At 44.6% G+C, this 144,179-nt stretch overlaps 2 protein-coding genes and 1 long non-coding RNA gene across 9 annotated transcripts in view; 1 reads left to right on the top strand and 2 right to left on the bottom strand.

Moving 5' to 3' along the window:
- Positions 1 to 34,951: 34,951 nt before the first annotated feature.
- On the bottom strand, positions 34,952 to 46,052 carry LOC143781757 (uncharacterized). Of its 2 annotated transcripts, XR_013216803.1 has the most exons (3): positions 45,913 to 46,052; positions 45,647 to 45,764; positions 34,952 to 36,265 (listed from the first exon to the last, which is right to left on the bottom strand). It is a non-coding gene; the product is annotated as an uncharacterized LOC143781757 (long non-coding RNA). The 2 variants fall into 2 exon arrangements; XR_013216804.1 differs by lacking the exon at positions 45,647 to 45,764.
- ZMYND11 (zinc finger MYND-type containing 11) lies at positions 46,010 to 118,043 on the top strand. The gene is made up of 16 exons (XM_077268552.1): positions 46,010 to 46,222; positions 70,522 to 70,662; positions 73,406 to 73,565; positions 86,423 to 86,476; positions 88,835 to 88,996; positions 91,181 to 91,258; positions 94,341 to 94,433; positions 96,131 to 96,218; positions 96,729 to 96,784; positions 97,795 to 97,872; positions 99,942 to 100,060; positions 107,569 to 107,776; positions 110,010 to 110,075; positions 111,859 to 112,137; positions 112,710 to 112,895; positions 114,431 to 118,043. Exons 2-16 carry the CDS (start codon positions 70,529 to 70,531, stop codon positions 114,551 to 114,553), a joined length of 1,884 nt encoding a protein of 627 aa, XP_077124667.1. The 5' UTR covers positions 46,010 to 46,222; positions 70,522 to 70,528; the 3' UTR covers positions 114,554 to 118,043.
- A 16,188-nt stretch (positions 118,044 to 134,231) lies between these two features.
- DIP2C (disco interacting protein 2 homolog C) overlaps positions 134,232 to 144,179 on the bottom strand; it is a 467,742-nt gene continuing 457,794 nt past the window's right edge. For all 6 annotated transcript variants that reach the window (XM_077268558.1, XM_077268561.1, XM_077268555.1 and 3 more), the window contains 3 exons: positions 138,453 to 138,627; positions 137,927 to 138,050; positions 134,232 to 136,459 (listed from right to left, as the gene is read on the bottom strand). In XM_077268558.1, the coding sequence (XP_077124673.1) occupies positions 136,207 to 136,459; positions 137,927 to 138,050; positions 138,453 to 138,627 (552 nt within the window). In that variant the 3' untranslated portion in view covers positions 134,232 to 136,206. The remainder of the gene's footprint in view (positions 136,460 to 137,926; positions 138,051 to 138,452; positions 138,628 to 144,179) is intronic.

The raw sequence follows: 144,179 nt of genomic DNA, 5'->3' as shown, positions 1-144,179 counted from the left end.
TGATCCTATCCGCAAACAACTATAGGCAGCCGTGGAACTTTACCTAAAAATCCTAGACGTCTCGTCACGGCCTGAGAAACTGACTATTCCTGGAGGGAAAGTAAGTTCTCACTTGCCTCAGTGGAATGACTCCAAAGATATAGAATAGCCCCCCACAAATATTAACGGTGAGTTAAGGGGAAAGCACAAACGCAGAGATGAAATCAGATTTAGCAAATGAGGCCCGCTAATACTAGATAGCAGAAAATAGGAAGGAAACTGTGCGGTCAATAAAAAACCCTATTCAAAATATCCACGCAGAGATTGCTCGAGCCCCCGCACCAACTAACGGTGCGGGGAAAGCAACTCCGTACCCCAGAGCTTACCAGCAAAAAGAAATCACATGTTAGCAAGCTGGACTAGACTCATCATACACAGAAATCATATTGCAGGCAGATGAGCAAAAAATATTCAAACAGAACTTAGCTTATCCTGAAGAGGCAGAAAACGAGATAATCAGGAGTAATCAGAATAGCACTGAATACATTGACAGCCGGCAACAAGTGGAAGTGAAGCAGAGCTAAATATGAGCCTCCCTGGTGAATAACGAGGCAGCTGATCCAGCAGACCCGCAGGATAATAAACCAAACCACCAGGGGGAGCCAAAAAACCAAAGTCACACAATACCATCTGTGACCACAAGAGGGAGCCTGAAAACGGAGTTCACAACACCGTCACACCCCGTCACACTGTGTTTACAGCGGACGTCACGGACACATAGTTGGAGTTGCTAGGGACGCCCGCTTTTTGATTGGTTCAGGGGCATTTATAAGGTCCACTCACCTCCTTAATGGCACACGCCCCCGGATGAAGAACTGTCGAAACGCGCGTCGGGGTGGGTCGTACACTAGGACGTGGGCACATTACAGGTAATATACCTTTTATGCATATTTCACGGATACCATGGCACTATTGAGACAGTGATTTAAACCTAAAGCAGTATTCCTTTAGTTTTTCAGCCAGTTAGGCTTGCACCAGTGGCTTAAATTCAGATGTGGTATTAGGAGGAGTATGGGTACGAGGTGTTACACTGTGTATTCTTGCCTGGTGGGTACAGCTTAATATTTGATGTTTATTGTGTCCTACTCCTAGTGGCCTCTAGTTTGTTTGAGGTACCTAGGCATTAACAATATATGAATTTTGTTTATTAATAAAAAATTTTTGGATTTTAACATTCCTTGTGCCATTGTTCTTTATGGTTTTGAGTTGTCACTGATAACAGTGATAGCAGGAGCCACTGATGGGAGTAGTCTCTCATCAGCCGGAGCCTGTGCTCAAATTTAAAGAAAAAAACATGTACAATAATGACATACATATTGAAATAAAAATAAAAAAAACATTATACTCACCTCACCTCACCCCAAATCCCCAATGCCCTCATCTCCTAGAAATTCTGCAAAATAAAAAAACAACATATACTCACCTTAACACCCAATCCCCGATGCCCATATCTCCTAGGAAAAATTAATAAACCACCATAAACTCACCTGTCCACTGTAGTTCATGTAATCCTGAGTGTCCCATGTTGATCTCAAGTGTAAAACAGTCACGTTGGGAGGTATGACTGCTCTACCCGGCCACCGGAAATACACTGACAGGAGGTAATCGCTCACGCAGTGTATCACTGAACTGCCATGAGAGAAGTCACTGGATTTGATCAGCTGATCAGCTCTGGTGTTCTCCCTTTTGGCACCACTGCTGCATGAGAAAGTTCTCACGTAACGGTGACGTGAGAGCACTGGAGCTGATCAGCTGATGAACTCCCGTGACCTCTCTCGAGGCAGCTCAGTGATACACTGCGGGAACGATTACCTCCTGTTAGTGTATCTCCGGCTGTCTCAAAGTCATCAGGATCATCGTGGACCATTATGGATTATCTTCTCTGAGGACTATTGTGGTTTATTATTTTATATTTGTTGCAGGAGACGTTGGCGTCAGTGGATTAGGCATTCAGTGAGAATGTTTAATTTAGATTCAGTAAAGGAGTTTGTGTCATTATTTCAAATAAAGGACTTTCTTCTGGTTGCGTTTTTTAATAATATCACTATGGGGTTAGTAATGGGGGCGTCTTATAGACGCCTCTCCATTCCTAGCCTGTGGGCTTTAAGTCAATTAAGAATACAAATGTAACATCAACCCCCCAACTATCACCCCACTTGCCACCGCTATAGGGCAATTGGAAAGAGCGAGGCTAAGCGCCAGATTTGGCGCATCTTATAGATGTGCCTTTTCTGGGGCAGCTGAGAGCTGGGAGAGAGGCAATATCCATGGCTCCTTCCTAGGCTATCAATATCAGCCCGCAACTGTCTGCCTAGCCTTTGCCGGTTAGATTTTTTTGGTGGGACCCTATGTCAATTGTTTTCTGTGGTACCCCTGTAAACTAGCCAGTAAAGGCTATGCCCACAGCTGAGAGCTGATATTAGTAGCCTGGGAACCTTTATGGCTATTGGCTCCTTCCCACAATATTAACATCAGCCCTTTCCCTCTGCTGGTTATGAAAATTTCACGGGACTCCAATTTATTTTATTTTTTAAATTAAGAGTTGCTGTTTGGTTACAGCCTATGAAGGTTCATTCTGTTAACGCTCCTACATAAGCTGGTGACAATGTGTGTTTGTATTTACTTACTGACTTAGTAATGAGGGTATCTGGGTGACACCTTTTCATTACTAAGCTTAGGGCTTGGTGTCAATGACAGCTGCTGACACCAAGCCCTAATCCCCTTACTCTGATGCTACTGCATCAGAATGAAAAAAGTGGTGTTGAACCAAGATATTACATCACAAAACTTTTTTATAAATATCTTTAGTTAGCTCAAAAAGCCTTCATTGTTGTACAAAAACATATGCACAAAACGCATACAAAACTACAGCAAAAGCACACAAAAAATTGTGGCAAAATGCGTGTTTTTGCTGTAGTATTTTTGCAGCCAAGAAATGCAGAAACCTTGCAGAAATTTCTGCAAGCAAATACTCAACATGCACAAATAGCCTTATCCCTGTAAGTCAATTACTCTGCTACATGTACCTTTTTAAACTAATATCCCCAAATTTTCATGCACTTTGTAAAATTTTGTGCTCTGGTGCCTCATCTGTAAATGAACTTCACTCGTCCACGAGGTGTGCACTCATCACTCCTAGGTCTTGTACATTTATCAAGTTCACATCCGCAGAATCAAGACGGATGTCTTCAGTAGTGGACACATGCTGAAGATGGCCCCTGTGTAAGTGCAGTACATGGGACCCTTTATGTATCTGTGTCAAGAGATGCCTGATGCTTTGGAGGTGGAAGAGTGCCCCTTTATCTCTTTGGCCCTTGCTCAGCTTCTCCGGTTGCACCAATGAGTTTCACATCTGCCCCGGTCCGTTGAACTTTCTGGTGCCTCAAATCAGGCTTTGCACGTGGCATGGCAATTTTCCATGTGATGAATTGCCTGGGCTTATTTAAGTGCTTTTAAGACAAACATCTGGGTCTTGTTATTGAATCTGAGCCTGGATTTGCAGTTTGTGTGTGTACAGCAACCTGGCTGCAGGACGTCACCTGTAGACCAGCAGCTTCTAGGGCCTCTACCTAGTCGTCTACAGCTTCTTGTGTCTCTGGAACTCTTCCTGTCCCCGGGTTTTCTGGACCTCTTCTTCATGTTCACCTGCACTATTCAGGATGTTTTCCTGGATGTGTGTGGCTTCCTTGGTTGCTGACTTTCCTGTTACTCCAGAGTGTTGTCTGCTACTTGCCTGTCATTTCCAGCATTGCACTCCACCTGCTTGCTTGCGGTTTCTTGACATCCTCCACCTCTCTTCAGTTTCTTGCACTCCAACTACTTTCCAGCAGGTTTTTTTTACATCTTCTGTCTGCTTGCAATTTCCTGTATTCCACCTGCTTGCCTGTGGTTTCCTGATGTCCTACGCCTGTCTGTGGTTTCCTACACTCTGCCTTGCTGCCTGTGGTTTTCTGACATCCCCCAACTGCCTGCAGTTTCCTGTACTTCACCTGCTTGCCCGCGGTGTCCTGACATCCTACGCCCACCTATGGTTTCCTGCACTCCATCTGCTTACCTCCAGGTCCTGATGTCCTCCACCTGCCTATGGCTTCCTGCACTCCATCTGCTTGTCTGCAGGTCCTGATGTCCTCGACCTGCCTGTGGCTTTCTGCACTCCATCTGCTTGCCTGTTATTTCTTGCACTCCACCAGTCTACCTACGGCTTTTCAGTCCCTCTACTTCGTCATCTGCTGCACCGACACCCGTGGCTCATGTGCCCTCCTGGACCTTGGGTTTGGTTGATCCACCTCACACAGTGAGCCCCTTGAACTTCTCTGTGCTACATCTCTCATACGCGATATGAACTGTGACTCTGACTTTGGCCATAAGCAGTGATCTCCTATCTACATGCCAATGTCCTTAGCTTCTCATTGCATATGCACCCGAACTCTCACAACTCTTCCCAGCATGCGTGATAAAGACTGGTATTGTTGAAAAGTTGCACTGTAGTTAGCAAAATAAAAAGAACATTTTTTACTGCACCCAAAGTTTGGAACCTGTCCTTCTATTCTACTGATGAATAATTTATTCAAGTGAGCTCCTTGATATTGGCAAGCTGTATCTGTGTGGGCATGATGACCTGGTCCCCGGACATTCTTATAGTGTGCTGCGGTTAACTTTCTACTTTCAACTCTTCCCGTCATGTCTGGAGTGCTGACAGCTGGAAAGGTATCTTTGCTTGCTCAGGGCCTGCACTATCTGTAGTGATCATTGCACTGATAAGCTGACACTGCAGCCTGCTGCTCTCCATGGGTTTTCAAGCAACCATGTATATGCAGCAGTCTTGATCTCAGTGATATTGTACAGCTGTTTAACCCATGTTGAGTGGTATATTTGAAAAATAGAGATAAAATATGAACTTCTTTGGAAATGTCTATGAGGTGTGAAGTGTATAATGCCATCTGTGTACTTCTAGCTGATACTTTTTAAGATGAGCTCAAGTCCATCTGGAAAAACAGTGGAACAATTCAGGGGTTTTTTTACCCCATAAAAACAGGCTATACTATTACCACATCACCATGAAAAAATCCACAAAATTTGGGACAAATGATTGAAGGCTCTCCATTTTGCCATAGGGTCTGGTTTATGATATACTGATTTCTGATTTTAAATGAGAGGTAACGCTTGTTCCCGGGGTCCTTTACTGTAATATACAGTTTAGGACCAAATTTCCTGGATGGAACTTTAAGACAAAGATTTTTTGAGGATAGCCAAACAAAATCTCCCACCTGAAAGACTATAGTAAAATGGGACCGCAGACCAGAAAAGTTCCCAAAAACTGGATGAAAATCCCCCACATCAAAAAAAAGACAAGGTACTGGTAGCAGTAGAGGTGCGGTTATTAAGAGCGAACACAGCCAGAGTTGCAGTGCCATGTAAATATCTAAGTAATGGCGTGTTCTACTTTTCAGGGCTTTATCTGCACATAACATGAAGCCATTCCTTCAGATAGGACTCAGCTGAGACCTCCCGCTGAGGGATCTTCATAGAGCTGAACTCCTGATTTGTTTATGGGCAGTGGTGAGCCGTCTCCTTAGAGGAATATTTAGATATAGAAGGCGCAGACACGTGTGGGAACCCGTGCGAGATGATCAAAGTTTATTATGCATAAACAGATGTAATCTACTGAGCTAAGACTGAATGCATATGGTATGGCAGGCTTGTAAATATTGCCTGGATGAGTTTATTCTGATGTAGGAAACAGCAAACAGAATTGCCTTTTCTAATGTATGTTATAGTAATTATAACATTGAAGTGAATCTGTCGGTAAGATCAACCCTCCTAAGCCGTCTATATGGGCATGTAGGTCACAGGAAGCGGAATAAAATGATACTTTGATATCTGCGATCTGATGTCCTATTTCAGAGATATCCACTTTTTTCTTAATATGTAAATGTGCTGTTAAGATCTATGGGCCGGACATAGATCTCCCTGAGAATCTGCCTCCAGAGCTTATTATAAATGAAAGTAGATGCTACCAGTGTGGATATGTAATGACTGACAGCTTGCTTTCCTGATCTACATGTCTCACACTGGTCACTCCACCTTTATTTTAAAATTATCAGGGAGATCTATGACCGGCCCATAGATCTTAACAGCTTATTTACATATTTGGAAAAACGTAGATTCCTCTGGAATAAGACATCACATCGCAGATAATCAGGTATCATTTCTTTCAGCTTCCTGTGACCTACATGCCCATATGGCTTTGAAGGGTGGATCCTGCCAACAGATTCTCTTTAATAGTAGATGCACACAATACAGATAGATTTTACTGCAAATCTAACATGATTTTGCTGCAGTTTTCACCCTTATCTAAAATCTGCAGGTGAAAGTCATTGTAGTTAGTAAAAGTAGCATTTTGTGCAGAATTTATATAAACCACGTTATATTAGTTGTGTTGAGTTATTTAAATTGTTCTTACTTCATTAGATTACTGTAAAATGCAGAAAGTTTTGCTAATAAATGTAATTTGCAATGTGGGTTGAAGAATTCTGATTGCAACTGTGTATTACTTATATTTCTTATTATGATGAAGTTCGAACATGCCAAAAAAAGTTGTCTGTCCATGATTTTTGCTTACTAAAAATTCATGTGGACTACTCAGAATGGGTCCCAACACACACTGAGGATACTGTCAAAGAAAAGAGCACCTATAGCTCAATGCTTAGAGGGCTGGTCTATCCTAATCAGTTTTGGAATCAGCCTTATTATACAAGACTCTACACTTTTCCCTATACTGCTAATCCCTAAATGTGTTTGTTTTTTTACTTCATTTCCTGTGACATTTCGTTTAGAGAAGTCTGCACTCAATCCCCCCGCAGCGTCTATTGCGCCTCCTGGAACAGGATGTCATCAGCAGGCATCGCTGCAGTTACTTACTACAGTTTCTTGCATCATCACCCTCTGAAGATGTCCTGAATCCACGGTGACAGGAGCTGTGGAAGAGGTGAGCGCAGCACTGGCCACTGCTCATGGAGCGCCCACCAGGACCTAGGGGTACTCGGTACCGGGTCCGGTGGTCATTAAAGGGGAAGTCATGGTGGCAGCAACCCGGTCTGTGGCCCTGGGCGTCCAAGTAAAAGGGACAGTCTTTAAAGGGGTTTGTAAAATAATAAATGTTCGTGACGCCACCTGTGGTTTTCGGTCAGAGGTGACCGACGCTGCTAAAACGGGTCCTCTGGGGAGTGATGGCACTGCAGCAAAGATGGTATGGCTTCCCACAGGTGAAGCTGGGGTCCCCAGGGCTCCCGGTGTGTTTGGCAACGATGGTGTGCTGCCAGAAATAAATAGAGGACTCAAGGTTGCAGTCTCTTTACCTGGTTTACTGATGGTAGACAGCCACAGTCCAGGGTACCAGCAACAGGTATTGGTGAGGTCCGGTCGGCCTGGAGGCAATGATGGATCCCTCTATCAGGTGAGGTTCGTAAGCCTTCCTTCTCGCGCTTTGAGGCGAGTCCCTTGCTGCCTGTGGCTTCTGTCAAGGTCCTCTCTCTGTCCCTGTCCTAAGACAGTACCCATATGGTAGGCAATGTGAGCCTTTTTACAGGGTCTCTATCACAACCCGGGCTCTATGTGTTGCTGTACCTTCAGGTGTAGATGTGGGCAGACAACCTGCAGTCTTCTGCCCTCCGATTCTGCTGTGGGACATAAAGTACTACACAGCCTCTGGCTCCCAGTGCCTGGTTCCTGCGTTTCAGCTTGGAGGGATCCCAGTCACAGCTCTCCTCAGCTCCTTTGTTCTCCTGTGCTTCTCCCCTCTGGCACTTGCTATCAATGCAACCAGTCTGCTTCTCTTCTCTCTCCTGGAGCTGCAGCACCACACGTGGCTGCACGGCCCCAGCTCAGCTCTCACTCTTCTCTCCTCCACTGTCTGTTACCAACTCCCTCCTAAGACTGACTAACTCCTCCTCCAAGCCAGAATACGTGTCAGTGAGCTGAGTGCAGCGAGAACCAGTATCGCTGATGAGAGTTGTCGTCAGTGCCCGGCGACCATGAGTAGCAGTAACTTTACTGCAATTCACAGTCGCCAGGGCTGAATTCGAGAAACACTGGACAACGTTGGAGCAGTGTTGGAACATTTTTTTTTTTCAAATAAATTGATGAATGATGGTGAGACAGTGTCTTGTTTTCATTTCTCTCTTCTGTTTTTCTGGTTTCCAATTCTGGACTACATTGGATTCAGTGGACCTCGTCGGACCTGCATAGAATTTTTGTTTTTCAATAAATTGTTGAACCAGGGAAAGTGTCGGGGAGTCTTTATTCGAATAAAGTATTTTTTTGTGTATGTGTGTGATTTATTATTACTGGATTAGTAATGGAAGTCTGATAGATACCTCTCTACTACTAACCCCAGGGTTTGATGCCAGCTGTGATTTTTGACAAATCACAGCTCACATGAACCCCAACTACAATTACCCTGATTGCCACACACCAGGGCAATCTGGAAAAGTGAGGAAAAATGCCAGAATTCTAGGATCTAATATGATGCACCACTTCTGGGGCAGTTGCAGGCTGGTATTTTCAGGCTGGGAAGGACCCAATACCCAGGGACCTTCCCAGCCTAATAATATCAGCCCGCTGCTGTCTGCTTTACCTTTGCTGGTTATCAAATATAGGGGTTATCCTATATCATTTTTTTCATGTATTCATTTAATTGCTTAATACAAGTACAGTACAATAAACACCAGCAATATATTCTCATGAATTAAAAATACATGGACTTGGGAGATGGCAAAGTAATAAAACCACTTCATTAGTGCAACCTCATCTGGAATATAGACAGAGGGGGAGAATGTGGGAACCAAAATCAAAAATGCGACCCAATAAGTCCATGGTAAAAGGTAGTACTTTATTAGAATCTCAAATAACCTACAAGTTAATGACAGGGACAGAAAACATGAAATGCAGCCATTAAAACACATGCAGCTGTTGGAATGGAGGGGGGTGACGCACCAGCCCTGCAAGCACATTTGTGCCACTCACTTGAGGTAACTATCTACATCTTGGCACTTACCGTTTGGTATTCATAATAAGGCAGCGTCTTCGCTTTACCCCACATAAGTGATCCTATTAGTTGCTGCATAGCGCAACTTTGCGCCTTTATATTGTTATTTGTATTTTGGATAAATAAGATAGGTGCACAATATGGGGTGGGTGATTCTAATGAATTAAATCTATGTTTGATTGACTATTTTGTTAATCTGCCTGTTTGCTTTTTGGGCTGGTCTATTCCAACAGCTGCATGTGTTTTAATGGCTGCATTTCACGTTTTCTGTCCCTGTCATTAACTTGTGGATTATTTGAGATTCTAATAAAGTACTACCTTTTACCATGGACTTATTGGGTCGCATTTTTGTTTGCGGTTCCCACATTCTCCCCCTCTATGTTTAGGAGCGATGAGTCCATCATTGTGGTCCAGTTATTGTTATAGCAGCAAGAGACTATTGGGAAATAAGATAGAATTTGTATATAGATTTTTGACATGTTGTTGCTGCTATCTTTCCTGAGTATTTGTTATTTACTCATCTGGAATATGCAGTTTAGTTCTGGGCACAAGTTCATAGAAATGATGCACTGGAACATTGATAAGGGGCATAGAGAATCTTAAGGTACCTTCACACGAAACGACTTTGTAACGATATCGCTAGCGATCCGTGACGTTGCAGCGTCCTGGCTAGCGATATCGTTTCGTTTGACACGCAGCAGCGATCAAAAGCTTTTTCATTTAAAAATCTTTCAAAAGACAAGAGGACAAGTCAAAAGAAAGTTCAATCTCCAGAGAATGCACAACTTTTTTACTATGAGAACTATTCATCTGTGAAACAAACGTCCTTACAAGCTGATCCGAATGGGAACCATACATGGTTTCAAAAAGCCAAATTTTTTTAGAATAAAATATAATATTTATTTATGTACTGGTAAAAAAAAAATTGTGTTCTCAAACTTGATCCAGTGGATCGGCATTCAGGATCAGGATGGAATGCATGATTGATGTGGCTCAGGGCCGGCACCAGCACACGGCAAATCTGGGCAAGTGCCAGAGCCCTTAACAAATGGGGGTCCCACTCGTTGTCGGGGACACTGTGTCGGCATACATTTTCCGGTGGTCATGGGGTGGGCTGGGGAGGGGCAGATGTGCAGTGCCGCCTGTTTCTTCTTAAACAGATATGGCGGTGCGCAGTGCACTGTGCGTCTGTGTCTGCTAGTAGTGACGCAACCGGGCCGACACACAAAAAAAATTAAAGAAGATTCACACCCACATGGTTTTTGCTGAAGTTTGTACCCTCTATATTACAAGTTTGTGAATAAAGAAATTTTATCTTCACGGATTCGGTGGAGCTGGACATTTTTCATCTTTTAAAAATTAAAGGAGCATTGCCGTCCCAGCCGCGTCATTACTAGCAGACACAGCAGTGCAGTGTGCGTGGCCATGTCTGTTAAAGTGACGGCCATCAAGCAGCATGCCATCCACAGACATGCCAGAGGAGCTGGACGGGAAACAAGCCGGGGGCAGGTGAGCGAGACTTGTTACAGCCCTCCCCATATCAAAGGGGTTGTCCAGTCAAAACCGATACGTTTGCAGTCACACTGAATCCCCTCAGTAAATGCACTGTGTGCTTTTGGGAATTTGCAGGTTTCAGATCGAGCAACGGAGGGTATGAAGGAATTAATCATACTCCTGGGCAGTGGGCACGCCCTGGGTCTCAGTACACTGATATGGAGCAAGACCACAACCTCTAGTCGGACATGCCCACTGGCCGTCACTGATCGGGGCGCACAATATAAGTGTATGGAGTGAGGCTGCAACCACTGCCCGGGGGTATGTATAACTCATGCATACCCTCCTGTCCCGGGTCTGAAACCGGCAAATCCCTGCAGCACACAATGCTGGGGGATTCATAAGTCTGCAGTCACACTGAGTGACTGCAAACTTATCGGTTTTGACTGGACAATCCCTTTAAAAATACTTCTGTGTTTGTGTGTGTGCGCATGTCTGATGTGTACATCGATGTATGTCAGGGTGCAGGGCTGCCACTAGAAATTTCGGGGCCCCATACTGGCAAAATTTTCGGGGCCCCCTTGAGATTCCGCCCAGGCTCCACCCCAGCCCCGCCTCCACGCTCCACCCCTCAAACTGTCCACAGTCCCACTGCTCTCTCTTGGAAAATCTCCACTTCTCACCTATCACACATTGACAGTTCCCATCACCAGATCACACATATAGCTGGCAGCTTTTGTTTTGGCCAAAAGATTTTTTAAGCCACCAAAATGACAAGGTAGACACTTTTAGCCAGGCCCTACTCTACTGTAACCCTTTAAATATTTGTTAAAATATGCAATACAATTTAGGTATATTTTTATTTATTTTTCAATTTTTAAAATGACCTATAATACCACATACAAGGAACAAATACAACAGCACCATGACCAGATGACATATTACCACCACAGTGATCGAATAATATCAAATACAAGGAACAAATACCACAACATCATGACCAGACCACATATTACCACCACATAGTGACTGAATACTACAATACTGATCAATAATAAAAAAAAGCCGGATTACTTACCGATAATGCTCTTTTAATGAGTCCACGACAGCACCCCACATGAGAGAGAGGGATCCGCCCATAGGAACAGGAAACCTACAGAATAAAAGGAGGCGGTCCCCTCTCCTCCTCAGTTTAGTTTACAGAGTATAAAAAGGGAACCGCAAAAGCTTTGGTATTAATTCTTATTCAGCAACATAAATGTCTTAAACTCTATACAACCATTATTCGTGAGCTTAAAAGAAAGAAACTGTGCATAATTAGGGAGGGTAGTAAATGGGTGCTGTCGTGGACTCATTAAAAGAGCATTACCGGTAAGTAATCCGGCTTTTTACCCTTCGCCACGACAGCACCCCACATGAGAGATTTTCAGAGAGTCATTATCTGGGTGGGATTACTGTACTAAGAACAGCTCTACCAAAGGTCAGGTCAGAAGATGTAGATAGATCAAGTCTATAATGGTTGTAAAAGGTAGAAGGTGTAGACCAGGTTGCGGCCTTACATATTACATGGATTGGTACATCTGCTTGTTCCGCCCAGGAGGAAGCCATGGCTCGTGTTGAATGTGCTTTTACACCCACTGGAGGAATTTCACCCTTTGATGTATAGGCCAAGCAGATAGCTTCTCTGATCCACTGAGATATGGTAGCTCTTGTGACCCCATGTCCTTTCTTGTGGCCCTGGAAGGAGACAAACAGAGCCCTACTCTGCCTCCATGTCTGAGACCTTTCTATATAGGTCAGGATGGCTCTTCTGACATCTAAGGTGTGGAACTTATGTTGTTCTGGAGTTATAGGGGAATCAAAAAAGGAAGGGAGAAAAATTTCCTGTGAACTGTGGTAGGTGGATGCCACCTTAGGGAGGTATGAGGGGTCTGGTTTTAGGACTATTCAGTCTTGAAATACTAGTAAGAAAGGTGGGTCTACTGATAGGGCCTGGATGTAGCTAACCCTTCTAGCTGAGGTTAGGGCTACCAATAGGGCTACTTTATATGTTAGGACATTTAGAGGTATGGAATCTAGTGGCTCAAATGGGGAGCCGGACAAGGCCTCAAGTACTAGATTTAAATCCCACGGAGGTAGACGGGGAATATGGACCGAGTTACTACAAGATTTTATAAATCTGGAGATCCACCTATTAGCTGCTATATTGCATCCATATAGGGCTCCTAATGCCGAGACCTGAACTCTTAAGGTATTTACCGATAACTAACTAATTCTCGGCCTTTTTGTAAGAACTCTAGAATAGGTGTCACCGGAACTTTCTTAGTGAACGGTACTGTATAAAAATGTAAGAATTTATTCCATACCCTACTATATATTAGGGTGGTAGATCTTTTTCTACTCAGTAAAAGGGTGTTTACTAGTTCCACTGAAAATCCCCTTGAACTTAATAGTTGCCTCTCAAATTCCACGCCGCCAAGTGAAGACCTTTCACTTGCGGGTGGAAAAAGGGGCCTTGGAACAGCAGCTCCTTGTCTGATGGAAGAATCCATGGGTCGCATAGACACATGGTCTGGAGACAAGAGAACCATGGACTTCTTGGCCAAAAAGGTGCAATGAGGATTACTCTTGCTCGATCCCTCCTGATTTTTCTGATCACTAGTGGAATCAGAGACATCGGAGGAAAGGCGTATGCCAGTTTGAACTTCCAAGGATGGTGGAGAGAGTCCAACATGTCTGGGTGATCCATGAAGTTCAGGGAAGCGAACCTTTTTACTTGTCTGTTGTTTCTCGTGGCGATCTATCAGTGGTATACCCCATGTTTTTGTTATCATTTTGAATATGGTTTTGTTTAAGGTCCATTCCCCTTGGCGTAACATGTTTCGACTGAGGTAGTCTGCTTTGATGTTCTCTACACCTCTGATGTGTAGGGCTGTTAGGGATGCGAGATGAGTCTCTGCTAGAAAGAAAATGACTGCTGCTATGGTCATCAGACTCCCCGACCGTGTACCACCTTGACGGTTCACATATGTGTTGTGAATTAGACTTTTTTGGCTCCCTCTTGTGGTTACTAGTGATATGACTCTGGGATTTCCTTCCCTCAGTTTGCACCCAGCTGGGTCGTTACTTCAGGGGTGTTGCTATATAAACCCCCTGGAACCTTAGTCCAGTGCCTGGCATCGGTGTTATCAGACACATTCTGTTTGCTCCTGTTTGCTGGTCCTGGTTCGTGCTAAATTAAGCTAAGTCTTGCTTCTTTGTTTTTTGGGTTATTTGTTTGCTATCATTTTTGTCCAGCTTGTACTAAATGTGATTCCTGACCTTGCTGGAAGCTCTAGGGGGCTGGTGTTCTCCCCCCGGGCCGTTAGACGGTTCGGGGGTTCTTGAATTTCCAGTGTGGATATTTTTGATAGGATTTTTTGCTGACCATATAAGTTATCTTTCTATATTCTGCTATTAGTTAGTGGGCCTCTCTTTGCTAAATACCTAGCTCATTCTTGTGTTTGTCTTTTCCTCTTACCTCACCGTTATTATTTGTGGGGGGCTTCTATCCAACTTTTTGGGGTATTTCCTCTGGAGGCTAGAAAGGTCTTTCTTTTCCCTTCTAGGGGTAGTTAGCTCTCCGGCTGGCGCGAGACGTCTAGGATCAACGTAGGAACGTTCCCCGGCTGCTGGTAGTTGTGGTGCTAGGATTAGTTATATGGTCAGCCCAGTTACCACTGCCCTATGAGCTGGTTTTCTGTATTTACAGACTTAGCATTATTCCTGAGACCCTCTGCCATTGGGGTCATAATAGTATGCCAGGCCAACATTGAATGTTTAAAGCATTGCAGAAGTGGGATAATAAGAAAGGAAATTCTGAGTTTTTGTTTTTGTTCTTTTTTTCCTTCTCTTCCTCCCCTTTACCTTTGAGTGGCTTGTGCTTGCTGCAGACATGAATGTCCAGACCTTGATTACAAGTGTTGACCAGCTGGCAGCTCGTGTGCAGGGTATACAAGATTTTGTTACCAGTAGTCCTATGTCTGAACCTAAAATACCTATTCCGGAATTGTTTTCTGGAGATCGATTTAGGTTTAGGAATTTCAAGAATAATTGTAAATTGTTTCTTTCTCTGAGACCCCGTTCATCTGGAGATTCAGCTCAGCAAGTTAAAATTGTTATTTCTTTTTTGCGGGGCGACCCTCAGGATTGGGCTTTCTCGCTAGCGCCAGGAGATCCGGCATTGGCAAATATTGATGCGTTTTTTCTGGCGCTCGGATTGCTTTACGAGGAACCCAATCTTGAAATTCAGGCAGAAAAAGCCTTGCTGGCTATTTCTCAGGGTCAGGATGAAGCTGAAGTGTATTGCCAAAAATTTCGGAAATGGTCCGTGCTTACTCAGTGGAATGAGTGTGCTCTGGCCGTAAATTTCAGAAATGGCCTTTCTGAAGCCATTAAGAATGTGATGGTGGGTTTCCCCATTCCTACAAGTCTGAATGATTCTATGGCGCTTGCTATTCAAATTGACCGGCGTTTGCGGGAGCGCAAAACCGCTAATCCTCTGGTGGTGTTGTCTGAACAAACACCTGATTTAATGCAATGTGATAGAATTCAGACTAGAAATGAACGGAAAAATCATAGACGTCAGAATGGGTTGTGTTTTTACTGTGGTGATTCTACACATGTTATATCAGCATGCTCTAAACGCCTAACAAGGGTTGTTAGTCCTGTCGCCATTGGTAATTTGCAACCTAAATTTATTTTGTCTGTGACTTTAATTTGCTCTTTGTCTTCTTACCCTGTTATGGCGTTTGTGGATTCAGGTGCTGCCCTGAGTCTTATGGATCTGTCGTTTGCCAAGCGCTGTGGTTTTGTTCTTGAACCGTTAGTAAATCCTATTCCTCTTAGAGGTATTGATGCTATGCCATTGGCGGAAAATAAACCGCAGTTTTGGACGCAGGTGACCATGTGCATGACTCCTGAACATCGGGAGGTGATTCGTTTTCTTGTTCTGCATAAAATGCATGATTTGGTCGTTTTGGGTCTGCCATGGTTACAGACCCACAATCCAGTCCTGGATTGGAAGGCTATGTCTGTGTCAAGTTGGGGCTGTCAGGGAATTCATGCTGATTCCCCGCCGGTGTCTATTGCTTCCTCTACTCCTTCGGAAGTTCCTCAGTATTTGTCTGATTATCAGGATGTATTCAGTGAGTCCAGATCCAATGCTCTGCCTCCTCATAGGGACTGTGACTGCGCCATAGATTTGATTCCAGGTAGTAAATTTCCTAAGGGAAGATTATTTAATCTGTCAGTACCTGAGCATGCCGCAATGCGTTCATATATCAAGGAGTCTCTGGAGAAGGGGCATATCCGTCCATCCTCTTCCCCTCTTGGTGCGGGATTCTTTTTTGTGGCCAAGAAGGACGGATCTTTGAGACCTTGTATTGACTATCGGCTACTGAATAAAATCACTGTAAAATTTCAGTATCCTTTGCCTCTCTTGTCGGACTTGTTTGCCTGGATTAAGGGTGCCAAGTGGTTCACCAAGATAGATCTTCGTGGTGCATACAACCTTGTGCGCATTAAGCAAGGAGATGAATGGAAGACTGCATTTAATACGCCCGAAGGTCATTTTGAGTACTTGGTGATGCCTTTTGGGCTTTCTAATGCTCCCTCAGTATTTCAGTCCTTTATGCATGATATTTTCCGGAAGTATCTGGATAAATTTATGATTGTTTATCTGGACGATATTCTGGTTTTCTCTGAAGATTGGGACTCACATGTGGAGCAGGTCAGGATGGTGTTTCAGGTTTTGCGTGAGAATGCCTTGTTTGTTAAAGGCTCAAAGTGTCTCTTTGGAGTACAGAAAGTTCCCTTTTTGGGGTTTATTTTTTCCCCTTCTGCTGTGGAGATGGACCCAGTCAAGGTCCGAGCTATTCATGAGTGGACTCAACCCACGTCAGTTAAGAGTCTTCAGAAGTTCTTGGGTTTTGCTAACTTCTACCGTCGTTTTATTGCTAATTTTTCTAGCGTTGTTAAACCTTTGACGGATATGACCAAGAAAGGTTCTGATGTTGCTAACTGGGCTCCTGCAGCCGTGGAGGCGTTCCAGGAGTTGAAGCGCCGGTTTACTTCAGCGCCTGTTTTGTGCCAGCCTGATGTCTCACTTCCCTTTCAGGTCGAGGTGGATGCTTCTGAGATTGGGGCAGGGGCCGTTTTGTCACAGAGAGGCCCTGGTTGCTCGGTAATGAGACCTTGTGCTTTCTTCTCTAGGAAGTTTTCGCCTGCTGAGCGGAATTATGATGTTGGCAATCGGGAATTACTGGCCATGAAGTGGGCATTTGAGGAGTGGCGTCATTGGCTCGAGGGTGCTAAGCATCGTGTGGTGGTCTTGACTGATCACAAAAAGTTGATGTATCTCGAGTCTGCTAAACGCTTGAATCCTAGACAGGCCCGCTGGTCATTGTTTTTCTCCCGTTTTGACTTTGTGGTCTCGTATTTACCAGGTTCAAAGAATGTGAAAGCTGATGCTCTTTCAAGGAGCTTTGTGCCTGACTCTCCTGGAGTCACAGAACCTGTTGGTATTCTTAAAGAAGGAGTTATTTTGTCAGCCATTTCTCCTGATTTGCGACGTGTGTTGCAGAGATTTCAAGCTGGTAGACCTGACTCTTGTCCACCTGACAGACTGTTTGTTCCTGATAAGTGGACCAGCAGAGTCATTTCCGAGGTTCATTCCTCGGTGTTGGCAGGTCATCCGGGAATTTTTGGCACCAGAGATCTAGTGGCTAGGTCATTTTGGTGGCCTTCCTTGTCACGGGATGTACGGTCATTTGTGCAGTCCTGTGGGACTTGTGCTCGAGCTAAGCCTTGCTGTTCCCGTGCCAGCGGGTTGCTCTTGCCCTTGCCTGTCCCGAAGAGGCCTTGGACACATATTTCCATGGATTTCATTTCTGATCTCCCGGTGTCTCGGGGTATGTCTGTCATCTGGGTGGTATGTGATCGCTTTTCAAAAATGGTCCATTTGGTGCCTTTGCCTAAGCTGCCTTCCTCTTCCGATCTGGTTCCTGTGTTCCTTCAGAATGTGGTTCGTTTACACGGCATTCCTGAGAATATTGTGTCTGACAGAGGATCCCAGTTTGTTTCCAGGTTCTGGCGATCCTTTTGTGCTAGGATGGGCATTGATTTGTCGTTCTCGTCTGCCTTTCATCCTCAGACTAATGGACAAACTGAGCGAACTAATCAGACTCTGGAGGCTTACTTGAGGTGTTTTGTTTTGGCAGATCAGGATGATTGGGTGACCTTCTTGCCGTTGGCTGAGTTTGCCCTAAATAATCGGGCTAGTTCCGCTACTTTGGTTTCGCCATTTTTCTGCAACTCTGGTTTCCATCCTCGTTTTTCCTCGGGACATGTGGAGCCTTCTGACTCTCCTGGAGTAGATTCTGTGGTGGATAGGTTGCAGCAGATCTGGAATCATGTGGTGGACAACTTAAAATTGTCACAGGAGAAGGCTCAGCGTTTTGCCAACCGCCGCCGCGGTGTGGGTCCCCGACTTCGTGTTGGGGATCTGGTGTGGCTGTCTTCTCGATTTGTTCCTATGAAGGTCTCCTCTCCTAAATTTAAGCCTCGCTTCATCGGTCCTTACAAGATATTGGAAATCCTTAATCCAGTGTCCTTTCGCTTGGATCTTCCGGTTTCGTTTGCCATTCACAACGTGTTCCATAGGTCTTTGTTACGACGCTACGTTGTGCCTGTGGTTCCTTCTGCTGAGCCTCCTGCTCCGGTGTTGGTTGAGGGCGAGTTGGAGTACGTGGTGGAGAAGATCTTGGATTCTCTTCTCTCCAGGCGGAGGCTTCAGTATTTGGTCAAGTGGAAGGGTTATGGTCAGGAGGATAATTCCTGGGTGGTTGCCTCTGATGTGCATGCGGCCGATTTGGTTCGTGCCTTTCACGCTGCTCATCCTTATCGCCCTGGTGGTCTTGGTGAGGGTTCGGTGACCCCTCCTTAAGGGGGGGTACTGTTGTGAATTAGACTTTTTTGGCTCCCTCTTGTGGTTACTAGTGATATGACTCTGGGATTTCCTTCCCTCAGTTTGCACCCAGCTGGGTCGTTACTTCAGGGGTGTTGCTATATAAACCCCCTGGAACCTTAGTCCAGTGCCTGGCATCGGTGTTATCAGACACATTCTGTTTGCTCCTGTTTGCTGGTCCTGGTTCGTGCTAAATTAAGCTAAGTCTTGCTTCTTTGTTTTTTGGGTTATTTGTTTGCTATCATTTTTGTCCAGCTTGTACTAAATGTGATTCCTGACCTTGCTGGAAGCTCTAGGGGGCTGGTGTTCTCCCCCCGGGCCGTTAGACGGTTCGGGGGTTCTTGAATTTCCAGTGTGGATATTTTTGATAGGATTTTTTGCTGACCATATAAGTTATCTTTCTATATTCTGCTATTAGTTAGTGGGCCTCTCTTTGCTAAATACCTAGCTCATTCTTGTGTTTGTCTTTTCCTCTTACCTCACCGTTATTATTTGTGGGGGGCTTCTATCCAACTTTTTGGGGTATTTCCTCTGGAGGCTAGAAAGGTCTTTCTTTTCCCTTCTAGGGGTAGTTAGCTCTCCGGCTGGCACGAGACGTCTAGGATCAACGTAGGAACGTTCCCCGGCTGCTGGTAGTTGTGGTGCTAGGATTAGTTATATGGTCAGCCCAGTTACCACTGCCCTATGAGCTGGTTTTCTGTATTTACAGACTTAGCATTATTCCTGAGACCCTCTGCCATTGGGGTCATAACACATATGCCACTGTGGTGGAATTGTCCGAGAAAACCCTTACATGTGCTCCTTGAATCTGTGGAAGAAAATGATTTAAGGCATATTCTACCGCTCTTAACTCTTTCCAATTGGAAGAACATGTTTTCTGCCTGATTCCAGGTGTCTTGGACCAGATTATCCTCCACATGTGCACCCCACCCCATAGGGCTGGCGTCGGTAGTAATTATCTTAGAAGAGTCTATTATCCATGGCACACCCCTTGAAAGGTGGTCCATATCTAGCCACCAGGATAGGGATTCTATGACATCTTTGGAAAGAGTTTACTTTCCAGATGTCCTTCTTTTCCCTGAGCCGACAATACTTCATACTGTAATTGACGGGTATGAAATTGTGCCCACGGCACAGCTGGGATACACGAGGATAATGATCCCAGTAAGGACATAGCTTTCCTTAGTGTCATGTGTGGGTTGTACATTGCCTCTGACACTTTTGATTGTATAGTCACTCTTTTTGACTGTGGGAGGAAGCATTTCTGACTTACGGAGTCTAGCTGGATTCCTAGAAATGTTTGAACGGTTTCTGGATTCAGCCTGGACTTTTCGAAGTTGACGATCCAACCTAACTCCTGTAGGGACGAGATCGTATTAGATAATCAAATTTTACATTGAAGTATAGAGTTTCCTACTACTAGAAAATCATCTAGGTAGGGTATTATCAAAGTGTCCCGTTGGCGTAGATGAGCCATCACTTCTAAAATCACTTTTATGAAGATGCGGGGAGCCATAGAAAGCCCAAATGGCATTGCTACGTATTGAAAGTGACGAACCTGTCCCGCCAGGATGACTGCTACCCTTAGGTACTGCTGATGTTCAGCATGTATGGGAAGATGATAGTAGGCAGCAGCGCCGCTAAGGGCCCGATTTAGCCTGCGGCTGCCGGTAGGGGCCCGGTGAGCAGATGAGACGGGGCCCGATGCGGGCCCCCTCTGCCCGCCGGGCCCCATACGCCAGTCACGGCTGTAATGCCCTCATGGCGGCCCTGTCAGGGTGTATGACTGTGTATATATTTATCTGCTTACATGTATTTTTGTGAATTTGTCTCAAATATGTTTATGTACATATGCCTGTATGTGTACATATCTGTGTATGTTTGTTTACCAGCATGTTTGCGTATTGTATATGTACATATCTGTGTATGTGTGCATGTCTGTGTACTGTATGTGTGTGCATGTCTGTGTACAGTTGTGGCCAAAAGTATTGACACCCCTGCAATTCTGTCAGATAATACTCAGTTTCTTCCTGAAAATGATTGCAAACACAAATTCTTTGTTATTATTATCTTCATTTAATTTGTCTTAAATGAAAAAACACACAAAGAATTGCCCTAAAGCCAAATTGGATATAATTCCACACCAAACATAAAAAAGGGGGTGGACAAAAGTATTGGCACTGTTCAAAAAATCATGTGATGCTTCTCTAATTTGTGTAATTAACAGCACCTGTAACTTACCTGTGGCACCTAACAGGTGTTGGCAATAACTAAATCACACTTGCAGCCAGTTGACATGGATTAAAGTTGACTCAACCTCTGTCCTGTGTCCTTGTGTGTACCACATTGAGCATGGAGAAAAGAAAGAAGACCAAAGAACTGTTTGAGGACTTGAGAAACCAAATTGTGAGGAAGCATGAGCAATCTCAAGGCTACAAGTCTATCTCCAAAGACCTGAATGTTCCTGTGTCTACCGTGCGCAGTGCCAACAAGAAGTTTAAAGCCCATGGCACTGTGGCTAACCTCCCTAGATGTGGACGGAAAAGAAAAATTGACAAGAGATTTCAACGCAAGATTGTGCGGATGTTGGATAAAGAACCTCGACTAACATCCAAACAAGTTCAAGCTGCCCTGCAGTCCGAGGGTACAACAGTGTCAACCCGTACTATCCGTCGGCGTCTGAATGAAAAGGGACTGTATGGTAGAAGACCCAGGAAGACCCCACTTCTTACCCCGAGACATAAAAAAGCCAGGCTGGAGTTTGCCAAAACTTACCTGAAAAAGCCTAAAACCTTTTGGAAGAATGTTCTCTGGTCAGATGAGACAATAGTAGAGCTTTTTGGGCAAAGGCATCAACATAGAGTTTACAGTAGAAAAAAAGAGGCAAAGAAAAGAACACTGTCCCTACAGTCAAACATGGCAGAGGTTCCCTGATGTTTTGAGGTTGCTTTGCTGCCTCTGGCACTGGACTGCTTGACCGTGTGCATGACATTATGAAGTCTGAAGACTACCAACAAATTTTGCAGCATAATGTAGGGCCCAATGTGAGAAAGCTGGGTCTCCCTCAGAGGTCATGGGTCTTCCAGCAGGACAATGACCCAAAACACACTTCAAAAAGCACTAGAAAATGGTTTGAGAGAAAGCACTGGAGATTTCTAAGGTGGTCAGCAATGAGTCCAGACCTGAATCCCATAGAACACCTGTGGAGAGATCTAAAAATGGCAGTTTGGAGAAGGCACCCTTCAAATATCAGGGACCTGGAGCAGTTTGCCAAAGAAAAATGGTCTAAAATTCCAGCAGAGCATTGTAAGAAACTCATTGATGGTTAGCGGAAGCGGTTGGTTGCAGTTATTTTGGCTAATGGTTGTGCAACCAAGTATTAGGCTGAGGGTGCCAATACATTTGTCTGGCCCATTTTTGGAGTTTTGTGTGAAATGATCAACGTTTTGCTTTTTGCTTCATTCTCTTTTGTGTTTTTTCATTTAAGACAAATTAAATGAAGATAATAATAACAAAGAATTTGTGTTTGCAATCATTTTCAGGAAGAAACTGAGTATTATCTGACAGAATTGCAGGGGTGTCAATACTTTTGGCCACAACTGTATGTGTGCATGTCTGTGTACTGTGTGTATGTGTGCATGCATGAAGGGTGAGGGGTCAGGCTGGGCCCTGTGTTGTATACCTATATTTCTCTGCTGTACCTGTATGTGTTACAGGGGCCCACTGAGACTCTTTAATCTGGGGCCCACGAAAACCTGGAGCCGGCCCTGATGTAGATATACCCCATTCCATTTATCAACTCCCATATTGTGGTTGAACTTGATGGACGTGTGCCTTTTTTTAACCACTCCTTCTATTTACAAATATATATATATTTTTTTTAATAAAAGAAATCTTTTGATTCACATCTAGCTTCTGATCATTTCAGGCCTGAAGCACAAGTGATTAGAAGATCACAGCTTCAAGTCTCCTAATCAAGTAAGAAGAAAAAAAAATGTTTTTAAAAATATACAAAAAAAGTAAAAAATATAAAAGTTCAAAATAACACAAAACAAAACAAAAAATACACATATTTGGTATTGCTGCATTCATAAACGCCCGATCTATCAATATATAAAAAGAATAAATCCATATTATGTAAAGGACATAATAAGAATAAACAAATCAAAGCTCATATCTATGCCAATCAATAAAAACATCAGCTCGGCACTCAAAAAATAAGACTCTCACTCAGCCCCAGATCCCAAAAAATGGAGACGCTACAAGTCATGGAAAATTGCGCCATTTGAAAAAAAAAAAGAAAAACTTTGGATTTTACCAGTTACCAGTACACTATATGGTGAAAACAAATGGTGTCATTCAAAAGTACAACTCGTCCCACAAAAAACAAGCCCTCACACAGTCATATTGCCAGAAAAATTAAAAAAATTAAAAGAAAAGTTATGGCTCTGAGAGGAAGGGCAGCAAAAAACGAAAACGTAAAAGTAGAAAATCCCAAGGTGGTGAAGGGGTTAAATCATTTCAAATGATAAGTAGCTGTTAGTGTGCTGCCTATATAGATTGCAGGCTTCTTGACTTTTTATCATGTAGGTCCAGCCCAGTAGCACTGAATCAATGGAGTTATAGCACCATCTAGTGGAACATCAATGGAAAGCTAAGCACATGTTTGTGTACAAATACACTGATAAATACTTGTATCATGTAGTTAGCCAATATCATGAAACTTCTTAACTAATAATTAGTGATGAGCGAATATACTCATTACTCCAGATTTCCCGAGCACGCTCGGGGGTCCTCCGAGCATTTTTTTAGTGTTCGGAGATTTAGTTTTCTTCACCGCAGCTGAATGATTTACATCTGTTAGCCAGCATAAGTACATGTGGGGGTTGCCTGGCTGCTAGGGAATCCCCACATGTAATCAAGCTGGCTAATAGCTGTAAATCATTCAGCTGCGGTGAAAAAAACGACATCTCCGAGCACTAAAAAAATACTCGGAGGTCACCCGAGCATGCTCGAGAAATCTCGAGTAACGAGTATACTCGCTCATCACTAAATCACTAATAAACTCAAAATGTTGAGATCTTACCTTGTCCACCTGAAACACTGCTTGTATTTAGACACTTCTCCAATAATAATTATAGAAAAAATCTCCATTTTTTATTTATTGCAATTTTTAGACAATTTTCAAATTACTCCTAAAAGAAAATCATCAAAATTATAAAGTGTAAAAATGAAGAAACAAAATGCTTTACTCCTGTGCGTCTAAAGCAACTTTCACAGTATGTACGGCAATAAAAAAAAAAAAAAAGTAGATCAACGGTGTTCTTTTCTATGCTGACAAAAAGTGGTCTTCATATCAGAATTGTAACCAAAAAACATACATACTTTCAACACAGATATCAGGTCTCTTTCACACTTCCATTTTTTGCCATCCGTCGCAATCCGTCGTTTTGGTAAAAAAATGGATCCTGCAAATGTGCCCGCAGGATGCGTTTTTTGCCATAGACTTTTATTGACGACGGATTGCGACGGATGGCCACATGTCGCATCCATCGTGCAACAGATGCGTCGTGTTTTGGCAGACCGTCAAGGGAATGTTTTTTCGTCCGTCGGATCCGCCATTTCCGACTGCGCATGCGTGGCCAGAACCCCGCCCCCTCCTCCCCGGACTTCAGAATGGGCAGCGGATGCATCGGAAAACTGCATCCGCTGCCCACGTTGTGCACAATTTTGCACAACGTCCGTTGGGACGACGGTTTGCGACGGCCCCGTACGGACGGAAATGTGAAAAAGGCCTAAGTGACTCAACTACGCACAAAAACATAGAAGGTGAGGTTCAGAAAAAGAGCAGCAGGTGCTCTGGACGGATGAGTGAAACTGTGAAATATCTGGCTGTAAGGGTATGTTTCCACAGGTAGAAACGGGCAGCACTTTGGAAGCAGCACATGTCCGCTCCGTCCAAAGCGCTGCCGGCTTTTGAACGCCGGTGATTCCGCATGTGTTCATTAAACCATGCGGAATCACCGCGTCCTATACATTGTATGGGTGATATTTATCTTGCAGAGACTGAGAGTCTCCACGTCGTAAATAGACATGCTGCGGTCTGGAAAGATGCGCCGCATGTCTATCTCCACAGGAAGGCGTCTGTTCACTCATAGTGGAGATGGGATTTCATGAAATCCCCCCCACTATGCTGTAACATCTGGCCACTGTGGGTTGGACGCTGTGGCTGTATGCAGCATCCAACCCGCAGCGTTTACTGAATGTGGAAACATACCCTGACAGGCTGTTTGATCGCTGAAGGGCTGGAGAGCGGTACCATAATGGGGGTCTGCAGACAACAGTAAAGCACAGTGGAGGGTCCTTGCAAGTGTGAAGCTTCATTTCAGTAAATGGAGTAGGGAATTTGGTCAGGATTAAGGGGGTCCTCAATGCTGAGACATAAAGGCAGAGCCTTATCCATCTTGTAATACCATCAGGGAGGCGTCTGATTGGCTCTAAACTTATTCTGCAACGATCCTAATCATGTAGATAGAGCGCCCCCATGGGTCCGTGGGTACTCGGTACCGGGTCCTTCGGTTCACAGGGGGAATGTCACGGTGGCTGAGCCGGTCTGTGGTCCTGGGACACCCGTGTAAAGGGAAAGGTCTTTAAGGGGAATATTCATGACGCCACCTGTGGTATTCGATCAGGGTGACCGACACTGCTTTAAGGGGTCCACTGGGGTGATGTTATGGCAGCTAGATGGCATACCTTCCCATGGGTGAAGTGTATCCCCAGGGCTTCCCGGTATGTAGATGGTGAGAGGCGCAGAGAAGAACGAGGACAGAAGGTTGCAGTCTCTTTACCTTTACTGAAGACTTCAGCATCCACAGTCCAGGGCACCAGATCACAGGGCAGGCAGAGTCCGGCCGGTTTGGAGGCAAGTCCAGAGTCCCCTTGTCCAGGTGGAAATCAGTAGCCTTCCTCTAGCACTGCAATGTTGTAGTCCTTTACTGCTAAGCTTCTCATAAGGTCCTCACAACTGTTGTAGATGTTATGTCTCTCTCTGTCCCCCGGTTAGGATAGGACAAACCCGTATGTCTGGTGGCTTGAGGCGGTTTATAGGGACTCTATCATGCCCCAGCCTCTAATGGGTGCCACCGTGCCTCCTGGGTGTAGGGCGGACAGGTAACGTGAAATTAGCTGTCCTGCCAGTCTCTGGAGCAAGGCATAAAGAACATTACTCCCTCGGTGTTCCCGGCTACCGGGATTCTGCGCCTCGGAAGGAGGCAGCCTGTGTAGGGCTGGTCCCCTTCTGATATCCACTCCTTTGCTACGACTTCTTTTGCACACTCGCTGCAATACAATTCGGCCTTCAATGTCTCTTTCTAGGAACTGCAGCTCTGAGGGCATGCACAGCTCCGTGTCCTTCTCTCTCGATCTCTGACAGGATCCCACCTGTCAGGGACCAACTACCTGAGCTGAGCTCAGCCAGCAACTCACTAACTTTCCCTACAGGTCACCAGTTTTACCAATGTGGGGAATGACCTAATAAATAGGAGCAAGAGCTCCCCCTGGTGGCCTGGAATGTGAAATGTGTTGAATGTTTGTGATACCTTGATGCAGTTAGCCTTCTTTGCCTCCAAACGTAACACCACTCTCCCCTAGAGGAAAATGACATTACTGTAACGACCAGGACCCTGGGGCGCTGCATAGACAATGCCATTAAGAACTATCCGCAGTGGACTTTTCTACATGTGCACATACCCTAAAGCAGAGCAAGGAGTCCTGGAAGTGATGATATGGTCCCTACAGAACCCTGATCTCAACATCATCGAGTCTGTCCATAATTACATAAAAAATAAGGATTTGAGAAAACGTACCTACATAGAAGATCTGTGGTTAGATCTCCAAGATGTTTGGATCAACTTCTCTGTTGTGTGAATGTGTACCTAGAATAACCAATACTGTTTTGAAGGGAAGACATTTGGTATTGCAGTATAAAGTGCAAGTGATCAAAAGATTGTAGACCTCCCAGGGGACTAAAACATTATGTAAAAAAAAAAAGAAAAAGTTTTAAAAATATACATAAAAAAAATACAAAAGTTCAAATCACACCACTTTTTCTTCTTAAAAATAAAGGTAAAAATAAAAATAAATAAACATTCAATATTGCATTGAGCGTAAAAGTCAAAAATATGAAATAAAAAAAAAAAAAAAATCAGCACCAGCTCACTCACAAAAAAAAGTCCTCACTCAATCCCACTAACAGAAAACTAAAAATGTTACAGATCTTCGAAAATGGGGACACAAAGCAAAACTATTTTTACTTTTTTTAACATTCAGAATTTTTTCTCATCTCTTAATTTAAAAAAAACAATGCATGTTTGGTATCACCATAATGGGACGGACATCGACATTTTCATATTTACTGCACAATGAACACCATAGCAGCAAAACCCTCCCAAAAATGGCAGAATTGCATTTTTTTCACCATTTTATCACACTTGAAATTTGTTGTTTTTCAGTACAGCGCATGGTAAACAGAATGGCGCCATCCAAAACTACAATTTGTCTCATACAAAAAACAAGCCCTGATACAGCTCTGACAACGGAGAAAAAAAAAAGTTATGGGTCTTGAAATAAGTCAAAGAAAATAGTAAAGCACCAAAAGCAAAAATGTCCTAGTCCTTAAAGTGTTAAACTCTCCAATCTATGCTGAATGCAGTTTTTTCTTGCCGCCTAAACTTATGTGGGAGCAGGTTAAATACTGCATTTTTTTAAATTATCAAAATACATTTTGTATAAAAATGACTTTTTACTAGTGTTGAGCGATACCGTCCGATACTTGAAAGTATCGGTATCGGAAAGTATCGGCCGATACCGGCAAAGTATTGGATCCAATCCGATACCGATACCCGATACCAATACAAGTCAATGGGACTCAAGTATCGGACGGTATTCCTGATGGTTCCCAGGGTCTGAAGGAGAGGAAACTCTCCTTCAGGCCCTGGGAACCATATTAATGTGTAAAAGAAAGAATTAAAATAAAAAATATTGCTATACTCACCTCTCCGAGGTATTTTAAAATGCGCGCGTGTCCAGCCTCCCGGCTTGTGATTGGTTGACCGCGACGCAACCAATCACAAGCCGGGACGTCACGGGAGGCTGGACAAGCGCGCATTTTAAAATGCGCGCGTGTCCAGCCTCCCGGCTTGTGATTGGTTGACCGCGATGCAACCAATCACAAGCCGGGACGTCACGGGAGGCTGGACAAGCGCGCATTTTAAAATGCGCGCGTGTTTAGCCTCCCGTGACGTCACGGCTTGTGATTGGTTGCGTCGCCCATGTGACTGCGACGCAACCAATCACAAGCCGGGACTTCACGTAAAGGAAAGAAAAGCGCGAATTTTAAACAAAGAACGCTGCCGCTTCCCTCGGTAAGGTGCAGGCTGCGTCGGAGAGGTGAGTTATAGCAATATTTTTTATTTTAATTCTCTCTTTTACACATTTTTACATTAATGTTGTTTCGATACCGATACCCGATACCACAAAAGTATCGGATCTCGGTATCGGAATTCCGATACCCGCAAGTATCGGCCGATACCCGATACTTGCGGTATCGGAATGCTCAACACTACTTTTTACTAATACAATGATTAACAGAGAAAAAATGTATTTTATTTCTGTTCCCGGTTCCCTACAACCCTTCCCATGTTTTTATCCGTCCTCCTCTCCGCGTCTTCCTTCCATTGATCTTAAAATCTTTCCTGATTTTCCTCCAATCAGTTCTTACAGTTTTGCTCCTCACCCAATTCAGTGTTGATCTTCACATAACCCATTTTCATTATCTTCTGTACCTTTTAAAATTGAGTTGGATATTAGTTAAAACTAATAGATATTACGACAGGATAGCCTTTATTGATCCCAAGGGAAATTATAGTACAAAGAGTAATATGTTAAGGAGTGTATATTGGGCGCAGTGGCGTAGAGTCCGATGGGCCACGGTGCAAAACTTGTCTTAACCCCTCTGCATGATGGCCAGATGTATGGACCCTTGTAGCGTTTTAGATCCTATAAGGACATATGTGTTTGCCTCCTCCTTCATTATGTAGTAATGTCCCCTGTCTTGAGCCCTTTCCTGGAATATATGTCCCTGATCCTGGCATACAAGTTCCCCTTCCTGGTATATGTATTAGCCATCCTGGACCCCTTACTGGTATAAAAAAAAAGAGGGTGAATTATGTATTAAACATGTCATCAATTTCCTAAGTAAATATATTTTCGAAAGGTGCTATTGACATGAAATGCTCACCAGATCTCAGTAACTACCCATCCAATCCACACAGGCAAAGAAATCAAACCATAGATGTCCATAAATTATGTGTAATAATGAGAAAAGACACAGGGAAAAAGTATTGACCACATGACAAGAGTTGCAAAAAGCCATGGAAAGTTATGACACCAACTGAAATCTATCAGCAATTAAATCGCAATCCGGCCACTTAGTGAAAAATATCAGCTGGTTCAACTGATGGCCTATAAAAAGGTGTCTCATTGCCAAGATGCCACACAAGAAACACCTCATGGGGGGTAAATAGATTGTAGATCTATTTTAGACTGTAGATTGTAAGCTTTCATCATTATCTTTGCTTTAATTATTTTATCTTTAACGTCGTTACGTATGACTTGTATATGAACTGTTGAATTGTAAAGCGCTGCGGAATATGTTGGAGCTATAAAAATAAAGATTATTATTATTATTGAACTGTCTCAAGACCTTTGCAACCTTATTTTTGCAAAACATACTGATGGCATTGGTTACAGAAGAATTTCTAAACTACTGAAGGTTCCAGTAAGCACTGTTGGGGCCATAATCCTGAAGTGGAAAGAATATAATTTGACCATAAACCAGCCACAACCAGGTGCTCCTAACAAAATGTCTGACAGAGGAATGAAAAGAATATCAGAAAAGTTGTCCAATAGCCAAGGACGACCTGTGGAGAGCTACAGAAAGACCTGGAATCAGCAAGTACCGGTAATTATTTCAAGGTAAACAATAAGTAACGCACTCAACCTCAATGGCCTGTATGCATGCTCACCACGCTGAAGAAAAAGCATGTTCAGGAGAGTTTAAAGTTTGCGCAACCACATTTACACAAGCCTGTAAAATACTGGGAGAATATAGTCTGGTCAGATGAGACCAAAATGGAACGCTTTGAATGCCATGATACACACCATGTTTGGAGGTCAAAAAGCACTGCATATCACTGCAAAGACAGCATACTAACAGTGAAGTTTAGAGGTGGGAACATCATGGTGTGGGGCTGTTTTTCAGCATACAGCACTGGAAAATTTCATGATTGAAGGAAGGATGAATAGACAAACGTACCGGGACATTCTTGATAAATATCTGCTGCCATCTACCAGGATGATGATGAAATGAGGGAGACAATGATCCTAAAAACACAGGCAAGAAAACTTCGAATTGATTTCAGAGAAAGAAAATAAAGCTGCTAGAATGGCCCTGACCTGAATTCAATAGAAAATTTATGGAAGCAACTAAAGTTCAGAGATCATAGAAGGAGCCCACAGAACCTTCAGGATGTGAAGAGTGTTTATGTGAAATGGGCCAAATCACACCTGAGCAATGCCTGCGACTAGTTTCTCCATACAGGAAGCATCTTGAAGCTGTCATCACCAACAAAGGCTTTTATACAAAGTGTTAAATTTCAGTACGTGTGTTCAATACTTTTTCTCCATGTCATTTCTCATTATTACACGTAAGTTATTATAGCACCATTTATTCCATGGAGCTTTACATGTAAGATATGGACATGAACAGCAATATCTTGGTATATGTGACGCACCTTCGGCCCCTTTGTGGTACATATGTCCCCCATCCTAGGCCCCCTTTCGGCATATATGACCCACAACCTGGTTGACATGTTCTCCCATCCTGGCCTCCTTCCTGGTATACATGTTTGCATTCTGACTTCGCATAAAAATAAAAAAAATTCACACCTTACTCCGATCACAAGATGTACGGTGTCCTCTTCTGTAGCCAGCGGAGAGGCCAGTAGCAAACAGCGGCATGCCTTCTATGGCATTGCATCACATCAGTGCTATGTGATGCCAATGCCTGGCACGCCATCTGCCTCCGATTGGCTTGCAGTGAGTATTGCAGAGCAGTGAATCGCAAGGTCTCTGCACTACAATACACTTCATCTGGATGTGCATGTTCAAACACACATCCAGCTGAAATATGCAGGGTCGGCTCCTTCCTTCAGCATGGGCCCGGTCACACCCTCTGCAACCGCGATGCCCCTGATCGGGGAGGTAGGCGGTGCATTTTCCCCAGGTGTATCCAGTAAGGGGGTGCAGTTGGGCCACTTGACGTGGCAGTCCAGAGTCTCTCTGGCGGCTGCATTTTGCTGCCCCACGAAGTAGGATTCGGTTGTGCTCTGAGCTGGCTGACATGCCAGCTTCCACCATTCAATTGTTCTTGGGTCTTTCAGATGCGTGAAAACATCCAACTACACTCTGATGACATCTGAGTGCAGTCCAATTTCCATGGACTCGCAATGCAGAAATTTTCTTCTCCGTCTTCTTCTCAGAGTGTGCTCCGATGCGTTCATCATAGAGAATCAGATCTCACTATGTTGACACTCTGATCAAACTCAGAGTAAAGTTTTATTGGAGTGTCAATAATCATAATCGTCCCGATTCTTCCAGATACGACAATCTACAGTCATGTGACCCTGCCCATATGATGTAAACTCAAAACAAAACCCTGTAGCCTAAAAATCCTAACATGCTTCTGATGCTGAGGTGTCAATAAAGGCAGTCCACTAGTTGCATCAATCCGCTCTAGACGAGTTGATTTTAGTAGAAATACAAATGAACACACAGAATTGCAGTTTTCTCAAAATGACCCAGAACTATCATCGAATCACTCTTTATTCAACGTCAATGGTCAACTTTGTATATTTACAACATAAACCTTAACTTTATTTTTTCTTTTGTTTGCTAAAGGATACATTTTTCCCCAAATCAATTTTGAAAAAAAATTATGTATATCCAACATCATAATGATTGCATGAAAAAAAATATACCGTATATTATGCAATACATGTATTTTCCAGTTCTCTTATGAAATTTTCGCGTAAACAATATTTTTTTCTCCTTGCATTCTTGTTAGAGGTTGCATATAAAAAAAAAAAACCAAAAACTTACCATTCCTGTATTTCCTTGTATACATTGTTGCAACAGCACTCGAACCAAAACAGAAATGATGCCATCAATTTTCATCATTTTGCAGTCAAGGTACCAGGACCCTGCCTTAGGCCAAGTTCACACGCTCAGTATTTGGTCTTAATTTTACATCAGTATTTGAAAGACAATATCATGAGTGGAGCAATCAGAGGAAAAGTATAATAACAACACGTCACCACCTCTGCATTTATCACCCACTCCTGATTTTGTCATCCAAATACTGATGTAAAATATTGAACTTGTCATTAGTCTGCTACTTTACTTCCTATCACTGTGTAAATTAGGTATTTCCCCAGAAAATTTTTACAATTACGCATGTTTTCTTATAGACTGTTATTTCCTGTGCGTGTATTGGTACACACACAAAAAAACTGAAAAAAAGGCCACCTGGAAATAATTTTCCCCAAAATGGGACAAAACGTTTGCCACCTTTCCAAAATTGTGGGCATACAACTTTGTTTCAAGCATATGATGCTGGTTCATACTCACCTATGGCCAGTAACAGGTGTATGAAAATCACACCTGAAACAAGATAAAAAGGGGAGACTGACTCAATCTTCGCATTGTGTGCGCTACACTAAGCCTGGAGAACACAAAGAGTCTGAGGACTTCAGAACCAAAATTGTTGAAAAATCTAAACATTCTCAAGGTTACAAGTCCATCTCCAGAGATCTTGATGTCTCTCTGTCCACAGTACGCAACATAATCAGGACGTTTACAACCCATGGCACTATAGCGGATCTCCCTGGACGTGAACAGCAGAGAAAAATTGATGAAAATTATCCAGATGGTGGATAATCAGCCCCAATCAATTTCCAAAGAAATTAAAGCTGTCCTGCAGGCTCAGGGTACAGTGTCAGTGCAAACTGTCGACATTTGAATGAAATGCTATGGCAGGAGACCCAGGAAGACCCCACTGCTGACAAAGACATAAAAAAACTAGACGGCAGTTTGTCAAAACATACGAGTGTAAGCCAAAATCCTTTAAGAAAAGGATATTGTGGACTGACGAGACCAAGAGGGCTATATGGTAAAGCACATCATGCTACTGTTTACCGTAAATGGAATGATGCCAAAAAATAAATTAACAGTACCTACAGTCAAACATGGTGGAGGTTCAAAGATGTGTTGGGATTGTTTTGCTGTCTTCGGCACTGGGTGCCTTGAATGTAGTACCCAGTGTCAAAGAGCTGGGTTTGTGTCCTAAGCCATGGGTCTTCCAGCAGGACAATGACCCCAAACATGCATCAATAAGCACAAAAAAATGTAAGGAAACAAAAGTACTGGACAGTTCAGAAATGGCCAGCAATGAGTACGGATCTAAATCTCACATACCTGTGGAAATATCTTAAAATTATTATTGGGAGAAGGTGCCTTCAAATATGAGAGACCTGGAGCAATTTACAAAAGAAGAGAGCGGTTCAAAATTCCAGCTGAGAAGTGCATGAAGCTTTTTGTTTGCTATAGGAAGCTATTGATTAGAATAAGTAACTTCAAAGGGCGTGCAATTCAATATTAAGTTGAAGGTGCCAACAATTTTGTCGAGCCCATTTTTGGGGTGGTGTGTGAAATTATGTCCAATGATCCTTCAACATCATTTGTCGGGGCAAAGACGTGAGGCGCCCATATATATATATTAGACAGGCTGCAGGTTTCGCTGAATCTTCACAAATAATAAAGGACTACAACATCCATGTGCACAAGTCATAATGGCATTCTGGAAATAAACAATACCAGTTTCAAAATCTTGTTCATAAACTAAATGAAGCATTTCATCACTAATGTCTATTACAAATTAAATATTTTTAATCGGCTGTTAGCCAAAATACTTAGACCCATCAATTTTCAATTCCCTCTCCCATGATGAAGCAAGGAGCTGAGGTGAAACGTGGCCAGGGCTCAAAGGCTGTGATTTACCATTTTAATTACACTTTGTCATCCAAAGTAATAAAAAAGTGAACCATTAAGAATCTCCCATATTTCTGCATTGATTACTATTAAATTATCTGATTATTTCACAAACAAAAAGTAATAACACAAAAATATACTGATAATCTGTTTTATGAGCCCAAAGTACAGAGAAAAAAAAAAAGCAAACCTATGCATGAATGACTTCTCTAACAGCAAATTGGCAGAAGTTCCTTCAATTAGAAGAGGAGAATGGAAATGTTAGTGTCCCACGTCAGTTCTTAGACCATTTTATATATGCACACAAAGCTTGGATACTGAAATAGTTTTTGCAAGAAAGGTGTATGGGTGCGTGCACTCCTGCCAATCATCTGTGTTTATGTCGGCCAGATGTGCTCACTTGCAGAGCGAAACTACACAGGTCCGTTAATGGTATAGGTGTTGATCTGCAGTGCTTGTCTGTAGTCACTACATAGTCGATTGAGCTGTGCCAAGTGTCGCCCCAGAAATCTGATATTAATGACATATCCCATATAGGCCATCAATATGAAGTATTGAAAAAACCCTTTAATCTTAAGCCAGGCAAACACATTGTACCCTGTCTAAAGTTTGGCAGAAATAACTTGATGTTCCACAATGTTTTATAGACAGAGGACACAAAGGAAAACCAAACTATGCTGAAACAGAACACTACATACTAAAACCACACCCCAGCTATGCTATGAAGCACGGTGAAGGGAGCAAATTGGTTTTGCAAACTCAAAACCTGGATGTATTACGATAATTGAGGGAACAACAAATTCAAAAGGTATCAAAAAAATTTTACAGGAGTATATAAAGGAGTATATAAAGGTCAGGAGCCCCTGATGAAGCCTGGTGAGGCAACAATGTACTGATGCAAAGTAAACTAACTAAACTACAGTTGTGGGGGGAAAAAAAATAATTGTCTTTTGGAAACACCAAGGCAGAGTCATGTCTGTACCCCTATGGAGAAGCGTGGCATGATCTGTAAAAGGGTTGTGAACACAAGGCATCGATTAAATATTGACGGCCTGAAACACAATTTTAGGGAGGACTGGTTCACAAACTTTTCGCTGTGGTGTGGATGTTTACCAAATGTGCTCAACTAAAAGTTAATAAATCTTGTTACTTATCAAAACACTCCGATCACATTTTATTAGCAATCAACACAGAAATTCAGGTAATTCCAAAGAGTTCATTTAATCTTGCAGATGTAGAAGGTAATGAGCAAACTACTAGTCTCCGATGGTCATAGAAGCACCATGTACAAACCGCAAATACATAAATAAAACACCAAAAGTGACATTTTTAATGTCTATTAAAATACTTTGCCTTTTTGAATCATTTCCTTTTTAAGGCAGCAGCTTTTCTCCATTACATTTGTGTATCACAAGATGCTCCAACTAACAAAGCTTTGTCACATCCGATGGATTAGAACTATTAGAATGATTGCAATGCAATATTTCTGACAACTGTCCCTGCAAATGAAGTGGTGAGAATTGTGCTAGGTAGCTACAATGCAAGTAAAACAGGAAGGGTCGACCATTATATGCTCGTTACGTGTACCACACAGGGGATGGAATGGTTCAGAAATTTCTTTTGTAAATTTTTAGGATCTTTTTGAGTTTGGCGAAGTCTGAGTAAGGCTACGTTCACATTTGCGTTGTGCGCCGCAGCGTCGGCACCGCAACGCACAACGCAAACAAAAATGCAGCAAAACGCATGCACAACGCTGCATTTTGCGCTGCATGCGTCCTTTTTTTGATTGATTTTGGACGCAGCAAAAATGCAACTTGCTGCGTCCTCTGCGCCCGGACGCGGGCGCCGCAGGGACGCATGTGGCGCAAAACGCAAGTGCGACGCGTGTCCATGCGCCCCCATGTTAAATATAGGGGCGCATGACGCATGCGGCGCCCGACGCTGCGGCGCAGACCGCAAATGTGAACGTAGACTAAATTACAATGTAATTTCATCAGATTATTCTATTGTCACTGTAAAGTATTCTTCCACTACTGTCTGCATGTGTCCTTCAGAAGCGTCATCCGGTTCTATATTTATAGTAATAGGCTCTGACGTTACCGCGTAGCTGTGTTCGATGAAAGATGATGGTTTCCGTTTTTTAAGTCCATTACTTTGGTCGGAATCATCTAATTCAGGTTGATCTTCACGGTCCTTACATGGCGGCAAAGGAAAAATTGTGGGAAGGGCTCCTTTTTTTAATCTACGAGAGCTATTTGTAGCGTAATAGCAGTCCACGGTAAAATGTTTGGTACATATCCGATACACCCCCTGCTTACTGGACAGTATGCGCTCCAGAGTCTGGTCAATATTCAGGTTTTTGTTTGGAAGGCGACTAAGCCATTCCCTTAGTAAACGTCTGTTCCGTGGAAAGGAATGCATCATGCTGTATGGATCGTTAGGTTTCCAACAAGTTTTACAATGTTCAACGTAACAGACTGGCATTTTTAATTTGAAAACGAAAAAGCTCAAAGCATCTGTAAAAAAATAAATAAATATTATTTAATCTACCCAGTAACTTTTTAATATACATAAATAGATAAAAATGCTCATACTTTTCCAGACATAGAAATATTATATAAGACACATTTGTATATAACATTTTAAAATATGCACAACATGAAACCGATACCATAACCCAGGGGTGGGGAACCTCAGGCCGCAGGGCCATTTAGGGCCCTCGATGACCTTTTATCAGCCCCCCACCCCAGCAGATTCTCAGGGACCGCATTCTTGGGAAGGGGGGTGTACTTTGATTACAACCAGCTCATTAATTTCTTCTTGCGCTGTTAGCACACACATGCAGTGATATATATATCACACTAGATGGTAGCCCGATTCTAACGCATCGGGTATTCTAGAATATGTATGTAGCTTATTTATGAAGATTTTAGAATAATACATTGAATACACAGGATTCGGCCGGCCGCGACAAATTAGTGAAATGTGGTTTAAATCCTGCGCCAATTCGCGTCCGGACTGCGCCTGTCGCTGATTGTTCGTGGCCGGCCACGTAGTATATAGCACAGCCCACGGAGTATATATATAACACAGCCCACGGAGTACATATAGCACAGCCCACGGAGTACATATAGCACAGCCCACGGAGTACATATAGCACAGCCCACGGAGTACATATAGCACAGCCCACGGAGTACATATAGCACAGCCCACGGAGTACATATAGCACAGCCCACGGAGTACATATAGCACAGCCCACGGAGTACATATAGCACAGCCCACGGAGTACATATAGCACAGCCCACGGAGTACATATAGCACAGCCCACGGAGTATATTGCAATGTGGGCATCATATCCCTGTTAAAAAAAATAAAATTAAAATAAAAAATAAGTGATATACTCGCCTTCCGTTGGCCCCCGGATCCAGGCGAAGCGGTTACCAACGCTCCGGTGACCGCTCCATGCATTGCGGTCTCGCGAGATGACGTAGCGGTCTCGCGAGACCGCTACGTCATCATCTTGCGAGATCGCAATGCATGGAGCGGTCACCGGAGCGTCGCGAGGAGCGGGAAAGGCCTGTTCCGTATCAGAGGGGCCGATGGATGGTGAGTATATAACGATTTTTTTTTTTTTACCATTAGATCTTTTTACTATTGATGCTGCATAGGCAGCATCAATAGTAAAAAGTTGGTCACACAGTGTTCATAGCAGCGTTAACGGAGTGCGTTACACCGCGGCATAACGCGGTCCGTTCGCGCTGCCATTAACCCTGTGTGAGCGCTGACTGGAGGGGAGTATTGAGTGGGCGCCGACTGCGGGGAGTAAGGAGAGCGCGCGTAGTATATTGCACAGCGACGTAGTATACAGCACAGAGCCACGTAGTATATTGCCCAGCCACGTATGTCACAGGATAAAAAAAAACACAACAAAAAAAAAAAAACATATACTCACCTTCCGAGGGGCCCCTTGTAGTTCTGTCGCCTGTGTTCGGTTCAGGCGGCAGCTTCCGGTCCGAGGGTGTGATGACGTCGCGGTCACATGACCGTGACGTCACGGCAGGTCCTTCTTGCGCAGGGCCTGCGATGACGTTGCGGTCACATGACTGACGTCATGGCAGGTCCTTCTCGCGCAGGACCTGTGATGACGTCGGGGTCACATGACCGTGACGTCATGACAGGTCCTTGTCGCACACCAACCTTAGCACCGGAATCTGCCGCTTGCATGGACCGGTCACCGGAGCGTCGGAAAGGCGGCGGAAGGTGAGTATATAATGATTTTTTTTTTTATTATTATTTTTAACATTAGACATTTTTAACATTAGATGTTTTTACTATTGAGGCTGCATAGGCAGCCTCAATAGTAAAAACTTGGTCACACAGGGTTAATAGCGGCGGTAACGGAGTGAGTTACCCGCGGCATAACGCGGTCCGTTACCGCTGGCATTAACCCTGTGTGAGCCGTGACTGCGGGGAGTATGGACTGCAGGGGAGTAGGGAGGGACTAATCGGACTGTGCCCGTTGCTGATTGGTCACGGAAGCCATGACAGGCGAAAGAAAGAAAGAAAGAAAGAAAGAAAGAAAGAAAGAAAGAAAGAGATTACATACACACATAGATACATATATACACACACACACATACAGCTGTGGCAAAAATTAAGTGATCGCTGCAAAATTTTCAGATTGTCTGATTTTTCTCTTTATAGGTATATTCTTTCAAAGCACTAAATTTTGTATTTATTTTCAGAAAATGAGAAATGATCAAAATAACAAAAAAATGCATTGCTTGCAGACCTCAAATAATGCAAAAAAACAAATTCAAAATCATTTAGAAACACCAATACTAATGTTTTAACTCAGGAAGAGTTCAGAAATCAATATTTTGTGGAATAACCATGATTTTTAATCACAGCTTTCATGCGTCTTGGCATGCTTTCCACCAGTCTCACACTGCTTTTGGGTGACCTTATGCCAGTCCTGGTACAAAAACTTAAGCAGTTCTTCTTTGTTTGATAGCTTGTGACTATCCATTTTCCTCTTGATTACATTCCAGAGGTTTTCAATGGGGCTTAGATCTGGAGATTAGGCTGCCCATGACCGAGATTTGATGTGGTGGTCCTTCATCCACACCTTGATTTACCTAGCTCTGTGGCATGGTGCATTGTCCTGCTGGAAAAACCAATCCGCAGAGTTGGGGAACATTGCCTGAGCAGAAGGAATCAACAGTTTTTCCAGGATAACCTTGTATGCGGCTTGATTCATACGTCCTTTGCAAAGATTAACCTGCCCAATTCCAGCCTTGCTGAAGCATCCCCAGATCATCATCGATCCTCCACCAAATTTCACAGTGGGTGCAAGACACTATGGCTTGAACGCCTCTCCAGGTCTTGATGTAACCATTAGATGACCAGGTGTTGGGCAAAGCTGAAAATTAGACTCATCAGAGAAGATTACCTTACTCCAGCCCTCTATGGTCCAATCTGTATGGTTTTGGCAAACTTCAGCCTGGCTCTCCTTTACTTCTCATTGATGAAACGCTTTTTTCTAGCTTTACATGACTTGTGCCCTGCCTCTAGGAGCCTGTTACGAACTGTTCTTGCCATGCACTTCACCCCAGCTGCCATTTGCCATTCCTTTTGTAGGTCACTTGATTCGTTTTCACCCTTTGCCGGTCTGTAGCTTTGTTGTCCCCAATGTATGCTGCTTGACCTGTATGTAATGGACTGCAGTCTTAGAAATTTTAAGGATGTAGGCAACCTGACACTCACTGTATCCCTCTGCTAGTAAAATCAGAAATGAGCCCTTCTTTTTCTCACTCAAGACTTTTCAACTCTTTGGCTATGTGCACACGTTGCGGATTAGCCTTAGGAATTTCTGGTTTGGATTCTGCCTCTCCTGGCAGAAAACGCAGCTGCGGATTTGTCGCGTTTTTTGTGCGGATCCGCAATGTTTTTTGTGCATTTTTTTTGCGGATTTGCTGCGTTTTTTTAACCCTGCGGATTTCTATAATGGAATTGGTACAAAAACGCTGCAGATCCACAAAAAAGTAGTGACATGCTACTTCTTTTAAACCGCAGCGTTTCCGCACCGGATTTTCCGCAACGTGTGCACAGCTTTTTTTTTTCTCATTGATTTACATTGTACTGTAAATCAATTGCGGATCTGCAGCGTTTCTGCACCACAAAAAACGCTGCGGATCCGCAATGTGTGCACATAGCCTCAGCATGGTTAAAAGTTTTTTTTTTTTCATTACTTTTGGGATATTACTAGCACTTGTTTTGCCATCCAGCTTGTCCTATTGCAAAAGGATTGTGAACACCACAGCAGGTTTTTTTTTTTAATACTTTCCTTTGTTAAATAAGATTTAGTTCAGGTGATCACCTAATCAGAAGCACATTAAGTACAATGAGGTGTATTCTGGTTGGAATTCAACTGACACTGGAATGGAATGGCTGACAGACATGTAGAGAAGCTGATTTTTATAAAACTGTGCAGTGGTATCTTAATTTTTGCCAGAGCTGTACACACACACGCAGTACATTGCCCAGCCACATCATAGTACATTGCCCAGCCACATCATAGTACATTGCCCAGCCACATCATAGTACATTGCCCAGCCACATCATAGTACATTGCCCAGCCACATCATAGTACATTGCCCAGCCACATCATAGTACATTGCCCAGCCACATCATAGTACATTGCCCAGCCACATCATAGTACATTGCCCAGCCACATAGTACATAGCCCAGCCACATAGTACATAGCCCAGCCACATAGTACATAGCCCAGCCACATAGTACATAGCCCAGCCACATAGTACATAGCCCAGCCACATAGTACATAGCCCAGCCACATAGTACATAGCCCAGCCACATAGTACATAGCCCAGCCACATAGTACATAGCCCAGCCACATAGTACATAGCCCAGCCACATAGTACATAGCCCAGCCACATAGTACATAGCCCAGCCACATAGTACATAGCACAGCCACATAGTACATAGCACAGCCACGTAGTATATAGCACAGCCCTTGTAGTATATTGCACAGCCCATGTAGTATATAGCAATGCGGGCATCATATCCCTGTTAAAAAAAAGAAATAAAATAAAAAATAGTTATATACTCACCTTCCGGAGCCCCTGGATCCAAGCGAAGCGGTTACCGACGCTGCTCGTGCGCTCCGGTCTGAAGAGTGCATTGCGGTGTCGCGAGATGATGACGTAGCGGTCTCGCGAGACCGCTACGTCATCATCTCGCGAGATAGCAGCGTGGACCGGTTACCGGAGCGTCCCGAGCAGGAAAGGCCTGTTGTCGATCCGGGGGCCGACGGACGGGGAGTATATAACGATTTTTTTTTTAACATTAGATCATTTTACTATTCATGCTGCATAGGTAGCATGAATAGTAAAAAGTAGGTCACACAGGGTTAATAGCTGCGGTAACGGAGTGCATTACACCGCGGCCCGTTACCACTGCCATTAGCCCTGTGTGAGGGCAGACTGGAGGGGAGTACGGAGCGGGCACTGACTGCGGGGAGGAAGGAGCGGCCATTTTTCCGCCAGACTGTGCCCGTCGCTGATCGGTCGTGGCAAAACGGCCACGACCAATCAGCGACTTGGATTCCATGACCAATGAATATCCGTGACAGAAAGAAAGAGAGAAAGAAGGACAGACAGACGGAAGTGACCCTTAGACAATTATATAGTAGATCACTAGAACTCCAATGTCCCTGTGAACTCCCATTAAAGCTATCATCTTAATATATTGCAATCATCTTATCATATAGCACTGTGTACTTACAATTGCTCATTTTTCCCTTCCACACAGCTAAAGAGAACCTGTCATTAAGGTTACCCACAACTAAAAAATGTGCATAATGGCGCTGTCATACAGGTTTAATAGATACCTTCAGTGAAGAAATCAGCGCTAGTGCAAAATTTAATTGACAAGATACAGACAGCTGAGGCTGCGGAGGGGCTGTGGCAGAGGCGAAGACCCTACCCACAGTCCTGCCCCGATGCACGTAGAGATTAGGAAACCGAAATGTATAATGATGATTTAACAAGAACTAGGCTGCAGATTTCGTAATTGAAGGTAACTATTAAATCTGTATGACAGCAACATCATGCACATATCTTTATTTTAACATGGATGATCCTGATGACAGAATTTCTTTACATCTCCTCTTTTCTCTGTTCTATGTAGAAACAGGAAGTCTCTTGTCCTTGCATGAATCATCCCCATCTTAAACTCTTGAGCCAGCTGCTCCCATGCAGGGAAAATTGACCTCCTGTTTCTACATCGAGCTTAGAAGGATTCAGCTATTAATCATGTGATCTCATAGACCTAATGGAAAAGAAAAGAATTAGCAGGTTAGTAAGGCAAAATGAGCAACTGTAAGTACACAGTCAGGGTCGGAACGGCCCACCGGGAAATCGGAGAATCCTCCGGTGGGCCCACCCCCTGACCAGCACTACAAATCCTGCCTCCTTCGCATTAGTGCCTGCTCAGCCCTGTATTCTGATCACGTGCACCGAGCGGTAAGTGCGCTATTCCATACCCGATGCCGGCAGGCCGTCTGCACTACTCAGCAACAAGTGATGTGAAGAGAGTGCTTTCTCATCACCTGCTGCTGCCGGCTTCTATTGATCTCATTGTACTCCCCTCACTCAGCTGCGGAGAGCTCCATGAGATTAATAGGCTGGTTGTCAAAAATGACGGGGGATCCCACTTCATTTTTTAAACTTATTTATTTAAATAAAAAATAAATAAATAAAATAAAAACCGTGTGGGGACCCCTCTATTCTTGATAATCAGCCTTGCTAACACTGACAGCTGAGGGCTGCAGCCAGTAAGTGTCAGTTAAATACAAGGGAACCCATGTAGTTTTTTTTTTTTTCTAATTATTTATTTTAAGCACAGGCTGCTGAATACTCCCATCAGCCGCTCCTGCTGTTGCTGTTATTAGCAGCAGCAGGCGTAGGCTGATGGGAGCAGCAGTCCCATTAGCCAACGCCAGTGACCGCAGCTAAACTTTATACCTCCGATCACAGTTGCGGGCTCACGCTGTCATTTGACAGCATGGGAACCACGGCTGTCTAACCGGTGGTAATGTTTTTACCACTGATCAGAAGCAGTGTTTGCCACGCAGTCATGCACATGACAAAGTGGCAAAAACTTGATGTTTGGGCTCCCATTCAAGTGAATTGGGCCTGGGGTACTGTTCTGGTACCCGAACCCAAATTTATTTATTTTTTTCAAACTGTTCAGCCGAAACCGCCGGACCTGAATATCCAGGGGTCGACTCATCTCTAATCCAGCATGTGTATGTGTCCCGTGTCTAGCGTGTGAGTGGTGTGTATGTGCCCCGTGTCTAGCGTGTGAGTGGTGTGTATGTGCCCCGTGTCTAGCGTGTGAGTGGTGTGTATGTGCCCCGTGTCTAGCGTGTGAGTGGTGTGTATGTGCCCCGTGTCTAGCGTGTGAGTGGTGTGTATGTGCCCCGTGTCTAGCGTGTGAGTGGTGTGTTTGTGCCCCGTGTCTAGCGTGTGAGTGGTGTGTTTGTGCCCCGTGTCTAGCGTGTGAGTGGTGTGTTTGTGCCCCGTGTCTAGCGTGTGAGTGGTGTGTATGTGCCCCGTGTCTAGCGTGTGAGTGGTGTGTATGTGCCCCGTGTCTAGCGTGTGAGTGGTGTGTATGTGCCCCGTGTCTAGCGTGTGAGTGGTGTGTATGTGCCCCGTGTCTAGCGTGTGAGTGGTGTGTATGTGCCCCGTGTCTAGCGTGTGAGTGGTGTGTATGTGCCCCGTGTCTAGCGTGTGAGTGGTGTGTATGTGCCCCGTGTCTAGCGTGTGAGTGGTGTGTTTGTGCCCCGTGTCTAGCGTGTGAGTGGTGTGTTTGTGCCCCGTGTCTAGCGTGTGAGTGGTGTGTTTGTGCCCCGTGTCTAGCGTGTGAGTGGTGTGTTTGTGCCCCGTGTCTAGCGTGTGAGTGGTGTGTATGTGCCCCGTGTCTAGCGTGTGAGTGGTGTGTATGTGCCCCGTGTCTAGCGTGTGAGTGGTGTGTATGTGCCCCGTGTCTAGCGTGTGAGTGGTGTGTATGTGCCCCGTGTCTAGCGTGTGAGTGGTGTGTCTGTGTCCCGTGTCTAGCGTGTGAGTGGTGTGTATGTGCCCCGTGTCTAGCGTGTGAGTGGTGTGTATGTGCCCCGTGTCTAGCGTGTGAGTGGTGTGTATGTGCCCCGTGTCTAGCGTGTGAGTGGTGTGTATGTGCCCCGTGTCTAGCGTGTGAGTGGTGTGTATGTGCCCCGTGTCTAGCGTGTGAGTGGTGTGTATGTGCCCCGTGTCTAGCGTGTGAGTGGTGTGTATGTGGCACATGTCTAATTAATACAATCTTTCTGTTCTTACAGAATAGAATTGTTCTCGGCAGCACTTGACTTGTTTACACAAAATTATCTGCTGCCGATAAGGATGTTTTTAAATCAAGCATATAAATCATTGCACCCAACAAATGAGCATTTTGCTGGTTTGTTAGGTGATTGTTTGGACATGTATATAGTTGTAAAAATTCCGATTTTCAGCTTGACTAGATGATGGAAGCTAAGGGAAGACTCTGCAGCTAGGACCCCTTAAGTATGGTGGGCCCCAAGAATGATTTTCTCTGGTGGGCCCAAACTACCCCAGTCTGACGCTGTACACAGTGCTATATAATATGATTGGCATATATTAAGAGGATAAAAACTTTGATGGGAGGAGGAGGGCTTCTTTCAGTCTGTGTCCAAGTAAAAACACTTTCATCCCTGTGACTTTCTTGTGGCTGCTCATCAGGAATATTCACTTTAGTAGTGTGTCAGCCCCTTCCTCTTCCTATATATCAGCTGTCACAGAGAAGGGGGCTGGTATGGACATGGCCAAGCACCGGACCCCAACCGCTGCCCCATCTCTCGGGGACAATAGTGATTATGTTTTCTGCCACTCTAAGTGGGAATTAGAGATGAGCGAATGTTCGTCTCCCTCCTTATTCGGCAAGCTATAGCGCTTACCGAAGAAGCTGCAGCGGGAACCCGGATGCCTGGAGCGCTCAGATTATCAGGTTTCAGGGTTGCAGCGGTGTGACATTCACAACACATGGAGAACTTGGGTGTTGTGACTGTCACACAGCTGCAACACATGCCGCTGCGACCCCGAAACCTGATTATCGGCACGCTCCAGGCATCCGGGTTCCCGCTGCAGCTTTGTCGGTAAGCGCTATAGCTTGCAGAATAAGAAGGGAGACGAACATATTAGGTCATCTCTAGTGGTAAGCAACTGACTACAGCCCATACCGCACAAGAACAAGTCCTGAGGGCGGGAGGACGCCGACCCCGAGAGAGAGGGCGGGAGGACGCCGACCCCGAGAGAGGGAGGGCGGGAGGACGCCGACCCCGAGAGAGAGGGCGGGTGGGAGGACGCCGACCCCGAGAGAGAGGGCGGGTGGGAGGACGCCGACCCCGAGAGAGAGGGCGGGTGGGAGGACGCCGACCCCACGACCCCGAGAGAGAGGGTGGGAGGACGCCAACCCTGAGAGAGGGGGCAGGAGGACGCCAACCCCACGACCCCGAGAGAGAGAGGGCGGGAGGACGCCAACCCCGAGAGAGGGTGGGAGGGCCCCGATCCCGAGAAAGGGGGCGGGAGGACGCCGACCCCGAGAGAGAGGGTGGGAGGACGCCGACCCCACGGCCCTGTGAGAGGGGGCGGGAGGACCCCGATCCTGAGAGACAGGAAAGGAGGACCCGATCCCGAGAGAGAGGGCGGGAAGATGCTGAAACCACGGCCCCATGAGAGGACGACGGCCCCCCGCGAGAGAGGGCGGCGGGACGACGGCCCCACAAGAGGGGGAAGACACCGTCCCTATAAGACTCCAGCACTTACAGAAAAGTTGCAGTCTTGGAGAACGTGTCCTGCAGGCGGAATAACGCAGCTCTAGACCGTTCCTATCCGCACAGCCCACACAATTCGCCCCTTGTACATGAGAAGAAGGTGCGACATTCTGGGGAAGAGAAAAAGAAGGAACAAGCACAGAGCCGAGCTGCGTGTAGCATCTGCGACAGCAAAGAGAAAACTACAAATCCCACAATCCCTCCTGGCAAGGCATGCTGGGATAATTAGTCCTACAACCTCCGAAGAGCCACAGTTACCTCTCCGCTACGTCTCGTCGTCACTCAGGTGTTTCTCCACAACCGTCACTGCTCAGAAGAATTCAGGTAATGGGCGTCACCCCTCTGACAACACGCCAACCGAACTCTCCGCCCCTCGCCGTAATGGCGACCGGCTGGAGGACGGCGCAGATTTTGTGGCCTGGTGCTGTACTGCGCAGGCGCAACACGTCACTCCAGACGTCTGCGATCCACCAACCAGTGATCGGCCAATCAGTGGGCGCCTGTGGAGCAGGATTGGGCGCTCCCATTGGTGGGAGACGAGGGCCAGTCATCATCCGATCCAGCCCAGGTAAGAGAGCGGACCGGCGCTGCGTCGTTTCGGCCCCGTTTCCCTCCTTCCTCCCCCCCACCGGTGGCTCCAACCCCCCATTATGGTTGGGTGGGCCCCTATGGGACCCACCCGTGACTACGCCCCAGACAGTGCTGTCCGTGTGTGTGACCTGGTTATGCGAGGCTGGTTCCTGGACTGCTGTATTGTTGTGGACACTTGTGCTGCAGGAGTATGTGCTGTATGTATAGGAGTATGTGCTGTATATGTGTGTCTGTGCTGCAGGCTGTGTGTGCTGTATGTATAGGTGTATGTGCTGTATGTATAGGAGTATGTGCTGTATATGTGTGTCTGTGCTGCAGGCTGTGTGTGCTGTATGTATAGGTGTATGTGCTGTATATGTGTGTCTGTGCTGCAGGAGAATGTGCTGTGTATGTGTGTACAGGAGAATGTGCTGTATATGTGTGTGCAGGAGAATGTGCTGTATATGTGTGTACAGGAGAATGTGCTGTATATGTGTGTACAGGAGAATGTGCTGTATATGTGTGTACAGGAGAATGTGCTGTATATGTGTGTACAGGAGAATGTGCTGTATATGTGTACAGGAGAATGTGCTGTATGTGTGTACAGGAGAATGTGCTGTGTGTGTGTGTACAGGAGAATGTGTTGTGTATGTGTGTACAGGAGTATGTGCTGTATGTATGTGTCTGTGCTGCAGGCTGTGTGTGCTGTATGTATAGGTGTATGTGCTGTATATAGGGCTATGTGTGCAGGAGAATGTGCTGTGTGTGTACAGGAGAATGTGCTGTATATGTGTGTACAGGAGAATGTGCTGTGTGTGTGTGTACAGGAGAATGTGCTGTATATGTGTGTACAGGAGAATGTGCTGTATATGTGTGTACAGGAGAATGTGCTGGCTGTGTGTACAGGAGAATGTGCTGTATATGTGTGTACAGGAGAATGTGCTGTATGTGTGTGTACAGGAGAATGTGCTGTATGTGTGCAGGAGAATGTGCTGTGTGTGTGTACAGGAGAATGTTCTGTATATGTGTGTACAGGAGAATGTGCTATATATGTGTGTACAGGAGAATGTGCTGTATATGTGTGTACAGGAGAATGTGCTGTATGTGTGTGTACAGGAGAATGTGCTGTATGTGTGTGTACAGGAGAATGTGCTGTATATGTGTGTACAGGAGAATGTGCTGTATATGTGTGTACAGGAGAATGTGCTGTATGTGTGTGTACAGGAGAATGTGCTGTATGTGTGCAGGAGAATGTGCTGTGTGTGTGTACAGGAGAATGTGCTGTGTGTGTGTACAGGAGAATGTTCTGTATATGTGTGTACAGGAGAATGTGCTATATATGTGTGTACAGGAGAATGTGCTGTATATGTGTGTACAGGAGAATGTGCTGTATATGTGTGTACAGAAGAATGTGCTGTATATGTGTGTACAGGAGAATGTGCTGTATATGTGTGTGCAGGAGAATGTGCTGTGTGTGTGTACAGGAGAATGTGCTGTATATGTGTGTACAGAAGAATGTGCTGTATATGTGTGTACAGGAGAATGTGCTGTATATGTGTGTGCAGGAGAATGTGCTGTATATGTGTGTACAGGAGAATGTGCTGTATATGTGTGTACAGGAGAATGTGCTGTATATGTGTGTACAGGAGAATGTGCTGTATATGTGTGTACAGGAGAATGTGCTGTATATGTGTGTACAGGAGAATGTGCTGTATATGTGTGTACAGGAGAATGTGCTGTATATGTGTGTACAGGAGAATGTGCTGTATATGTGTGTGTACAGGAGAATGTGCTGTATATGTGTGTACAGGAGAATGTGCTGTGTGTGTGTACAGGAGAATGTGCTGGCTGTGTGTACAGGAGAATGTGCTGTATATGTGTGTACAGGAGAATGCTGTATGTGTGTGTACAGGAGAATGTGCTGTATGTGTGCAGGAGAATGTGCTGTGTGTGTGTACAGGAGAATGTTCTGTATATGTGTGTACAGGAGAATGTGCTGTATATGTGTGTACAGGAGAATGTGCTGTATATGTGTGTGCAGGAGAATGTGCTGTATATGTGTGTACAGAAGAATGTGCTGTATATGTGTGTACAGGAGAATGTGCTGTATATGTGTGTACAGGAGAATGTGCTGTATATGTGTGTACAGGAGAATGTGCTGTATATGTGTGTACAGGAGAATGTGCTGTATATGTGTGTACAGGAGAATGTGCTGTATATGTGTGCAGGAGAATGTGCTGTATGTGTGCAGGAGAATGTGCTGTATATGTGTGTACAGGAGAATGTGCTGTGTGTGTGTACAGGAGAATGTGCTGTATATGTGTGTACAGGAGAATGTGCTGTATATGTGTGTACAGGAGAATGTGCTGTATATGTGTGTACAGGAGAATGTGCTGTATATGTGTGTACAGGAGAATGTGCTATATATGTGTGTACAGGAGAATGTGCTGTATATGTGTGTGCAGGAGAATGTGCTGTATATGTGTGTACAGGAGAATGTGCTGTATATGTGTGTACAGGAGAATGTGCTGTATATGTGTGTACAGGAGAATGTGCTGTATATGTGTGTACAGGAGAATGTGCTGTATATGTGTACAGGAGAATGTGCTGTATGTGTGCAGGAGAATGTGCTGTATATGTGTGTACAGGAGAATGTGCTGTGTGTGTGTACAGGAGAATGTGCTGTATATGTGTGTACAGGAGAATGTGCTGTATATGTGTGTACAGGAGAATGTGCTGTATATGTGTGTACAGGAGAATGTGCTGTATATGTGTGTACAGGAGAATGTGCTATATATGTGTGTACAGGAGAATGTGCTGTATATGTGTGTGCAGGAGAATGTGCTGTATATGTGTGTGCAGGAGAATGTGCTGTATATGTGTGTACAGGAGAATGTGCTGTATATGTGTGTACAGGAGAATGTGCTGTATATGTGTGTACAGGAGAATGTGCTGTATATGTGTACAGGAGAATGTGCTGTATGTGTGCAGGAGAATGTGCTGTATGTGTGTACAGGAGAATGTGCTGTATGTGTGTGTACAGGAGAATGTGCTGTATATGTGTGTACAGGAGAATGTGCTGTGTGTGTGTACAGGAGAATGTGCTGTATATGTGTGTACAGGAGAATGTGCTGTGTGTGTGTACAGGAGAATGTGCTGTGTGTGTGTACAGGAGAATGTGCTGTGTGTGTGTACAGGAGAATGTGCTGTGTGTGTGTACAGGAGAATGTGCTGTGTGTACAGGAGAATGTGCTGTGTGTACAGGATAATGTGCTGTGTGTACAGGAGAATGTGCTGTGTATGTAGGAGAATGTGCTGTGTGTGTGTGTGCGCAGGAGAATGTGCTGTGTGTGTGTGTGCAGGAGAATGTGCTGTGTGTGTGTGCAGGAGAATGTGCTGTGTATGTGTGTGCAGGAGAATGTGCTGTGTTTGTGCGTGCAGGAGAATGTGCTGTGTGCGTGCAGGAGAATGTGCTGTGTGCGTGCAGGAGAATGTGCTGTGTGTGTGTGTACAGGAGAATGTGCTGTGTGTGTGTGTACAGGAGAATGTGCTGTATGTGTGTACAGGAGAATGTGCTGTGTGTGTGTGTACAGGAGAATGTGCTGTGTGTGTGTGTACAGGAGAATGTGCTGTGTGTGTACAGGAGGATGTGCTGTGTGTACAGGAGAATGTGCTGTGTGTACAGGAGAATGTGCTGTGTGTGTACAGGAGAATGTGCTGTGTGTGTGTACAGGAGAATGTGCTGTGTGTGTGTACAGGAGAATGTGCTGTGTGTGTGTGTACAGGAGAATGTGCTGTGTGTGTGTACAGGAGAATGTGCTGTGTGTGTGTACAGGAGGATGTGCTGTATATGTGCGTACAGGAGAATGTGCTGTGTGTGTGTGTACAGGAGAATGTGCTGTGTGTGTGTACAGGAGAATGTGCTGTGTGTGTGTGTACAGGAGAATGTGCTGTGTGTGTGTACAGGAGAATGTGCTGTGTGTGTGTACAGGAGAATGTGCTGTGTGTGTGTACAGGAGAATGTGCTGTGTGTGTGTACAGGAGAATGTGCTGTGTGTGTGTACAGGAGAATGTGCTGTGTGTGTGTACAGGAGAATGTGCTGTATTGGGTACTGCATCCCAGCTCCTATTGAAGTGAATGGAAGCTCAGCTGAAGAGCTGCCACTAATCAGTGTACAAAGCTGTCAGGTTCCTCCAGTCTGTGCACTTTACATCCGGCCATCGCAGGACCTCTAAGCGTTGGAGGGGCCACTACCCACCATCCGGATACTGATGACATCGATATCGCAGCTCTGGACAACTCATTTCATTTTGACAGACTCCTGCTGAGCATCTCTGAACCATATTATTAGAGTTGGGGGAAATGGATTTGCAGGGGCCCGGTCAGTATTCTGTGGCCCTCAAAAAGGAGCCCGCCACCCACCTGATGGCATCCCCCGCTGTTCTTATGAGTAGCCGGCCTGGTACGATGTCGCTCACATGACGTTGCCCAAGGCCGGAAGATGAGAAGAGCCGCATCTCTTTGCGCTCTCATCCAATGGCCACGTGTTACTGACTCGGCCGCGTTCTGTAGATCGATTCACATTTTGTAGTCCATAGGAGATCAGATTTACTATTGGTTTGACTCCGAAATGTTGGTTCATATGATGGTAGAAAAATTAGTAATGATTTGTCAGAAATAACAGATGTTTGCAGAAAGTTGGACAGTTTTGAAATGTATCAAAGAGGGAACAGCATTGGGGATCCGTGAACTGCACCATGTTTGTGACTGGCATGCACGTGTTTAGGTGCAAGATACTGGCAAAATTGTAGAAGGAAATAGTCTAATGTGTACAAAGGAGGTGCCATTCTGTATCCAACAGCTCGCCACCGTGACCGCTCTGCTGCACTTACTGCCTCCACTCTGTTCATCACAACTGTAATAAATTGGCCCCATTGTGTATGACTACAACAGAAGGTTGTGTCAAGATTTCGGTTAAAGGGAACCTGTCACCCCCAAAATCGAAGATGAGCTAAGCCCACCAGCATCAGGGGCTTATCTACAGCATTCTGTAATTCTGTAGATAAGCCCCCAATGTATCCTGAAAGATGAGAAAAAGAGGTTAGGTTATACTCACCCAGGGGCGGTCTCACTGCAGTCCAGTCCGATGGGCGTCGCGGTCCGGTCCGGGGCCTCCCATCTTCATAGGATGACGTCCACTTCTTGTATTCAGGCTGCGGCTCCGGTGCAGGCGTACTCTGTCTGCCCTGTTGAGGGCAGAGCAAAGTACTGCAGTGCGCAGGCGCCAGGCCTCAGATTGCTGTAGATAAGCCCCTGATGCCGGTGGGCTTAGCTCATCTTCGATTTTGGGGGTGACAGGTTCCCTTTAATTGGATGTTGCAATTTTGGCAATTTTTTTGTTATCCTGAGCGGTGCACTCCTGTGTCCCCTGAGCGGTGCGCTCCTGTGTCCCCTGAGCTGCAGACATCTTAGTACGTTTTTTTTTTTTTTGATTGATCAGTCAAGGTCTTGGAACCCAGACACCCAACAATATATATTATAATATACACCGCTCAAAAAAATAAAGGGATCACTTAAACAACAGAATATAACTCCAAGTAAATCAAACTTCTGTGAAATCAAACTGTCCACTTAGGAAGCAGATGGAAATTATTAGCAATTATCAAGACACACTCAATAAAGGAGTGGTTCTGCAGGTTGGGACCACAGACCACATCTCAGTACCAATGCTTTCTGGCTGATGTTTGGGTCACTTTTGAATGTTGGTTGTGCTTTCACACTCGTGGTAGCATGAGACGGACTCTACAACCCACACAAGTGGCTCAGGTAGTGCAGCTCATCCAGGAGCGAGCTGTGGCAAGAAGGTTTGCTGTTTCTGTCAGCGAAGTGTCCAGAGGCTGGAGGCGCTACCAGGAGACAGGCCAGTACACCAGGAGACGTGGAGGGGGCCATAGGAGGGCAACAACCCAGCAGCAGGACCGCTACCTCAGCCTTTGTGAAAGGAGGAACAGGAGGAGCACTGCCATAGCCCTGCAAAATGATCTCCAGCAGGCCACAAATGTGCATGTGTCTGCACAAACGGTTAGAAACCAACTCCATGAGGAGGGTCTGAGTGCCCAACGTCCACAGTTGGGGATTGTGCTCACAGCCCAACACCATGCAGGACGCTTGGTATTTGCCACAGAAGACCAGGATTGGCAAATTCGCCACTGGCACCCTGTGCTCTTCGCAGATGAAAGCAGGTTCACACTGAGCACATGTGACAGACGTGACAGAGTCTGGAGACGCCATGGAGACCGATGTATCTGCAACATCCTTTAGCATGATCGGTTTGGCAGTGGGTCAGTAATGGTGTGGGGTGGCATTTCTTTGGAGGGCCGCACAGCCCTCCATGTGCTCGCCAGAGGTAGCCGCAGCTCATTAGTTACCGAGATGAGATCCTCAGACCCCTTGTGAGACCATATGCTGGTGCGGTTGGCCCTGGGTTCCTCCTAATGCAGGACAATGCCAGACCTCATGTGGCTGTGTCAGCAGTTCCTGCAAGATGAAGGCATTGAAGGCCCGTTCCCAGACCTGAATCCAATTGAACACATCTGGGACATCATGTCTCACACCATCCACCAACGTCATGTTTCACCACAGACTGTGCAGGAGTTGGCGGATGCTTTAGTCCAGGTCTGGGAGGAGATCCCTCAGGAGACCATCCGCCGCCTCATCAGTAGCATGCCCAGGCATTGTAGGAAGGTCATACAGGCACGTGGAGGCCACACACACTACTGAGCATCATTTCCTTGTCTTGAGGCATTTCCACTGAAGTTGGATCAGCCTGTAATTTAATTTTCCACTTTGATTTTGAGTATCATTTGAAATCCTGCCCTCCATGGGTTATTCATTTTGATTTACATTGATCATTTCTATGTTTTATTGTTCTCAACACATTCCACTATGTAATGAATAAAGATTTGCAACTGAAATATTTCATTCAGTGATATCTAGGATGTGGGATTTTAGTGTTCCCTTTATTTTTTTGAGCAGTGTATATACATGAACAGTAAATCTATTTATATTTGGGGTTATCAAAAGCTTCCTTACTCTTTAAGGGTAAAGGTGATCCTGGCCATGTGATGATCACACAGGTGCACAGATGGTTACGCTGTGCTAGCGAGCCGTGCATCACACGGCCAGGACAGATTTCCAGTGTTTGGAAGCAAATAATGAAGGTTACCATTCTACAAGTAAAAATTTAAGTTGTGTTTCTTAAAGTGACCCTGCGCACTCTCCCCAAAAAGTCACAATACATTTTACATGAATAGCCACTTTCCCCGTTCTTCGCTCACTGCCTCCTCTGCTCCCGGCGTTCCGATCCCTTCCATTTCAGCAAGGCTGATACAATGACCTGGGAGTACAGTGTATAAACCTTTTTCTGGGCTGTAAGACACCCTGAAAAAAGAAACAGAGCCGTATGTATTCAACTATAATATATTATCTTTATTCAAAATTTATTAAAAACAAAACATATGATCACTGGTGTGATCTGTAAGAACACAGAAATGCATCTAGAGGGCACTGAGACTGACAAGCGAATCCTCCGTCTTTCCTTTCTTCACATTTTAATATATAAAGGGAGAAACCACTAATAATGCCCAGAGGCAAAAATTAGTTTTGTGGTATAACAACACTTATTATATCTTATAAAAATGTGATTATTATTTTTATCAAAAGTGTAAAGGAGAATCTCAACTAACATTTGTACCTCTAATGTACCAGACCAAAGGGAGACGGGTTATGCTGCCAATATGGTGGCTGCCAATACTTGGGTATGCATTTGATAGCTGCTTCTTGTATTGGATCATACTCCATATATATATAGCAGGTATTTTCACTCGGGTACAGTATATAATAGATAAATACCTGATTTTAAAATTAGCATGTTGCACATAGCCCTAAAGATAGAAGTATCCAGTTTATAGGTATCTGATTGCACATTGCCCTTTCAAAACATATGCGTTTAGTAGATCACATTAGCTACTGACACTCTGTTTCAGGGTACTATCTCTCTATAAACAAACTATGGCCTTAAGGTGCTGAATGGCTACTTTCACACTAGCGTCGTGCACTGCACGTCGCTATGCGTCGTTTTGTAGAAAAACGCATCCTGCAAAAGTGCTTGCAGGATGCCTTTTTTCTCCATAGACTTGCATTAGCGACGCAGTGCCACACGTCGCAATCGTCGTGCGACTGTTGCGTCAGTCCGTCGCCACCAAAAAATGTTGCATGTAACGTTTTTTGGTGCGTCGAGACCGTCTTTTCCGACCGCGCATGCACGGCCGGAACTCCGCCCCCGCCTCCCCGCACATCGCAATGGGGCAGCGGATGCGTTGAAAAACAGCATCCGCTGCCCCCGTTGTGCGGCGCTTTCACTGCTTGCGTCGGTACGTCGCAACGACGCAATTCGTCGTGCGTCGTACGACGCTAGTGTGAAAGTAGCCTTAGGCAATACAATGCACTGTTTACTTTCACACTTCGGTCAGGTATTGTTCAGTTTCACACCTTGGTCGGCCAACTTTACACATATCACTAATTTAATTAGACTGTACTAGTCTTAACAGCCATTCTCAGGTGAGGAGACAAAGACATTATGGTTCAAACTTGGGAAAATCACAAAAATAAATTGGTTTCATATTCTGTTTTACCTTCTTTTTTTCGCTAAAAACGCAGCAAATCCTGATACCTGCGTGTTTTGCTGTGTTGTTCATTGCTTTCTATGGATGAAAAAACACCGAAAGAAGTGACATGCATCAATTATCCAACTCCGTCAGGGAAAAAGAAATCAATGTCCGTGCATGAGATTTCTGAAATTTCATAGCTTTTGCTGGTACTGTAAAACGCAGCTTTTAATTTGCATAAAGAAAACAGCAGAAACGCAACGTGTGAACATAGCCTAATGTCTAAGCTGGTTTTTTTGCAGTGTTTTTGGTGAATAAAATTAACTTGGAATAACGTGTAACTGTAGATAAAGCACCAAAAGAAACGCTGCAAAAACACCACGATTTGAGTGTCCCAGCTCCCTGGTTCTGCAGGCGCATGGGTCGCCCTGGGCGCATGGCCCGCCCTAGACTCACGGCTCGCCCTGGACGCACGGCTCGCCCTGGGCGCACGGCTCGCCCTGGGCGCACGGCTCACCCTGGGCGCACGGCTCACCCTGGGCGCACGGCTCACCCTGGGCGCACGGCTCACACTGGGTGCACGGCTCACACTGGGCGCACGGCTCACCCAAGACTCACCTTCACCCTGGGCACGCGGCTCTCTGGGCGCACGGCTCACCCTGGGCGCACGGCTCACCCTGGGCGCACGGCTCACCCTGGGCGCACGGCTCACCCTGGGCGCACGGCTCACACTGGGCGCACGGCTCACACTGGGCGCATGGCTCACCCTGGGCGCACGTCTCACCCAAGACTCACCTTCACCCTGGGCACGCGGCTCTCTGGGCGCACGGCTCACCCTGGGCGCACGGCTCACCCTGGGCGCACGGCTCACCCTGGGCGCACGGCTCACACTGGGCGCACGGCTCACACTGGGCGCATGGCTCACCCTGGGCGTACGTCTCACCCAAGACTCACCTTCACCCTGGGCACACGGCTCACCCTGGGCGCACGGCTCACACTGGGTATATGGCTCACCCTGGACGCACGTCTCACCCAAGACTCACCTTCACCCTGGGTGCACGGCTCACCCTGGACGCACCTTCACCCTGGGTGCACAGCTCACCGTGGGCACACGGCTCACCGTCTTGTTGCCTCTTCTCCCAGATCTCCCTGTACACACAGTCAGGGCTTCCCTGCATCTCCCATTACATCAGCTGTCAACAGAGGTCCCTTGTTATGTCGGATCCGGTCACTGCTGCCAGTCACTGTATCACGTGGAAAGGCGAGACAGATCTGTCTCTGAATTAAAATCCTGCTCGTTTACCATGGGGAAACTTCCCAGCCCATATATTGCAGATTAGATTGTAACACTGAGGTTTTTGTTGTTATATTGATGCTTTAAAAAAAGAAAATTGCATTTCTTACATTAATTCTTTTATTATTGCTATTAAGCCCCCCATACACATTTTGCCATCATTTGTATATGGAAAGTTATTGGATTATTAATGCAACTTCTGGCTGCGGTGCTAATAGTTGTGAGTCGCAGTATATTGCCTAATGACGAAAAAAAAGGGCAGAGCCCCACTATAAGCAACCCCTCTCTTACAGGTCAATAAAACTTAACTCTTAATTAGAACTTCATAAAATTATTTTTTGAGTTACTATTTAAAAAGATTATCCTTGATTATATAGGGTAAATCAAGGATGATCTTTTTAAATATTACCCCACAAAATAATTAATTTTTATGTAGTTCTAATTAAAAGTTAAAGGGGTATTCCCATCTCCAAGATCATATCCCAATATGTAGTAGGTGTAATAATAATATTAGCAAAAAGCTCCAATTAGAAATGTAGTAAAGTTCTTTTGATTCGCTATGTTGTGTGCCCCATGTGCAGGGCATTGCAGTAGCTTATGTATCCATGGTTACGACCACGAACAACTAACTCACTCACTATATGATTGGTCGTAACCATGGATACCTAAGCTACTGCAATGCCCTGCACATGGGGTAAGCGACATAAGATATCAGAAGAACTATACTACATTTCTAATTGGAGGTATTTGCTAATGTTTTTATTATTACACTAACTACATATTGGGATATGATCTTGGAGATGGGAATACCTCTTTATGTTTTATTGACTTGTTAGACAGGGGCTACTTCTAGTGGGGCTCTGCCCTCTCCTTTTTTCCTTATGGTACTAATAACAGTTCATTCTGAGTATTTAGATTTTTGATTTGTGGTCGATAACATTAAAGGGGCAAAATTAGTGTGAAATGAGCATTCCCGGGATCATCTCGCAGTCTAAACAAGCTGTCGTTCTACTGACGAATGAGCAAAACGCAAGTTCTCTTTTGTGCTGCTCAAAAGTCCTTTGTTCTCGGCAGCACATCGTCCTGTGTAAATAGGACTTGCGATACCGGGGACAATGGCAGCTTCTGTGCATTAGGTGATCTATTAGATAGAAATTGGAAGCAGGGTGGGCCTGTGTAATCAGGTTATTAGGCGACCGCGGATCGGCAAACATGTGGCCCTTCGGCAGTGTTTCATCACATCAAAAGTAGAGTGGACCCAGTGGCCACGTTAGTACTCTAGCAGCCAGATGGTAGCCCCATGGACCTCCTACTACCTCCTTCTGCATTGTGCATCATAGACCAGCCATTACAGGGGCTAACTTAGCAGGAGGGTGACGCCTAGGAGCAGGTCGCAGGCAGAGCTTTGGCCCGGCTGTCACGGCGTACCAATGGAGCTGCTGGACCGGGATCCCGCAAAGTGTTTTGCTGAACTTTTAGTTTGAATATTTCCTGGTGATCGTCAGTAACCACAACGATCCTAGTGGAGCCGTCATCCAGAAAGAGGTACATGGGTCACAATGCAAATATACCATTCTTCACTACTAATTATTTGCCAAGTGACTATCTGTAGTGTAAGGAATATTTTCTCCTTCGCCTCATTGGGGGACACAAGACTGCGGGTGTATGCTTCGGCTGCCAGGAGGCTAACACTAAGTAAACTTGAAAAAAAGTTAGCTCCTCCTCCGCCGTATACACCCTGACACTGGCTACAGGAGACTCCAGTTCATGCTTAGTGTCTCAAGGAGGCACACCTTCCGGGTCTCGGATCCTTTGGATCCTATTTCTTCATCTCTTTCTATGGATTAGGGGGCGACGGCCCCTTTTGAGGGGCCGATCTCCCCAAACCAACAACGGGCGAGCACGTGCGAGTTCCTCCACGTATCCTTTCCTGCGACATGGGATCTCTCACCGGTCTTGGCCCTGACCACCCTGAGGTATTCAGACCCTGGGCTGTACAGGCGCCCGTGTGATGTCCGTGTGACCCCCCCATTTCTACCCCTCTGCTCTGCTGCGGGATAGATGGGGTGATAGATGGTCCCTCTCCTTATCATGGTCGGATAATGTAGCTAGGGTGCCTGCACCGTCGTCTGCTTCCCTCGCTGGGGGTACTCAGCCTGCTAGATGGGAGAGTGACAAAAAAAAAAAAAAGAAGAGGGGCTCCTGGTAGTGCGCACAGTGCATCTTCAAGATGCCTATTTGCCTGGCGTTTTTTTCTGCTTGGTCTCGGCGCTGTGCGGCAGTTCCTGTGCGCCGCGGCGGTGCGCCCGGCGCCGCGGTGTCTCCGGCGCCGCTTCTCCGGCGCTGCGGTCGGCTCTGCAGGTGCTGCGGCCTTCCAGAGGCTTCAGGCTCCAGCCTGGCCTCCAGCTGAGCATTTCCGGGTCTCTCTGACCCAGATTTCCTCCCAGCAGACCGTACTGTGAGGCCCCGCCCCCTCCGGTGCATCACTTCCGGTCTCGCTTTTCCCTTGTTCTCAAGGGAAAAATTGAGGCCCCGGCTTCTGGCCTACTACAGGCCACACCGTACGTTGGCGGTCCCACCCCCCTGAGGTCTTCTGGCATAAAGGTGAGCTCTTTTTGGCTCCGCATCTTGTGTTCATTTCATCGCTGTATTCGTGGGGACACAGGACTGGGGTAAGCGCTTCGTCCTCCAGCTGGCAGAAGCATTATTTTTTCCCAGTCTCAGGCCCTGGGTATAGTTTTTTTCAGATCACTATGTCTAGAAGGGTTAAATCTCACTCGGTCTTATATACCACGTGTGTGGCTTGTCATACTGCGTTTCCGCATTCCCAGAGCAATCGTCTCTGAGAGACCTGCGACTCTGACCGCGCCCTGGAGCCCCCCCCCCCGCTAGCTCACCAGTAGTCTCCCAGGCTCCTGCCCCTCAGGCTGGTGCTGAGGCAGCTCCACCGGAATGGGTCACGTCCTTGTCGCAATCCATGGCGTCCCTGACGGAAGCAATCAAATCCCTTCAGACCCCGGCGGTCAGGGCCAACAGTCCTTCTGTCTCAGAGAGGGCCTCGGGGTCTCAGGAGCCTTCGGCCTGCAGGGGCCGTACCCGCACTAGGCAATTGTTTGGAAAGCGGATTCGCACAGCGTCTCCTAGACCCTCAGGTGCTTCCGCATCCTGGAGCTCCGTATTACGTTCTCCTTCCCCTGCAGAGAGCGGGGAAGTTGAGACAGACTATGAGTCAGAGGAGTCCCTTATTTTTGAGAATCCTGTGTTTCGGGAGTCTGTAGATGGACTGATTGACAGCCTCAATCAGGCTCTGGGGATAGAGGACGAGCTCTTCTCATCCTCAGATCATAAAATTTCTTTTAAACAAGCCAAGCGGGTTCATAGGGTTTTTTCCTCTCGCCCTGAGTTTGAGGACTTGATTCGGCGTAATCGGGAGCACCCGGACAAGCGTTTTTCAGGGCAAAGGGCCTTGAAGGTTAAGTACCCCTTTGCTACTGAGCTGTGTTGTAAATGGGCAGAAAATCCTTCTGTAGATCCTCCGGTGTCCCATTTAGCCTCTAACACATTGCTATCTCTCCCTAATGGCTCATCGATTAAGGATCCTACGGATCATCTTATAGAGAGCTTGGCTCGTTCCGTTTTTGAGGCTTCAAGTTCGGCACTTTTCCCTTCTTTTGCGGCAACCTGGGTTGCTAAGGCTATGATGTCTTAGTCAGAGTCTTTAACAAAGGCTCTTCAAGAAGGTGATTTACCAGCAGAGTTGGCGGAAATGTCATCTCAGATAGCTCTTGCTGGTAGCTATCTGATCAATGCATCCTTAGATGCCGCAGACTGTGCCTCTTCAGCTGCGGCTAACGCTATTGCTATCAGAAGGGCTCTCTGGTTAAGAACAGGGCGGGCAGACTCTACTTCTAAAAAGTCTCTTACAACCCTACCGTATCAGGGGGGTCGCTAATTCGGAGAGAAGCTAGATCAGCTTATCTCTGACTCCACAGAAGGAAAGAGTAAGTTCCTGCCCCAGCAGAGGATTAGACAGCCCTTTCGTTGCCTTTTTTTAGGCCCGTTTCAGGTCCTTTCGCAATCCCAAATGGGCCCCAGCGTCAGGTTCTGCTGCACAGGGTCGACCCAATCAGGACCGAGACGTTCGGTTCTCTTATACGGCCAATCAGGGGGGAAGGATGCGTTCCCAGTCCACTAGATCCAGAGGAGTTAGGACTCAAAGGTTCTCGGCCAAGTGACTGGTGACTGGAGGCCTCCTCGGAGCACCTCCAACAGAGTAGGCGGACGTCTACTTTTGCTTCGCCAGGTCTGGCTTCAAGTAGTCCACGACCGGTGGGTGGGAGAGTTCATATCTTCAGGTTACAAGATAGAAATGGTCGGGCTGGCTTCCGCCCCCAGGGTGTTCACGAAGGTCATGTCAGCTGTGGTGTCCATTCTGCACTCCCGAGGCATAGTAGTCTTGCCATATCTAGACGATCTCCTGATCAAGTGGCCGACCTTTCAAGCTTTCAGGGAAAATGTCAGCATTACTCTGGACACCCTTGCTCACCTGGGTTGGCTAGTAAATTTAAGAAAGTCATCCCTACAACCTTCTCGGAGGATCTTATTTCTAGGCATGATTTTCGATACCTCTCTAGCCCTATCAATCCTTCCACAGGACAAGGTCCTAGCCCTTCGGCGGGAAGTGAGGAACCTTCAGCAACCTCACCCTCATTCGATACGGTCTTGCATGAGGGTGTTAGGAAGGATGGTTGCGACTATAGAAGCAGTACCATTCGCACAGCTTCATCTTCGTCCTCTCCAACAGGCAATTCTAGGAGTTTGGAACAGGAATCCTCTTTCCCTCGACCGCAGTTTTCGGTTGTCTCCCCAGGTCAGACAGGCTCTTTCATGGTGGTTAAACAGCTCGTCCCTACTCGGGGGGGAAGTCCTTTCCCCCAACCGATTGGCTGGTGGTTACAACAGATGCCAGTCTCCTGGGTTGGGGAGCAGTGTTTTTTCACCACACGGCTCAGGGGCGCTGGTCTTCTCTGGAGTCAGATCTCCCCATCAATCTCTTAGAGATTTGGGCGGTTCGGCTAGCCTTGCAGCATTTTCACTTTCTTCTGGCGGGTCGCCCTGTCCGAATTCAATCGGACAATGCCACGGCTGTGGCATACATAAATCATCAGGGGGGCACCCGCAGCAAGGCCAGATACTGCTCTGGGCCGAGAGAAATCACTCTGTGATTTCAGCAGTCCACATTCCGGGCGCAGAGAACTGGGCGGCAGACTTCCTAAGCCGTCAGGGGCTAGCGTCCGGGGAATGGTCTCTCCATCCCGAGGTGTTTCAGCAGATATGCCATCTATGGGGAACCCCGGATGTGGATCTGATGGCATCCAGCGGGAATGCCAAGGTACCCAGGTTTGTCTCCCGGTACAGAGACCCACAGGCAATCGCCGTGGATGCGCTAGTACTAACTTGGAACCAATTCCATCTCTCTTATCTGTTCCCTCCTCTGGCACTACTCTTGAGGGTAATCAAGAAAATCAAGGCAGAAAGTGTGCCAGCTATTCTGATCGCCCCGGATTGGCCGCGACGGACTTGGTATGCGGACCTGGTACAGCTTCTCACCAGGGTTCCATGGCGGCTCCCCGATCGGCCAGACCTTCTATCTCAAGGGCCGATCTACCACCAGAACTTAGGGGTCCTACGTTTGACAGCTTGGCCGTTGAATATTGGGTTTTAACTCAGGCAGGGTTCTCCCAAGAGGTAGCAGATACCATGATCAGTGCACGTAAACCCGTTTCGGCCAGAATTTATCATCACACTTGGAAAGTTTTTCTCTCTTGGTGTAGAGAGCGCGGGCTGCCTCCTTTGCGTTTCTCCGTCCCAAATATTTTAGCTTTTCTCCAAACAGGCCTGGATTCAGGGCTTGCTCCAAGTACTCTTAAGAGGCAGATTTCGGCCTTATCAGTCCTTTTTCAGGGCAGGATTGCTACTAACCGTCAGGTCAGTACTTTTTTCCAGGGAGTCGCTCATAAGGTCCCTCCTTATAAGACTCCTTTGGAAGCTTGAGACCTTAATTTGGTCTTAAGGGCATTACAGGAAGCTCCTTTTGAGCCTCTTCAAGATATTTCCTTGACCATCCTTTCTTGAAAAGTCGTATTTTTAGTGGCCATAACTTCCATAAGGCGGGTATCAGAACTGGCAGCCCTCTCTTGTCATACTCCCTTTTTACGTTTTCATCAGGACAAGGTAGTGCTCAGACCAGCACCTTCCTTTCTTCCGAAGGTTGGTTCCTCTTTCCACATTAATGAAGATATAGTTCTTCCCTCTTTTTGTCCGGCACCGACGCACCGTGTAGAAAAAGCTCTCCATACGTTGGACTTAGTGAGAGCTCTGAGGAGATACATTTCCTGAACGGCTCCTTTCTGCCAGATGGATGCTCTGTTTGTCCTTCCGGAAGGTCGCAGGAAGGGATGCGCGGCCTCAAAATCCACCCTGGCCAGGTGGATACGTGCGGCCATTCAGGAAGCCTATCGCGCCAAGGGCATGATTATTCCGGCGGGAATCAAGGCCCATTCCACTAGGGCAGTGGGGGCCTCCTGGGCAATTCGCCACCAGGCCTCAGCAGAACAGGTTTGCAAAGCTGCAACTTGGTCTAGTTTGCATACTTTTGTCAAACATTATAATGTCCACTCCCAGATCTCTGCAGATACAAGTCTGGGTAGAAGGATTCTTCAAGCGGCAGTGGCGCACTTATAGGATAACCAGTATTGAAAGAATTTCTTTTTGGTGAGTTAATTTCCCACCCAGGGACTGCTTTAGGACATCCCACAGTCCTGTGTCCCCCAATGAGGCGAAGGAGAAATAGGGATTTTTGTGTTACTCACCGTAAAATCCTTTTCTCCGAGACGCTCATTGGGGGACACAGCACCCTCTCTGGTGGCCTGAGGGCTGTTTTGACTATATCTAATTCTGTCAGTCAGTAAGTATTTTTCTAGACATAAGTTTTCTGTATTCAGGCTGTTATATTATTTCTTGTATTTTTTTCTCCTACTGCTTTTGCACCGAACTGGAGTCTCCTGTAGCCAGTGTCAGGGTGTATACGGCGGAGGAGGAGCTAACTTTTTTTCAAGTTTACTTAGTGTCAGCCTCCTGGCAGCCGAAGCATACACCCGCAGTCCTGTGTTCCCCAATGAGCGTCTCGGAGAAAAGGATTTTACGGTGAGTAACACAAAAATCCCTATTTTTGTAGCCCCTTCCGAATAAGTATTTTGCTTTTTAAAAAAATATTTATATTTAAAGTGTATTTGTTATTTTATAAAAGTTTTTCTATATTATGGGCATTGCATGCTCATCGGTGGGAGTCCAAGTACTGAAACCCCCAAAATAGCACTCGGAAGAGCAGTGCACGAGGTCAATAGTAAGTCTATGGGTCCATGAAGCTTCGTGAGAGTGAATGTACAGACCCATAGACTTATGGACCCTGTGCGCAGCTTGTACAGGAGCAGTGGACATCAGAGCGGTGTTTTGGGCATTCGGTGGGGGTCTCAGAACTCGCTGACCATTGCAGTCTTCTGTTCAGGCCCTGTGCACACAGCTCTGTTGGCAGAAATGGGACCATGCCATTGGGATGCCAAGTAGACCTGCACACCAAACTGTTACCTTCTAAAACGGTTTTTACCAAGTTTTTAAGTTGTCTCCTAATGAGACTTATAACTGAGGGTCTGGGTGCTGGGACCCCCTAGCATTCTCAAGAGCAGGGCTCTGCGACGTGGCAGTACAATATGGCACAAAGTACAACCAATGCACTGCTGTTACCACATTTTTAGGGCGTAATATCTTTCTTGACTAAATCGTTTTAGAATTTTCTCTGGCCAGAAGCAAAAGTCGGACCCCCGTCATGCACAGGGCATACTGCACTAAGAGATCAGGTCCATGGAAGGTCCATTTGAACCTCAAAAAAATGGTTCCCAGTTTGGGTCCCCTTCTAGTAACCAAAGTACGGAGCTATTGCTGATGGTGGCACTAAACCTACGCCAACCGTGTATCAGTGCCGAGGCGTCCAGGGAGCTGCCGGCCATAAGGCGATGTGTAGTGATGAGCGAGTATACTCGTTGCTCCGGTGATCTCCGAGTATTTGTGAGTGTTCGGAGATTTAGTTTTCGTCACTTCAGCTGGATGATTTACGGCTGCTAGACAGGCTGAACACATGTGGGAATTCCCTAGCAACCAGGCAACCCCCACATGTACTCAGCCTGGCTAGTAGCTGTAAATTATTCAGCTGAGGTGACAAAAACTAAATCTTCGAACACTTACAAATACTCAGAGATCACCAGAGCAACGAGTACACTTGCTCATCACTAGCGATGTGCGCATGTTGGGTGTTTGCAGCAGATTTCTCTGCTGAAAAAAAAAACAGATTGTTGGCAGCAAAAACACACGGAAAAAGTGCAACAAAGGCGCGAAGTGTGAACAAGCCCTAAGGATTTGTTCTAATTAGACAGATCTTTTATAGCAGGACTTCCAATGTCTATGTTAGTGGCTTAGTAACGGTATTATCTCCACGCGCCACCGGACTTGTTGCCGGGTATCGGGTCCTCCATTCCACAGAAAGGGGAAGGTGCGAGTCCCTGTGTACACTGGTGGACTTTAGCTGTCTCCCCTCAATTTCACAGGGAACAAAAAAAGCTCTGCTTTGATTGTGGGCCGCTGACATGAATGTCTGTTATACGCCCACCCGTATGTTAAGGACAGAGGTCTCCTGACCCGCCAGCCGTTGTTTCCATTAGGCCAGGGCTACGCGGCGATCTGTGTCGCCCAACATCTGTTCTCAGACGAGTAGGGTGACATTCACACCTGTGCAGCTTCCCTGCCGACACACCACTGTTTTAGAGCTCCGATTTTGCTGTAAAATGAAACGGCCAAGTTGCAACTTGTCACACATCGTATTCAACTTGCATTGAAGTCTATGTCACGTATGTTGTCTGGGACAGAAAATCCAACTCGCGTGAAAACATTTGCAGTTCTGTGATGCAGTTGTAGGTCACAATGTAACACCGCAGGAAACCACTAAGTACAAAGTCACGCACAAAGGTACAGTGATCGCCCATCTCTCAAACTTGTATGGCCGCTTCTCCTTTCATCCTTCACCAGGATGCAGTGACCCCATAAGGGTATGCGCACACGTAGAATGGTCCCATTTTTCCGCAGCGGATTTGATAAATCCACAGGGCAAAAACACTGCGTTTTTCCTGCGGATTTATCACGGATTTACCGTGTTTTTGTGCGGATTCCACTGCAGTTTTACACCTGCGGTTTTCTATTATGGAGCAGGTGTAAAACCGCTGCGGATTTCGCACAAAGAATTGACATGCTGCGAGCGTTTTTTTCTGCAGCATGTGCACTGCGGATTGCGTTTCCCATAGGTTTACATTGTACTGCTAAGACATGGAAAACTGCTGCGGATCCGCAGCAAAATCCGCAGCGTGTGAACATAGCCTTAGGGTTGGAAGGATCCCTATCAGACTTGCAGAAAAGCTCCTGTATTACCCTCATGTGAAACCAGCCTACTTTTGTTGGGTTAAATGTCTCCCAGGTGAGATTGTCTTGTGTTTTTCTTACCTAGTTGTCAGGGGAGTAAATCCCAGTCGTTTTTGAACAGATGTTACCATTAGAGTAAGGTTTTTTTGTGCATTCACAACATCTGAAGCTTCTTTCCTTCCTTCTTTGTTTTGCTCTTGTACATTGTTTTCCATGATCCAGTACCTGATGGCAGTGAGCTGCTAATGACCGGCTAGAGTCCAGATTTTGTGTCCTGATAGGTAGCCCACAGAGACAGTGCATTGTGTCCTTGTAGGTAGCCCACAGAGCCAGTGCATTGTGCCCTGGTAGGTAGCCCACAGAGCCAGTGCATTGTGCCCTGGTAGGTAGCCCACAGAGCCAGTGCATTGTGCCCTGGTAGGTAGCCCACAGAGCCAGTGCATTGTGTCCTGGTAGGTAGCCCACAGAGCCAGTGCATTGTGTCCTGGTAGGTAGCCCACAGAGCCAGTGCATTGTGTCCTGGTATGTAGCCCACATAGCCAGTGCATTGTGTCCTGGTAGGTAGCCCACAGAGCCAGTGCATTATGTCCTGGTAGGTAGCCCACAGAGCCACTGCATTGTGTCCTCGTAGGTAGCCTACAGAGCCAGTACATTGTGTCCTGGTAGGTAGCCCACAGAGCCAGTGCATTGTCTCCTGATAGGTAGCCCACAGAGCCAGTGCATTGTCTCCTGATAGGTAGCCCACAGAGCCAGTGCATTGTGTCCTGGTAGGTAGCCCACAGAGCCAGTGCATTGTGTCCTCGGCATGCCCAGTCTGGCCCCCCGCCACGCCCAGTCTTGCCCCCCCCGCCACGCCCAGTCTTGCCCCCCCAGCACGCCCAGTCTTGCCCCCCCCAGCACGCCCAGTCTTGCCCCCCCCAGCACGCCCAGTCTTGCCCCCCCCAGCACGCCCAGTCTTGCCCCCCCCCCAGCACGCCCAGTCTTGCCCCCCCCCACGCCCAGTCTTGCCCCCCGGCACGCCCAGTCTTGCCGCCCCCCCCGACACGCCCAGTCTTGCCCCCCGGCACGCCCAGTCTGGTCCAGAAGACAACAGTTTCCATAAATCCTAGCATTGACCTCACAGGCAGGGCTGTCATTCATATGGTGGGCAGCACAGTGGCTCAGTGGTTAGCATTGCAGCCTTGCAGCGCTGGAGTCCTGGGTTCAAACCCTACCAAGGACAACATCTGCAAAGAGTTTGTATGTTCTCTCCATGTTTGCATGGGTTTCCTCTGGGTACTCCGGTTTTCTCCCACATTCCAAAGACATACTGATAGGGAATTTAGATTGTGAGCCCCAACGGGGACAGCGATGATAATGTGTGCAAACTGTAAAGCGCTGCGGAATATGTTAGCGCTATATAAAGATTATTATTATTATATGGTTAGGAACTGAGCTGAAGTGCTTGGGAGCAGGCACACTTTTTAGTGTGACGGAGCGGTGAAGTTCTGCTCCATACACTGTTAACAGCTGGGTGCTGTCACAGCCGCTGATTGGTGGGAGTGGCGGTGATGGACCCCACCAATTTGATATTGAGGACCTCTTCTAAGGATGGTTTGTCAATATCATAGTAGTGGGAAACCACTTTAATGGCCATGTTAAAGGGTTTTTCTAATCTTCTTTCTCGCATGGCCCCCCTGCCATCCCAGCTTCCTTCTTCCCAGGGGCAATGCGCTCCTGAAAATTGACAGTTCTGATTAGTGTCATCACTGCACCTCTTGTGTGCTCTCCAGTGCAGTCTCGATCAGCTGAAGATACACACGCTGTAAGGTGGGGGACCTGGGTGAGTGGCTGACACACGCAGTGCGCATGCCCAGGAATCCCAGCCCCGCACTGCATAATGCATAACACACTGCGGGGCTGGGATTCCCAAGCTGGGTGGCCGCACAGGCGCAGTCTGCGAGACTGCATCTGAGGTCAGACGGGCAGCGCTCACTGCGCCTGCCCCAGGCAGAACAAAACAGCGCAGGCGCCGTATTTGATTTGAAAACAGCGCGGAGGGGGCGGTGCCCGGCACCGAAGAAGCCTTGAGCGACGGCAGTGTGGCGTGTGCAGCAGGGGGGTTAAGACCTGCCTCCAGGACTAAAGACAGGTATTTTTGCGAAATTATAAAACGCTTTATTTCTGCTTTGACTGCACCAATAACTAAAACAGCCACCTTGTCAGAATGCAGCATTACTGCTGCACAAGGTGGCTCTTTTAGTTTCTAACGGCTGGAGGGGGGTGACAGAGTCCCTTTAACTGTTTCTGCCTTCTCTGGGTGCCTGACTGTGTATAACAGGCAAGAAGCCGACCTGCTCCTTTACTTGCGCTGTTTAGACTACAAACATAAGGAAAAAAAAAGGGGGTTTATAACTACCTTAGTAGACAGGTCACTGGTGTTCCCTCTGTTGCTTTTACAACATCCCCAAATTTGGCGACTTTGCGTATTTGTTGACTGCACAAATAGCCTAATTTGCAGCGCTATTTTCACCATTTAAAAAAAATAGGAAACACGATAGACTGGTTCGGTGAGGCTACAGCACAGATAATATTGCCTTTGGATTATATTTCGAAGGAATACACCCATGATATGACTCTGGATAGGCACGGGGACACACGTTACATGTTTTATGCCTACAGTCAGCATGTGCATTTTTCAGACATGGCCTTCTCTGGTATTTACAGTACATCAAAATAGGTTTCCTCCGTTCCAGCAAGATAATAGTGACTTTCATCGCTTTTCAGCTCAATTGCAGGGATATAATCGGCATTGGGTCAAAGTGTTGGTGTGCACATACTTATACATATTGCCTCTTCAGAGAGGAAGAGGACTTGAACAGATAGCGCCACCTATTAGATGTAGTAATCCTATAAGTCAATATCTATCCTTTAACAAGATTTGCTACATGACTGGTACCTTCACTCTAAACAACTTTCCAACGAGAACGACAACGATCCGTGACGTTGCAGCGTCCTGGATAGCGATCTCGTTGTGTTTGACACGCAGCAGTGATCTGGATCCCGCTGTGATATCGCTGGTCGGAGCTAGAAGTCCAGAACTTTATTTGGTCGTCAGATCGGCGTGTATCGTCATGTTTGACAGCAAAAGCAACGATGCCAGCAATGTTTTTACATGGAGCGTGAACGATAAGTGAGTCGCCGTTACGTCACTGGATCGCTCCTGCATCGTTCTGGAGCTGCTGTGTTTGACGTCTCTACAGCGACCTAACAGCGACGCTCCAGCGATCTAGTTTAGGTCGGATCGTTGTCTATATCGCTGGAGCGTCGCTTAGTGTAACGGTAGGATAAGAATCCAAACCAGAAACTCTGTTTTCTGACACATGTCTTGGGGTACTTGCCCCTCCTCAGTGCAAAGCAAGAGATGTGATTTGGCTAAGTGAGCGGCCTCTGACTGTAGGTCTATGGCCATGTGCACACGTTCAGTATTTTTCGTGTTTTTTTCGCTATAAAAACGTGAAAAAACGCTTACATATGCCTCCTATTATTTACAGTGTATTCCGCATTTCTTGTGCAAATGTTGCATTTTTTTCCGCGAAAAAATCGCATTGCGGAAAAAAAAGCAACATGTTCATTAAATTTGCAGAATTGCGGGGATTCCGCACAACTAGGAGTGCCCACCATGCGGGAAGTAAGCAGATCATGTGCGGTTGGTACCCAGGGTGGAGGAGAGGAGACTCTCCTTCACGGACTGGGCACCATATAATTGGTAAAAAAAAAAGAATTAAAATAAAAAATAGTGATATACTCACCTTCGATGGCCCCCGGAGTCTTCCCGCCTCTCAGCGGTGCATGCTGCCGCTTCCGTTCCTATGGATGGTGTGTGAAGGACCTGTGATGACGTCGCGGTCTTGTGATTGGTCGCGTGACCGCTCATGTGACCGCTCACGTGACCGCTCACGTGACCGCGACGTCATCGAAGGTCCTGCACACACACACCATCTATAGGAACGGACGCCGCTGAGGAGATCGGCTGTCTGCAGGTGAGTATAACCATTTTTTTTATTTTTTTTTATTATTTTTCAACATTCTATCTTTTACTATAGATGCTGCATAGGCAGCATCTATAGTAAAAAGTTGGTCACACTTGTCAAACAGTATGTTTGACAAGTGTGACCAACCTGTCAGTCAGTTTTCCAAGCGATGCTACAGATCGCTTGGAAAACTTTAGCATTCTGCAACTAATTTCGCTTGCAAAATGCTAAAAAAAAAAAAACGCAAAAAAAAACGCAACAAAAAAAAAAAAAAAAAAAGCGGATTTCTTGCAGAAAATTTCCGTTTTTCTTCAGGGAATTTCTGCAAGAAATCCTGACGTGTGCACATACCCTAAAGGGGAACGTTTCTTCTTGTGGAGAGTACCAAGCCCCAGTCTGAGGCTTCTCACCCCGCCAAAGCAGATCTCCTGATTTGCACTGAGGAAGGGCAAACATCCCGAAACATGTGTTTGCAAATAGCGTTTCTGGATTCTTATCCTGAATCCTGTAGCAATGCTTGTTAAAGGGTATATATTGACTTGTAGGATTGCTACACCCAATAGTTGGCACTTGAGTTGAAGTCCTCTTCTTCTCCGAAGAGGTTATTTGTATAAGTATGTGTCAATTCCCAGAGGAGAATTACATGGTCTATAAGCCTCCTTACACAGTTTTGGCACTCTCCACAAGAAGAAACGTTCTCCCTTGAACCCACATACATATACAACACTGACTATTGGGAAACGTGCAATTAAAGGACCCTGCATTAACGAATGACTTCTGTATCACTATATTGTTCAGCAGGTCGATGAAACCGGACAAGAGCATGGCTCGTCTAACAAAGAGGCGACAGGCGGATACAAAAGTCATCCAGTACTTATGGACGGCTATCGAAGTCATCCGAAATCAGAAGCAGATTGCAAACATTGATCGAATTACTAAGTAAGTCACCATTTGTCTTTCTCATAAGTCATCACATCCCATTGAAATACTTGTGGGAAATCAATTCCACTTTTAGATTAAAGCCGAGCTGTCATGTCAAGAGCCGTCCGGTGTAAGGATAGCACCACGCAGGGCAGGATCTCTCTCCTTAATTATATATAGGGGATTGTGATTTTTCAAAATTGGCTTTACCCACAAAGATGGCGCTGGGCTTGGGGTCCTTGGGCTTGCATACCCGACTTTCTTTCCTGTAGGCTGGGAAGTGACTGAATTCTTGGCACCCCGCCATCCTCTCGTCTGCTAATTTATTGCTTATTGATTACGGTGTACACAAGGGCGCTGTTTCAACCTCATAATTGAAATATTTGTTGGGAAATGGAAGCAGGTTCATTAAAGAGAAATTATTTGTGCTAAAAGCTACTGGGCAAATATTTCCCTTTCAGTGGTGTATCGCTCTCACCGGTCCTCTAAACGGCCTCTCCAAAACAAGTAGTAAATTATATATAGGCGGCAAAATTTAATTTCCTTCCTTCTGGGATATTTTCAGAGAGCCCAAAATTACACAACTAAATCCTATTCTGCTTCAAACATGAATTCAGGTATAAATCTACAGTATGTTGTCCATTTTATTCCAGGCTGTAGCCGGAAAACTATGGAGGGAATCAATCAAGTATGTTATACACCAGTCATAGTGGAAACTACGCTGCAGAAAGAGGGGCCAAATTTATTAAAGTGAATCTGTCAGCAGGTTTTTGCTGCCTCATGTGAGAGCAGCATAATGTAGGCAAAGAGAAGCTGAATCCAACGATGTATCAGTTAGATTACTGGGTGCAGCCGTTGTGACACAATCAGAGTTTTTACACTTCGCATGAAGCAGAGCTGAGTGAGCTAACCCCGCCCACACCAGGCGGTGTCCATAGACAGGTACCTATCACAGAAGGGGGCGTGTCAGACTAGCATGCACACGCTGCTGAGTCCAGCAATGATAACCTTCTGGTGCTAGAACAATCAAAGCCAACCAAAACCTCTGCGCTTGATAAGACAGGCATCTCTGAAATCTGTGTTTTAACCCCTATCTCATGCTGTCTTCAGATTACATAGCAAAAACCTGCTGACAGATTCCCTTTAAGAAGCGCAAGCCTGTTTATGAATTTGGCTCATATTTTGTGCTGCTTGAGCTTCAAAGTCAGAGAATGTACTCGACTTTCTGGCATAAATTATAGTGAATTTGTCGAGCTGTCAGGCCACGCCCCTCCTGCTGACCCCACCCATTTTCTGCAAGGAGGCTCATTGCACAAAAATTTGCAGCTTTTATACACGAGTTTTCTAGCACATAAGACCCAATTTGTTATTGTATTTGTACATTCTTTTCGTTTAGTTTTTGGTGTTTTCCATCATCCCCCCCCCCTTTGTAAGTGATATTGTGTGTGTCTGAATTTTTCTAGCGAATTTTGCGACACTTTAGCAGAACCTGTGACTTTTTGTTTTAAAAGGGTTCAGAAAAGGTAAATGAGAAAAATGAAGAGCGTTTTTTTTTGTTTTGTACAAAATTCACAAGCTATGTGCAATTTGAAGAATTTGATGCAAAAATGTCAACGAACGCCACAAGACAAAAAAGTGACTCCGATAAAATTGTGAATGATGAATCAGACCAAAAATCTTTAAAGGGGTTGTCCAGGCTTGGGGGCTCACGTCTGCCGTTACTCCGTGACTGCAGACTTGTAAATCCTTACAGTGTGAACAGTGTGTGCTGTCAGGAGTGTCCAACCTCGCTCCATTTACTTGGAGTGAGTGAGACTGTGCACATGAAGTCGACACATGCATGCAAATCACATAATTGCAGTCACGTACCCACCTGCCCCGAAGAATCATGACAGTGGGCACACTGCGTGTTGTGAGGATTCACAAGTCTGCAGTCACATACAGTGAACCCTAAGGCTGGACAATCCCTTTAATAAATCCCTCATTTTTTATGCTACTCGTGAATAAGTAAATCTATTCACTGGCAAAATTCCCACCGATCACTAGAATGGGGGCTTCTGTCCTCTGTTTGGATGCAATGCACATGCTGGACCGCCATTGCACAGAACATCTATAGCACTGACTGAGATGTTCTCTATAGGATCGAGGATAAGAGAGACTAAGGGTTGAGCACACGCACTGCCGCTCCACCCAAATAGGACAGAGTTTTAGCATTCGGTGGTGGTCTCAGCCGTAGGACCCCACTAAACTATCTAGAAGTTCTTAAATCCAGACTTATCAAATTAAACATAAAACTTCTGACTGCTGTGTTATTCTGCCGTATCTCTGGTTGGCTTTGTTTTGTAAGAAATCAGAGAAGGTTCACGAGTCAGAATCCACCCTTAGATTTATTGTTTCAGCTCAGCCGCTAATCATCCGGGAATTGTACAAAATGTCATTGCTCTCGTAATCCCCATTATATCCGGAGCACCTTACTGATGTGTGGCCGAGGCACCGCGGGAATGTTCCACCACTGTCCCAAGTCACCGGGCTCATAGTCATCCATGTAAACCATGCGGAAACCTTTACCATTTAGGAATGTGTAGGGCAGTTGCCGGATGCCCATGTCTTCAAACTCCCTGCCCTTCATCTATCAGATTGCCCAGTGTTTGGAGGGATATAATGTATGTAATGCTGGCTCGTCTGTTTGTAGTCAGCAGCTGATCTTCTTCCGTGATTTGGTAATCAGTTTAACCATTATTTCCCTTTTGTGACCCACCAGGTACATGACCCGTGTCCACGGCATGCACCCAAAGGAAATCACTCGCCAGCTCAGCCTTGCTGTAAAAGACGGCCTGATAGTGGAGACGCTGACCGTGGGGTGTAAGGGCTCCAAAGCTGGGATCGAGCAGGAGGGCTACTGGTTACCGGGGGACGAGATTGTAAGTATTACCCCTATACATGAGTCAGCGCTTTCTCACAGGTGTGTATATGGCATGGGCAGATCTACTAGTAGGTTTTTTGTTTTTGTCCCTATTCACCTCATCTTATGATATCTGTGTTGATTCTGATCTATAGTTTAGGAAATGGCTTCCCAATGGCCGATCTCTGATCAGTTTCCCAAAGCTGCTTCTTCTTAAAGCACTTGTCTCATAAATGCAACTCCTACTTCAAAGATAACCACATGGTGATCCGCTGATCACTCGATCCCGGAACCTTGAAGTATTTATATACCAGACGTTCAAGTGGATCACGTAATACCAGGACGGTCCAGATCCGCCATCATCAGTCTTACTTAGTGCCGACCTGCCCCGACTCTTGTAGGGACATCCATGTATAATGTCCATATGCCCCGGTGGGACATATCTACAGTGGTGCGATCAGATCACTGTGTCACTTCACCTTCTGTTCTCCTGGTGATCGCTGTGTCACTTCACCTTCTGTTCTCCTGGTGATCCCTGTGTCACTTCACCTTCTGCTGTCCTGGTGATCACTGTGTCACTTCACCTTCTGCTCTCCTGGTGATCCCTGTTTCACTTAACCTTCTGCTCTCCTGGTGATCACTGTGTCACTTCACCTTCTGCTCTCCTGGTGATCCCTGTGTCACTTCACATTCTGCTGTCCTGGTGATCACTGTGTCACTTCACCTTCTCTCCTGGTGATCACTGTGTCACTTCACCTTCTGCTCTCCTGGTGATCCCTGTTTCACTTCACCTTCTGCTCTCCTGGTGATCCCTGTTTCACTTCACCTTCTGCTCTCCTGGTGATCACTGTGTCACTTCACCTTCTGCTCTCCTGGTGATCCCTGTGTCACTTCACCTTCTGCTGTCCTGGTGATCACTGTGTCACTTCACCTTCTCTCCTGGTGATCACTGTGTCACTTCACCTTCTGCTCTCCTGGTGATCACTGTGTCACTTCACCTTCTGCTCTCCTGGTGATCACTGTGTCACTTCACCTTCTGCTCTCCTGGTGATCACTGTGTCACTTCACCTTCTGCTCTCCTGGTGATCACTGTGTCACTTCACCTTCTGCTCTCCTGGTGATCTTTGTGTCACTTCACCTTCTGCTCTCCTGGTGATCACTGTGTCACTTCTCCTTCTGCTCTCCTGGTGATCACTGTGTCACTTCACCTTCTGCTCTCCTGGTGATCCCTGTGTCACTTCACCTTCTGCTCTCCTGGTGATCACTGTGTCACTTCACCTTCTGCTCTCCTGGTGATCTTTGTGTCACTTCACCTTCTGCTCTCCTGGTGATCCCTGTGTCACTTCTCCTTCTGCTCTCCTGGTGATCCCTGTGTCCCTTCTCCTTCTGCTCTCCTGGTGATCACTGTGTCACTTCACCTTCTGCTCTCCTGTGATCCCTGTGTCACTTCACCTTCTGCTCTCCTGGTGATCACTGTGTCACTTCACCTTCTGCTCTCCTGGTGATCACTGTGTCACTTCACCTTCTGCTCTCCTGGTGATCCCTGTGTCACTTCACCTTCTGCTCTCCTGGTGATCACTGTGTCACTTCACCTTCTGTTCTCCTGGTGATCCTTCTGTATTAGTAGGATATTTTCTCTGAATGGAGAGATTACAGTAAGGAGGCTTTTATTTCTGTCCCATACTATTACCATGTTGTGGTATATTTCTGGGTTTATATAATGGAGTTCTGATTGTTGGGGTATCACTATTTCCCCGTAGGTCACTTTGGCCAGTGGAGCATTGGTTCATAGTAGTCAATGTTATAACATTAGTTTTGTATGTGTAATGCTTAAAGGGAACCTGTTAACTGATTCCTGCCACCCACGGATGGACTGCATCAGTGCGACACCACCCCCTGCACACTACTCGTATGTGTTTTACTCTGACGTGCCGCTGCGTTTCCGATAAAAAACTCAAAACGCGGTGGGGACTCGAAGTGACTAGTCCAAGAGGTGCGTTCCCAGCAGCTTCTCCCTGCCCGCTCAGCTGGACTCAGAGGTCTTTCCCTGTGTGTGTAGGGGGACCAGTCTAGCACCGCAAGTGGGCAGGCACCAGCAGGGTCCTGATTCTCGGACTAGGCACCTCGTCCTTTTGACTGTTGACGGGAAAATAAAATAGCTGTGACTCTTTGAAGAAGGGAAGGAAAATTAATGAAAGCTCAGAAACTAAAATCAGTGGGAAGGGGTTACACAAAAATAGCAAAACCTCTGTCCATAGACTTTGTCAGGTAATACAGCTCCGATCCATTCAAGTCAATATCGCAGAGCAGCAATACCAGACAAAGCCTGTAGACAGGGTGGCACTGTTTTTGGAAGAAGGCAGACCTGTTTTTCTCATCCTAGACTACCTCTTTAACCCCTTCCCGACCTTTGACGCCACGTAGGCGTCATGAAAACCCGTGCCAATCCGACCTATGACGCCTATGTGGCGTCATGGAAAGATCGCATCCCTGCAGATCGGGTGAAAGGGTTAACTCCTATTTTACCCGATCTGCAGGGAGAGGGGGAGTGGTACTTCAGCCCAGGGGGGGTGGCTTCACCCCCCCGTGGCTACGATCGCTCTGATTGGCTGTTGAAAGTGAAACTGCCAATCAGAGCGATTTGTAATATTTCACCTAAAAAACTGGTGAAATATTACAATCCAGCCATGGCCGATGCTGCAATATCATCGGCCATGGCTGGAAACACTAATGTGACCCCCCCACACCCCACCGATCGCCCCCCCAGTGCTCCGTTATAGGGTCCGGTCCCCTCCGTCCGCCTGCCGGCTCCCCCGTCCTGCTGTCCGCTCCCCCGTCCTCCTGCCCGCTCCCCCCCTGCTCCTATGTCACCCCCCCGTGCTCCGACGCCCCCCTCGTGCCCCGATCTCCCCCCCCTTATACTTACCGAGGCTCCCGGTCCCCGTCCGCCTCCATCATGGGCGCCGCCATCTTCCAAAATGGCGGGCGCATGCTCAGTGCGCCCGCCGGCCGGCAGATTCATTAGAGGTACATTTTGATCGCTGTGGTAGGTTCTATCACAGCGATCAAAATAAAAAAATAATAAATAAACCCCCCCCCTTTATCACCCCCATAGGTAGTGACAATAATAAAATAAAGAAAATATTTTTTTTTCTTTTTCCACTAGGGTTAGGGTTAGAACTAGGGTTAGAACTAGGGGTAGGGTTAGGGTTAGGGTTACGGGTAGGGATAGGGTTAGGGGTAGGGTTATGGCATGTGCACACAGAGCGGATCGGCCGCGGATCCGCAGCGGATCGGCAGCGGATCGGCCGCGGATCCGCAGCGGATCCGCAGTGGATCGGCAGCGGATCCGCAGCGGATCGGCCGCGGATCCGCAGCGGATCGGCCGCGGATCCGCAGCGGATCGGCCGCGGATCCGCAGCGGATCCGCAGCGGATCGGCAGCGGATCCGCAGCGGATGGGCCGCGGATCCGCAGCGGATCGGCCGCGGATCCGCAGCGGATGGGCCGCGGATCCGCAGCGGATCGGCCGCGGATCCGCAGCGGATTGGCCGCGGATCCGCAGCGGATTGGCCGCGGATTGGCAGCGGATCCGCAGCGGATTAGCCGCTGCGAATTCGAAGCAGTTTTCCATCAGGTTTACAGTACCATGTACACCTAAGGAAAACCAAATCCGCTGTGCCCATGGTGCGGAAAATTCCGTGCAGAAACGCTGCGTTGTATTTTCCGCAGCATGTCAATTGTTTGTGCGGATTCCGCAGCGTTTTACACCTGTTCCTCAATAGGAATCCGCAGGTGAAATCCGCACAAAAAAACACTGGAAATCTGCTGTAAATCCGCAGGTAAAACGCAGTGCCTTTTACCTGCAGATTTTTCAAAAATCGTGCGGAAAAATCTCACACGAATCCGCAACGTGGGCACATAGCCTTAGGGTTAGGGTTGGAATTAGAGTTAGGGTTGGAATTAGGGCTAGGGTTTGAAATAGGGTTAAGATTAGGCTTGTGGTTAGGGTTACGGATAGGGTTAGGGGTGTGTTGGGGTTACAGTTGTGGTTAGGGTTGGGATTAGGGTTACGGTTGGGATTAGGGTTAGGATTAGGGTTGGAATTAGGGTTACGGGTGTGTTGCGGTTAGGGTTGTGGTTAGGGGTGTGTTGGGGTTAAGGTTGTGATTAGGGTTATGGCTACAGTTGGGATTAGGATTAGGGGTGTGTTGGGGTTAGTGTTGAAGTTAGAATTGAGGGGTTTCCACTGTTTAGGCACATCAGGGGTCTCCAAACGCAACATGGCGCCACCATTGATTCCAGCCAATCTTGCGTTCAAAAAGTCAAATGGTGCTCCCGCCCTTCCAAGCCCCGACGTGCGCCCAAACAGTGGTTTACCCCCACATTTGGGGTACCAGCGTACTCAGGACAAACTGGGCAACAACTGTTGGGGTCTAATTTCTCCTGTTACCCTTGCAAAAATAAAAAATTACTTGCTAAAACATAATTTTTGAGGAAAGAACAATTATTTTTTATTTTCACGGCTCTGCGTTATAAACTTCTGTGAAGCACTTGGGGGTTGAAAGTGCTCACCACACATCTAGATAAGTTCCTTCGGGGGTCTAGTTTCCAAAATGGGGTCACTTGTGGGGTGTTTCTACTGGTTAGGCACATCAGGGGCTCTGCAAATGCAATGTGACGCCCGCAGACCATTCCATCAAAGTCTGCATTTCAAATGTCACTACTTCCCTTCTGAGCCCTGACGTGTGCCCAAACAGTGGTTTACCCCCACATATGGGGTATCAGCGTACTCACAACAAACTGGGCAACAAATATTGGGGTCCAAATTCTCCTGTTACCCTTGTGAAAATAAAAAATTGCTTGCTAAAACATCTTTTTTGAGGAAAGAAAAATGATTTTTTATTTTCACGGCTCTGCGTTGTAAACTTCTGTGAAGCACTTGGGGGTTGAACGTGCTCACCACACATCTAGATAAGTTCCTTGGGGGGTCTAGTTTCCAAAATGGGGTCACTTGTGGGGGGTTTCTACTGTTTAGGCATATCAGGGGCTCTGCAAACGTAACATGATGCCCGCAGACCATTCCATCAAAGTCTGCATTCCAAAACGTCACTACTTCCCTTCCGAGCCCCGGCATGTGCCCAAACAGTGGTTTACCCCCACATATGGGGTATCAGCGTACTCAGGAGAAACTGGACAACAACTTTTGGGGTCCAATTTCTCCTGTTACTCTTGCAAAAATAAAAAATTCTGGGCTAAAAAAATATTTTTGAGGAAAGGAAACACATTTATTATTTTCACGGCTCTGCGTTATAAACTTCTGTGAAGCACTTGGGGGTTCAAAGTGCTCACTACACATCTAGATAAGTTCCCTTGGGGGTCTAGTTTCCAAAATGGAGTCAATTGTGGGGAGTTCCTACTGTTTAGGCACATCAGGGGCTCTGCAAACGCAACCTGACGCCCGCAGAGCATTCCATCAAAGTCTGCATTTCAAAACGTCACTACTTCCCTTCCGAACCCCGACGTGTGCCAAAACAGTGGTTTACCCCCACATATGGGGTATCAGCGTACTCAGGAGAAACTGGACAACAACTTTTGGGGTCCAATTTCTCCTGTTACCCTTGGGAAAATAAAAAATTGTGGGCTAAAAAATCATTTTTGAGAAAAGAAAAATTATTTTTTATTTTCATGGCTCTGCGTTATAAACTTCTGTGAAGCACTTGGGGGTTCAAAGTGCTCACCACACATCTAGATTAGTTCCTTGGGAGGTCTAGTTTCCAAAATGGGGGTCACTTGTGCGGGAGCTCCAATGTTTAGGCACACAGGGGCTCTCCAAACGCGACATGGTGTCCGCTAATGATTGGAGCTAATTTTCCATTCAAAAAGCCAAATGGCGTGCCTTCCCTTCCGAGCCCTGCCGTGCGCCCAAACAGTGGTTTACCCCCACATATGGGGTATCATCGTACTCAGAACAAACTGGACAACAACATTTGGGGTCCAATTTCTCCTATTACCCTTGGGAAAATAAAAAATTCTGGGCTAAAAATCATTTTTGAGGAAAGAAAAATTATTTTTTTATTTTCACGGCTCTGCGTTATAAACTTCTGTGAAGCACCTGGGGGTTATAAGTGCTCACTATGCATCTAGATAAGTTTCTTGGGGGGTCTAGTTTCCAAAATGGGGTCACTTGTAGGGGAGCTCCAATGTTTAGGCACACAGGGGCTCTCCAAACGCGACATGGTGTCCGCTAACGATTGGAGCTAATTTTCCATTCAAAAAGTCAAATGGCACGCCTCCCCTTCCGAGCCTTGCCGTGCACCCAAACAGTGGTTTACCCCCACATATGAGGTATCGGCATACTCAGGAGAAATTGCCCAACAAATTTTAGGATCCATTTTATCCTGTTGCCCATGTGAAAATGAAAGAATTGAGGCTAAAAGAAATTTTGTGTGAAAAAAAAGTACTTTTTCATTTTTGCGGATCAATTTGTGAAGCACCTGGGGGTTTAAAGTGCTCACTATGCCTCTGGATGAGTTCCTTGGGGGGTCTAGTTTCCAAAATGGGGTCACTTGTGGAGGAGCTCCAATGTTTAGGCACACAGGGGCTTTCCAAACGCGACATGGTGTCCGCTAACGATGGAGATAATTTTCCATTCAAAAAGTCAAATGGCGCTCCTTCCCTTCCGAGCCTTACCATGTGCCCAAACAGTGGTTTACCCCCACATGTGAGGTATTGGTGTACTCAGGAGAAATTGCCCAACAAAATTTAGGATCCATTTTATCCTGTTGCCCATGTGAAAATGAAAAAATTGAGGCTAAAATAATTTTTTTGTGAAAAAAAAGTACTTTTTCATTTTTACGGATCAATTTGTGAAGCACCTGGGGGTTTAAAGTGCTCACTATGCTTCTAGATAAGTTCCTTGGGGGGTCTAGTTTCCAAAATGTGGTCACTTGTGGGGGAACTCCAATGTTTAGGCACACGGGGGCTCTCCAAACGCGACATGGTGTCCGCTAAAGATTGGAGCCAATTTTTCATTCAAAAAGTCAAATGGCGCTCCTTCCCTTCCGAGTTCTGCCGTGCGCCCAAACAGTGGTTTACCCCCACATATGAGGTATCAGCGTACTCAGGACAAATTGGACAACAACGTCCCTGGTCCAGTTTCTCCTTTTACCCTTGGGAAAATAAAAAAATTGTTGCTAAAAGATCATTTTTGTGACTAAAAAGTTAAATGTTCATTTTTTACTTCCATGTTGCTTCTGCTGCTGTGAAACACCTGAAGGGTTAATAAACTTCTTGAATGTGGTTTTGAGCACCTTGAGGGGTGCAGTTTTTAGAATGGTGTCACTTTTGGGTATTTTCAGCCATATAGAACCCTCAAAATGACTTCAAATGTGAGGTGGTCCCTAAAAAAAATGGTTTTCTAAATTTTGTTGTAAAAATGAGAAATCACTGGTCAAATTTTAACCCTTATAACTTCCTAGCAAAAAAAAAAATTGTTTCCAAAATTGTGCTGATGTAAAGTAGACATGTGGGAAACGTTATTTATTAACTATTTTGTGTCACATAACTCTCTGGTTTAACAGAATAAAAATTCAAAATGTGAAAATTGCGAAATTTTCAAATTTTTTGCCAAATTTCCGTTTTTTTTCACAAATAAACTCAAAAATTATCGACCTAAATTTACCACTAACATGAAGCCCAATATGTCACGAAAAAACAATCTCAGAATCGCTAGGATCCGTTGAAGCGTTCCTGAGTTATTACCTCATAAAGGGACACTGGTCAGAATTGCAAAAAACGGCAAGGTCATTAAGGCCAAAATAGGCTGGGTCATGAAGGGGTTAATACTCGTACCTTAAGGGTTCATGTTTTCACATAGTAACTAGAAGCATGGGTACAACACGGGCTACAGGTTGTGAACCAAGGATTTACAGTGTCCGCCAAATATTGTATGCGGCTACTGGAGATACAGGCACCAGACCACTGTTTAGGACATCATTTGCGCCTGTAGAGAGCCCCCACATGTAATTTTGGGTGTCCATGTAATACAGCCATGAACCAGGAGTTACTTCCAAAACGCGTCAGTGTTTGATGACCTGTCTTCAGTGGTTTAAGCACATGTGGAAGTTACCGTAAACTCAGGGTTTTTCCTCAAGAAGGACGGAGTGCTGGCTTTTCTCTTACTGGAATATATTTTTGTTTTCTAAAAAAAACCTACAAACAATAGAATACAATGGGGAGCAACAGTAGTAGGTGCAAAAATGTGTGACTTTTCTCCTGGTGACAGGCACTGTACAGCTGGCTGTGCACATCAGATCAACAGATTACAGAGAAGCCGGACAATCATCCTGGGGGGCTTTCACACTGCGTTCTGACACCCATTGATTCCATCAGGGCTAATGTCTGAACCCCTGCAAAACAGGATTCGGGCATATGCGCCAACGGGGCCATAGACTGACTGAATGTGAACGCTACCTGCATCATTTTCGGGTGTGTACGCCTAATAGAGATGGACACTCGAATGTTGTAGACAGTGTTTGGGGGTCCGTCTGCAGTAGGCGTACACCCCCGAAAATGATGCACGATAGAGTTCACGTTCACTCCATCTGCAACATTATAGTCTATGGCCCCGTCGGCACGTACACCTGAATCCTGTTTTGCAGGGGGTTCGGACGGGTGCCAAAATGCAGTGTGAATGCACCCTAATGCAAGGGTCACCAAACTGTGGCTCGCCATTGTCTGGCAGCTTTGTGCCTTAGCACCAGGACTAACAAACAGCTACAAAGAGCAGGTCACAAGGTGGTGCCTTGTGAGTAGCCCCCCACAGAAGAGCAGATCTGGATGCACATACACTGGCCACAAGGCTAGAGAAATGTATTGAGTATGGTATCCTGAAGACAGAATGATACCCTCCAGGGGTTAAGGGGTGCTTTAAGCTGGAAATGATAGTGTAGCAGGAGTGCTTCAAGCAATAACACCGAATGTAAGTAAGGTGGGACCCCTACATGTAAGTGTTCTGCCCCGGTGTGATCTGTGGGAAGCGTCGGCTAGTATTATATTGATAATATGAGGGCTCTGGGTGTTGATACTGTGTGTGTGGGGTAGCAGGGTGGAGCTGGAGGTCACTACTTGGGGGATTCTGGATGTGGCTTGCAACCCTCTTTCAGAGCTGACTGTGGCTCTCCAGGAAAGAAAGGTTGAGGATCATTGGTCTACCCGTGTAGGGAGGCCCCTCAACTCTCCCCAACAGATAATGTTGGGGGAAAAGGTTGGGATCATTGGTCTAACGCCGTATTTCCAAACTCGAGTCCTCACGGACCCCAACAGGTCGTGTTTTCAGGATTTCCTTAGTATTGCACAGGTGATGGAAGTATCAGGAGTTCTCTCACTTGTGTAGCAGTATGGAAATCCTGAAAACATGACCTCTTGGGGTCCGTGAGGACTCGAGTTTGGGAAATACTGGTCTAACGTGTAGTGAGGCTCCTCAACTCTCCCCAACCGATAATGTCGGGGGGGAAAGCTTGGGGATCATTGGTCTAACTTGTTGGGAGGCCCCTCCATTCCCCCCAACAGATAACATCGGGGGAAAAGAAGCATCATGCTGCATTTTTAACCGCTGATCCGTCTGTTTATGGGGCAGATAAGCTGCTGCCATCAGTGTCTTGTTATTCATTCTCCCCATACAGAACACATGCACACTCCGCAGAGTTGAGCCTGCATGTGTATCGGGGGTCAGGAGAGCGCGTTTTTAGCCACTAGCAGTATGTATAGCTGCCTTAAGAATTTACAAAGTCAGCACAGACTTGCAGTAGCGTTTCTTCCCCTCCATAACAGGATTGTGAGACTATTCGGTCGGTGCCGTATTGCTGCCCAGTAAAAGCTCTGCGTTTTTAGTGCAGTAATTGGGACATGATCCTTTTATACAACCTTGTAGATGTGTTATAACTCGACATCCCTGTGCCATACATCTGTTTCTTTCTTCGGATGTATATAGTTTAGTTTTTTTGTGCGTGTGAATAAAAACAATACAAAGTACGGTGACTGTTTGTGAAAGTTTGTCCTGTGAATTGGCTGTACGGATGTGTTCACACTGAGTTTTTTCAGGAGTTTTTTGGAGCAGATCTGCTTCAGAAACACCTGCAAAGAATTGCTTCAAAAATACTTGAAAGACACCTCCTATTCATTTCCATAGTGAAAACACTTGGCTGTTCATATGCTCAGCCATTTCTGTCTTTCCTGGTGAGTAAAAAGAGAGTGCATATCACTGTCCAATCAGAAGGCTGCAAAAAACGCTTTAAGAAAAACTGTACCGTAAAAAAAATGGCTATATGCACACGCCGCCTTTTAGACTCCAGTGCATCCGAACAGTTATCCCAGGTGAAGCCGCTACAGGAATACAGCGGCAGCTTTGTCATCGTTCTTGCATCAGTTTCCGAACCCTGAAGCGGTTGAAAGACGTGATCTAATACGGACCATGTGCACAGCCATGTAGTTTTGACATTGCTGTGCTTTGTGTTCATTTTCTGGAGTGTTTTTTTTTTTTAGGCCGATTCTGGACACATATTTATTTATTGTATTCACTTATATAGCGCTATTAATTCCACAGCGCTTTACAGACATCATCACTGTCCCCATTGGGATTCCCTATCTATGTATTTGGAATGTGGGAGGAAATCGGAGAACCCGGAGGAAACCCACGCAAACATGGAGCCATACTCCTCCAAAAACTTCCCAAAGAAGGAACGCTTCTTAAAGTCGTTTCCGCTAGATATCTCGTAGTTTTTGACCGCCTCAGTAAATATAAAAAAACCCTCTGCATATAATCCTAAACGGTATGTGCACACAGAGTTTTTTTGAGGAGTCTTTTGGAGACGGTCAAAAGTCGTATGAAAAAATCACTTAAAAACCGCTTTAAAGGCTCTTGCTATTCCATTCTGTTGTAAAAAACATTTGTTCGTTTAGTCTTTTGAGAATTTTTTTTCCACTTAGTCACCTCATAGGAAGAAAAAAGTGTCGTTTCTTTGAAGCGATGCCTAATTAAATCTGCTCCAAACTATGCGGTGTCCATTCAGAAGACTGCAAAAAAAAAAAAAAACGCTTAAAAAAACGAATCAGGAAACGAAAACCCCCCCAAAAACTCCCAGAAGAAGTAGCGTTTCCCAAAGCTGTTTCTACTAGAAAAATTGTGAGTTTTGAACGCCTCAAAAAACCTCCATGTGCCCAAAACCTAAATGTTTTTTGCAGTTCTTTTCCTATCAGGTAAGCAGGCTGATACTGGCAACAGAGAAACATTCCCACGGAAAATCATTCCATGATTAGTTGAGCTAACTAATAAGATCCCCTGCTATATATTGTATTTATATCTAGTGATGACTGGTCCAAGTGATGGAACAGATTATTACTGGCAATATTTATTAATCATATGGGTTTATATCAGTATTATTGGAATACACCATCATTGTTATTTCTGTGATATATCATCATTAAAATGGGCTAACTGCATAAGACAAGTACAACTGTAAGATAAGTTTTAAAGGGAATCTGTCACCAGGTGTTTTGCCACCTATTCTGAAAGCAACATAATGTAAAGGCAAACACCCTGATTTCAGTGATGTTTGAACAACTCGGCTGCTTGCTGTAGTTTTAATAAAATTGCTGTTTTCTCTGCCGCAGATCTAACAGTTCTCTGAATGCTGAGCTCTGTATAACCCCGCCCACACCACTGATTGGTAGCTATGCGCAGTGTACACAGAAAGCTGCCAATCAGTGGTGGGGGCGGGGTTATACAGAGCTCAGCATTCAGAGAACTGGTAGATCTGCAGCACATAAAACAGAGATTTGATCAAAACGGCAGCAAGCAGCCCAGTAAGTGACACATCCCTGGAATCAGCGTCTCTGGCTCTACACTATGCTGCTCCCTGATTGGGTAGCAAAACCTGCTGATTGATTCACTTTAAAAATCAAAGCTGACCTATTATAATGACATGTCTATTTTAATACATATATATAGTCTTCATGAAATAACCGTTCCGGAGCATATTTTCATATAACTCTGTAGTTTGTTGTTCCTGTTATTCCTCCCAGACATTTATGGATGAATTGACATCTGGGTGTTACCAGTTGGGGAGGTGTCACTACACAATCTGACATTGTCCAATCAATGCTGACATTATTGGCCTGTGTTGGGACACACCCATTTGGCAAGGAGAATAGTAACACCCAGTTGTATATTTATGTATAATTATTCAAGAGGAACAGCACAACATGGAATTATAAGAAAAGGTGCTTTGGATTTGTTATAAAATGGTCAAGAGAAGTATTTGGCAAAACAGACGGGAGCGGTAATGGATCCTCATCAGTCGTCACCGGTAGATAAGCCATTGTGGTTCTCTTTCTCGTGGTTCGTCCCTCGCTGGCAGCCCCCAATACAGCTGCCTCTTGGTCCTGAATAGCATGCTGTATTATATCCCCCCACTTAAAGGAGGTGACCTCTCACTAAATTTAGATTATGAGCTAAACACCCCATCCGTAAGCTGGTCACAGTATGTCCTGCTGCTGTAATCTGCAGGAAATCCCAGTAGCAAGTTTCCCTGCAGCGCCTCCGCAGGAGAAATGAAGCATTACATTACTATTCATATACTGTATAGATATTAGCAGCTGCTCACCCGCCAAAAAGAAGAGTGTCCCTTTAAAGTAGGAGATTAAAAAAAGCGTATTTGTAATGAGTGCTGCACCAAATCATTAGCTGGGCCTCAGCAGACCTCTTGTTTTCTAGCATTTTTCTTACCTAATGTGTTCATTTATACCTGATGATTTTGCAATCCCTCTAGAATATTCCAATTCTGTTTAGCACAAACACTTTTGTAAATTATTGCAGATGAAACATCACCAAATTCACGGAAGAGAGGGAAAATCAGTGAATTCTCCTGAGGTTTGTTAAAGTGCTTTTGATATCAAGCTTTGCAAGTATGTAAGCCACCACTTTCTTTTGTTACTTTCCATAGTCGAAGCAGTGGGAACCCTAAATAACGTGGGGGGCAAGTCTGCATTGGGGTTAATGACCGTACACTACAGTTCATTGTGAATGTCCCCTCACTAATGTTATAGGTGGTGAACATGTAGATCGCAGCGTTGTGAAACCCTACAGAAATGGAAGAGCCTGTAATGTGTTGCCGCGGCTGCTTTGTCTATAGATACCCCCAAAAAATGTGCTAAAAAATGTGCATATATTGGATATATGGATTACTGGAATTGTCAGGCTGCTGTCAAGGGGTTGTCAGGGTTATATAGTGGATATGAAGCCTTCTGACCCCTTCTAGTGTGGACCATGGGGCCAGTAGTGAAGCTGACGAACCTGAAAACGTTACGAATACCCAAATAGGGGCACCCTCGGAAATAAAAGTATAATTGTAAGTACTTTAGAAACCTAAAGGTATTTTTGAGAAATGGACAACCCCTTTAACTTAATCATAAACTAACTGTCAGCACAAATTGACTGTTCAAACCAAGCAGGAGCATTTGGCGCACCCTTGGTGTGACCTGACAGCTCATGGCACCTTCCCACCAACTTGTTTTCTATCTGGCTCCGGTTGGGAAGGTGCACTGAGCTGTCAGGCCACACCAAGGGTGCACCGAGCGCCTGGGTTTGGGTTCACCGATCACCTGGGTTTTGGTGCACAGACTACCTGGGTTTTGGTGCACAGAGTACCTGGGTTTGGGTGCACAGAGCGCCTGGGTTTGGGTTCACCGATCACCTGGGTTTTGGTGCACAGAGTACCTGGGTTTTGGTGCACAGAGTGCCTGGGTTTTGGTGCACAGAGTACCTGGGTTTTGGTGCACAGAGCGCCTGGGTTTGGGTGCACAGAGCGGCTGGGTTTGGGTGCACAGAGCGGCTGGGTTTGGGTGCACAGAGCGGCTGGGTGTGGGTGCACAGAGCGCCTGGGTTTGGATGCACAGAGCGCCTGGGTTTGGATGCACAGAGCGCCTGGGTTTGGATGCACAGAGCGCCTGGGTTTGGGTGCACAGAGCGCCTGGGTTTGGGTGCACCGAGCGCCTGGGTTTGGGTGCACAGAGCGGCTGGGTGTGGGTGCACAGAGCGCCTGGGTTTGGATGCACAGAGCGCCTGGGTTTGGATGCACAGAGCGCCTGGGTTTGGATGCACAGAGCGCCTGGGTTTGGGTGCACAGAGCGCCTGGGTTTGGGTGCACAGAGCGCCTGGGTTTGGGTGCACAGAGCGGCTGGGTTTGGGTGCACAGAGCGGCTGGGTTTGGGTGCACAGAGCGGCTGGGTGTGGGTGCACCGAGCGCCTGGGTTTGGGTGCACAGAGCGCCTGGGTTTGGATGCACAGAGCGCCTGGGTTTGGATGCACAGAGCGCCTGGGTTTGGGTGCACAGAACGCCTGGGTTTGGGTGCACAGAGCGGCTGGGTTTGGGTTCACTGATCACCTGGGTTTGGGTGCACAGAGCGCCTGGGTTTGGATGCACAGAGCGCCTGGGTTTGGGTGCACAGAGCACCTGGGTTTGGGTGCACAGAGCGGCTGGGTTTGGTTTGAACAGTCATTTTCGGCTTTAACATGGTGCAGGACCTCTATTTTTTTAGCCAGTTTGCACCATTCTCGTAGTTTTTTCAGTGTGGGCTTCTCCAAGATCCTGCTGAGGGCCATTTATAAAATAAGGACCCCTGCCTCCTTGGCTCTAGTCTGCAGTATAAGAGTCCCTGTTATAAGGGTTGGTACTTATTATAAGACATAGTTGAAGTTGAGGAGTGCCGTAGAGGAGACAGGACACTTTTCCTTACTTTTATCAGTGGCGCCCAGCACAATCAAGAGCAAGTCTGTTGTTACAATATTACAGGAATGGAAGAAAACTTCCAAATCAGGACCAGCTGAACATTCACCTACTGGGGGATGGCTAAGATTAGATAAAAGAACTTTATTTAGATTTTTTTTTCCATCACAAACAGCGCCACCCTTGGCCATAGGATCAGTCTGGCATTGCACCTGAGGCTGAATTACAAGCCTTGTTTGTGAAGTGCTGCCTAGCTGAGGTTTTTCATTTAGTATCTGACCCGTTATCGCATACAGGTATCTTCAGACTTGCTGGAGATTTCCTACTACTGTTCCTTCATGCAGAGGCTCAGAGGCCATCCCTGGAATTGGAGCAACACATTGCACGCTCTTGCAGCCCTGGCGGGTTCTCCTCTAATGGCTAATCGACACTTTAGGTTCAGCTTCTTACCTGTCCGCACACCCCACCTGTTACCTTGCCAAATAACCATGTGTTTCTCCTAGGACTGGGAGACAGAAACTCATGACTGGTACTGTTTTGAGTGTCATTCCCCCGGAGAGGTGATGATGTGTGACCAGTGTTTCCGTGTGTACCACCCTAAATGTTTACCTGATGATTTAAGACTCCGGGATAGCAGTAATCACTGGCAGTGCCCAGTATGCAAGGTAAGCTCATCTCTGATGCCATATGTAAATGGTATATACTACATTAATATAACCAAACGAAAAAAAAAACACTATTTTGAATGTGTGAATACATGAATCCCATCTTTTGGAGCCATTCTAATAATTGGAATGACAAAAAAGGCAAATCCTGATTGTGAGATTTTACAAATATCTCAAATGGACACCCTTTACAGTGGCCTGGAAGACTATTGGACCCTGCCTGATGTTAAAGGGGTACTCTCATCTCCAAGATCCTCTCCCAATATGTAGTAGGTGTAAAATATTAGTAATATTAGCAGATACCTCCAATTAGAAATGTAGTATAGTTCTTCTGATTAGCTACGTTGCTTACCCCATGTGCAGGGCATTGCAATAGCTTAGGTATCTATGGTTACAACTACTCATATAGTGACAGTTAGTTGCTAGTGGTTGTTACCATGGATACCTAAGGTACTGCAATGCCTGCACATGGGGTAAGCAACATAGGCTATCAGGAGAACTATACTATATTTCTAATCGGAGGTATTTGCTAATTTTATTACACATACTACATATCGGGATAGGATCTTGGAGATGGGTATACCCTTTTAGGCAATGTGCTCACGGGTTTTTTGCAGCCGGTCCACTTAAACAAAACACCTGAAAATTCGTTTCAAAAACACTTGAAAGATTATTCCCATTTATCGCTATTGTAAAACCTCTTTGCCGCTCACGTATTCAGTCTTTTTAGATTTTTTTTTTTCCGCTTCCAGTTTTGAAAAACGCCTGGTAAAAAACAAAAAAAGTACAAGTCACTTTTTTTGAAGCTTGGAAAGCAAAAAAACTCCTCCAAAAACTTCCTGCAGTAGGAGTGTTTCCAGATGGAGGGTTTCCACTACAAAACTCATCGGTTTTGACCTCCTCAAAAATACTAGGAGTATCTGCACACACAGTTTTTTGAGGAGTATTTTGGACTCGGTCCTCTCCATAAGACGTCTGGAAAACGGCTCCAAAAACCGCTTGAAGGACTCTTCCTGTTCATTTCTATTGTAAAGCCTTGTGTTTAGTCAGTTGAGTGGGGGTTTTTTTTACTTTCCAGGGGAAAAAAAAGGATTATGTCACTTTTTTTAAGTGGTTACTGATGGGAAATGCTCAGAGCTATACACTGTCCAATCAGAAGGCTGCAAAATAAGATTCGGGAAAATCAAACTTCCAAAATGTTTCAAATTAGCTCCAGGAAACGAAAAACTCTTCCAAAATCTTCGCGTGGTTTCCAGTTTTCGAGCAGTTTCCACTTGAAAAACCCATCGTTTTTAGTTATCTCCAAAAAAACACCCTCAGTGTGCACATAGCCCTATAGTGACCGGCATAATACCAGCAATGCAGAAGATTTTAAGTAATCAGGAGATTGAGATGTTCCAAGTCCCCCAGTGGGACTAAGAAGGAAAAAGAAAGAAAGTGAAGCAAAGCTTGGTATCAACACGTGTGCACCAACCAGTATAACAAACACATGTTCTATCCAGAGCAATGAGGCCATCAAAAAACAGTAACCAGGCACAGCGCTCCTGAAAACGGGAATAAAGTAGTAACCAAATGGCAGCAGCTGAAATCCTTATACAGTTCCATCAAGGTGAAAACGGATGCATCCATAAAGGCATTGAGCAAGGCATTGTATTCTAAAAGAAGGGGTCTTTAAATTGTGCAAAAGGAAGACTAAAAAAAAACTAAAAATACCTGTATACAACGCGTCCTGTAAATACAAGCCCCGATGTGAGGGGAAAAAAAAAAATATATATATATATATATATATATATATATATATATATATATATATATATATATATATATATTATAATTTATTTTTTTTTTCATTTTTTTTCTATTAATTTAAAATAAAAAGATGACCAAATATGAAATGTGTCAATTAAAAATGTGCAGCTCCTATGCATTCTATGTATCTCCATGGTAACAGACTACAAAGAACCTCTGCGTAGTCTGATCTGACTCCCTTCTTACGTTCCTACCAAAGTAGCAGAAAGGGACAGGAGGTTCCCCTCCACCCCCCTTGGACACGCTGCGGTTCCTCACCGTTCACACCCTGCATTATACCGGGCCTGTGTCTTCTGTACCCCGCACGCCTCCTGTAGGCGCTCCCATGGTGGTGATGGTGGCTCTTGTACCTTTGACTTTTCCTTTGTTCTTTAGACTTTGAAGAAGAAAGCCGCCAACAAGCAGGAGATGGGTAAATACCTGCGATTCATTGTGTCCCGCATGAAGGAGAGGGTAGGTGATACTTCCAGGAAGCTGCTTCCTCTGTGTCCTCTCGAGCACATGGTGATCACATCTTGCCGGAGCAGCCATGGTTCTCTCATTCATGTCTTGTTCTCATTTCTGCATTTTCTTTCCTCGCAGACGTCATAGTAGATTGTTACGGCTAAGCTTTCTGTCATGTCGGTGGCCATCTAGACCTTCTGTAGGGCGTGTGACGATAGGTCAGTGCATGACGATGGGCTGCGTTGGGCCTCATTCAGACGTCCGTTTTTCTCACGTACATATTTTGATCAGAGTTTGAGCCGAGTGATGTCAGTTTATCTCCTACATGGAGAAAAAAAAAAGTTTCTTCACCTCCTATGTGACTTTTAGTCTGTGAAAATGGGACCGCACTCAGATGTCATCCAAGTGCAGTCCCATTTTCTCGTGGACCCTTAGACTCACACTGCTGATCTGACACTCAGCTCAAAATCAGAGTCTTCGAAAAATCATGGAGTAGGAGAATGTTGGACATTTGGAATGAGGCCGTACTCCATCACTAATTCTACTAATTGCCCAGTGGTCAGTAAGCCCAAGAGCACGATGGTCAGGCTACGGTCAGACGGCCATAGGTCCTCTCATCCAAGAGAACGGGGACGATTGTTCAAATGATTCTCGCCTCAAAGAGCAGTATCTGATCAGGGACCGCTAGGCCTTCCAAGCAGGACACAGATAGACAAGACTTTCAGATCAGCTGACCATCGGTTTAGTTAATCATTCCTTCATTATGGCAGTGTGCAATCTACACCCGGTCTGACTGAAGGAATAATTAAGAAAACATTGCTGCCTCCGTGATCCATGACAGCGTTCAACCAAGAGTCGTACTACCAGAGAAATACACTGAGTGATATTAATATGATATAAATCACTATTCCACTATTAATTACATTGCTGATTGGAAAGACAGCGGCTCTGTCCTCCCTCCTGTCTGTATGGTTCATAATGGGATGGGACGTAATTAGCATGTTCTCTTATAGCGCTGTGTTCTGCCGTTCCTATGGTCTTCCTCCTAGAAAAGAAGGTGGCCCTACACACACTGACACTGTCCAATCACTGCTGACACACTGACACTGTCCAATCACTGCTGACACACTGACACTGTCCAATCAGTGCTGACACACTGACACTGTCCAATCACTGCTGACACACTGACACTGTCCAATCACTGCTGACACACTGACACTGTCCAATCACTGCTGACACACTGACACTGTCCAATCAGTGCTGACACACTGACACTGTCCAATCACTGCTGACACACTGACACTGTCCAATCACTGCTGACACACTGACACTGTCCAATCACTGCTGACACACTGACACTGTCCAATCACCACTGACACTGTCCAATCACTGCTGACACACTGACACTGTCCAATCACTGCTGACACACTGACACTGTCCAATCACTGCTGACACACTGACACTGTCCAATCACTGCTGACACACTGACACTGTCCAATCACTGCTGACACACTGACACTGTCCCATCACTGCTGACACACTGACACTGTCCAATCACTGCTGACACACTGACACTGTCCAATCACTGCTGACACACTGACACTGTCCCATCACTGCTGACACACTGACACTGTCCAATCACTGCTGACACACTGACACTGTCCAATCACTGCTGACACACTGACACTGTCCAATCACTGCTGACACACTGACACTGTCCAATCACTGCTGACACGCTCCACTGAAATGCTGATTGGTTACAGCCAGTTCTAGGAGGTGTCACTGAGGAAGCGCAGAACACTGAGCAATAAGAAAAGATGTTCCAAGATTGCTATATTGTGGGGAAGACGTATGTCCAATAAATCAGACATGGTGACAGATCCTCATTATCGTCTGACTATGATTTTTTTGTCATTGTAGACCCAAGTGCATGTGCCGTACTTGTTACTAGCCTGTTCTAGACTAGCACCTGGGTCTAGAAGCCCGGTATATTATCCAGCACACACCAGTGCTGTTACATGAAGAACTTTCCACACAAAAGCAATCATATGGACTAACCTCATTCATTTTACAGTTGTGGTCTCATCTGTGATGCAGAGGAGCCCCCTGGTGGTGTGTAGTGACACTGCTGCGTCCACAATATGTGGATGTGACTGGGTTGAGAATTCACAGAACTTGGCCTTACGGTTTGTCCACACAAGACTGATATGCGGCAGATTTTCCTGAAAAATAAGAAATTTGCATGCAAAATCTGCACCACATTGTGTGTCCTGTGTCGTGGATTTCTTTGCAGAGATGTTGCACATTTGTCATCATTTTTACCCATTACATAGCACAATGCTGCTGTTTTTAATATGTTGCAGGTTTTTTTCCTAAAAATCTACAGCTTAGGAGTCCAATGTGGACGGAACCTAATTCTATTTTTTTTATCCAACTCCTAAAAGGAGTCTGTCTGCATAAAATGACTGTTCAGGTCAATCACAGGCACTCAGCGCACCCTCGGCGTAGCCGGACAGCTCAGCACACTCCTGTGTTTGGTTTGAACAGTCATTTTGTACTCGTAGACTCCCCTTAAAGTGGGTTGTCCAGGCTCGGGGTTCAAGTCTGTAGTCACTCTATGAACCTTCACAACGCCTTGTCTGGATTTTCCAGGAGTGGCGGGTGTGTGACTGCAAGGATGTGATTTGCATACATGCGGTTATGTGCCGACTAGACGTGAAGGCTGGACACATCTAGTTGGAATGTGGCCGGATTTATGTTATTGCATACTTGTAGTTACATGACCACACGTTCCAGCACTGGAGAATCCTGACAGTGTGCAGTGTGCGCACTGCGAGGATTCACAAGTCTGCAGTCACAGAGTACTTGAACTCTTGTACTCCAAGCCTGGACAACCCCTTAAATACTTCAAGGGGTGCTTCACTATTGCAATTTCCTGATGCACGTGACTAAAGAAGTGTCTGCTGAGCTGTGTAAGGTGCTGCGGGCACGCCGCCTCCACCATCATGCCCGCGTCACTTATTGACTGACAAAGACTTTCTGAATATGTGAAAATCGGCTTTTAAACTAAATTCTGTGTCTTCTTTTCCAGGCAATTGAGCTGAACAAGAAAGGGAAGGACAGTAAGCATCCCATGTACAGACGGTTGGTGCACACCGCCATCGATGTCGCCACTATTAATGAGGTATGCACATATCTGTAGGGATTGTCCAGCCATCCACATCTGCCCTCACACGTCACTCACTCTCATTTCTGCCCTTACAAGACACTTATGTATTAAAGGGAATGTGTCATCATAAAACCACCGGGTCTCCAAATCAGGTTTTTATGTTAAATGTGTTTTCAGTTTAAAAAAAAAAAAAAAAAAAATTAAAATTGTTTCAATTTTCACACTGGTTACTATGGCTAATACCAGACCCACATTTCTGTTCTTTACAGCAGTCTCATTATCATTACAGGCAGAATCACATGACCAGTAATCACATACAGTAGATATGACAGGATCCACCTTTCTCGATGTGGCATCACAGCTCACCTCTCCCCCCTTTCTTTCAGAATGACTTTTGCCTTGATGAGAGCATGCTTATTAAAGGACTTGTCTCAACTTATTAAAGGAGTAAAATTGCAAATTGCTTTTAAGAAGGAGACTTTAGTTCTTTAATTTATTTCTCACTGCTTAGATTGCCGTCTCAGAGGTGGCTGGTTTCCTAGGCAAGGAGCGTGCGTTTCCTGCATACTCTGTGCTACAGAGGCGCATCTGACTGCAGCATTGGGAGAGCGCACTGTTAGGATCAACAACCCACCGTGCTGCTGCAACATCACGTTCTACTTCTGAACATTAGTTTCTATGCGCTCTTATGACTGGCGTACATGTGTGTGAAACTGATCCACTCCACAGTCGCCATAACGAAAATGACGCAGCAGAATCTGCCGTGAACTGTGTGGATTTTGTTACTGATTTCGCTGCTGAAATGCTTAGGATTTCCTCCACATATATTGACATTTTCAGCGCGGGTCACTTTCGGGCGCAGAATTTTTTTGGCCTATTTTTCATCTGTGCCTTATTTTTCTTCGAATTGGCGCCTTTTTTAAATTCTGTTTCACACGTGTCCGTCTGTTTTTTTTTTTTTTTTATCTTTTATCTTTTCTGTTGTTGCTGGCGTTCGGGGTTTCCAGATGTTTTCGTCTGGTTCATCAATGGCGACTTTTTTTATAAAAAACTTACAAAATGTTTGCACGAATGTCCCCCAGTCCCCCTCTGCCCCCAACAATGATTTTATATACGTCTAAAATTTTGTGCAACATTTTCAAAAAACGTGCAACTTTTTTTTACGCTAATGTTAAAGACTGAAACTTTATGGAGCATTTTGGATTTGGGGCAAAATTCATGAGCAGTGGGCTCTATTTTGAAAAACTTGGGGCATAAATAAGTTAAAGAATACGGCAAGGCAAAAAAAATCCTGCAAATAATGAATCAGGCCCTTCGAGTATCGCACCCCTATACCAGCACTTCTGACCCAGTGGTAGGACCCCTCCGATCATAGTGATGGCATGTGCTACTGTTCCTTTAAGAAGATCTACAATTGATGATGTGTGTGTTTTGGATTTTGCAATGACCGGCTGTGAGGAGCCCTATTATTTGCTATGTAGTTTTCATTTTACATATTATTAAAGCCGGTATACTTCTGCAAGTTTCTTACTCGGGATCAAACTGACTCTGATGAAATAATCCACCGGAGGGGTACACGGGTATAGTGGGGTCCCATTATGGTTCTGAGTAATATGCGGACTAAGTTCCTGAACTGACAGTACAAGAGAATGACTTCAGTTTCCCCCTGTAAATCTTTAACCTCTTATTTATTTCTACTTTTTTCTTTCCAGAAAGTAACTGAAGGAAAGTACAAGAATTACGAAGAGTTCAAAGCCGACGCTCAGCTCCTTCTGCACAACACCATTATTTTCTATGGAGGTGATGTAGTGTAGATTTAATGGCTTGTCCACAGTTAGAAATATATTGTATGCTTTCTTTCAGCAACAGCGCCACACCAGTCTGCAGGTTGTATGTGGAATTGCAGGAGTGCGTCATTGAGCTGAGCTAGAGTAACATACACACTCTGTAGACGGGTGCGGGGACCATTTTTGAAAGAAAGCAGCCATGTTTGTAAACAGCAGGGACACTATGGCTTTAGCGGGACCCCCAGCACAATACTAATCTGCCATGTAGCACCATATTGTGCCAGTGCCACCCCGGGGAGCCGCCACGGCTCCAGGAAATGCTGGGCCTGGAGCTACACCTGTAGGTACCCCTGTAGCCCCCGAGCCATGGCCGTCTTGTGCAGACATTGCATTTTATGCTTTCCCGTAAAGTCCCAATATGATTTTCCTTCTATATGGGGCTTGCAGGAGGCAGTTGTGGGGTCTTGTAACGTAATGCTGCAGGCCTGATCGGATAACACGCGCTCTGTTATAATCATTACAGATGACAGCGAGCAGGCCGACGTGGCCAAGGTTCTGTACAAGGACACGTGTCATGAGGTAAGCTGAGCCGCGGCGGGTAGCCCAGGAGGGGCAGCAGAAGTGTTAAACATTAAGGCTACAAGTCCACGTGGCCTCAGAGATGGTGGGCTGTGACCCCCGTATACGCCTATAGTGTGCGGTCGGACACGTGGAGTAACCGATAACAGCAGCTGGTGAGGGTTCAGACCTATTTTTGCACATTTTGTTTGTTTATTAGATTTTGGGGATCAGACAAATGGAATTAATGTCAGAAACAGATAACTGATGACAACTGATTAATATGGGGGTCCGCCTGGGATCAGTGATGTGTTTGTTTTTAGCAAGCAAGAAACAGTTCTGCAGACGGTACTTTTTCTTCTGTTTTAAAAACTGACACAAACTGTGAAGCCAAAAGGACCCAAAATAATCAGTGGGGCCCCTCTGCTGCATTATTATGTGCCGACAGACTCCCTTAAACACATACAAGGAGTCCAGTAGTAGAAAATAATCCACGGCGCTCACCCATCACTGAGCACCACTGCTGCACGTTCAACACCACCAAATTAAATGTTTGTACAACTGTGCCAGGAGGAATAATTGAGTAGCGCCAACTACTTGACTTTTTTTTAAATTAACATCTCCATGAAATTTGTAGGTTTTTCTACTAGAGAGAAATTAGCTTGTGAGCCCATTTTATGGGCAGGCAAAGTAAATAGTGACCGTCTCCGGACTGCGCTGCAGAATATGTTACCACTATATCAACAGTGTATAAAAATGATACCATTTGGTTGGCACACCAGGAATACTTGTGAGCATGGAAGGAGATAATGTATGGTAACCCACCAAAGTGCAGTAACGAGAACAATTTAATATTGTGTGTCAAAACTAGCGAAAAATGGAGAAGTGACTGAGCGGCGAGTACCGCAATAATCTGCTCTAGGCGACTCCTCCACTTTTCTCTTGCATTGCTCTTCATGCTTCTTTTGGAAAGAAAACCCTTCATGTATTTTTCCTAAGCAGTGTAAGACGACTTTATTCTCTCCTTTCAGTTGGATGAGCTGCAGTTATGCAAAAATTGCTTCTACTTGTCGAACGCTCGGCCTGACAATTGGTTCTGCTATCCTTGCGTACGTATCAATGTCAGCTTTTATCTTTATTTCTCAAAACCAAGGTATTACTGTGTGTACACACTCTTAGGGGTCTGTTCAGATAGGGTGGAACATTTTCTAGCAAGGTACCTTATTTTTCGAATGTAAGATGCACTTTTTAGCGAAAAAAAACTCTTGCTAAAAAGTGTGTGCATCTCATAGTCCAGAGGCAACTTCATGAGATGGAGAACGCTGACACCGTGTTCTTCCTGATCACTGAAAGAACTGCTGTCTCTCCTCTTGCCCGCACTGCTCAATGTGTGTATATAAATGTGCATGTAGCTGAGCTATATTTAAATGTGCATGTAGCAGAGCTGTGTGTATATAAATGTGCATGTAGCAGAGCTGTGTGTATATAAATGTGCATGTAGCAGAGCTGTGTGTATATAAATGTGCATGTAGCAGCTGTGTGTGTATAAAAATGTGCATGTAGCAGATAAATGTGCATGTAGCAGAGCTGTGTGTATATAAATGTGCATGTAGCAGAGCTGTGTGTGTATATAAATGTTATTGTAGCAGCTGTGTGTATACGTAAATGTGCATGTAGCAGAGCTGTGTGTGTATATAAATGTGCATGTAGTAGAGCTGTGTGTATATAAATGTGCATGTAGCAGAGCTGTGTGTATATAAATGTGCATGTAGCAGAGCTGTGTGTATATAAATGTGCATGTAGCAGCTGTGTGTGTATAAAAATGTGCATGTAGCAGATAAATGTGCATGTAGCAGAGCTGTGTGTATATAAATGTGCATGTAGCAGAGCTGTGTGTGTATATAAATGTTATTGTAGCAGAGCTGTGTGTATACGTAAATGTGCATGTAGCAGAGCTGTGTGTGTATATAAATGTGCATGTAGTAGAGCTGTGTGTATATAAATGTGCATGTAGCAGAGCTGTGTGTATACATAAATGCATGTAGCAGAGCTGTGTGTATACGTAAATGTGCATGTAGCATATCTGTGTGTGTATATAAATCTGCATGTAGTAGAGCTGTGTGTATATAAATGTGCATGTAGTAGAGCTGTGTGTATATAAATGTGCATGTAGCAGAGCTGTGTGTATACATAAATGCATGTAGCAGAGCTGTGTGTATACGTAAATGTGCATGTAGCAGAGCTGTGTGTATATAAATGCATGTAGCAGAGCTGTGTGTGTATATAATGTGTATATAAATGTGCATGTAGCAGAGCTGTGTGTATACATAAATGCATGTAGCAGAGCTGTGTGTATACGTAAATATGCATGTAGCATATCTGTGTGTATATAAATCTGCATGTAGTAGAGCTGTGTGTATATAAATGTGCATGTAGCAGAGCTGTATGTATAAATCTGCATGTAGTAGAGCTGTGTGTATATAAATGTGCATGTAGCAGAGCTGTGTGTGTATATAAATATGCATGTAGCAGAGCTGTGTGTATACGTAAATGTGCATGTAGCATATCTGTGTGTGTATATAAATCTGCATGTAGTAGAGCTGTGTGTATATAAATGTGCATGCATTTATTACCTCCATTTTCTATCCTAGTGAATTAAAATTAGTGCTAATGACCATTCCACTTTACACCACCAGGGAAATTTTAATAAAAAAATATTTTTTCGATTTTTCTGCTGTCTAAACCTGCTGTGCATCCCATAGTCTGAAAAATACTGTACTTTCGACTTATTACAGAATCCACAATAAACCTGCCACATGTGAGCCTAGCCTTAAAGGGGTTGTCACAGCAGTACAAGCCCTGTCTGTAGGTCATGTTAGAGGACTTTGTAAACAAGGGGAGGGGTGATACGAGCTGACCACTGCGGATCTGGCTTCTGTAAACACCCTTAGCCCCCTGTTATCAGATGACACATGACCCGGTTCTATGTAAAACGGGGGTTTCTTCCCCAATATAATGGATCTTGGAGTCCACATAAAAGCTAAAAGTTATTTTATGTATTTCCTTCTCTTCATTATAAACTGAAAAGTAGACTCTTTATGTGACACCATTGCCTCTTTGTTTTTCATTTCTTGGCGTTATCACAGCAGATCTAGTGATCAGTTGCATTTTATTGCAGATCCCCAACCATGAGCTGGTTTGGGCTAAGATGAAGGGCTTCGGCTTCTGGCCAGCTAAGATCATGCAGAGAGATGACAATCAAGTGGACGTTCGTTTCTTTGGCCATCATCACCAAAGGTGCCGTTATTATGTAGGGAGAGGTGGATTTGTATTGATATATAATAGAAAAATGCATAAATATGAAGAGCAGGATATGTAGCGAGCAATGAGCGTGTATGACGATCGTGTAAGAAGCTGACGACGAGGAGGTCATGGACGGCTGTTATGAGCTGGTGGTTTAGGAGCAACATGGGACGTGCTCTGGAGGAGGTGGTACCTGTACAGACCGCAGTTCCTGAGCTTAACACAACACTAGAAGTAGCCGTGGGATGTTCCTGTCACTCCCTAGACACCTCTTCACAGCCGGAGGACTAACTACCCCTAAAGATAGAAACAGGAAAGCTATCTTGCCTCAGAGAAAATCCCCAAAGGATAGGACAGCCCCCCACAAATATTGACTGTGAGTGGAGAGGGAAATGACATACGCAGAATGAAACCAGGATGAGGCCACTCTAGCTAGATAGATAGAACAGGACAGAATACTGTGCGGTCAGTATTAAAAACTAGAAAAATCCACCACAGAGTTTACAAAAATCTCCACACCTGACTAAAGGTGTGGGAGGATAAATCTGCTTCCCAGAGCTTCCAGCTAAACTGAATAAATCAATACTGACAAGCTGGACTAGAAAAAACATAGAAAGTGCAGAAAGATTAAGTCCACAACAAGTGGACTGCAAAAGAACAAAGCAAGGACTTATCTTTGCTGAACTGGTCAGAATATCAGGGAAATCCAAGCAGAGATGTGAATCCAACCAGGAACCATTGACAACTGGCACAGGCTGAAGGATAGAACCAGGCTAAATAGCCGAGCCAGAAAGACAATCAGTGGAAGCAGCTGCTGGCTACTAAATCCAAGGAGCAGCAGTACCACTTAAAACCACCGGAGGGAGCCCAAGAGCAGAACTCACAAAAGTGCCACTTACAACCACCGGAGGGAGCCCAAGAGAGGAATTCACAACAGTACCCCCCCTTGAGGAGGGGTCACCGAACCCTCACCAGAGCCCCCAGGCCGATCAGGACGAGCCAAGTGAAAAGCACAAACCAAATCGGCGGCATGGACATTGGAGGCAACAACCCAAGAATTATCCTCCTGGCCATAACCCTTCCACTTGACAAGATACTGAAGCCTCCGCCTCGAAAAAACGAGAATCCAAAATTTTCTCCACCACATATTCCAACTCCCCATCAACCAACACCGGGGCAGGAGGATCAACAGAGGAAACAACGGGCACCACATATCTCCGCAACAAAGATCTATGGAAAACATTATGGATGGCAAAAGAGGCTGGAAGGGCCAAACGAAAAGATACCGGATTGATAATCTCAGAAATCTTATAAAGACCAATAAACCGAGGCTTGAACTTAGGGGAAGAAACCTTCATAGGAACATGACGAGAAGATAACCAGACTAAATCCCCCACCCGAAGCCGGGGACCAACACACCGACGGTGGTTAGCAAAACGTTGAGCCTCCTCTTGAGACAACACCAAATTGTCCACCACATGAGCCCAAATCTGCTGTAACCTGTCCATTACAGAATCCACACCAGGACAATCAGAAGGCTCAACCTGCCCCGAAGAAAAACGAGGATGAAAACCAAAATTACAAAAGAAAGGCGAAACCAAAGTAGCCGAATTAGCCCGATTATTAAGGGCAAACTCGGCCAACGGCAAGAAAGCCACCCAATCATCCTGGTCAGCAGACACAAAGCATCTCAAATAGGTTTCCAAGGTCTGATTAGTGTGCTCAGTTTGGCCATTTGTCTGAGGATGAAACGCCGAAGAAAAAGACAAATCAATGCCCATCCTAGCACAAAAGGCCCGCCAAAACCTAGAAACAAACTGGGAACCTCTGTCAGACACAATATTTTCCGGAATGCCATGCAAACGAACCACATGCTGAAAAAACAATGGAACCAAATCAGAGGAGGAAGGCAATTTAGGCAAAGGTACCAAATGGACCATTTTAGAGAACCGGTCACAAACCACCCAGATAACAGACATCTTCTGGGAAACAGGAAGATCCGAAATAAAATCCATGGAAATATGCGTCCAGGGCCTCTCAGGGACCGGCAAAGGCAAAAGCAACCCACTAGTGCGGGAACAGCAAGGCTTGGCCCGGGCACAAGTTCCACAGGACTGCACAAAAGAACGCACATCCCGCGACAAGGAAGGCCACCAAAAGGACCTAGCAACCAAATCTCTGGTACCAAAAATCCCAGGATGACCAGCCAACACCGAACAATGAACCTCAGAAATTACCTTACTTGTCCATCTATCAGGAACAAACAGCTTCCCCACAGGACAGCGGTCAGGTTTATCAGCCTGAAATTCCTGAAGCACCCGCCGTAAATCAGGGGAGATGGCAGAAAGAATCACCCCTTCCTTAAGAATGCCAACCGGCTCTAGGACTCCAGGAGAATCAGGCAAAAAACTCCTAGAGAGGGCATCAGCCTTAACATTCTTAGATCCCGGAAGATACGAGACCACAAAATCAAAACGGGAGAAAAACAGGGACCATCGAGTCTGTCTAGGGTTCAGCCGCTTGGCCGACTCGAGGTAAATCAGATTCTTATGATCGGTCAAGACCACAACGCGGTGCTTGGCTCCCTCAAGCCAATGTCGCCACTCCTCAAATGCCCACTTCATGGCCAACAACTCCCGATTGCCGACATCATAATTGCGCTCAGCAGGCGAAAACTTTCTGGAAAAAAAGGCACACGGTTTCATCAAAGAACCATCAGAACTCCTCTGAGACAAAACGGCCCCTGCCCCAATCTCAGAAGCGTCAACCTCAACCTGAAAAGGAAGAGAAACATCCGGCTGACGCAACACAGGGGCAGAAGTAAATCGGCGTTTAAGCTCCTGAAAGGCCTCAACAGCCGCAGAGGACCAATTCGTCACATCAGCGCCTTTCTTCGTCAAATCAGTCAGGGGCTTAACCACACTAGAGAAGTTGGCAATGAAACGGCGATAAAAATTAGCAAAGCCCAAAAATTTCTGAAGACTCTTCACAGATGTGGGTTGAATAGAGTCATGAATGGCTTGGACCTTAACAGGATCCATTTCTATAGATGAGGGAGAAAAAATAAAACCCAAAAAAGAGACCTTCAGAACTCCAAATAGGCACTTAGACCCCTTCACAAATAAAGCATTATCACGAAGGATCTGGAATACCATCCTGACCTGCTTCACATGAGACTCCCAATCATCGGAAAAAATCAAAATATCATCCAAATACACAATCATGAATTTATCAAGATAATTGCGGAAAATATCATGCATGAAGGACTGAAATACAGAAGGAGCATTAGAGAGCCCGAAAGGCATCACAAGGTATTCAAAATGGCCTTCGGGCGTATTAAATGCAGTTTTCCATTCGTCACCCTGTTTAATACGAACAAGATTATATGCCCCTCGAAGGTCAATCTTAGTAAACCAACTAGCCCCCTTGATCCGAGCAAACAAATCAGAAAGCAAAGGTAAAGGGTTTTGGAATTTGACCGTGATCTTATTACGAAGGCGATAATCAATACAGGGTCTCAAGGAGCCATCCTTTTTGGCAACAAAAAAGAATCCCGCTCCCAATGGTGTGGAAGACGGCCGAATATGCCCCTTCTCCAAAGACTCCTTAACATAACTCCGCATGGCGGCATGCTCTGGCACAGACAGATTGAAAAGTCGGCCCTTAGGGAACTTACAGCCAGGAATCAAGTTAATAGCACAATCACAGTCCCTATGTGGAGGAAGGGAACTGGACTTGGGCTCATCAAATACATCCTGGAAATCCGACAAAAACTCAGGAACTTCAGAAGAGGGGGAAGAGGAAATTGACATCAAAGGAACGTCACCATGTACCCCTTGACAACCCCAACTAGTCACAGACATAGATTTCCAATCCAGCACCGGATTATGTCCCTGTAACCATGGAAAACCCAGTACAACAACATCATGCAAATTATGCAACACCAAAAAACGGCAATCTTCCTGATGTGCTGGAGCCATGCACATGGTCAGCTGAGTCCAATACTGAGGTTTATTCTTGGCCAACGGTGTAGCATCAATGCCCCTCTAATGAATAGGGGAATAGGGCTCTGCAAAGGCTGCAATGAAAAACCACAGCGCCTGGCGAATTCCAAGTCCATCAAGTTCAGGGCAGCGCCTGAATCCACAAATGCCATTACGGAAAAGGACGATAATGAGCAAATCAAGGTCACAGATAAGAGAAATTTAGGCTGTACAGTACTGATGGTAACAGACCTAGCGACCCTCTTAGTACGCTTAGGGCAATCAGAAATAACATGAGCAGAATCACCACAGTAAAAACACAACCTATTCTGGCGTCTGAATCCCTGCCGTTCTGCTCTAGTCAAAATCCTATCACATTGCATAGGCTCTGGACTCTGCTCAGAGGATACTGCCATATGGTGCACAACCTTGCGCTCGCGCAGGCGCCGATCAATCTGAATGGCTAGAGACATAGATTCGCTCAAACCAGCAGGCGTGGGGAACCCCACCATAACATCTTTAAGGGCTTCAGAAAGACCCTTTCTGAAAATTGCTGCCAGAGCCTCCTCATTCCATTTAGTGAGCACAGACCATTTTCTAAATTTCTGGCAGTATACTTCTGCCGCTTCCTGACCCTGACACAGGGCCAACAAGGTCTTTTCTGCATGATCCACAGAATTAGGTTCGTCATACAATAATCCGAGCGCTTGAAAAAATGCATCTACATTAAGCAGTGCCGGATCCCCTGATTCAAGGGAGAATGCCCAGTCCTGAGGGTCACCACGCAGCAGAGAGATGACAATTTTAACCTGCTGAATGGAATCACCAGAGGAACGGGGTTTCAAGGCAAAAAACAATTTGCAGTTATTTTTAAAGTTCAAAAACTTGGATCTGTCCCCAAAAAACAAATCAGGGGTTGGAATTCTAGGCTCTAAAGCCGGAGTCTGGACAACATAATCTTGGATACTCTGTACTCTTGCAGCAAGTTGATCCACACGAGAAAACAAACCCTGAACATCCATGCCAGCGCCAAAATCCTGAACCACCCAGAGATTAAGAGGAAAAAAAAGACAAAACAGACTGCAGAAAAAAAAATGGCTCAGAACTTCCTTTTCCTTCTTTTGAGATGCATTTAATTCATTTTTGGCCAGTTGTACTGTTATGAGCTGGTGGTTTAGGAGCAACATGGGACGTGCTCTGGAGGAGGTGGTACCTGTACAGACCGTAGTTCCTGAGCTTAACACAACACTAGAAGTAGCCGTGGGATGTTCCTGTCACTCCCTAGACACTTCTTCACAGCCGGAGGACTAACTACCCCTAAAGATAGAAACAGGAAAGCTATCTTGCCTCAGAGAAAATCCCCAAAGGATAGGACAGCCCCCCACAAATATTGACTGTGAGTGGAGAGGGAAATGACATATGCAGAATGAAACCAGGATGTAGCAAAGGAGGCCAGTCTAACTAGATAGATAGAACAGGACAGAATACTGTGCGGTCAGTATTAAAAACTAGAAAAATCTACCACAGAGTTTACAAAAATCTCCACACCTGACTAAAGGTGTGGAGGGTAAATCTGCTTCCCAGAGCTTCCAGCTAAACTGAATAAATCCATACTGACAAGCTGGACTAGAAAAAACATAGAAAGTGCAGAAAGATTAAGTCCACAACAAGTGGACTGCAAAAGAACAAAGCAAGGACTTATCTTTGCTGAACTGGTCAGAATATCAGGGAAATCCAAGCAGAGATGTGAATCCAACCAGGAACCATTGACAACTGGCACAGGCTGAAGGATAGAACCAGGCTAAATAGCCGAGCCAGAAAGACAATCAGTGGAAGCAGCTGCTGGCTACTAAATCCAAGGAGCAGCAGTACCACTTAAAACCACCGGAGGGAGCCCAAGAGCAGAACTCACAAAAGTGCCACTTACAACCACCGGAGGGAGCCCAAGAGCGGAATTCACAACAGACGGCCACATGTTGGTTGTTGCTACCATTGCTTGATCAGAGGCAATCAGTAACGACTAATGACTTTTATATCTCACCTTGTGCAGCATATCTAAGGCTCCTGCGTTTCCTAGTATTAAAGAAGTTTTCCCAGAACTTAAACAGTAATATCTTAGGCTTAGGATGGGCCATCATGGTAGGTGGGGTCCGATTGGTGGTAGGTCTAGTGCCATACATACCAGTGTGACTGTGTCGGTAACTGTAGCTTTGCCCCAATTAAATCCTTCCTGACGTAGGGCGTAATAGTATGTATGAGCAGTCTCAGGTGAGCCTGCACCATCCCTGGCAGATGCCATTACGCCGCCAACACTTGCCTGTAACTGCTGCTTTTTAGCCACGTTAATGTCAATCGCTAACCGTATATAAATTATTTAAATGCACTGATTGCCTGCGCACATGGATCGGCTCCTATGGCATTCTCCCATCGCAACGCAGTCACAGATGAATGGTCCTAGCAGCTCGGGACCTGCCGAAGACCTCAATGGCTGCTATCTTAGTCCTTCTGTGAAGCCCAGTAGCACTGCAGTATATAGAAGAATGGATGTACTTGCAGATTCAAATCCCTTAAAGGGACTAAAAAGTAAAAGATTTTTTTTAAAAAAAATCCCCTTTTTTCCAGTCTAAATACACAATAATAAAAGCACCACTCCAGTTATGTTTTTTTTATTTATTTTACCGCTGGAGTGGTGCGACTAATCTAAGTTTCTTGCCCATAGTATTATACTCCCCAGCCGCCGTCTTCATCTGTTACCGGCGCCGCTCTAGTCGATCTCCAGCGGTTTGTGACCTGTCGGATCGCTCCAGTGTTTGCTGAAGTCACAGCTTAATGTAAGTCTATGAGAGGCAGCACGAGGGTCTCGTACTCTTACACTCAGCTTGTGACCGTTACCAAGAAGGCAATGCCGGGGACAGCTGAAGATGGAAGCTGGTGAGCAAAAGATTGGATCAAGGAACTTTCACCGGTGCTGAAATAAAATAAAACCGCAGTAGTGGTGCTTTAATAATAAATTAAGCTTATTTGGTATCTCCGCATCTGTAAAAGTCCGATCTATGAAATAAAAAAAAAATAATTAACATGTAAATGCCAGAAAGAGAAAGAACAGAATTGCAGGGAAGCCAAGACCTACAACAGCCAAGATAAAGTGTAAAAGAAAAACATTTTTAATAAAAACCAAATGCAAAAATTAATTTTGCCCCCAAATAGATGTAATTAAGAAAAAAAATTGTCTACGATAGTGGACAACAATTTAAAGATTAGTACCAGATGCAGCAGCCCATACAGACCAGCAGTCCGTCCAAACAATGAAGGGGTTAAAAGACTAAAATCAGTGAGGCTTGCATGTCTGCCCCCGCTCCAAGCGGCAAGTCGGCTCAATGGAGGACAATTACTTGCCTCTTTTTTATCTAAGGAGAGTGTAAGAAATACTACTTTCTTCATTTTTTTTGTTTTTTTACTTGTATTAGTAAAGTGATAAGATAAAAGTGAAATATTAATAAATCTGCCATTGTGTATCAGGGCCTGGATTCCATCAGAGAATATTCAGGAAATCACTGTCAATGTACATTCACTCCATGTAAAGCGAAGCATGGGCTGGAAAAAGGCCTGTGATGAGCTGCAGCTGCACCAGCGCTTCCTACGTGAGGGCCGCTTCTGGAAATCCAAAGGAGAAGATAAAGGGGAGGAAGAAGCTGAATCCAGCATCTCATCGACCAGCAATGAGCAGGCGAGTGCATTCATCGGAGGGGGTTGTAACGCGCTCCGGGCCTTCAGTCAATTTGTTCTTTTTATTTCTAGACCTAACGGTCTTTAGAAGCTGTATGCCATGTTTGCAGCCAACTAAAAAGGACCTTTGGGTGGGAAATTGTGAAGATCGTCCTGTCAAGTGCTCTCAGCCAGTCACCATTCAGAGCTCTCCTCACCGGACTCTTCCCAAATATCCCTTTAAAGGGAACCTGTCATATAAGAAAAACACTGTTAACCTGCAGAAAGGGGTTTAATCTGCAGGTTAATAGTTTTCTGACTCTTTCCTCCCAGCAGCCTCGGGCTTCCAGTCATAGGGGTGCGGCCGGCGCGGCTTCAGTCACCACTCAGTACATAGTGACAGGCGGTTGTAGCCACACCCGGCACTGACTGACATCTGTCTCAGCAGTAGAGCCGGCTGGCAGTTAGTGCCGGGGCGTGGTTAAAGCTGTCACTCACTATGCATTGAGCAGTGACTGAAGCCGCACCTCTGTAACTGAAAGCCCGAGGCTGCCGAGAGGAATGAAGTTCTTTTCCTCCCGACAGTGGAGCTCTCAGTATGGGCGGCAGGCAGCGTCACAATGTAATTAAACTGCAGATTAACTTCATATCTGAGGGATAATAGCTAGTGATGAGTGAATATACTCGTTACTCGAGATTTCTAGAGCACGCTCGGGTGACCTCCGAGTATTTGTTAGTGCTCGGAGATTTCATTTTCATCACCGCAGCTGAATGATTTACATCTGTTAGCCTGCATAAGTACATGTGGGGGTTGCCTGGTTGCTAGGGAATCCCCACATGTAATCAAGCTGGCTAACAGATGTAAATCATTCAGCTGCGGCGATGAAAATGAAATCTCCGAGCACTAAAAAATACTCGGAGGACCCCCGAGCATGCTCCAGAAATCTCGAGTAACGAGTATATTTGCTCATCACTAATAATAGCATTTTTTACATGACAGGTTCCCTTTAAGTTCAATAAACGCCACAAAGAGTTGTGTTTTATATAAAACACCGTACAGATTGGTAGGCGTCCAGATTCTGAGACCCCCACAATCGCTCAGGATATAGAAGCATTCACTGGAGCTGGACCCCCTCCGATCTTCTGCTCTAATACATTATATTCTAGGAACCTTCTCTATTACATCAGATCTCCCCTAGTAGGGTTATATGGATAAGTTCACATCTACTTTTATACTTTCCTTTGACGAATCCATCAATTTTGATAGCACAAAACCCCGGGCAAAATGCGAGAACGCTAAACCCAATTGTAAGTCAGTGCAGTCACATCGGCATCACCCACCACAGCAGCTTTGCTCCAGAGGCCAGAATGGGAATGTGAACAGAGCCTACCTCGGACAGCCCCGTTGGATGTATCGTCATATTTCTTTACGATTAGTGGGATAATTACCTCTGGGACAGCCGCTGATCCTGGGAATGATGGTGACACTAGTGCAGCGTTCCCATTCAGAGCAGATGCCCAACCACCCGCTGTGCCCGAAACCACAGCTCGGCCATGATCAAGTCAGTGGGGCTGGATCCGGCCCTTCACAGCTCGGTGGCCAGGATCACGGCGGGGCAGTAGAAGCTTCAGGCGGGGGGCCCAGCATTGCTGCCCCTTCATTTCAGGTTTGGTGGTGATCACTGAGATATGCCAATGCTTTACAAGATGGAGATTATTTGCAAATGATCTAGCATTAAATACTGGTGCAATAGTAAATGTAGCATATTAGTAAACGTGAAATATATTTTCTAATAATTCTCTTTTTAAAGAAACCAAAATCTAGAATGTAGCAAAAAAAAAATCCAGTTAACCCTTCCCCCCCCCTATACATAAAACCCACAGACAGCCCAACTTCCATCCTTAGCGCCTTTGATTTAGCTGCCTTCCTTTTAGTTGCTTTGATTATGTTTCTTATTAATGTAATTGATGATATTTGTAGGGAGTGACAGTCACCTGGCGTACACCTGCATCCTCACGCGACCTCCTCACAATGCGTCCTAGTTTCCTGCAGACATAAAGAGATATATTGTCTGGGCAACAAGACAAGTCTGTGTATTGTTTCCCGCAGCTCCGCTAATTGAGACGCAGACTAGCCATAAACCGAACGTGCACAAACTCTGCACAATATAAAGATTATCTCCTGGCCGTCGGTTTCCGATCTGTTCAATGTTAATAGGATTACATTGACTTTGCATCCTTAATCTTTCAAGCAGAAGGCGACTCAGGAACCAAGAGCCAAGAAGGGGCGTCGTAACCAGAATGTAGAACCCAACAAGGAAGTAAGTAGTATTAGCATTAGTACTCTTGTAGTATTTTACAACGTTTCTTTTTTTAGTATATTGTTTTGTTTTGTTTGTTTTTTTCAATGCCTGCATTTATCGGCATCAGGCATCAAAGTGCAATCAACCATTAAAGAAGCCCTCCTCCCATCACAGATCAAAGTTTTTATCATCTTAATATTATATAACACTGTGTACTTAACAATTGCTCATTTTGCCTTTCTACCCAGATAATCCTTCTCTTTTCTTTGCTCTATATAGAAACAGGAAGTCTCTTGTCCCTGCATTTATCCTTCCCCTCTTCAACTCCTGACCCAGCTGCTTCTCCGACCACCTGGCAGCGACTTTTGCAGTAATGATGACTCGTACAGGGAAAATTGACTTCCTAGAGCTTAGAAGGATTCACTTAGTCAGTTATTAATCACGTGATGTTATAGACCTAATGGTAAGGGAAGAATTAGCTGAAAAGCAAAATTGGCAATTGTAAGTACACAGTGCATATACAGTGCCCGCAAAAAAATCCTTACAAAAAAAACTTTAGATGTAAGATTTGCATCGGGACCGCCCTTGGGTGAGTATAATATAACCTGTTTTTCTCATCTTTCAGGATACATCGGGGGCTTATCAACAACATTACAGAATGCTGTAGATAAGCCCCTGATGCCGGTGGCCTTAGCTCGTATATGATTTTTGGGGTGACAGGTTCCCATTAACTGCTGAAACTCACTACTAATAGGTCTCTCTCTCACCAAAGTCTCCACTTTCCAATCTTTCCTGATAGCAGCAGCTAGGCTCATGTTTCTGTCCAGCAGCTACATTGATGCCTCCACCCTGTGCCAGTCCTTGCACTGGTTGTCTAGCCACTATAGAATACAATATAAACCCTCATCCACAAAGTTCTCCACAGTGCTGCACCAAACTAAATCTTCTCCCTCATCTCTGCCTATCACCTGACTCATACTCTCCATTGGCTAATGATCTAAACCTCTTTTATAATTCCACGGAAATCTCCAACACTTTTGTCATGCTGCGTCAGTTCCCTGGAATGCACTACCCCAATCATTCAGGTTGTGTCCACAGTTTTCCACCTCTTTAGGCAGGTCTATCACATCCCCTCACTAATATTACTGTTCTCAATTCTCCCTTCCTACCGAACTCTCCGATTCACTCAGAACCTGATCCCTTCTATCAACTGTTCTAGCACTCTCCATACCCTCAATAGCTTTGTGTATCTGGACATAAACAGATCGTGGCCTGTATTCATTAATGCTATAATTGTGTTAAAGGTGAAAAAAAAAGATCGCACCGGGATCTTGGTGTTAGAGTCCAAAAAAAAAAAAATAATGTGTGAAACGTAGTAGTAGTTAGAAAAAGTGAAGAAGATTGAGGTGTTTGACTCCTAGAGAAACTATATGGAAGATAGAGCGAATGAGATGATAACGGATGGCTGCTGATAATGTGGCAGGACGGAGCGTTAGGGTCCTGAAGTCTTCTGTCAGGCATGACAAGGAATATGTCGTGGGGCTGCTGTGTACTGAGTACAAGAATAAAGGTTATTTCCACTCATGAAAAGAGCTTGGTGCAGTTGTGATCACACGGCACAGCATGATCCTAAGTGCTACTATACAAAAACTGTGGCGTCTGGGAAGTGTCGGTGATGGACCGGGCAGCACAAGTGCCTGACCTCCACCCCATTCCACACCCATTAAGTCACTGACAATTAGGCAATTAGTTTTGTTGTCTACAGCAACTAAAATCTTATTCAATCTGTCCCCATTTGTAGGACCCGGAGCCAGAACCTGAGACAGAAGCTGTGAGCTCAAGCCAAGAAATCCCTCCTCTGCCACCGCCAGTAGAGAAAGTGTCCGTCTGCACACAGACGAAGAAGCAAAGTGCCTCGTCTCCAAGAATGTCGCACCGCAGTACACAAACCAACAGTGACGGCGTGTGCCAGAACATGTGTCATGACAAGTACAGTAAGCTCTTCAATGACTTCAAAGAAAGAATGAGCACGGACAACCAGAGGGAAAGTGAGCGAGCCGTGCGAGAAGCCGTGGACAAGGTTAGAAGATAATCACTCAGGTCCTTCTGCACTGAGGATACAGTCGGATTACCTATCAGACAGAATTGGGCTTCCTCTCTTCTTGTTGTTTTGTACTTAAACCATTAGCGACCTATGATGTACATTTTCATCATATGTATGAAGCTAGGTCAGAAGCTGATCCTGCTTCATACCAGGCAGACGCCACTGTGGTACACAGCCGGCATCTGCCCATAATTACAGCACCCAGAACTTGCTCCGGTCACTGTAGTCCAAAGGATAGGCAATTTTTCAATCGGTAGGGGTCCACCCGCCATGGCCTCCACCAGTCCCAAGAATGACTGGATCAGAAGTCGATCATGTGCACCGCCTCTCCATTCATTCTAATAGGAGCTCGAAGACCAGCTGAGCACTGAGCTCGGCAATCTTCTGTGCTCCCATTAAGAATTAATGGAGGGGTGGTGCACATGATCGACCTCCGCTCCATTCAAAGCCCTGGTACATGGCGGCCCCGTACATTTCTTCATTGATACATTGTGGGGGGCGGGGGAAAGCATCTTAAGATGGCTGAGAATCTTTATTTCTCTGCACAGCTGCAAGGAGATATGGAGGAGGAAAAGAGGCAAGCAGTTAGCAAAGCTGTGGCCAATATACAAGGCGAGATGGACAGAAAGTGCAAACAAGTGAAAGAAAAGTGCAAGGAAGAGTTTGTTGAAGAAATTAAGAAGCTGGCGGCACAACACAAGCAGCTGATATCCCAGACCAAGAAGAAGCAGTGGGTAAGAGGCCAGGCGTCATCCAGAATAGTCCAGGGCTGCAGACAGACGGCGTCCGTGAGAAAGACGGTCACAGATAGACGCCTTATACCTAACACTCCCGCAAAAAAGCTAAGTACGCTGGTGCTCAGTTTGCCCAAATTTAGCTCAATGGCTGCAGGACTGACTTGTACTTACAGGTCAGTACTCATGTTACATTTCCTGTAAGCTGCTGTATGAGCGACTCTTTCCCCAATTTTGTTTTTTTAAGAAGCACTCTAGAAAAAAACTGTACCTCCCAGTGCCAAGGTAATGGTCTTACGTATTGTATCTAGAGATAGGAGAATCGATTTGCAGGAATTCGGTCCATCAGCGTGACCGTTGGACCGGAGCTCTATGAAACTCCTTCCCTGCTGACATTGACAGCTCTACTCTTAATTATGTGTGATGTGTGCATCACACCGCAACCCAGATAATAAAGAAAAAGAGCCTGGAGGTGAGGAGATTCACAGATGGCCGGCCGATGGACTGGAGACCTGCGAATCAATTCTCCCATCTCTTCCTGCATCTGCACCGTCCCTCTCGGCCCTGCTCTACGTAACCCTATGACCGTTTTACAGAGGTTTTTTTGTTTTTGTTTTTTTTAAATCTCAACTAAGCTTTGAAATATTTTTTTGTATGTATTAGCCCTTTCTTGGTACTATTGATAGTGGGACCACCTACTAATCACTAATGAGATCAGGCCGCACACAAGCAGTGAGGTGTACGGAGCCATAGGCTTTCTGTTGAGCTCGTACACCTCACTGCTTTTACTCAAGGTATTAGCAAGGAAGGAAGAACAGGTGCTAAAAAGGGGGGCTATCAGTTTCCAAAAAAATAATTCAAAGTTTAGTTACTCTTTAAAGGGAAACTGTCAGCTGGTTTTTGATACCTCATCTGAGAGCAGCATGATGTAGGCAAAGAGACCCCAATTCCATTGATGTATCACTTAGTTTACTGGGTGCATCACTTGTGACACAGTCAGTTTTTAGGCTCTCTATGTACATTGTCTATTAGCAGTGAGCTGCTTATCACAAGAGGGGGCGGAGTCGGACTACTTGGCACAAGGCAGCTAGTCCCAGCAATGTTAATGTTCTAGTGATAAAACCTTGATTAAAAGTAAACAACAGCAGACAACCTAATAAGTGATGCATCATTGAATTCAATGATTTAACCCCTTCCTCATTATGCTCTTGGATTACATAGCAAAAACCTGCTGACAGATTCCCCCTTTAAGGTTCACTGTGTTCATTACAAATTTGGAGAGACTGTCCGAGGTGCCGCCGTATTTGTGCATCTACAGAGTACAAGGAATTACAAGGATTCTAAGTACCCATGACATTGTGGAAAAGTTTCTAAAAGTACAAATGTCGCTATTACTATGTATAAAGTGAGACTTTTACATCCAACTTGTGGCCAACTTTTAGTCCATTCGGTCCCTATATTATTTTTAGCTGATTGTATTTATGGTAATAATGTTGTGATTGTTTTTTTTTATTTTGATTTTTTTGCCGTCATAGTGCTACAACTGTGAAGAGGAGGCAATGTACCACTGCTGCTGGAACACGTCTTACTGCTCCATTAAATGCCAGCAAGAACACTGGCACGCCGAACACAAGAGAACCTGCCGCAGGAAAAGATGAATCGCTTCCTTCCCTCTTGTATCATTTCCTTGATATCTATCCTCAAACTTTGTGTTTTGTTTTTAATTTCCAAGATGCCGTACTTGCTTACTAGCTGCATACCATTTCCGAAGCAGCTCCTAATAGTTCTCTCAGTACCGGCAGATCTGCTGCTTGCACAACTCCAGTACTGAAACCCGGGTCTCCGCAAAGAAATATCTCCCCACCGATCCCTGGGCTTAGATTCCGGCTCTGACCTGTTTGCTGACGGAGGATCCCGCAGTGCGGGTTTTTCTTTTTCCCCCAATAAGCGCATGACCTCTGTTCTGAAAACAACCCCAGGTTAGACGCCGTTCCTTCCTGTACTAACACATGAGAAGTCGGAAGCGCATTTTACATCCATATTGCTGAGACGCAGCAGTTTTTCGCTAGTCGGTTTTTGCATTTCAGGTTCAAGGCATTTTGTGTTTTACAATGTTTTAACGTTTTTAATTTTTTTTATTTTTTTAATCAAACATACATCAGAAAAGCGGCAGGTTTTAATCCACCCCTTTAAAAGGAGAAGGTAAAATGGCACCATATATTGGTCTGGTGGAGCAACCCCGGACCAGAAATGTAGGGGTTAACAAAGATGAATACGCAGGGAGCCAAATGAACGGTGCCACTCATTTCTGATAGGTCTGTGAATGTATAGAAAGGGGGATATGTGCACCCCGATAAGCCTGCCGCGCTTGTGTCATTACGTTCCTTCTACTTTTGAAAGGCATTATGATATTTACTTATTCTGTACCGGGGGGTTTTAAGAGTTTTTGGGAACAGGGTTCACAAAGCAAGAATTTTTTGTTTTTGTTTTATTTTCTTGCATATTTTATTTGTAAAATATATCCCATGTTTGTTCATTACTTATTTTCAATATATAACTTTTATAAAAGAAATTAAATATATTAACTTTGATTGCATAGATTTAAATACAGGTAATCTTATCTTAGATCATAGGTGTTACTTTTACGATTTGCACAGTTCATAGTCCTATGGAGGCACACTTAAGAGACAATTCAGACCAAGAATCGACCTTGGACAACTTCTTACAGGGTTTATTAGGAATTCATCTGTGCCGTTATCGTACCTTTATAGAAATAATTGTCACCTGTTCACACTACTGCTAGGCCTATAAAATTGTCACCGGGCAGCGGATACGAGCGTCGTTCTGCTCCGGGAAATCCTTGATCGATATTCTGAATATATTTGGGGCTTCACAAGGTTTTCGCTATACAAAATGTACTTAGTTTTTAGGTTTGTTGTGTTGCAGGTTTTTATTGTAACACATTACACTAAGCATGCACAGTGTAACTGCACCACTGCCATGTAAGCTGATACAATCAAGTACGAGCGTGGGGAAATGTGTAATGTTAATATAACAGATGATTTTGCTACAAATTACGATGTCCGTTGTACCTCGAAACCTACACATTCATTTTGATGGGCAAAACCAATTATCAGTTTATAATTTGCACTTATTTTCATTTATGAACTTTTTGCCTAATTGTTTAAATGCATCTAAAATGGTAAATGAAACAACTTTTAGATATAGTTTTATTAAAAATCTCCCATTATTTCGTGTCTACAAACCAGTTTTGTTTCCTTGGTTTGGACGCAGTCAGACGGCCGTATTAATCGTACCGAGATCAGAACGCAGTGCATGGACCTGCCGGAGACGCGCGCTCGACAGCTTCATGTATTTCTATGCCGATGTCACGCTCGGATCGTGGGAGCCGCCAGCCGGTCCGTGCGTTGCGTTCCGATCTCAGTCTAATTTAGACAGCCGTCTCATTGCGCCCTTATATTAAAACTTCTATGTAATCTAATCCTACCATCCATCTACCACAGCCTACTAATCGACCCCCTTTGTTCTTCCTTGCAAGGACTTGCCCAGGATCACTTCTTTTGCATTTCTCCTTCTACGGTTGTCTCCGTCCTGCTAGCTTTGCACATGCACATTTATGGCATGTGCACATACATATATGGTGATACATTCAGGTCTCATGGTTGGGATCAACCCCATCTCGAAAACAAGACCTCATCCCATCATGTGTGTTTTTCCATTCAGTTGTATAGATATTTCCAAAACTTGCCACTCACCCGATTTACAGATGGAGTAAGCCGCCAATACACGGCCACTACTCCACTGATGGCGGTGGGTGACACGGCTCCCATCCTTGAGATCGATGACATTTGGGATCCACATTTATCATACATTTCTTGAATATACAGAAGATTGAACAACCACGATTAAAGGGCCAGAATCCCTTTGCATTGAGCCGGTGGCTTGTATCCTGACCAAGTCTGTCTGCATCATGTTCAGTTGTCATTTTAGATGCATAGAAAAAAATATTCTTCTACAAGATGGACAAATATTGCCATCTATGACCTCCGGTTTGGCCAAGAGGTGCAGAACCAGGTAGCTATGGTTGTCTTTTAGTTTTACTGAATTTCCAACCAACTAGTAGGAATTGCCTTCATGTTTGACTCCCTAATGTATAAAGTCGAGTACAAAGCCGATTTTGCTAAGCGATGCTTCTTCCACAAACACTGAAGATTAATGCATGACCGTTTTCTTGTAAAATGTCAGGGTTTTTTTTGTTTTTTTACAACTTCTTAAGAGCATTATCGGCACGGATCGATGGTTGAATACTGATTTTCACCTATAAACCTTTCATGTTGCTGGGAGCTGGGTTTGTTTTTAAAACCACATCGTTAGCCACTTCTTCTTTTTTTTTTTTTTTTTTACTACCGTTGAATTTTCCGTCATTTTATTCGATTTTATGTGTGAAAAAAAATTCATGTTCTGTTCTTGTTTCTGTATGTGAGGTTTCTGAGCAGGAATGTAGAGAAAAAACCTAACACGCTAGCTACTCGGAGGCAGGACGATCGAGGGGGAATTGTAAATATTTATTTAGATCTTTGATATTTATTGCAAGTGATTAGAAAATGGCAGCGGAAAATGTCACTCGGAGGAGCACTTGTGAATATTGATGAATGGGCAGGAAGAATAAGAAGTTTTGTTGTCGCGGGACTCGATGCATCAATCAGTCCGTCGGATTTTACATTCTGCTCCTGCAGTATTTTTTGATATCATCTTCATACATAAAATCCGCATGACGTTACTGCACTCGTCACCTCTCCTTCAATCCATCCATATAAAATATACCACTCCACCGCTGTACGGGGCTACGGTACAATCCCGGCAAGAACAGATACTTTACAATATCGATCCAGACCTATGAATGAAAGTGTATCGTGAAAATAAAATAAAAAATACATTGATGTGATATCATTCCAAGAAACATACAAATATAACGGTAATCTGCATGAGATTAACACTTGTGTTATTTGGGCTTCTTTTCCTGTGTCTTTTGACATGGTTGCACATTGCAGAGTCAAAACTGTGTGGAAAAACAAGAAAAAAAAAATCAATTAAGATTGTGGCCTGGTTTTGTATATGTTGTAAGTTAAAATAAAAAGTTACAAAAATTAAAAAAAAGAAAAATGTTTTGAGACAGTTACTACACAACTGAATTCACTTCTGTTTCTTAAGCTGTGCTAAGATGTTAAGCTTGGCCACTCTGCACATTGTAATTATCCATTGTGGCTGGTCTAGTTCTTTGACACATTCTGCCATTTTGTAAGCTGCTCTTACTAGCAATATGTGTTAACATTTGTTAATAAATGTATTTAAAATTCCATCATGTCCTTTGAAAGTACTTGACTGCCATGCACGCTCTTCCATCATGAATAATTATTGTGCCACTTAAACACCTCTCTGTGATTAACATCTACATATAAGAGGTTAAACCTGCAGATATGGGGTTAAACCTGACCCTGCCAGACACTGGCACTTAGAGCCCTGCTGCGGGCAGGAAATTAACTTTATTCCTCCTGGTAATGTTCATGTTTCAGCCACAGGGGGCGGTGCTGGCGGGTTTAGTCACCGCTCTCTGTTTAGAGCGCGGCGGCTGTAACCGTGCCTCCGGCCCTGACTGACAGCCGACCCTAATGCTGAGCTGCTGTCAGTCAGTGCTGGGGACACAGTTACAGCAGCTGCTCTCTATATAAGGAGCGGTAACTGAAGCTGCATCAGCGCCGTCCCCATGGCTGTAACCCAACCGTTACCGGGAGGGAAAAAAAATCTTCCTTTTGATAATGGGGGTCTAAGTGCCACCACTGGGCGGGTTCAGAATGCTATTAACCTACAGATTAACCCCATATCTACAGGTTAATAGCGTTTTTTTCATGTGACCGGTTCCTTTTAAACAATGGGAAACAGGGGTAGCTCCTGATCCATACACGTGTACCCAACATCCGCCATGCATGTACGCTGCATGTCTGGAAGGGATTAAAGATATGAATTCTTAAGTTTTGCCCATTTTTTTGTGGCTTTTTATACAAGATGTAAGGGAAATTTATGAAACAGTTTATGCCAGTTATTTAGCATGGAAATGTTGCAAATTTTGGAGCACATTTGTAGTTCATTACATCTGTCGCCATTGGTAAAAAGTTACCATAAAAGTGGGTGTAGGAGTGACCATTTACACACAAACACACATACAATAGTTCCTGTAAAGTATGATCTCCCTTATTTGGACTTGTTTTCCAGAAAGTCGCACGGATTCTCTATTTTTTACAGAGATGTCAAATTCACAGTGGACCAAGATTTTAACCTTGGGCAAAGTTGCGGGCATGAGTGCATCAGCTCAGTAGCATACCTGTGTCCAGCTGGTGGAGGAGGAAGATGGTAGTGGTTTCTCTGTGTGCTGAGATGTATGGGCGACGACAAGGGCAGTGCGCGCTGATGTAGGGAGGACCACCACAAGAAAAAAGATGATACTAGGTCTAATAAAGTATCAAACTATAACAACTTTTATATTAAAATCATTTAGACAAAAGGTGAACGGAGATGACAATACAAAGTTATATATAAAAGGATATTGTGCAAAAACAGCAGGAGGTTTTGTACCCAGGGATCTAATTACTAATGCATATAATAGTCACCAATAATTGTTCAGATATTACAACTGATTAAGAAGACATGATATTCATAGCTATTACTGCAATTAACGGAAGGCATCTATTACAAAATGATTAGTGCTGCCAAAATACCTATAGCCAGCAAATACCACTCATCGCCACTATGGCACCAGTAACCAAACAGTAAATCCATGAAAAGTGCAGTATAAGCCGCTGTTTACCCACCGCAATGCAGACCGGATCTCCTGGGACGCACCTCCTCCCCAACGCGCGTTTCGGAAAAACAACCTTCGCCCCAACCCTGACGCGTAGAAGCGCGAAACGGCCATTGTCCTTCCCTGCACACCCTTGTTTTTCTGGCACTCCCCCGAGCCATGAAGATGTTGTCTTTCATGCTTGAATAAAGACTCTTATCACTCCAGGACTGGTGAGTGCTGCTGCATTCTTCTATGATACTTTGTCTACAAGTCTTTGCTTCTCATGCGAGCACCCGTGTCCTGCAGACAGGCATTCCATCATCAAGTGCAGGCGGGAATTGGCTCATTCAGAGGGCTGTGCTGCTCAAACTTTTTTTCTTCATTTGTTCTATTATATGCATTAGTAATTAGATCCCTGGGTACAAAACCTCCTGCTGTTTTTGCACAATATCCTTTTATGTATAACTTTGTATTGTCATCTCCGTTTACCTTTTGTCTAAATGATTTTAATAATAAAGTTGTTATAGTTTGATTTTTTTATTAGACCTAGTATCTTTTTTCTTGTGGTGTTATAAATATGATGATGGGTCCCAAGGTCCTTTGATATACAGGTACAATATAATGAGTATATGTACCATTACAGAAACGCCATATAAGTTGCTATCTGATGTAGGGAGAAGAGGGAACTTCTGGCTCATGGGACCCCGTCAGTGAGTGTGTCCTAGCTGGGGAGCGCATTACTACGGGGCGAGTTGTAAACAGCCTTGTAGTAATCAGGGAGCGCCCCAGACCAGAAACGCAGGATTTACAGTATTAGCATGCGTTGTCTACACGCAGGATTTGCAGTATTAGCATGCGTTGTCTACTGGCGGGCCAGCTCTAGTAGACATTTGGTTACTTTGGTGTCACAGTAATATCCACATAAATACCAGGACCCAAGGTTTCATTGCAGAAGATCACGCTACCTCTTCTACATTGTCTTCTTCCATGGTGCAGTCTGGCAAGACCTCTTCACCAAGTATCCACAACATGAAAAAGAAACCTTATTTCCAGTTCTGATGCCTATGTGCCGGTTGCAGATGTTTTTGATGGTGGGCAGGGGTCAGTCACCCTGAGTACTTAGACCACTTTGCAGCTACACACCCCAAAATGCTGTAAGCTACCATGCACTTGTGTTTTGACATCTTTCTAAGCCAGCACTGACATATTCTGCAATTTCCACTACAGTAGATCTTCTGTAGGATCAGATCGGTTCACCATTTTTCACTTTTCAGCTGTCATTCTTTGGGTCCCTTTAATAGGTACTAACCATTACATAATGGGGACACCTCACAAAATTTGCTGTTTTGGAGATGATCCAACCCAGTTGTCTCTAGCATTTAGGCTGTGTGCACACGTTCAGGATTTTTGGCATTTTTTTGACGGTTCTTCGCTATAAAAATGCAAAAAAAAAAGCATACATTAAGCATCCTAGTATTAGAATGCATTCCGCAATTTTTGTGCACATGTTGCCTTTTTTTCCGCAGCGGAATGTCATTCTGGGAAAAAAAACGCAGCATGTTCATTCTTTGTGCGGAATTGCGGGGATTCCGCACACATAGGAATGCATTGATCCGCTTAGTTTCTGCATGTGACTATGCCCACCATGCGGGAAGTAAGTGGAATATGTGCGGTTGATACCCAGGGTGGAGGAGTGGAGACTCTCCTCCAGGCCTTGGGAACCATATACCTGTAAAAAAAAAAATTAAATAAAAAATCACGATATTCTCACCTTCCGGCGTCCCTCGCAACCTTCCCGTTCCTCAAGATGCTCCCGTATGACGTAGCGGTCTCACGTGATGCTACGCCATCTGGGGTCATTGCTGCGAGGCATTATTGGGAACGGGAGCATCACGATGAGCGGGAAGGCTGCGAGGGACGCCGGAAGGTGAGAATATCATGATTTTTTATGTTTTTTAAATTATTTTTAACATTCTATCTTTTTACTATTGATGCTGCATAGGCAGTATCAATAGTAAAAAGTTGGTCAAACTTGTCAAACACTGACGTATTATTTAAATCAGGTGTTTGAGTTACATGTATTCTTTTACATGTTTGCCAATGTTTGTTTTATAAAGATTGTGATATGAAAAAAAAACTAATTTAGTAATCTTACAATTTTCATACTGACCACCGAGGATAGTTTAGATTCAGATTTCCTTTACGGAAGAGTTTACTGCAGTTTCCTTATCAGAGTCAGGATTATAATGAGAGGTACACCTCTAAATGCAGCTGATAAAACAGGATCCACCAATCACTATAGATGATGTTACAGCTCCTCCTGCTCCCCCTCCCTCCTCCTCCCCTTCACTTTTGCACAAGTCCATTACATGCTTCAATTCAAAAGATAGGTCTTGGGTCCAACAACTGTGGCTATGTACATGTGTTGTTTCCTGAAACAATAGAGCCTAAAGTTAGAGCCTAAAAATGTCAGATTGGTCAGGGTGAAAAATTCCAGATTTCTATTTTTTTTGTTTTTAATAAAGATTATGATATAGAAAACAAAAAAACATGGCAAAAGTAAGAAAATAAAAATAATACATTCAACACAACAGAAGATTATTTTCTGATTAGCATTGCTTTTAAACAATGAGAGAGATGCAGAGTCCAGTGAGAACTTCACCTTCTTTTCCTCTCGAACTTGAATTAGAGGATTGATTTCCAGGATTTAAAACAACATTTTCAAACACACAGAGAAAATACAACTTTTAGCAAGATACCTCTTGCTCTTTCAAGAAAATCTGAGAATCCCCCAAAAAATCAAGACCTTTGACATCACGTCTCATATCCCACTGACGGGAGGAAGATTATCCTCTCCTGATTCCTGAGTTAATTCAGTTATCCAGAACAGGTATCCTCTGGAAGAACATTTCCATAAAGAAAGGGTTTTCATAAATTGAGCTTTAGGTCCCAATATCCCCAAGCTTCTTCAAGAAGTTATAAACAAAGGAGCTCTGGAACAAGAGCAGGTTGAATAGGAAGGAGTCTATTACCCATTTTAGCCCAAAGAGGAAAATTCTCTGTCTCAACCGATGTTCATTGGCCCGGTGTGAAGAGGTTGGTAAATTAGTGTCGAACGATCTATGTTTAGTAATTTGTGCACTTGGAGAAAAGGACTGTCAGCCCAAAATGACTGTTCACACCAGGTACAGTTACCTGATGCACCCTTGGCATGGTCAAACATTTAAATGCACGTTTCCGCCTAGTTACCTCCCCCTTCTGCGGCTGTATAAAGTCAGAGCTGTCAATCAAAATAAAGGATGGCAGAGATAGGGGAAAATAGATATTTGGGAAGGTGCACTGAACTGTTTGACCATCGAGTGCCTGTACTTGATTTGAACAGTCATCCTGTGCTGACGGACTCCTTATAAAGGGACTCAGTCAGCACAGAATAACTGTTCAAACCAAGCACAGGCGCTCAGTGCATCAGGGTGTGGCCAAACATTTAAAGGGACTGTCAGCATAGAATAACTGTTCAAACCAGGCACAGGCGCTCAGTGCATCAGGGTGTGGCCAAACATTTAAAGGGACTGTCAGCATAGAATAACTGTTCAAACCAGGCACAGGCGCTCAGTGCATCAGGGTGTGGCCAAACATTTAAAAACACTTTCCATCTGCTTGTTTTTCCTTCTATCTCCACCCTCCCACTTCTTCTTTGATTGACAGCTCTGGCTTCATGAGAGTCAGAGAAGGGAGGCGATAGATGGAAACTAAGCAGGTGGTGGGAAAGTGTATATAAATTATTGGCCCCACCATAGTGTACAGAGCGCCTGTATCTAGTTTGAATAGTCATTCTGTGCTGGCAGAGTCCCTTTATGTCCACTTTCCCACCTGTTTGCTTTCCATCCATCTCCGCCCCTTGAAGGCTCTATGAAGCCATTGTGGTGGAATTAAAGGAAAAACAAGCAGGTAAATGTTTGGCCATGGTGCACCAAGAGCCTATACTTGGTTTGAACAGTCATTTTGTGCCACCATTAGAAGTTACTAGCCAACAGCTAACCTGGAAAAGCCAAGGAGAGAAGATTAAATAGTTTATGGGCTCCCAGAAATAACCCAGCCTCTTCCAGCATCAGATGAACAAAGCCTCTAAAAGAAGGAAACGGGCTCCCTAACCCGCAGCAATAAACCTTCCGTCATGTCGCTATGACAACTGCAATGCAACGATTTGTAAATCAAAGGCAGCTACCAGGGCAGTGGAGTCGGTGAGCCAAACCTCCGACTCCTCAATTTCCATGACACCGACTCCACCAAAATGGGCTCCGACGCCGACTCCACCGCCCTGGCAGCTACAATTATAAAAAGCAGAATGTAAGAAATAAAGGACACACACGGCAGATATTCAGAGCAACAAAAATAAAAGCTTTTTATTTGTTCATTTGAATATAAAACAGGCGTTATCACAGATGTACAAAGCGTACTGGTGGTGTAACATACAAGAAGGTTGCTGTCTTTTGCACATAAAAATTTTATTAATTCGTATCGGTTCAGCTGTGATCGGCTGAGTAAATGACGTTTTCTCAAACCAGTCCACACTCCATGAAGTAACGCTTCTGCTAACATTCAACTGATAGACAGGGACGCTCGCTCCCTGGGGTAAAGTGTCGAGCAGAATTAAATAGATCATAAAACAAGCACCATGAGGAATCTGTTGGACTGTGTGTGGTGTGTATGGGTTTATCTGCACGCTCCTCTCCGTCTACCCACATAAGGTAAAAAAATAAAGCACAAAGGTCACAAGACAGACGTTACAAGATCCCATGAATGGTTTATGTACAGTACGCAGTCTAATACAGAATCTTCCTTTATTGCTGTTTCTTACCCTTGCCAGCACCAGAGGGCAGTCGCGTGTCCTGTACGACGGGCACAATACACAAAGATCTGAATAACTATTATTTTACATTTCCAGTTCGCAGGCAGATAGTGCTACAGGTTTCTGTCTTTACGTCGTCGTTGGTTGACGTCCTTCCTAAGTGGATGATTGCTGCTCCTTGCTGTCTAATACCTGAGGTCAGATGCTGGCATATTGAGTCCACGCGACCCAAAAAGAGCTCGACGGGTCAGTACTGCTTCCTTGTAAAGAGTGTTCAAAAGTCACAATTACTAGAATCGTTTTACCGTCACAAACAACACAATCGTCTATTCATAGCTGACAAATGAAAGAAAACCCATGAATAAGATGATGACTCCAGAGTAGCAAAGTGACCCAAGAGAAGCATCAAAGTCTCACGCAAGTCTCCGATTATGGAATGACGAGGGGTTAATCACATACACGTGAAGGTATAATGGCTGCCTCATATCTGGACACAATTTCCTAATATATATATTTAATGACCTGCAGTCTCTGTGCGTGAAACTTTACAGTCCTACAGTTGCCCTAAAATTCTGCTCAGCTTTGCAGATTACTACAGGAGAGATTTATAGGGGTGACTGCTTTGGGCAATCTTTACAACGGTCCTTTGACAATACCCTGGTAACAAAGTGTCCCCTTGCTGGGACCCTCCAGAAATCAGCTTTATTCCATGAGGAAATTTATCAATTAGTGTTATATTTCCTCCCAGAGCCATAACAGAAGGAATAAAAGTTATTCCCAAAATAGTTAGTTATCCCCGTTCTGCAACACTTGGTCTTGAATGATGCCCTTGCTTGGCCTTTGCTCCATTCATTTTCTATGGGACTCCCATAGGAAGCTCCACTAGATCTGACAATCGCATAGACAATTAATGGAGTGGAGGTCAAACATGTGCAACTCCGCTCAATTCAAGCCAGGTCTCTGCAGAGGGATCACTGAAGGTCCAAGTGATTGGACTCCCAGAATCGTCAAGCTGTATTGTACCCATTTTTTGGGACTGTGCCATCAGAAAATGACATTGTTTAAATTAGGTTTTTGTGTTCTATTTTTTTATATCATGATTTGTATTAAAAAAAATAATAAATTAGGTATTTTGAAATTTTCACTGACCACTGGAGCTTTTTTAGCTGGTTCGTTATCAGCAGAGGCAGGATTACAGTGATAGGTACTGTAACTCAGTCTTCCTTGAAAAAAAACCACTCAATTTAATCCATGTGTTTAGACATAATTGAACTACAGATATCCAAACCGCTGACGCGTTTCGGAAACAAAATGTATTTTTCATTGCTATAAATAAGGAATTTTATTTCGAAATGCGTCAGATTTGAATATCTGTGTTTCAATTATGTCTAAACATATGGATTAAATTGAGTGTTTGTTTTTTTTCAATGATGTCGGAGTGCCAGATTGTTTCCAATCTGAATCTTTATGGCTTTGCTCTAGCTACCGAGCACACAAGATTCATTGCAGGTGTGGTCAGCTGTTTGTTTCTTACTTTGCAATGGCAGCGAATACTTCTACACACAGCTGATAACACAGGATCCACCAATCACAATAGGCGATGTCACTGCACCTCCCTCCCTTCACAATTACCTTTGCACACGCTCATTAGATGCTTTAAAGCAAAAGAAATGGTCGGAGCCTGGCCAATGTGGTTAATGTATATGTGCTATATCCAGAAAGAGTTAAGAGTCGGAAAAAAATCTCCAGTAGCCAGTGGGAAAATTGCAAGATTTCTCATTTTAATTAAGATTCTGATATGAAAGAATAAATCATTGCCAACATTTAAAAAAAAAATGCAATTAATACAAAAACCTCATTTAAAACATTTGGTCGTTTTCTGATGACATTTCCTTTAAGCATGCAAAATGCAATAAATAATGCAAAACACATCTGAATGTGCTTGTTTCTGTAGGTGCAAGGTTTCTGCAAACTTCATTTGAATATTTAGGATAATTGGCCATTCAATATGTAATCTTAATTACACGTTTAGAGCTGTCTGTGATTAGAGAAAGGATCTGTTTAATTTTTCTTTAGGAGATATTTTTGTTAATATACTGTATTTGTCCCTTATTTTCTGTCAATCATCTACGGAAACTCATATTATTCCATTTTATTTTTTTTTATTCAGTGCACTCAAAATAATAAAATTTATGTGAAAAACAAATGTTTTTCCTTATCTACCACTACCATCAAAATCTTCAAAAAGAACCTGAAGACCCACCTCTTCCGACAAGCCTACAACCTGCAGTAACCACCGATCAACCAAACCGCTGCATGACCAGCTCTATCCTCACCTACTGTATTCTCACCCATCCCTTGTAGATTGTGAGCCCTCGCGGGCAGGGTCCTCTCTCCTCCTGTACCAGTCGTGACTTGTATTGTTCAAGATTATTGTACTTGTTTTTATTATGTATACCCCTCCTCACAAGTAAAGCGCCATGGAATAAACAATAATAATAATCTTATGGAGACTTTACTGAAAAGTCTAAAGGAGAGAAAGTAAGAATCTACGGGACCAAAGACCCATTTGGATCCCCTTGATACAACATGGGGCTTTATTATAGGTAGAGGTAGTGCTCATGTTTTGGAGATTAGAGGGATGAGTTTCTAGTAGTGAGATGTTAAGGAATCCCTTTATTTTATTAATCTCATGATCACTCTAGAATATCCAATGCTAAACGGAAAAAGTACAAACTATTACGTAATACAGGTTTAATAGACGTAAGCAGCATCTTCCCTTTACAATAATTTACTATATAAAATATAGATCAGAATTACAATTTTTAATAATGTTCCTCTGGGGAATACTGCCTACAAGTCTTTTCACTTTTCTATGACCTGTCTTATTCGGTGTCAAATACATTGAGTCCTTCACAAATGTAAGGATAGTCCGGAAACTCCCGATAAAGCAACATTCAGACGTCCTTTTTCTTCGTGTGCAAGAAAAAACTGAATAGTTTTCACCAGTAAGCTGGAGCCGATTTTCATCCATTTTCGGTCACCAGGCGAGGGCTATCCATTTTTTTGGGACAGACTTATTCACTTGTATGACCGAATTTGGTCCTTAGAGCAAAAATGGACATCTACAATTTTTTATTGTGGACAATCGGTCGGGAAAAAAAATGGACATGTGAACAAGTCTGCAGACTACAACATATATATGTGTTCCCTCAACGAAAACCACGGATAGAACATGTATGAGAATGATGGACGTCTGAACGGGGCCTTGTGATAGTTAGGGATTTTCACCGCTAAACTCCTAATTTTCAAGTCACCCGGTAGCCCACATGGCCACACACTAAAGGAGGCCATAGATCAGTGATAACGGCAGATGTCTGGAGCACAGAAAGCGCTGTGCACTGGATAGCCTGACTTTCTGGTTTCTTGGTGGCTTCACAGTAAGGCACATACACACGAGCCCGCTCTATACACCTTGACACGCTACATGACGTATATATCCGTCATGGAGTGTGAAGGGATAATGAAGTTGTACGGCTATATGAAAAAAATAATTACCAAAAATAATACAATTTAATAATATATTTTCATTCTTAAAGTTCCACTGAAGCATCGCTGTCAGCTCCATTTCCACAATTGCTTTCACAGGAGAGAGCTCCTCCCTTCTCTGTGTCGGCACGTGATGCAGGGCGCTGACTAACTGGCTGATTTCAATAGGTAAACCGGGCTAGCTTAGCTATCGAAATGCCAGCCCAAAGCATCACGTCCATCTCTACATTCGTATGACACGAGAAAATGAGGAGATGGAGCTGACAGCGCGACATCGTGGAGCTTTGATAATGAAACTATATTAATTATAAAAACAACTAAAGCTTTTTATGTCGCCGAACAACCCTCTTACAAATCAGTATGAAGTAAGATCCTAAGAATTATCAGGTGATGGCTACAGGTGGGACATTTTTTTTTTTCACATAACTCTGCATCTATTCAGAGAAGTTGGATTTTGGGATCACTAATCTGGAGCTCTTGCTCCCATAAGAAATTAAATCAACGTGATGTTAAAAGGTAAACCTCCAGTTTGAAAGATACTCTGTCAAAAAGGTTTTTGCTTCCTTATCTAACAGGAGTATAATGTAGGGGCATAGATCATGATTCCAGAAATGTGTAATTTACTATTGAGCTGCCTGCTGTAGTTTTGATAAAACATTGTTTAGCAGTAGGAATTTATTTCCGAGAAGACTAGCAAACCTGCAGCTATGTAGTCCCGGATATTTATAAGCTCTGCCTATCTGCACCCTCCCCCTGACATAGGATGGCAGGTTTCCACTCATGCACAGTGTAGACAGTAATCTACCAATCAGGGAGGACTAGCAGATCTGCAGCAGATAAAACTGCGATTTTACCAAAATGACATCAAGCAGCCCAGTAGGAATAGATTCGAGGTCTCTGATCCCACATTATGCTGCTCTCATGTGGGACAGCAAAAACTAGAAGACAAGATTGCCTTTAAGAAATCACTAATGTCAAAAAGGTGTCCAAATGCTTTTATTTATTTTTTTAAAGAGGCTCACTTTAAAAGAAATATGTCAGCAAGTTTTTGACATTTAATCTGAGGGTAGCATGAGGAAGGTGCTGAGACACTGATTTCAGCAATGTGTCACTTATTATGCTTTGTGCTCTTGTTTCAATACAATTATTGTTTTATCAGCAACGGATTATCACTAATGGACTGGTGCCCCTGTGAATCCTGTTGCAACTCAGCCCCTCCTCTGATAAGCAGATTACTGTCAATGTACAATGTACACAGAAAGCTGTGATGTGGGCGGCGTTAGCTTTTTGAGCTCTGCTGCATGCTACATCTAAAAACTCTGATTGTGTCACAACTGCTGCACCCAGTAAACTAAGTGACACATCGCTGGAATCAGGGTCTCTTTTCCTACATTATGCTGTTATCAGATGAGGCAGTAAAAACCTGGTGACAGATTCCCTTTAATTTTGAACAACTGAATGGTGAGTGCAAGATGGAAATTCTTATTGTCTTCTTCCAATCCAAAACACATTGTAGATTCGAGAACAGATTTTGTCCCTACAGGAAAACTCTCCATACTGTAAAATAAGAAATCAGAAGCTGGAAACCTGCATGCGGAATTACTTAACAGGAGGTTCCACTTTTCACTAAATTGTTTTTTATTTGACCTTCTTTCCAGATATACTTTTGATTTAAAAATTCCAGGGTACCGCTCAACTTCCACCAACTACAACTTGCAACGGTACTTCATTTTTTTTAGATGCACTTTAGGAATGGTTGTTAGGATGGACATAGATTTCCCTCCCGAACTATTCCTAAAATGGCGTTAAGTTACACAATATCAAATCAAAGCAATTTCGAGTTATCCAGCAAAAAGGAACAAAAAAAAGAAAGTCTACTTGGCTTACAGGTGATGGATGGCATCTGTCAGAGTAAAAAATAGGATTAATGTCAGCAAGAAATAAGACCGAAAATGTAACATTTACCGTAATATATATGATTAAAAAGTGGTCTCCTTATATGGCCCACATGTCAAACAAAAGAGCGTGAAAACCAACAATGGGTGTGAGATCAATCATCTAGGAAGGACCGAAATGTTACCACAGGGATGAATGCGACCACAGTCTGTTAGTCACTCTGTTAATAAACAGTCAAAATGGCAGCGGACTGCTAAGTAAATATGTCATTTCAATGGCAGTCACAATAAAACATCGACAATATTAAATCACGAAGGGTTTCATATGGAATGATCTCACCCAACTTGAAAGCTGATCGCTCTAGTCATTCCGTCTGACTGGTGGAGCATGGCAACATTGGTAGATTGTCTTATGGGTACTGACAGGATCGAAAAACTATTCAGGGGTGGAGACTGGGATAGGTCCATTCTCCAACCAGAAACACAATGGATCACCTTGGGGCCTTAATGAACAGCTCACCTAACAGACGGTGATTGCATTCATCCCTACTGTGATTTCGATCTGATGCTCACCTCTCGATATGGAAGTGAGAGGAGCCAGAATATGCCTTGAAACATGCACGTTTTATTCACATGGAAGCAGGGCCGGCGTCAGCGGACGGCAGGGTCGGGCAGATGCCGGGGCCCCCTGACTTCTGGGGGCCCCCCTAGCAGGGGCGGACTGGGCCGGGTTGCAAAGATGCAAATGCCCCCCGGGCCGCTCCCCCTGCAGCTGATCAGGGCCGGCCGCCTGGTGGTGGCTGTAAAGCTGCAAATTGTGTGCAAAGCTGCATCAAATTGTGCGCGGCCGTGTGCGCTGCACTGTGAAGCGGCCGGCAGCACTGCCGCAGCAGTCACAGTCGGCGCACACGTCCGCGCCGGGTCCGGGAGCTTTGTGCGCGGCTGTCAGCTTGACGGCTGCACAGCTCCTGCTCCCTCCAGGCTCCATGATATCTCTCTATGCTTCCGGGTCAGGTGTCGGGCGTGCGCGATGACGTCATCGCGCACGTGCCGACATGTCCCGGCCAGGACGCTAGCAGAGAGGCGCTGCAAGGGAGCGAGTGGTGATGTAAGTATAAAAAAACCTTTTTTTTTTTTTAAATTAAATGGTGGGTAACTGCAAATGAAGAAGTGGGGAGGGGTGAAAGGAGGCTGCACATGATGGAGTTTTGGGGGTTAAAGGAGGCTGCACATGATGGAATTTGGGGGGTTAAAGGAGGCTGCACATGACGGAATTTGGGGGGTTAAAGGTGGCTGCACATGATGGAATTTGGGGGGATAAAGAAGGCTGCACATGATGGAATTTGGGGGGTTAAAGGAGGCTGCACATGATGGAGTTTGGGGGGATTAAAGGAGGCTGCACACGATGGAACTTGGGGGGTTAAAGGAGGCTGCACATGACGGAATTTGGGGGGTTAAAGGAGGCTGCACATGATGGAATTTGGGGGGTTAAAGGAGGCTGCACATGATGGAATTTGGGGGTGTTAAAGGAGGCTGCACATGATGGAGTTTGGGGGGATTAAAGGAGGCAGCACATGATGGAACTTGGGGGGGTTAAAGGAGGCTGCACATGACGGAATTTTGGGGGGTTAAAGGAGGCTTCACATGACGGAATTTGGGGGGTTAAAGGAGGCTTCACATGATGGAATTTTGGGGGGTTAAAGGAGGCTTCACATGATGGAATTTGGGGGGGTTAAAGGAGGCTGCACATGATGGAATTTGGGGAGTTAAAGGAGGCTGCACATGATGGAATTTGGGGGGTTAAAGGAGGCTTCACATGATGGAATTTGGGGGGGTTAAAGGAGGCTGCACATGATGGAATTTGGGGGGTTAAAGGAGGCTGCACATGATGGAATTTGGGGAGTTAAAGGAGGCTGCACATGATGGAATTTGGGGGGATAAAGGAGGCTGCACATGATGGAATTTGGGGGGGTTAAAGGAGGCTGCACATGATGGAATTTGGGGAGTTAAAGGAGGCTGCACATGATGGAATTTGGGGGGATAAAGGAGGCTGCACATGATGGAATTTGGGGGGGGTTAAAGGAGGCTGCACATGATGGAATTTGGGGGGGTTAAAGGAGGCTGCACATGATGGAATTTGGGGGTTAAAGGAGGCTGCACATGATGGAATTTGGGGGTTAAAGGAGGCTGCACATGATGGAATTTGGGGGGTTAAAGGAGGATGCACATGGTGGAATTTGGGGGGTTAAAGGAGGCTGCACATGACGGAATTTGGGGGGTTAAAGGAGGCTGCACATGATGGAATTTGGGGGTTAAGGAGGACTGCACATGATGAAGGAGGAGTTGGGCTGCACATGATGAAGTGGGGGAGTTGGGCTGCACATGATGAAGTGGGGGAGTTGGGCTGAACATGATGAAGTGGGGGTAAGGAGGACTGCACATGAAGTGGGAGGTAAGGGGGACTGCACATGATGGGGGACTCGTAAGCTTGCAATCTATGAGGTTGCATAATAACCAATTATATATTGATTGTGGGTGGACCTCTGTATTCAGATGTGTAGTGTAGAAGAAAGGGAAAAAGTGGGGAATGTGCTCTAGATAACTGTGTTTTTTTTATGCAGAGACGAGTCCTGGCTGGAAGAAGCGATGGCGGTCTGTGCTGCATGAATGAGAAAAGCAAAGATGAAGGACTTCAGCTAGAGACGTCACTGGTGAGTCAGTGTATTACCTGTGCACTGACACTATACACTGTATACTATATACAGAGCTCCTGTATATAATGTCACTGGCAGTGGTGATCACTGCATTACCTGTACACTGGCACTTTTTACAGAGCTCCTGTGTATAATGTCACTGGTGATCCCTGTATTACCTGTACACTGACACTATATACAGAGCTCCTGTGTATAATGTCACCAGTGATCACTGTGTTACATGTACACTGACAGTAAATACAGAGTTCATGTAAATAGCACTTAGTATTGTGGTTTTTTTTAAATTAATGCATTTACAATTGTATTTATATATTTATATCCTTCAAAGGCCCATACATGTCGTTGCACAGTAGGGGCATTACTACTTTCTGTGGGATTTTGGGGGGTGGGAGTAATCCTAGCAATGACACAATTGATTAAATATTGGGGTCAGTGGTCCACACTGCAGGTGCACACAGAGTGGGGAGTTTTTGTAGGTAGGGAATAGATGGGGAAGAAAGGTTTAAAGGAGCACCTAAGAAAAGTAACTACTGTTAAAGATCTAGCAAAAGGCATAAATTGTTTAAATTTGTTTAGAAGTTTACAACTTACAGAGAAGCAAATTTATCAAAAGTTTCCCTGATATATTGCACTTTCTCTATTTTGCACTAGTGTTTTTATAAAGTTTACATAGTTTTTTTCTAAATAAAATATTTGGGTCTCTGTGGTCCCTGCTGTTTTACTGTCGCCACATGATTTGCTCCACAAGGGGGCCCACTGAGGTTCTGTCGCCCAAGGGCCCATGAAAACCTGGAGCCGGCCCTGCATGGAAGCCTGTATTTCACACAGTATCTGTTGGACCAGTAGGTTTTTTTTCCATGTTTGTTGTGGGATAGGTCAGACTTTAAGAACAGTTTAGGAAGTTAGTCCACGTTCAGTATTTGGTCAGTATTACATAGCAGTAAGCCAGGAGAGCATGAAAAATACAGAAGTGGTGACGTGTTTCTATTAAACTTTTCCTCTGATTGTTCCACTCCTTATTTTGGCCTATAAATACTGATGTAAAATACTGACCAAATACTGAACGTGGCCTTAGCGTGTTCACCAGCGCTAATTTATTTGCCCTACATGCTCTTCTATAACATCCATGGAATGAACCTCACTTGGAACAACGTAGATTAAGAAATAACTGGAGACAATACACTTGAAAGCTTTGCTGAATTTAGTATGGCGCTGGTCCATTTCACTATAGGAAACTACATGACTCTTGAGTCAGAAGCTACAACTTCTACATCATCAGCCGGCGGAGCAAGGTCCGTCAGCTGTCACAAATTCTCCGAATGATAAATGAATGGATCCAAAAGTTCTTTTAATTTGCGTTACCCTGTGAGAAGATAAAAAATTGCTGCATTCTCTGTAGTGGATAAAATTTAAAAAATAAACTTTTTGTCACTTTTGAGAAGTAAATAATAACACACAGGATTACGGATGAGGCAGCAATAATGCAATTTGTATTCGAAGACAAATGTACATGTAGTAAACTAATGGATGGCACCTCCATTTAACACATATTAAAAAAAAAACAAAAAAAAAACACATGAATTATGCTTTTTTCTTATGTGGATTTTAAATTGAAATTCTCGGGGCTTGGAAATTTACCGTAAATAAAAAAATTAGAATTTTTAATGCATCATTAGTCAGATGTAGGAGACAATATTGAGTGACCATGGAAGATGTGAGGCTGCAAATTTCTAAACAAGGATGATGACGATGGTACAACTCTGAATTTCTGAAAACGGCGTCATTCCTCAACATTATTTTTTTTTTTTTACATATTATCAAATGCATCCTCCGATCAGCACACGTTATACAATTGCATCTACTGTTGTTTCTCTAGAAGAAGAAAAAATAAAGAAAATGATAGTGCATATCAGACATACGTTTTGTACACCATCTAAAGGATGGTTGTTTTAAAATCCACTTGCTGGTATCTAGAGTAATCTTGTATACGGGAACACAGGCAATCCACGATTGCAGTTTCTGAACGAAGATTGTGAATAACACCCAGTTATATACAGTGGGAGACACCATGCAAGTGACACGTACTGCATCGTAAACATTAAAATATATCCCTTCCCGCATAACCCATTAGTGAATTTATTATTTCATATATATATATTTGATGTGATACTATCCACTCAAGATAATACAACGCTTTTTTTTTTTTATATTACCAAACATTACAAGAATTTTCGTTTTCTCGAATGCCGTTTTTGTTTTATACTTCTAAAAGAGATCAAAATAAATTAAACATTTTGTACATAATTACATATGGAGCGTTAACTTATTTTATCTTTTTAGTTCAGTACAAAGATACTTGCCAAAGTCCATCTAATGCATACTATGGTTTTTGTTTTGTTTTTTAACAATCGCTAGTTATATTCCTCTCAATCTGAGATGAACAGCAATTTGTGTGCTTACTTAGGAATTGCTATGTAGACCATCTTGGGGATGCAGAAAATAAATAGTTAGGTTAAAATACATAACCTCAATCGTTCATTCTTCAACCCCAAGAAGGCAAAAAAAAAAAAATTAAATAAAGACTTTTTACAGTAGTTTGTGTTGGTGGCCAGCAGACAGATTAAAGCCCACTTTACGATTTGCCAACCGATAATATCTTTCTTTACTTTATCAGACGGAGAAATAAAAAATAATAAAATAAAAAATTCCACTCTGATAATAAGGGGTTAAAACACTGGACAGATTAGCAGCTTACAAACTTTGGCTTCAATCCAGTACCCAAAAAGCTAAAATTGTGATGTTGATCCTTCTTTTACATGGTGTGTCATCATGATTTTTTTTTTTAACATTTTCGTGTGTGTGAGTGTTCGTACCATTTTCATTTGGGAAATAACAGAACTAAATCCAAATGTCCCCCTCTCCGACACACAGATGTGAACCCTGTAACAATCCTGTCACCAGAGAATTTTTTTTTCAACCTATTTCGTTCCATTAAAAAAACTTCATAAAAGTACATAGTTACAAAAAGAAAAACAATGGGGTCAGCTTAGCAAAAAAAAAAAAAAGACAAGAAAAACATATTTTTTCTGTAGAAATTGGCATTTAAATAATAAAAAAAAGCTGAGGTATCACACAGGTCTTCGTAGAATGGAGACCTGTATAGTTCTCAGCTGGTAGAACTGAGGCAGCAAAGTACCTTTAAAAAAAAAAGTCTCTTGGTGCTAAAATGTAGTGGTAAAAACAAAAGCACGTTTCACATTCTGTCTGCCCAATTTTGAGAAATTGGAAAGTTAAAATGACAAAAAAAAAACAAACAGATCCATTCTGAAAAAAAAGTAAATCCCCTATTTGCAATGTAATTTTTTTTGTGTTTTTTTTTTTTTGTGGACACAAAAAAATTTATACATCTATTGTGAAGTCCATGGAAGCCTTTAAAATTACAAGACTACATGTTGTAGGCCACATATATGGGGTCCAGCTGATCTGCCAAAAACCCATCTCGTAGGTGCATACGCTGTTTCTCTCCACGGGAGTTGATAGGAATGACACCAATGTCCACTACTACAACCACGCCTACAATAAGGTAATGTTCCTCCAAGATCACGTTGGTGACTAGTGGTACCAGATCCAAGGCTTCTTGTTCAGAGCCATCAAGCTCCACCACAACGACCAACAGGTTTGTCCAAGTAAACACAGCACTAATGGGAGAGAGAATGGTGAGAAAAAGTAGGATTTAGAACCAATGGAAATCTGAGATATAGCTGACTATAGTGATCCTGAAACCAGACAAATATTGGGCCACTGAAGTGACCAAACAAGTTGATAAAATTAATCTACAACATATGATACCTAAAATATCCAAAGAATAACTAAGGCAATTCGCAGAATAAGACGTCTCTACTGAACCCCCATAAACATTCAAGCTCGGTTCGTCCAAAGGTACATGTGTTTTCAATGTGAAAAACCGTGTAAACGGTGAAGACTTCTGTTGGTTTGCCTCTCTTGAGAATAAAGGATAAAGCATTTCAATTCGGCATGCCTGATACTTCTTGACACTGTCACAATCATTCAGGGAAGAGTTGGCAGAACCGCTTGGTCAGCCGAGCTCTCTGAAATTGGTGGGTTCGGCTGATTCTTAGGTTTGTGAGAATTTAAAAAAATTCCCTCCTCCTTCAAAAAAAAATAAAAAAAATAGTGTGCATAGATAAAGAATAAGAAACACAGCAGGTAATCACTTTGGCTTGGTGCAGATCAGGATCTGTGTCACTGCAACAGTCTCTGTTTACTGGATGCAGCAGTAACCGTGAACATGACTGCTGCAGCCAATGACTGGGCTTAGCGGCTCTGCCGATGTAGGTGGCACGAGCTGTTGAGCGTAGTGATTAACTGCAGTGGTGATGTGCACAGTAGTCACCATTGCAGCCAGTAAACAGAAAACAGAGTGGTGGAGCACCATCACTATATCTGGGGATGGCAAGTTCCTTCTAGGTTTGTTATTCTAAATGCATACAAGCATTTGAAGCCATTTAACCCTGAATATTGTAAAGCAGTTAAGTTACTGAATCAAAATAAAATGATTAAAGGGGTTGTCCAGGTTTGGGATAGAAGTCTTCAATCACCATGTGACTGCACACTTTTGAGTACTCACTGTGTGCGCTCTGCACACTGTCAGATTCTTCAGTGCCATCGGCAAGAGCGGGTGGTCACATGACTGCAAGTATGCGATTGGCATACATGCTGTCACTGGCCAACTAGTCATGTTCTGCACGTCTAGTAGAAATGTGGCCGGAAGTATGCAAATTGCATACTTGAAGTCACATGACCATGCGCTCTAGACATCGGCACCAAAGAATCCTAACAGCGAACTTACTTCTATCAGAAGCCTGGACAATCTCCTTAAAGTAGGCCTGAAAAAATGCCTGGTGACTGAAGGATGTGTTGACCCTTCGTTCTCAAGTCCGATACTACACGCAACAGGAAAACTGTTGCTTGTTGGTCTGTGTAGACTTTGCCTTTATTGACATCTTTTTCTGACTTCCCTATAAAATTTCAATTCATTCTGAGATAAATTCTTATTACTATTTTTCATCACAGATTATAATTTCTTTTATAGAGTTTTAGATTATCCACAGAATTTAAATAAAGAGAAAAACAAAAGCAATTACCATTCTGTAACACTCTTGTGGGCCCTGATCACAGATGTTTCTATATCAATTGGGTGATATCTCATCCCTCGGAGCTCCATTGCTTCATCCAGTGCCCCAACCACATAAAGAGCATCGTGTCGCTCTGCAAGGAAAACAATCCACTTCTCTCAGAAAAGTTTTGTAATTCATTACGCAAAGAGAAAAACAAAAAAAAACTAAATCTACACTCATAGTCACTTCTACATTTTCAGCCCTTTGAACTATCATTCTTCTCATATAGCAACTGATACCAGTCTAATATGATTTATTGATGTTGACGAGAATGGTAAAAAACATCAGGATCGTAACAATAATCAGGAACGAGATTGAGGGGAAATAAATTACAGAAAGTCTCCATTAACGTAGCACTGGGCTCTGTATAGAACATGTGGATGGTCAGACCATATGGATATTCATATACTTACTGTACATAGCGCTACTTCTAATACTGGAAAAAGATAAAAATCTCTAAACCTATAATGTAAGTTTCCGTTTAGTTTCCTACCGCCATTTGCATCTGTTAGTTCCGTTCTTCTTAAGAATCCCAGGTATCCCGTTCTCGCCCAGACAGTTTGCGTGTCTCCAAAGCTAAGTCTGGAGCTGAAGTGATCTGACTGCAGGGACTCATCTCCATAAATTGTGAAGTAGCCACTGGCATTATGAGCGCTATGAACCCAAATCTAAAAACAAAAATGTAAGAATTTGTTATTTATCTAAGTGTAAACCTTTTTGCATTGACCTAACGATTTTGCATTTACCCATGAGAAAATTGAATGGCTCCCATGGCTTGCTAAAGTAAAAAGGACTCATTTCCAGAATAAGTGGAGGGTGATGGTTTAGTACCAGTATGCCAGTGTTATAATAGGTCAACATGTTTGCTAATCGTAACAAATGGCGACTGCTCTTTTATCCTTTTGACCATTTAGACTAGTTTTATACATCCGAGTTTCAAGGAGAAGTCCAGACTGGCATCAGGTCTCATGTCTAGAAATCAACCATCTTATATATGCCAATGAGTTTGGGTTAGTAGACCCGCTGTTTTTTTGGAAGCCAGAGTCTGTCCATGGACTGCAAGACTTGGATATGTGAAATTGGCACTACCAGCTCCTAGATAACTAGGATGGCTTCTTATTCCAAACCTTCAGAATTAAGTAGCCTCTTTCATCTTCAAAATCCTTGTGGCAGGAAAAATAACATCTTTTATTTTACTCGATTGCTTTATATAGCGCAATTCCACAGAACTGTACAGACATTATCATCGATACAGACATTATCATCGATGTCCCCATTGGGGTTCACAATCTACATTCCTTATTGGTATATCTTTGGAGAGTCAAAGGAGAGTGGAGAACCCAGAGGAAACCCACACAAACACGGGGAGAACATACAAACTCCTTGCAGATGTTGTACTTGGTGGGATACCTTTCTTAAGCATTGGTCAGCTTTTTGGGGGACCATTTCATCAATGATTGGGCATCTCCTGCTAATGTGAAGGAAAAAATGTTCACATGGTCCAAATGTTCACTTGAGAGCTAAATCAGAGCTGTCTTCTACAGCTCGCCAGAGCAGTTCACCGAATGCCAACATTTACACACTTATCTCCATCTGCCTTACACTGACCACCAGGCAAACATGGCTGGTTCATTGGGGAACAAACCAGATTCCATGAATATTATTCTGGTCCCATATTGTGTTGTAAAAGTATCTGTCACTCCATGACCCTTGTAATATGACCTATTTTTGCATATTGGACAATTAAGCAGTTTCAACAGAGCTGGGGCTGCCTTCTACATTTCTGGAGATAACATCATGGACTTTTGGCTGAATTGTGGAAGTTGTGTCTTTGGGACATCCCCATTAATTGGTGTTGGATAAAATGGTTCTTGGGATTCCTTTTGTTTAAAAGATTTATAAAAAAATATATATATTTTACAACAAAACGTTGATAAATGGTATTAAACAACAACAAAAAATTAATCTTGGATTACAAGCAGCAGGTCGTGATGCCGGTATTATGGGATGTGATCACTGAGGTTTTTGGCGGCAGTGGCCATGTGCTGCACTACAGAAAACATGGCTCCCATCATTTAGTGGTGATACCAGCAGTATGGTGAGGCTGGGGGGACTTCAAATTTACATTTTTATATTGATGGTAGTTCTTACCACTATATCACACTGACCATAGTTCACCATTACTTAGAGATAAGATGTTATTGGCTTTATAGATATTATCTGCAGCATGTACCATGAATATGCCAACTACAGTACATTTGCATCATCAACTATAGAAAAGTGAGGGAGTTCATTATTTCAAAACCAGTTATCATACTCTACAAGTCAATTACAATCAATCATCCCATAAAGTTTAATATATAAATGAAATATATTGCTAGGAAAGTCAGCATCTTAATACAGAAAATACTTCAGACACGAGTTAATCTTGTGTAATTTCACATTGCCATTTTTCTTAAGTCCTAAGCAAGAAAGGCGACATCGTAAACCCCGGGAACAGCTAAATCTCACTGATTAATGTTCGGTCACGATTCAGAAGCAGAATGTAATCTCTTTTATAAACAGCAATAAGTTGGAAGTCTCTGGTATGGGACTCTTTGATTTCTGATTTGCAGATAGAGTAAAAATTAGATGGCAGAGGAACAAGATAATTTAAAATATTACGGTAAGTATAAAAAAAAAACAACCATGACAAACACCCTGAAAAGCAAGAGTCTGAAGTTTGAAGAGGCAAAAACAACACCAACAAGCATGACTGTAAAATAAAAAAAATGCCGGTTTCACAAGTCCGTGCAGCGACTTATGGACTTATGGGCTCAAATCGGAATATCCAGCCTGACTGCCAAACCCCGTAGGCATATATGTGGCAGATAGCCTAGGTCAGGTGGCTCGGTGGACTAGCCAGGTCTATGCACAGACTGATCTGATTGTTTCAGACATGTAAAACCGGCCTAAAGGCCCCGTCTCACATAGCGAGATCGCTGCGGAGTCACAAGTTTTGTGACGCAACAGCGACCTCAGTAGTGATCTCGCTATGTTTGACACGTACCAGCGACCAGGCCCCTGCTGCGAGATCGCTGGTCGTGTCGGAATGGCCTGGACCATTTTTTGGTCGTTGAGGTCCCGCTGACATCGCTGAATCGGTGTATGTGACACCGATCCAGCGATGTCTTCACTGGTAACCAGGGTAAACATCGGGTTACTAAGCGCAGGGCCGCGCTTAGTAACCCGATGTTTACCCTGGTTACCAGTGTAAAATGTAAAAAAAACAAACAGTTCATACTCACCTTCGCATCCCCCGGCGTCCGCTTCCCACACTGACTGAGCACCGTAAAGTGAAAGTGAAAGCACAGCACAGCGGTGACGTCACCGCTCTGCTGTTAGGGCCGGCGCTCAGTCAGTGCAGGAAGCGGACGCCGGGGGACGCGAAGGTAAGTATGTACTGTTTGTTTTTTTACATTTAACACTGGTAACCAGGGTAAACATCGGGTTACTAAGCGCGGCCCTGCGCTTAGTAACCCGATGTTTACCCTGGTTACCAGGGGACCTCGGCATCGTTGGTCGCTGGAGAGCGGTCTGTGTGACAGCTCTTCAGCGACCACACAGCGACTAAACAGCGACGCTGCAGCGATCAGCATCGTTGTCTGTATCGCTGCAGCGTCGCTGTGTGTGACGGGGCCTTGGCAGTAAAATAAATACACATTAGATGGCTGTAGGCCAAACAATACTTCAGCTGACAGCCATTGCAGCCGACTCTCCCATAAACAGAAGCACTTGCTTGACCAAGTGCTCCTGTGTTCACTGTGGGAACACGTCGGCCGTCCGTTTATCTCCGGGAGAATAATGTGATCGGCAGTCCAAAATCAGACATGTGCGACTGACATCTCTACCGACCATTATTCAGCTGGAGCCCCCATGCACAGACCATTTGCTGAACCCATCCGTATCAGCAAGTTCAGCCATCGTTGAGTCTGAAGATAGAGTTGCTGAAAATGGGATTTATTTTGATTCACAACCAATGAAAAAAAACAGATATTGCCCAATGTTTTCACGTTAAATAGGCTCTATATACACTGCTCAAATAAATAAAGGGAACACAAACAACAGAATATAACTCCAAGTAAATCAAACTTCTGTGAAATCAAACTGTCCACTTAGGAACCAACACTGATTGACAATCAATTTCACATGCTGTTGTGCAAATGGAATAGACAACAGATGGAAATTATTGGCAATTATCAAGACACACTCAATAAAGGAGTGGTTCTGCCGGTGGGGACCACAGACCACATCTCAGTACCAATGCTTTCTGGCTGATGTTTTGGTCAGTTTTGAAAGTTGGTTGTGCTTTCACACTCGTGGTAGAATGAGACGGACTCTACAACCCACACAAGTGGCTCAGGTAGTGCAGCTGATCCAGGATGGCACATCAATGCCAGCTGTGGCAAGAAGGTTTGCTGTGTCTGTCAGCGTAGTGTCCAGAGGCTGGAGGCACTACCAGGAGACAGGCCAGTACACCAGGAGACGTGGAGGGGGCGTAGGAGGACAACAACCCAGGAGCAGGACCGCTACCTCAGCCTTTCTGCAAGGAGGAACAGGAGGAGCACTGCCAGAGCCCTGCAAAATGACCTCCAGGAGGCCACAAATGTGCATGTGTCTCCAAAAACGGTTAGAAACCGACTCCATGAGGATGGTCTGAGTGCCCGACGTCCACAGATGGGGGTTGTGCTCAGAGCTCAACACCATGCAGGATGCTTGACATTTAACACAGAACACCAGGATTGGCAAATTCGCCACTGGCGCCCTGTGCTCTTCACAGATGAAAGCAGGTTCACACTGAGCACATGTGACAGACGTGACAGAGTCTGGAGACGCCGTGGAGAGCGATCTGCTGCCTGCAACATCCTTCAACATGACCGATTTGGTAGTGCGTCAGTAATCGTGTGGGGTGGCATTTCTTTGGAGGGCCGCACTCCATATGCTCACCAGAGGTAGCCTGAATGCCATTAGGTACCGAGATGAGATCCTCAGACCCCTTGTGAGACCATATGCTGGTGCGGTTGGCCCTGGGTTCCTCCTAATGCAGGACAATGCCAGACCTCATGTGGCTGCAGTGTATCAGCAGTTCCTGCAAGATTAAAGCACTGAAGCTATGGACTGGCCCGCCCGTTCCCCAGTCCTGAATCCGATTGAATACATCTGGGACATCATGTCTCGCACCATCCACCAATGTCATGTTGCACCACAGACTGTCCAGGAGTTGGCGGATACTTTAGTCTAAGTCTGGGAGAAGATCCCTCAGGAGACCATCTGCCGCCTCATCAGGAGCATGCCCAGGCGTTGTAGGGAGGTCATACAGGCACGTGGAGGCCACACACACTACTGAGCATCATTTCCTTGCCTTGAGGCATTTCCACTGAAGTTGGATAAGCCTGTAACTTCATTTTCCACCTTGATTTTGAGCATCATTCCAACTCCAGACCTGGGATATTAGTTGTGATTTACGTTGATAATTTTTAGGTTTTATTGTTCTCAACACATTCCACTATGTAATGAATAAAGATATAGAACTGTATTATTTAATTCAGTGATATCTAGGATGTGGGATTTTAGTGTTCCCTTTATTTTTTTGAGCAGTGTACATCCCATGCACCCGGCCACTACCCACACAGATATCACTGAAACAATTATAGTAAAATACCTAAATGCTTTGCTAACCTGGATCTTCTTTTTTGATGGCCCAGAATACCCAAAAATAAAACAAAGTATATTCCCCAACCATACCGATCCCCATCCACATCTCTTGTGGTGCTGCCCGAGCTCCTTGCAGGTCTCCACGCTTCCTGTTTCCAGTTAGGACAGGAAGTTCAGAGATTGACAAGTCAGACATTGCTGCGGTCAGCGATTGGCTACAGCAGTGTCATACCCGGCTTAAGAGGAAGCACAGAGGCTGGTGGGGGATGTAGGGAACTCTGTTAGAGACTCTTTAGTGATTAGTAAGGCAAGTTATTTTTTTCAGGGATGTTACAATAAAATAGGTGTGGACAACCCTTTTAAGATAATATTCTCTCATAGAAGCAATATGTTGGAACTTCAAGGTAATCTGCTCGATTTCACCTTCAAAACTGTTCATATGCACAAGTAGCTTGGGCAAAGATAAGACTATTAATACCTTTAGCTAACCCGTTCGAACCTCTATTACTAAGAAATCACCATTTTT

Source organism: Ranitomeya variabilis, chromosome 6, assembly GCF_051348905.1.
Source record: "Ranitomeya variabilis isolate aRanVar5 chromosome 6, aRanVar5.hap1, whole genome shotgun sequence".
NCBI lineage: Eukaryota > Metazoa > Chordata > Amphibia > Anura > Dendrobatidae > Ranitomeya > Ranitomeya variabilis.
The sequence above is the reverse complement of the archived record's forward strand: the minus strand, read 5'-3'. Positions and strand labels throughout refer to the sequence as shown.

What these genes read in the sequence shown, in the direction of transcription:
- ZMYND11 (XM_077268552.1), top strand. Translation starts at nt 70,529, where the DNA reads ATGAAACCGGACAAGAGCATGGCTCGTCTAACAAAGAGGCGACAGGCG. An exon ending in GGCAGTGCCCAGTATGCAAG is followed by an intron (nt 88,997 to 91,180) that starts GTAAGCTCATCT and finishes TTTGTTCTTTAG; the next exon opens with ACTTTGAAGAAGAAAGCCGC. An exon ending in TGTCCCGCATGAAGGAGAGG is followed by an intron (nt 91,259 to 94,340) that starts GTAGGTGATACT and finishes CTTCTTTTCCAG; the next exon opens with GCAATTGAGCTGAACAAGAA.